The 129,062-nt window shown below is 45.4% G+C and overlaps 2 protein-coding genes across 3 annotated transcripts; one reads left to right on the top strand and one right to left on the bottom strand.

Annotated features, from left to right (window-relative positions):
* Positions 1-51,180: 51,180 nt before the first annotated feature.
* Positions 51,181-66,843, bottom strand: PCK1 (phosphoenolpyruvate carboxykinase 1). Its single transcript, XM_033153615.1, has 9 exons — positions 66,577-66,843; positions 65,386-65,567; positions 64,915-65,118; positions 63,987-64,174; positions 62,717-62,879; positions 60,977-61,201; positions 60,749-60,880; positions 59,404-59,499; positions 51,181-51,639 (listed from the first exon to the last, which is right to left on the bottom strand). Exons 1-9 carry the CDS (start codon positions 66,798-66,800, stop codon positions 51,185-51,187), a joined length of 1,869 nt encoding a protein of 622 aa, XP_033009506.1. The 5' UTR covers positions 66,801-66,843; the 3' UTR covers positions 51,181-51,184.
* A 15,676-nt stretch (positions 66,844-82,519) lies between these two features.
* Positions 82,520-103,592, top strand: CTCFL (CCCTC-binding factor like). Of its 2 annotated transcripts, XM_033153613.1 has the most exons (11): positions 82,520-82,599; positions 85,369-85,918; positions 87,088-87,260; positions 88,992-89,164; positions 89,557-89,690; positions 90,577-90,697; positions 92,014-92,163; positions 97,186-97,346; positions 101,014-101,196; positions 102,199-102,316; positions 103,254-103,592. In XM_033153613.1, the coding sequence occupies exons 2-11, from the start codon at positions 85,391-85,393 to the stop codon at positions 103,385-103,387; spliced, it is 1,875 nt and encodes a 624-aa protein (XP_033009504.1). In that variant the 5' UTR covers positions 82,520-82,599; positions 85,369-85,390; the 3' UTR covers positions 103,388-103,592. The 2 variants fall into 2 exon arrangements, with proteins under 2 accessions (XP_033009504.1, XP_033009503.1); XM_033153612.1 differs by lacking the exons at positions 82,520-82,599; positions 85,369-85,918; positions 87,088-87,260 and adding an exon at positions 87,295-87,346 and having other exon boundaries at positions 88,997-89,164.
* The last annotated feature ends 25,470 nt before the right edge of the window (positions 103,593-129,062 follow it).

The following is a 129,062-nucleotide window of genomic DNA, read 5'->3' as shown; positions in this document are numbered from 1 at the left end:
TATTATTATTATTATTTATTATTATAGGTTTCCCTTCATAATTATTTTTTTACAGATCATAATTATCCCTATAGTGTTTATTTACCTAACCCTGAGGGTTTTTCAGAACACGTTATAGACATGTACCGTATTGGCCTGAATATAAGCCGCACGTTAAAGTGTGGCTTATATTTGCAACCTTACGGTATCACTGCTGAAACAGCTGCCCACGAGGGCTGTTGGGCGTGCGGGACAACGGCACGCGTCCCAACCGCGTCTCCCAAGCCTCCCCCAAGCCTCTGTTAGGAAGGGGGAAGGGAGGGGAAGCCTCTGGCAAAGCGGCACAGCTCCCCCCCCCCCCAGGAAGCAGCACGGGGCAACAGTGCACAGCCTGCCCCCTGCTCCCAAGCCTCCCCTGTTCAATTACCCAGTTCAAAATACAAACTGGCCCAACTCATAATGCTTGGATGAATTATGAACTGAGCAACCTTTCCCCCAGAAATTCTTCTCCGGCTCAGACTGTAAAAAGAGTTCCTGCTTCTGCATTGCCTCTTTGTTCCAGCTGACCATTCATCCTGCTTTTTTAGGTGCATTGTACGTACTTCAGTTCTTAAGTGTTAGCCCCTTATTCCCAATAAAGCTCTTGTTGATGGCAGTGAACTATGTGATCAAATCGCCCAGCCAGGTAGTATTTTATTTGGAGAGCTCCTTCTTTATTTTGGTCAATTTTTGCATTTTCTTCCTTCAAAATTTCCTATTTCTTCCTTCTCACATTCCAGTTGCTCCCTTCCTGTGCTGTTCTGCAGTGCTAGAAAAATAACTTCAGAACACTATCATGACACAGAGAGTGCAGTTCCTCAAAGTGAGGTAGTTCAGGAGCTGTGAATATTTGTGAAATCCTCAATTCAAATCTCGTATCATCTCTATAAAGTCGCTAGTCTTCACTCTCAGTCAGCCCCCGCATCTCAAATATGGGAATAATCATTCTGTCTTACAGAACCGCAAGGATAATTGAGGTGATATCTTTACTGCTGCAACTCACTCTGTGCAGAGCTACCCTTGATGAGGGTCCAGACTAGTGCAGAATTCAACTTCTAGAGTTTTGACTGTCAGTTGTGAAGCCATATTACAACAGCCCTGTAGGATCCAAACTCGCTACTTATATATTACTGGTCCCAATTTAAGGTATTAACAACTTGGAACCTATGTATCTGATGTAACGCCTCTACCCATACCAGCAGAGAGGACATACCTTACTGAGAGTGGTTTTGGCCATGCGGGGACAGACCTTTTTGGTGGTTGCACATGCACCAAACACAAAGCTATGGAACATTCCTCCTCAGGAGGTGTGAATGGCCGGCTCTCTCTTTGATGAGTGTCTGTGCATTTTCTTAGTCTGCTCTGGATCAGAGGGTTGCATTCTTGCTGCAGTGCTGTGCCTATTTATTGAACTGGAGGTGGAGGGCTGTGGCTCAGTGCTAGGACATCTGTTTTGCAAACACAAGGTCCCTGGTTCAGTCCCCAGCATCTCCAGAGAGAACCCTGCCTGGTATCCTGGAGACCCCCTGCCAGTGAATGTAGACAATACTTGGCAAGATGGACCAAAGGTTTCTGTATAAGGCAGATTCCTATGTTTTCATCTTATGTTTTACCTGTGCTGCTGCTGTTGTTTTAAAATGCATTTTGATTGCTGGATTTTTTTGTTGATTGTTGTGCGAACCACTTTGTGACCACATATGGGAAAACTGATCCATCCATATTGGAAATCAGTAGATGTGACATGCTTTATTTGAACGATGGAATGAGGATTTGCTGCATGGCACGAACACAACTGTTCCCAGGCACCGTCTTTTGAGAGTTTGCAGCTCTTGTGTAACAGCTGCTTGATATGCAGGAATTTACAGGTGGAGCTTTTTAAAATATGAAAATAAACAATATGCAGACAACGTAACATTTATTTATTTATTTTTAAGGGGGGAGGGAGATCTGAGACGGGAGGAGGTCCAGGAAATTAATAACCCATTTAGTTCAACACCTCTTTCCGGATACATCGATGGAAAGCATTGTTATAGGATTATCAGCCATATGGAAGAACAAGCCTTGCTGAAGAAGAATCACATTCGGGGTTGGCAAAAGAAAGCACTGCTTTGCACAGCACATCACTTATTGCATTCCTTGCCCGAAGAGGTGGTGATGTCTACTAACTTAGATGGCTTTTAAAGGGGGAATAGACAAATTCAGGAAGGATGAAATCATCAGTGCCTTCTAGTCCTGACAAACAGTCCTTGTTCCAGTATGGAGTGCTCCTGCTTAGGAGACTTCATTCCATTACTCTCTCCTGTTTTCTATTTCCCATCAGCCAACAGCTAGTCAGCATTATGTGGCCAATGAGTACACTTAGTTGCCGCTGGGCCATTATGGGGGTCCTTCTCCATTTAAGTACTTTTCCTAAAGATTATTTTTCTGTAGACCCTGAGGGCACGTGGCCACCCTAACTCCACCGAGCCACTGCTACAGAGGCTGGCTGAAAAGTTGGACTCCACTGGTAGCAGACGAGGAGCCAATTGAAGAGAAGAATTGCATCTGCTGCTGCTTGTGTTGGCTGCTTTCTTTCCTTAAAAAAAAATATGCGAGAGATGCATATGAAATATAAACACCAAGGTTTAGTAGTATGACTGACAACTGCCTAGTGTGGATAATTACCATTTAGTGGAGGAGGAGGAGAATTCTGAAAGGCTTGACAGTTGCAGGAAATAATGAAGTTGGTGCTTCCCAACGAAAGCTCAGGCCAAGATAAAGTTGTGCAAGTCTTTATGGTGCCACAGGACTCTTTATAGTTTAATGAGTTTCTCCTCTCTTCCCCACCAGTTGGCACTTGCTGGAAGGTGCATACTTTGACTTGAAAGCAGCTACACTTCAGTCTCTTGACTCTTACTTAGAATTTCCTTTTGGTCTTTTCAAAGTGTGTGTTTTCCTTTCTCTCCTCCTCACAAACCCAAACTTATTCCGCCGCTGCTGTTGTTGGGCAGAGTTTCCAATTCTGTAGCTTTCTCCTCAGGCCTGGGCTTAATCCTCGTTCCCACAGCTTCTTGACAGATCTCTTTATGATTCACTTTCTCTCTGCACAGCTGTCTTCGCCTGCATTTAATCACCTCTGATTCCTGGAGGCTTCCTGGCTTCAGGCAAGGGGGAAAGAAGTTTCTGCTATCCGGATTTAAGAAGCTCTTTGCTGACTCCTCTGGTCGCATGGCCTACTTCATGAGGTTTTCAGATCAAAGTTGATCTAACTCCCCCCCCCCCCAGGAATCACTTTATTCCCCCGTCCCCTTTAATTTAACTGAAACCAGACAAAATGTTTAAAGAGATGCATAGCTTTCAATCCCCCAGTGCATAGGAAGGTAGGAATCTACCTTATACCGCGTCCAACTATTGGCTAGCCCAATACATTTTGCCACCTGTGTCAAAGGACAAAGTGTTCTCCATCCCCATCCCACATACAGAAGCCACCTGGAGCTTGTGAACTGCCCTGAGACCTCCGGGTATAGGGTGGTAAACAAATTCCATAATCAATCAATCAATCAATCAATCAAGCCAACTTCAAGGCTGGCGATGGGATAGCATCTCCCACACCGCACCCGAGGCAACAAGTGTAGGGCACCCAGGTGAGGCCATAGAGCAAAATGGCTGAGGGGGCTGTTACTATTCCCAATTATCTGCACCTGAGATGGCCGCTCCACTCTGCCTAATGATAGGACCGTGCTGCTAATCACTGATCTGTTGCCCCACCTCTTTCTTCACCTGCTTTGCAGGTTTGCTGATGAGCCACAACATAAACAAGGGTTGTGAAAGGATGAGAGAGGAAAGGGCTGTGAGTAGCTGTGGCAGGCTTGTCTTCCTCTGCATTCTTTGGGATGTGACTAGTTGCCAAGAGAGGATATATTTATAGATATTATCTTTCCTTCCTCGCGTTTGTAGGATCAGCAGGGTGCCCCTCCTCTGTAGCTTAAGAGGGAACCTTAGGTAGGCTAGTGTTAGCCTTTTAGTTTTAGTAATCTAGAATGCTTTAAGACAGACTGGATTTTCCTGGTATTACTCTATTTTATCCTCATTAAAGTAACAGTCACACACAAACAGTCTTGAGAAGGCTAAAAATAACATTTACTCACTCAGTATACTTCTTGCGTACTGCAAATACAGCAGTTTTGTCCAAGCAGGCTTAAAATAGTAATTTGGTTACTTAGTCTAGGGGTGTTCTCACATTGTATGCATGGTGGAGAAAAGAGAAGTGTGTCCAGGCAGGGAGGCACATATATAGCTATGCCATCTTCCTGTCAGGGCACAAAGGGAAGTGATCTCACAGAGTTCTCTCCATAGCTGTCAACTTTTCCCTTTTTTAAAGGGAAATTCCCTTATTCTGAATAGGATTCCTCACAAGAAAAGGGTAAAGTTGACAGCTATGGTTCTCTCTAGCACGTTTACAGGAAAGCTCTGTGAGCCTCAGCTCCTTCATGCACCTATCTGGCAAAACATGAATTGTTGGTTTGACTGCATTAAATATCCCACACATTCGACCCAGAATGGTGTGGTGGTTGCAGTGTCGGACTAGAACTGGGAACACGCAGGTTCATTTCAAATATATGTTCAAATATATAAAAGGATGTCATATAGAGGAGGGTGAAAGGTTGTTTTCTGCTGCTCCCGAGAAGCAGACACGGGGCAATGGATTCAAACTACAAGAAAGAAGATTCCACCTAAACATTAGGAAGAACTTCCTGACAGTGAGAGCTGTTCGACAGTGGAATTTGATGCCAAGGAGTGTGGTGGAGTCTCCTTCTTTGGAGGTCTTTAAGCGGAGGCTTGACAGCCATCTGTCAGGAATGCTTTGATGGTGTTTCCTGCTTGGCAGGGGGTTGGACTGGATGGCCTTTGTGGTCTCTTCCAACTCTATGATTCTATGATTTTCTCACTCAGCCAAGCTTACTGGGTGATCTTGAGCCCAGGGATGGGTTTAAAAGGGGATTAGGCAACTTCATGGATATTAAGGCATTCAGGGAGCTATTAGTTAAATGGAACCGCATGTTCAAAAGCAGTGTAGCTCTGAATGCCACTTGTAGGGGGTCAGGATAGAAAGGCTTTATGTCGTGCTCGTATGGTTGGATGAATCAATTTCCATTTCTCTCCATTACTCATTTTTGCAAACTAAAATTCAGTTTGCCACATTTCTACATCAAGTTTGTGATTTTGCAAAACAAAAAAAACACAACTCCTTGTGAAAATTCTTAAACATCTTACTGCGAATTTCTCTTAATATAGACATTATTGCATGCAATTTTCCCTAATATAATGCATTTCGGTATATTATTTTAATGAATATATGCACACTTTATTATGTGCAATTTTGTACACAATTTCTTCGCTGGAGAACTGCATTGCAAAATTCAGAGAAGTGCACATTTCAAAGGATGGCTGTGTTTTGGTTTGTGTGTCCCCCACCCCCACCCCCACCTCAGAAAGGGTCAATTATGTAGGTTCACCTTTAACACCAAATAAACCAAATTTCTCCCCCAGCCCTTCCTATTCCAACATTTCCAAGATACACCTGGCTGGCTATTATAGTGACAAAGATGCTTGATTAGGTGAACCTGCATATTCTAGCAGTGTTCTTCTGAAGTGACTTAATATATAGACATATCTCAAGCAAAACACTTACTAGTAGGCTTTGTACCATGGTCAGCCTCTAATTTTGGCATCCAATGTAATTCAGGTTGTGCAATTACCATTGATTTGGAGGTCTTGTGCAACAAACCTGCTGCCCCCAAACCTAAGACTTTTTGCAATAAGGAACGTGATTGGAAAATGCTCTGGAAAGTGTGGGATATAACACTTGCTTGATACAACCTCGTTTGACCTCCCCACAAAGAAATCAGAATGAGTGATCATTAGCCAATATCATCTAACCTGCAAACAAATCAGGATGAATGCTCAATAAACAGGTCACCTGGAAGCACCCATCATGTCTATTCAGCTGTGGCTTTTCCACCAAAGGACCCAGGAGCCTTATCCGTTGCTCTTTTCCTCTAAAGGCAGTGCTTCTCCAGTCTGGTCATGATTAACAAGAGTTTCTCCTGGGGCACAAGGATTTTCCTCAGACACTCTGCACTTCTGCTGAGGTGAGCAAAGAATTAAACATAGCCTCTGCCTCAGCGCTCCTCGCACAGCATCCCTGTGGATTTTCCTCAGAAGAAAATCCTTCGGATCCAGGTCACGTTGTCAGTCAAGCTGGATTGCAGAAGAGTTTTGGTCCCTTCGGGGGACAAAAAGATGTTTACACCGTCAGAAAAAGGATGATGCTCCTTGTACCAAGTGACAGAATCGATGTGTTTCTGCCAACAGAGAGTGTAAGTTCTCTGTCAGCCACTGAGGGAGAGCAAAATTAGAGTGACATTCAGGAGATGTGAGAAAAGGGACCCTCTCCAATGTAGAGAGAATCACTTTAGACCAATTGTGTAACAGAGGCAGCCTGGGCTCCTGCTCAGGGCAGTGGTAGATTTATAGGTATGCACAGAATTAGGGCCCATTGCATCTGAGGGCCTCCTCGAATTATTACTATCCATTTTTAACCGAGAAATTATCTTTGAAATGTGGCTACAAACAATGAAGTGTTGAATTCTAGTATTTTAGTTCCTGGCACTGTTTCTAGACTTCATTTCACTCAATAACCTGATCCAAATCAGGGGAGACTGCTCCTTTAGATTGGGGGTCACCAACCAACTGCCCATGAAGGGATTCACTGGTACCCTTGAACCAGTGAAGCCAGATTCTAAGCTTTAAAAAAATAAAAAAAATTAAGCAAGTATGTAGCCCAGGGTTTCCCAATCTTGGGTATCTAGCTGTTGTTAGACTACAACTCCCATCATCCCTAGAGGAGGAAGAAGAAGAAGAAGAAGAAGAAGAAGAAGAAGAAGAAGAAGAAGAAGAAGAGTTTGAATTTGATATCCCGCTTTTCACTACCCGAAGGAGTCTCAAAGCGGCTAACATTCTCCTTTCCCTTCCTCCCCCACAACAAACACTCTGTGAGGTGAGTGGGGCTGAGAGACTCAGAGAAGTGTGACTAGCCCAAGGTCACCCAGCAGCTGCATGTGGAGGAGTGGAGACACGAACCCGGTTCACCAGATTACGAGTCTACCGCTCTTAACCACTACACCACACTGGCTAGCTAGCAGGACCAGTGGTCAGGGATGATGGGAATTGTATTCCAAAAACAGCTAGAGACCCAAGTTTGGGAAAGCCTGCTCTAGCCCTTCTAGAAATAAAGTTTTCAAAGCCTGCTTCAATGTTGGCAAAGGGGGCCAGTTCTGCATTTCTGGCATAATCATACCACAGTCTGGGCACCATGGTGGGAAATGCCTCTTTCACCCTCAGAAGATAGCTAGATCTTTTAGGAGATAGATGAAGTTTGACCCTGGAGTCCGAGTAAAGTTCTCAAGGTGCTTGTATAGGAAGAGACAGTTCCTAAGAGCATGAGATCTGCTGGATCAGACCAGAGGCCTATCTTGTCCAGCATCCTGTTTTCCCACAGTGGTCAACCAGATGCCCATGTAGCCCAGGAGCTACAGCAAAATAGGCGCCAACTCAGGACCTGGTATTCAGAGAGGCACGCTCCCACTGATCCTGGAGAACACATGTGAGAACACATCTCTTAGGAATGTTCCCCTGCCCCCCACCCCCAAGCAGGTGTGGCCAAATTAGTGGTAGGAGGGAAGGGGGTGCGGGAGAAGGGGATGTGAAATAAACCTATGGATTCAGTAGAACCCGTTTCCCCAAAGATTTATATTTTCCCAAATGTACTGTAATGCATTTTTGTATGTTATTTTGACTAATAGAGACATTTTTCCGCACACCTAAGTATATACTTTCTTTTTCTTTACACATTACATGGCTGGAGAACGGCATTGCAAAATTCAGAGAAGTGTGAATTTCAAAGTGTGGCTGGGTTTGGGTTCGCATAATGTTTTGGTAGGTTTGCCTTTAAATGTGAACGGGATCAAATTTCTCCCTCGTCTCTCCAGCCAGGTGTGTTGCATAACAGTTTTGGATGTCTTATGCAAGTTGCCCCCACCATCACCACCACCACCTTTGCCCACTCTCCACCTGCAAAAGGGATTTAATTCCACTCTTGGAAAGAAGAAAACCATAAACTAGTCACCTGGGAGGCATTTCCTTTTGCAGCCTGATTTGAATTTCTAGCATCATTTCTCTTATGCTCTGGATTGGATGGGATGTGGTGTGTATTCATTCCAAACTCGATTAGAAATGAAATTATGTGTTAATTGTAAACATTTGTCCAAAATTAATGTTTCTGAACTAATGTTGCTCTTCTCAACCAATGCTCTCAGAAACTAATGGCTGTTCCTAGCTGATTTTTGCAATAACAAGAGATGTACATGTTCAAAAGTCACACGCAAACGATTACAAATCCCCCTTTGGCATCAGGTAAGGGCATCAGCATTGAAATGGGCAGCTGGCCTGGCGCTTCCTCATTTGGGATGATTCTAGAGTGGCCAGACGGATTTCTGATTTGCAACAAGGGAGCCTTTTACTTAAGCAGACTGTGGGCATTAATTAGGGAAGTAGTTCAGTGCAAGAGCATTTCCTTTACCTGATGAATGTCCTAGGTAGGGACATCTTCAACCCCATGTGATTTTATTTGGGATGGACATCAGACTATACAGAGGGCATGTCAGGTCTGAAATGAATTAATACCAGACTCTTCAGTAATGGTTCTGCATGCAGGGCCTTGGTACAAGTCAACTGTATTTAACAATGAAAATATTAATATGCCACTATATGACAGGAGAGAGCCAGCAGTAAATCACACTGAGCAAGTTGGAGTTAACACTTTATTAGCAAAAACAGACTCTGCACAGGAGTGTCGGGTCTCATGAGCACAGCAACTCAGCTCCGCCAGGTCTTGCTCCCATGAAACAGTTGCTGAGACTGCCTAAGTCCCCTCCTCTCCAGGGTTTCCCCCCAACAATCTGAGACTGCGCCTACATAAAGCTAACTTCTTCGCCCTCTTCATGCCTCTCCTGGTTCTAGGAGACCAGCAGGGAGGGGAGCGTGTCACAGCAGGAGGCGAAGACACCTGTGACTCTTCACCAGCCTGACTCATCTGTCTCTTGGCCTCCCTCCTGTCCTGCTTCAGCTTCTGCCTCTGATTCTGGACTTCTCTCTGCCACAGACTCTCCCCGCTCACTAAGACCTGTTACCTCTTCAGATTCTGACACCTCCTCTTCCCAGTCTTCTCCCTGTGACCATTCATTGTTGTCCCACCACCACTACTGGGCTCTGAGCCTTCTTCCCTTGGGGGTTCCCCAGCTGGTTCCTCCCACTATTCCTCTGCCTCCAACCAACAAGAGCTGTTTTGAATAATAAATAAAGGAACAGATATCAAAGCAGTTTACAATATTTGGCACATGTGGAGAACTAGAAACTTCAGACCCTGTTGCAACTTTCATGCCACAAACGTGGCATGCTTTATGTATTGTATCCTAGAAGCTTGAGGTTCTACTCATAGCACTGAAGGGCTGCATCAGTCTGTGAATTCTGAACACTTTAAAGTACTTAACTTTGGCTGGGCCATTCTCTGTCATAGTGACAGCCAAGAACTGCTCCATGAAGCTACCATATGTAGATATGGATTATATAAAGATATATAGATATTTATCATTGACTCAATGTCTTCTAAACCATGGTGAGATTCGTATTTCTATTAAAAATATAGCACTTTTTCTAAATTTGCTTATGCACATTTATGCAACGCTCCATTTTCTTTCGTCTCCTTTTTTCGGTGATGTCTTTCCTCTTTCTAGGTGACAAGTGAGCAGCCACTCTACAGCAAGGTGAGATTCCAAACCAGTTTTGCATGGGGAAGTGTGCGCAATAAGCAGCAGTCCAGATTTGTCTGAGAGACCAGCTGATTTGGATTTGGAGGGTTTCAGGTGAAGGAATGCTGTTGCCTTGGGATTTGCAGCATCTAACCAAGTGTTTTTGTCTCTGTACCTGTCATGGAGACTCAACCTGTACATTTACAAATATTATGGGACATGGGGAACCTGTGGCCCTCTAGATACTGCTAGACTCCAAATCTCACCAGACCCAGCCATTGTGGCCAGTGACAAGGGATGATGGGAGCTGTAGTTCAGAAAGAACTGAGGGGGCCATGGGTTTCCTATCCCCAAATTAAATGACAACCAAGCAATGATTACAGAGACTCCAAAAACGTCCAGTCTACCCTGATAGTTCTTTCTACTCTGGTGAAGACATAATGTGTAATGTTAAATTGTTCATAAGAGTCTTCTTGGGTGACTTTTTAAAATGTCTGCATGGGAAATTGGTTTTTCTCTACTCTCCCCCCATCCAACATATGTGATATTGACTGTCAAGTGCTTGCAGTAATTAATGCTATTGCTAAAGAGATGATTGAAATTCCTCTTGGATAGTATCGCTGGGCTGCACATCATGCTTACAGAGCTAAATGACAGCAAAAATTCTTCTGCCTGATACATTTCGATTTCTTGATTACATTACCCTGCACCAAAGGGACTTTCTGCTCCTAATAGTGTTTCACAACTTCAGCATTTTGAAGGAAGCCAAGAAACTTTGTGTCCAGATATCTGGCATGGCAGATTCTTAGTTTGGTATTCAGTTTTGTGTTGGGTTCTACATAAAGAGATGAGTAAAGGCCAAACTACATGTTACAAACAGTTCCAGGCAACTTTTTTTTCCCTCCCAAAGGGGAAGAAATGCATCTTCTTGAAGTTGTAATTAGTTACAGATAGGGCAACCATGTTGATGGGTATTAATACGAGGATATATTGTTTATCACATATTAATTTTGAATATTAATTATATTTGATATTCTACAGAGCCACATCAGGATAGCTGGACCTTAGGCCTTGGACTTTAGAAGGCCATCACAATCCAAAAATGAAACCAGAGATAGTCCATCCCATAAAACATGAGTGACCAACATGGCACACATGAGTGACCAACATGCACCCAGAGAGGCCTTTCCTCACACCTGGAAGGTCCCCTTCACTCCCTGCATTGGAATTAGGCTTGAATGAAACCTCCTATTATAGGCAATAGAAGGATTTTTTTCAAAGTCTAATTATTGTCGTGTGTGTGTGTGTGTGTGTGTGTGTGTGTGTGTTGGTTTTCCTAGAGATTTCAGATGTGGGCTAGGAAGGGAAGGTTAACTCTGTCTTCCCCAGCTACACTTTCCATAAAGTCCAACCCTCTGCCCATGATTAGGTCAGGTGCTGCTGCAAAAACACTTCTTTTCAGGCATATCCCCCTGGGGGGTGGGTGGGAATGAGCGGGCAACTGCATCGTTCCAGCACATGCGCCTGTGCTTATGAGATGTGCACACGGCAGTTTCTCCATCCAGTCTGCAAATGTGCCCAAGGGCCCCAAAAAACTGTGCACCCTGCCATAAAAGAACACCTAGAGACCTGTAAGAACCACACACGGAAAAGAGGCGAAGTGCAAGAACAAGGCATCCGTGAATGGATCACCCGTGCAGAACACATAAAGGTAGAATATCCCAGCAAATCTGCAGAGCAGGGAGTGGATAAATGTTTACGCAAACACATAAACTCCATCTGCAACCTTTAATACCGCGAGCATTCAGAAATGGATTTATTTTCCAGGTCGCAGCTACACTACACTCTAATGGCTTCAGAGACTGCTGGCTCTTTGACCTCAATTATTTTGAGAACTTTTCTGCTTAGTCCGGTGGGGAGGAAAGACAATCAGAAGCTGGTGCAGGCTACTTGGGGGTGGGGGAAGGATTGGGGGTGGGGGGAGGCAGCGGGGGAGGAAATAGTTGAAGGTTGGCTTTAGCCTATGTGTTCCTCAACCACCATATTTGAGCTGAACAGCTTCTATCAGGGACAGATTAAACCCTTCCCCATATCTTGATCTCTAGGGATACTGTTCCACAAAATAGTGCTTTAAGCATGGGTTAATGCATCTGTTGATTTTAATTAGCATGACGTTCATTGGTGCATGGCTTCTGGTGCCGTATTCCAGTGTAGGCAGATGTGAGCATGCGTAGGGGAGCATTGGGGCCATGCCCCCAGGCTCTGCCCCAAACCAACATACATTCACACATCATACTTGCACAGAGCCTACAAAAGCGCACCACCCTTCAACCCATGTTTAGGAAAAGGAAAGAACCATACATTGTGTGACATTATGATGGGCAAGGGGTGAGCAATGGAAAAAGAAAACTATTTAAGCAGAAGTTGTAATAGGTGGGTGGTGGGTGGGGTGGAGCTGTCAGTTATAGGTCCTTTTTTGGGGGGGTTACCAAATCCCAAGAATACTCTTGTGTCAAGGTATGTCCCATTGTAAAAGCCCTGAAATAAAATCAGTCTAGTACTCTGGAATCTCCAAGTCGATTGTACTTCTAAATTCCAAGATAGCCCCAACATGGGAGAGAGCGTCCACCAACAGTCCTCCACATAATCACTGAGGAGCACCCAGGCTTGCCAAAAATCTGGAGCCATTTCAACGGTCCTTCTTCATGGTCTTGGGTTGATGGTTCTGCTGTGTTCCAGCACAGTTACTGAGCACAATCTGAGTCTTCCCCTCACCCTAGGAGAAACCCTGCATCAGTTCTGCCAGAGTGCTGTATAGAACCCTATTCATAAGTTATAAAGTCTCTGGCAACCGTCTGAATTCAGTAGCCAAGGTTCAACCGATGACACCATTGCCAAGGGAGTTGGGGATGTCCAGTGGCAGTTCACGAGGGCAATTCACTTCCTTAACACAAATCTTACACTGCATTTCCACTCAGCCAGAAGCCTGAACACAGATAACAAAAGTGAGACACATCTCTCATGCCACCATTGGCACCGACTCCTAGGGGCTGAGGCAATTTCGCCCCCATGTATTTTTTTGAGGGGGCCAGGCCTCACACAACGTTGTGTCAGGCCCCCTCAATCAGCTGGAGAAGCTGGCGCCTCTGCACACAGCAGGGAGTTTTGCCTTATGCCACCCACAGACTATGAAGCACATTCAAAACGCATTTAGTCCATTAAAGAATTCTGGGGACTGTTTAGGGTTACTGGGAATTGTTGACTCCATGAGGGGTAAACTACAGTACCCAGAATTCTTTGAGGGCAGGAAATGTGCTTTAAGGGTCTTGTGTGCACACAGCTTTATAAGGCTTGTGCCTTGTGCCATATTCATTTCATCTGAGCTTCTACACAACATGCTGAGGAAGTGTCCTTACGAAGCTCCTGCAGATTCTGTTTTTCAGTGGGCTGTCTCACAGAGGTCTTTTCAAGGCCAACTGCAAAGAGGCAACACAATCGTGGTGTTGACAGGCCATGTTGTCAACACACTGACAGGGGCACACAGTGGGAGCGCGGTATTATTAGCTCTCCATTGTAAGCTCACTAGGTTGCAGTCTGGGTCAGCTTGCCCCAGGCTTTCCATGATGTGGGCACCTTAAGATGCATGACTTGTACTGTAGTCATGTCTGCAATGTGCTGCTCTCACCCCAGGGGAACTGTTAGGTAGCATTTAAGTTCACCAAATGGGAATGTTTCCTCTCTACAGAAGTCATAGAGGAGATCAAATAACTCCCCAGCCCCAGCACTCAAACAACAGGGAGGACGGTGTGGGGTTGGACCCTCCCACATCTTTTGTGGTGATCCCCATAGCTGTTGTTTTCAGGAGGCCATGAAGGGGCCAAAGTGTGGCTAAAACTATGAGGTGTCAGCTTTCTAGATTTGGGCTGGGTATGCACTTGACCTTTAAAGCACATTTCCCCCTCAAAGAATCCTGAAAACTGTACTTTGTTAAGGGTTCTGGGAAATGTAGCTTCGTGAGGGATAAACTACAAGTCCAGGACTCTATCGGGCAAGTCATGGGCTTTAAATGTGCTGTGTGTACACAAGCTGAAGCTGCATACACACTATGCACACTCAAAGCACACCCTCCCAACCCCTGAAAGAATTCTGGGGACTGTAGTTTGTTAAGGGTTGCTGGGAATTATAACTGTGAGGGGTGAACTACAGTGCCCATAATTCTTTGAGCAGAAACAATGTACATCAAATGTTCTTCCAAAGGTCTGGTGTGTGTTGTTGTTCAGTCGTTCAGTCGTGTCCGACTCTTCGTGACCCCATGGACCAGAGCACGCCAGGCACGCCTATCCTTCACTGCCTCTCGCAGTTTGGCCAAACTCATGTTAGTAGCTTCAAGAACACTGTCCAACCATCTCATCCTCTGTCGTCCCCTTCTCCTTGTGCCCTCCATCTTTCCCAACATCAGGGTCTTTTCTAGGGAGTCTTCTCTTCTCATGAGGTGGCCAAAGTACTGGAGCCTCAACTTCAGGATCTGTCCTTCTAGTGAGCACTCAGGGCTGATTTCTTTGAGAATGGATAGGTTTGATCTTCTTGCAGTCCATGGGACTCTCAAGTGTCTCCTCCAGCACCATAATTCAAAAGCAACAATTCTACGGCGATCAGCCTTCTTTATGGTCCAGCTCTCACTTCCGTACATTACTACTGGGAAAACCATAGCTTTAACTATACGGACCTTTGTCGGCAAGGTGATGTCTTTGCTTTTTAAGATGCTGTCTAGGTTTGTCATTGCTTTTCTCCCAAGAAGCAGGCGTCTTCTAATTTCGTGACTGCTGTCACCATCTGCAGTGATCATGGAACCCAAGAAAGTGAAATCTCTCACTGCCTCCATTTCTTCCCCTTCTATTTGCCAGGAGGTGATGGGACCAGTGGCCATGATCTTAGTTTTTTTGATGTTGAGCTTCTTCCAAAGGTCTGGTGTGTATTCAGCCCTAATTACAGGCCACCTTTCTTTCCCCCTGAAATGTTAGCACTGCCAAGTCCAGCTCCTGAAAATTAAGACAGAGTATGGCATGTCTGGCCTGCCCCAGTTGTTCCTTCCATATACTGTATCTTGTCTCCCTGGCATTAAGCTAAGTAAGATAATTGTTGTTGATGTTTTGTTTTTCGGTTAATTGCTCAGGTGCCTAACGGAAGAGAATGAGAGGCGCCTTATATAAATATGAAAAGTACAATAAACTCTGCAGCTGGGCTTTTAAAGAAGCTGGCGGATTGTATCTGCAACCACATAAAGCAAAATAACCCAAACAGAGCTCATTGAGCAGGTGGTGGTAATGATAATAAGATGAAAATGATGCTGAGCAAAAATCTCAACCCTCTAGTTGTGACCTGTACCCCACCTATTGATGTAAAAAAGAATACAGGGATGCTTTTCTGAATGTTATGCAATACACATAGACCTGATCTCCCACTTGCAATCTACTGCCACGGGAGAGATGCACACAGGAAAGGGATACAATAGTGTCAGGGTACACAGTGCCGGTTCTACCATTAGGTAGAGCGAGACAGCTGCCTCAGGCAACAGGGGCTCAAGGTGGGGAAAGGCAGTGCAGTGTTGGAGAACTGGGCTATCAGCTACATGCACCCCATAGCCTGGCCTGTACCACTAAACTGCTCTGCTGCACTCAGGGTTGTAAAATGATGGAGAGCCTTCACAAGCATAGGAATGAGTTTAGACACTTGTTGTTGTTCAGTCATTCAGTCGTGTCCGACTCTTCGTGACCCCATGGACCAGAGCACGCCAGGCACGCCTATCCTTCACTGCCTCTCGCAGTTTGGCCAAACTCATGTTAGTAGCTTCGAGAACATTGTCCAACCATCTCATAGTCATCCGAACTGAATTCGCCCATTCCTGTCCATTTTAGTTCACAGATGCCTAGGATGTCAATGTTTATTCTTGCCATCTCATTTTTTACCACATCCAGCTTTCCAAGGTTCATGGTTCTTACATTCCAGGTTCCTATGCAATACTTTTCTTTACAGCATTGGACTTTCCTTTCACTTCTAGAAGAGGATATATTGTTTAGTTATTATCCTTCCTTGCTCACATGAGTGAGATCAACAAAATATCATCCTTAGCAGCTTAAACTTGGAAGCTAAAACAAGGTTGATTTAACCTTCTAGAAACAATAATCCAGGATGCTTTAAGGCAGACTAGATTTTCCCTAGTATTACCCACCATCTCCCCTTAAGGATTAAAACAACAATCACACAGACATTGTTTTGTGAAGAAATAAAAGAGGTGTTTACTTACATAATCTAGGTCTCAAAGCAGGAGTGACATTGGTAAAAATAAAGGCCAGTTTGTAACTACTATCCAAGCTACAAAAGTACAAAATGTAAGTTCAAAAAATGGTGCCGGAGCTGCAGAGCTCAGTTTGGAAGCATGAAGAAAAAAGAGAGAGAGGCAGGAAGGAAGTATGTCATGCTCCAACTTCCTGCCAAGACAAGACAAAAGGAAGTGATCTCACAGAGTTCTCTCTCCGGCAAACTTTACAGGAAAGCTATGCGGGCCTCAGCCCCTTCATGTGCCCATGTGGCAAAGCATGAATTGTTGGTTTGGCAGATGGTGTTAACAAAGTGTGGAGCTCTTCAGCAGATGATGACAGCAAAGTTTGCCCAGATCGGAATTCTGCTTGCAAATAACACGCGAAAGACTATGAACTTACTTGACGAAAAGGTTGTAGAAATGTGCAAAATTATCAAAGGAGAGGAGGGCTGCGAGGATGAAGAAGAAACAGCAAAGCAAGAAGGACTTCTTAAGTGTGAGAGGCTTGAAGTCCAGAAAGAAGAAAGATTAGAGAGCTCTTGGAGTGAGAGACCAAGAGTTCAAGAAAAAACAACAAGATAAAATACAACAAGTAATAGACTACAAAGAGAAAAAAAAACTTTATGGTGATGACAGACCAGCAGCCCAAAAAGGAGAAAACTCACAAATACGAACGCCAAATTCAGAATTGGGCACACTAAAAACAACAAAAGAAGACACAGGAGCTGGAAAGAGAGGATTTTTTGGGGGGGGTGGAGATCAGCGGGGGATGGGAAGAAGAAAGGATATGGCTAGAATGGTCAGGAAAGGTGTGGGGTGAAGAAAGATTATTTGATGGAAAATAAGATAATTTGGTGTTGAAAAAGGATTGTTTTATAGGACTTACCGACCAGATTGAGCGATTTGTGTACCAGAGAAGGAGATAGTGAATTCGGAATAAATACTAGATTGATGATTAAACAGTGCTTTTATAGACAATAAGATATATGAATAGCCTTAGAAGGGAAAAGGAGGTAGTAGGGAAGGTGTTGATAGATTAGTACTAAGTATTTAGAATTATTGAAGTAAAAATTAAAATACTATCTTCTGTTGAAAATGGGTTGGAAAATAATTAAGACTGATAGAAGATAGGGGGTGAGTAATTTTTATTTTCAAGATGGGAAAAAATATGAAATAGAAATTGCCAAAGTAGTTTTATAATGAAAATCAGAAAGGGGGGGGGCTTTGGGGAAGTCCACCTAAGAAGAATATGAAAATAAGGATTTGAATATGTATAATTGCATGTTTTGTTGAGTTAAGATGTCTCTTTTTTGTATTGTTTGTATATTTTTCTATCTTTTTTCTTGTTTAGTCTTTTTCTTTCTTTTTTGTTTGAAAATCCGAATAAATTCTGATTAAATAATAATAATAATTGTTGGTTTGACTGCAACAACGTCCCACAACAAATACAAAAGTCTACCCACTTCGCAAGGTGACCATTCCCAAGTTGGAGGGTGGTGAGGGGTTGGGATGGAGTCGGAGTGCTCATCCCCACTGCTCCCACCTCCTGTGGTATCTTAACATTGAACAGTAATGCCCAATTGTGTGTGACATCTTGAAAGGGGTGTGTCTGCACACCCAGCAGTATGTGCTTAGGCTCTCCACTTAGTTGAGAACCCCTTTTGTATAGGATTCCCTTTCAGGCATTTCACTGAACTTGCAGATATTCTTAAGTGGGGCCTCCACTGATGGGGTTTGTGTCTGGAGGGGTTCAGAACAACCCTGCCTTCACCCTAACCGGGCACAAAGAAAGCTGAAAGGATATCTGTGCGTGTGAATGTGTGTAATATAAAGAAAACAGCTTTCAGAATTGTAATGTTTTCCCTGAAATGTACACTTTGGGGGGGGCACGGCGTGTATATTTGAATATTCATTTCTGTTGAGATCTATTATCTCTGTAATTAGCTTGTCACGAATCTACTGACAAAGCAGTTCTTCTGTTTGACAGAGGCTAGAAGCAAAGGTTTACTTAGTGCCTGCCGAGGAAAAAAAAAATAACAAAGCTGTCAAGCTTTAAGCAACCAAAAGCATTAATGGCCTCATCCCCTGCCCATTACTGAACAACCAAAGGCCTTATGCAGCCTGAGTGCTCTCTCAGGAACACACAACTTCAGTTCTCATATGGAAAGTCACCAATACTGTATGTGACTTTCCTTCGCTGTCTGAGGTGGTGTAGCCCTCTCCTGGGAAGGTTGTTATTGTTGTTCAGTCGTTCAGTAGTGTCTGACTCTTCGTGACCCCATGGACCAGAGCACGCCAGGCACCCCTATCCTCCACTGCCTCCCGCAGTTTGGCCAAACTCATGCCAGTCGCTTTAAGATCACTGTCCAACCATCTCATCCTCTGTCGTCCCCTTCTCCTTGAGCCCTCCATCTTTCCCAACATCAGGGTCTTTTCTAGGGAGTCTTCTCTTCTCATGAGGTGGCCAAAGTACTGGAGCCTCAACTTCAGGATCTGCCTGGGAAGGCACTACCTCGTTTATCAGAGGGAGAGCTGCATCTCTCAAAACAACAAACTGCCTACTCCCAGAAATACCCTGCCTCAGTTTTCAAGTGGAGCTGCATCTTCACTGGTGCTACAGTCCTTTGCCTCAGTTCCCAGATGGCAATTTGCTTCTATGGGGAAGGCTCATAGCTCAGTGGTAAGCATCTACTTTGCATGCAGAAGGTCTTAAATTCAATCTGTGGCATATCCTGGTTGGACAGGGAGTGACCGTAGCCTGAAACCCCCAAAAGCTGCTGCCAATCAGTGGAGACAATAATGAGCAAGATGGGCCAATGGTCTGACTCAACATAAGACAGATTCTTGTGTTCTTTGAAAGCACCTCCATGTAAAATTTGCACCCCGCACCAGAACTTACCCCCTTGGAAAGAAGGCTTTTTCACAGGGGAAGAAGGTATTGAAGAAACGTCACAGCAATACATGCATGGAGTCATTCATCGACTACTTGCAATCTCACTGGTTCTGCACCAGTAACAGAGGAGAGCGAACAGCTCTGTCTTTTCATGGGGAAACATAGCCTTTCCTTCTCGTGAATACAAGCAGTGTGCTTTATTATTTGGAGTTGCAGCAGAAAACCGCCTCTGCAGTAACCCGAGCAACATATTGCTAATATTTCTCCTCACCCATCCCCAAAGTTTTAAACACCAACTTTTAAATGGGCCATTTGCAACTTGTTAAAGTTGGCCTTAAGAGGTTGCACTGAATAATAAAAAAGGATCAAGCTTTTGATGTTAACTTCCATCTTCCAGCAGGGGTGGGAGAGGGGGGAGCCTCAGTGCCAGAGCGAAGTCGTTTGGCCTATTTCACCCAGGCAGAAGGGTGGGGGAGAGACAAGAAACACACACTACTTTTCATTTAGTAGGAAATGTCTGTTCTTAAAAAAACATGACAGATAGTTAATTAGGAAACATCTGGCCAAACCGAAGGCAACAGAAGTTGCTCCAATCAATGATGGTTCATTGAAAAGCTTTTCATCTGAACTCCAAGAGAAACAGCAGACTCAGCGTTTCTTGCTCTACCGCCCCCTCAAAAAGGGAACACTTGCCGATAAAGTGCAAAAATAACAAGGAGATATAGATATACAGATATGCACACGCAGGGATGTATTTGATGCTAGCCCTAATCGGAAAAGATCCACTGAAACTAATGAACCTAAGTTAGTCATGTTCATTCATTGAAGTGGACAGGATTCAACTAAGTTCTTGCAAGCACAAAACGAGGTCAGTTTGCAGTGGGTTGGCCTGATCCCCTAGGTCCCTTCCAATTCTACAATGTATGATTCTACCAGGGTTTTCCTCTCACTCCACCCATGGACCCCCTAAATCTGCTCTGTTGGGCTGAGGGAACCCGCAGAACAAGTTTAAGGGGTACACGGAGAGAGGAGATAAGGGAAAGTTATAGAATGGTGTGCAAGAAATTCAGTGTGACATGTTGGTATATCAGCAAAAAAACCAATGGGTAGAGCAGTGTGAAAGGAATGAAAGTGGACAGAAGCAGTATAATCAGGAAAACTAACACAATATTCCCCATGTCTGAATGCATGGCATGACATAAACAAAAGCTTAGCTTGCGGGAGAAATGGCGGTTTTGACAGGGACAGAGAAAAAGAGAGGGAGAGCTCTGAGCTTTAGGAAGCATTGTGAGAAGGCAAACTCTTTCTGGAGAACTGAAGTGCCCAGTGATTATTATTTTTCTTCCAAAGGAAACCAAAGCTGGGGAAATGCTGCACCTGTGGAACTTCTGCACTGCTTGGAGAAGTGTGACACACCCTCCAACATTTCTCCAATGAAAACAAGGACTTCCTATTCAACAACAACAACAACAACAACAACAACAGTTTTTATTTATTTATTTATGCCCTGCCCGTCTGACTGGGATGCCCCAGCCACTCTGAGCAGCTTCCAAAATACAGTGGCACCTCGGGTTAAGAACTTAATTCGTTCTGGAGGTCCGTTCTAAACCTGAAACTGTTCTTAACCTGAAGCACCACTTTAGCTAATGGGACCTCCCGCTGCCGCTGCGCCGCCAGAGCACAATTTCTGTTCTTATCCTGAACAGCGGCGGAGGAAGCCTTTTGGCTGCCCGGGGCAGCAGTGCGGAGGCACCCCCCTGGGAGCGAGGTTGTTGTGATGGCACGACACTGGACATGCACGGAAAAGCCATGCACGCCCAGTCCATCCGGGCCAGTGCTGCTGCTCCTGCGGCGACCGGGCAAGCCGCTGAGTGAGCGGCGGGTTGTGGGGCTGCCTTGGCCGTCTGTAAAGCAGTATGGATGGGTGCCAGGCGGCGGGGCTCGGTTTGGGGAGGGGCTGCCGAGTGTCACCCCCTCCCCTGGAACCCAGGGCACCCCACCCTCCACGCCCCACCCTTCCTATGCCACTGATCCTGAAGCAAAGTTCTGAACCTGAAGCATTATATCTGGGTTAGCAGAGTATGTAACCTGAAGCGTATGTAACCTGAGGTACCAGTGTATATAAAAAATACAACAAAACATTAAACATTTAAAAAAATTACCCATACAGGGCTGCCTTCGGATGTCTTCTAAAGGTTTTATAGTTACTTTTCTCCATGGCTCGGGGGTCACATAACTCCATACCCTCCAACATTTCTCCCATGAAAATAGGGATGTCTTGAGGGAAAAATGGGACATTCCATGATCAAATAAAAAACCTGGACATCTTCTGTAAGTCTGTACTGCCCCTGTAAAATAGGGACACCTGGAGGGTCTGGTGTTGGTGAGCCTAACGATATGAATCGACTATGGATGGGGAACAAATGATAACAAAATTTTCCTCTGTGCCTGCCTGCCCCAACTTGGTGTTTTCCAAATGTTTTGGAAACCACTACCATCCCTAACTATGCTGGTTGGACTGATGGGAAATGTAAATAATAATAATAATAATAATAATAATAATAATAATAATAATAATAATCTGGGTGGGGAAAGCTGCTCTATGTGGCCAGCAACTTTTAATAATAATAATAATAATAATAATAATAATAATAATAATAATAATAATAATAATAATAATTTATTTATACCCCACCCATCTAGCTGGGTTTCCCCAACCACTCTGGGCGGTCTCCAACAGAATATTAAAATACAATAGTCTATTAAACATTAAAAGCTTCCCTAAACAGAGCTGCTTTCAGATATCTCCTAAAAGTCTGGTAGTTGTTTTTCTCTTTGACATCTGGCGGGAGGGCGTTCCACAGGGCGGGTGCCACTACCGAGAAGGCCCTCTGCCTGGTTCCCTGTAACTTGGCTTCTTGCAGCGAGGGAACCACCAGAAGGCCCTCAGCACTGGACCTCAGTGTCCGGGTAGAACGATGGGGATGGAGACGCTCCTTCAGGTGTACTGGACCGAGGCTGTCTTATTTTTCTCTAGATAATTATGGCAGCATAAGCAATGACCACTGTGCAAAATCTTAGGTGTGATCACCATTTGGGTAAAGGAATGCAAACAACACAGCTGTTTGTGGCTATGTCGATTTATCCTGAACTAAGCTACATTTTAAGAGCAAACGAGTGGGAGTCATCCACTATTCAGTAAGAAAATGTATGCTGTGCTAAAGTACTCTCTCTCTCTCTCTCTCTCTCTCTCTCTCTCTCCCTCTCCTTCCCATTTCCCCCAATTGGAAAATCCAGGACAGCAAACAAGGACGATATATCTCCTGCCCCCAAATTAATTGCGACTGTTTTGATTAAAGTGCATTATCATATAAATATTTTATTAGGAGTGGGATTAAATCTTCCTTTGCTTATGAACTGTGACAACTTTAAAGTCTAACCTTTTACGGCTTGGAAACACATAATTATTTTGCTCATTATCCATGTTTAATAGTTCGATCTCTTAATACGCCTTGCCATTTGGAACCTGCCTTTGGTGCCAAGCCTCAGATCGATGCTGTTAGTTATTTGCGCTCCAGCACATAATTAAGCTAAAATTAAAAGCAATTTAACCTTGCAGATCATCCAGAGTGTGGTATTAATCTGGCCAGGAATAGACTCGTATATATCAAAGGGACCACAATGCCACTTGCAAACCATTTGAAATAGTTCGGCCTCATTGAAATCAATGGAACTAAGTCATCTCATAGGTTGTTTCCATGGTTTAAGAAGAAGGTGGGGGACCTGTGGCCTTGCAGGTGTTGCATGACTGCAGCTCCCATCACCCCTCATGCTGTCCTCTTTTCCATCTAGCCACCCTAAACCACATCTATTGGTTTTTATTCACTGCTTCAGAGATGGTATTATTTATCTCAATTTGCTTGTTTGGCCACATTCACACTGTCCATTTAAGTCATGGCTCTCCACAAGGAAGCGAGGGAGTTGTTGGGAGATTCCTGGGAATGGCTGATGCAGAACCAAGACATTTTGGCACCTGAGGCGAACCACAAAATGCCCCTCCCTGGCAGAGAAGAAGGGATAAGTGAAGATCTACACTGGGAACGAGTGGTGGTGATGTGTGAAGATCTGCATTGGGATCAAGGTGGGGAACCAGATCAACCTTACTTGATGCTTGAAGTGGGACTGAAAGGCCATCACCGAAGGAGGCCTGCTCTGAATCACACCTAGGGGTGAGAGAAGACCAGCAGTGCCTCCTATTCACCAAGAGGTGACACTAGAGGGGCTGCCAAAGAGGTGGCAGATCCGTCCTCCAAGGAGTGAGCTACGGCTGTTGCTGCTACCGCGGCAGTGGTAGCAGCAGCGAACAATGTGTTCCTTGGAGGCCGGATCTGCTGCACCTGTGGATCCTGCCGCCTGAGTCGGTCACCTCACCTTGCCTCATAGGTGGGCCGGCCCTGGGCAGAACTTCTCTAGCACATGCTGAAGCAGGGGAAGGCACCATAGCCCATGTGCTTTGCATGCCAAAAACAACCTCCATTCAATCCTTGGGATCGCCAGTCAAAAGGATCAGGTAAGAGAGGATGGGAAAGGTCTAGGAACATAGAAGGCTGTCTTATACTGAGGGAGGCCATTGGTGTATCTAGATCAGTGCTGTCTACACTTGCTGAAGTTCTCCAGAATTTCTAGCAGGGTTCTCTCCCATCTAGAGAAGACAGGGATTGGACCAGGGGCCTCTCACATGCAAAGCAGATGTTCTGCCATTGAGCTACAGCCAGTCTCTGCTGGAGAACCAGGGCTTGGGTGAGCAGACAACACTGGCCTATATTGCCTGACCTAGTTTATGGTTGCCTCCTGCACACTTGAAAATTTCACACTAAACTAAGCCAGTTCACTGCTATTTTGGGTTGCTTCTTTTTTGGTTGTCCTCCATGTTTTCTAGGAGGCTTCTCGAAAGGCTTCCAGATCTAAAGTCAAGCTATTATAATCTTCCCCTCTGCTTTCTGTTCACCCCACTGGTTCAATGCAGATGCATCATAGCGAAGAAAGAATTATTTTTTAATAAATAAATAAATAAATAAATAAACCTGTTGTTAAATTGTTGCTTTTTGCTTCGCTTTTGTTGCGGTCTTATGGAAGCCCACTGTGGATCAAAGGATTTAAATGATCTCCCTATTATCTGTAGACTTTGTGCTCTTGGCAAGACATAAAGAGGAGTGCATAAAACAGATGCAAATATGCAGAGATATTAATTTTGGCATAGTATCCAAAGCTACGCAGTGATCCAGCTAATAGTTTCAGAGGAAGGGAAGCTGAGGTCCTTTGGCTTCACTAAAACCATTTTATGATTGCCTGGTAAGTCGAAAAGCTGATGCTCCTTGGGGATTTCACACATTTTCCGGAAATGAAGTCACTGCGAACTTGCAGTCAAGGGCAAAAACCACTTTCTGAAAGACAGTCTGTTCACATTCAGGTACCATAATTGCAGCTTTCATGGAATTTCCGAGACAACCTGACAGTTTTAGGGAGGAAAATATCAACACATCCAAGCTTTTCTGGTGTAAAGTGAATGGTTGCCCAGTGCTAACACCAGCCAGAATGCTTACTATTGCTCCAAAGAAAACACCTATATCATACCTTCCAAGTGCCCCAGAAAAAAAAATAGGATATCCCTTTTTATTTTTATTTTTGCATGAGATCTCAGTGGCCATTTTGGATGCCGCGCTCTTGCATATTCTCATGCTGTGCTCTTGCCCCTCCTCCAAAAAGGTGTTTTTACAGATCTATGATTCTATGACTTTGTGGAAGGGTGATGTCAGCCATAGGGTAGATATCTGTGTGGAGTGGCAATCCTTTTAGCTATCAAAATCCCAAACCACAATGGATTTAATGGTCAAAAGCGGTGCTTTGAAATCAGCCCCAGAAATGAGGCTCGGAGTAATGTTCCCCAGTTTGCCCCTGAGAAGATACAACAGGATTTTGGGGTTAGAATTTGAATTCTCAGGACCCCTTAGGGTTGACGCCTATGAAAGCAAGTGCTGTACCCCTGAGTTACGGCACAGCAGTCCCAGTGATAAAAGCAGCCATAAGAGCAACTCTCCGCTTGATAGGTCAGCCTTGCAGTTCTGAAGTTCTTCTGTGGCAGCCAAGAAGAAGAAGAAGAAGAGTTTGGATTTGATATCCCGCTTTTCACTACCCAAAGGAGTCTCAAAGCGGCTAACATTCTCCTTTCCCTTCCTCCCCCACAACAAACACTCTGTGAGGTGAGTGGGGCTGAGAGACTTCAGAGAAGTGTGACTAGCCCAAGGTCACCCAGCAGCTGCATGTGGGGGAGTGGAGACGCGAACCCGGTTCACCAGATTACAAGTCTACCACTCTTAACCACTACACCACACTGGATGGAACAAGCTCCAGACACTTGAAGGAACATGGCAATTTATGAGGAAAGGGTCCGACTGCAACAGGGAAGGTTCCTTCGCCGCCCAGAACTTTGCTGCGTTTAAACCACGCTTGCCGTACACGGTCATGGGAGCTATTTATAGCTCGCCAATTAATCCAGCTCAAACTATGCCGCAGGATTAGAAATTGCATAGCGCCTTAATTATAGGTGTATAAATTTGAGGCCAGCAGCTGCTCCGGCAATCTCAGCTGGGAGATGTTTGCCCTAAACAGTCAACACCCCAGGCTGGATGCAGCTCCATGGGCCCAAGTCTGCCTATGCTCGCTCATGCCCATCTGTTGCAATGGCATCTTGCCCATTCACAACCTGCTTGGGCCCGGGCCCTGCTGCGACACAGGTGCCAGGCAACGGGGTGGGTCCAGCTTTCTGCTGGAAGCTACAGAAGCCTCTTTCCCATTGATGGCATCTGCGGAGGACAGGAGGACAACAAGCAGCATGGAGAGAAAAAACATGCCTGGATAAAGTAGCTTTGCATGGGAGCCTGCGGAGATAATCTGCAGAAAGATGTGAAACCCCATGTCTCAAATTTATCTGTTGGACTCGCAAGAGAGATATTTTGGCGTTGAGTCCTGGAACATTATATAAAAATCAGAATTGCATTCTTGATGATTCAGGTTCTTTAAGCACTTAACCATGGTTACATGCTGGAGAAGAAAAGGTTAAGGGAAGACATGAGAACTACCTTAAAAACAGTGAGGGATAGCTCAGTCAGTAGAGCATGAGAATCTGAATATCAGGGTCATGGGTTTGAGTCCCATGTTGGGCAAAAGATTCCTACATTACAGGGGGCTGGACTAGATGACATTGGTGGTCCCTTCCAATTCTACACTTGGATTCTATGATTCTATGAAATATTTGGTGAGCCATTATGCGGGGGAAGGAGCAAACTTACTCCCTGTTGCTCCAGACAGCAGGGTGGAGATGGCAAGGGAACAATGAATAATGTTTATTATACTATGTATGTACCTTTTTGGTTATTAGCATGTGCTATTTAAGCTTCATTTTTCTTCTTCTTGGTTATATGAGCCCATTTAAGTTTCACGATGGCATGAACTTTGTATTAAGCGCCATACACATTATGTGTTTCTGCATATTTATTGCATTTTTGGATATTGCTACAACCTATGGCTGATGCAATAAAGACCAGTGACTTACAATCTATCAGCTGGAGCCTTCTGCCAAGCTCCCCAAACTTCCAAGATTTCGCTTCCCCAAAAAAATTACAGTCGAAATCATTTCAGCACTTTGGATGTAACTAAAAGAAGGGAACACCAGAAACCTCGGATAAACAGGAAATGGCTGGGGGTGTAAGAAGCAGAGCAAAAAGTTTCACCAGTACACTTGGAAAACTTTGTTCCACAAGTCTCTTTGCTTTTATTTTTTTAATTTTAAACAAAAGGCATAAAACCTGGGTTTGTTTTCACTAGGTTGTGTGCAGAGAGGGACCCACCTGCAGCTGAGAACGGAAGTTATTTTGGTGAGACATGCACTGCCCTTTCACAGGAGATGCGGAGAAAGAGGATGTTGGATCCTTCCTGTGTCCTAGTGACATCCTGCACACCTGTGAGTAGCTTGCCAGCTGGGAAATGCAGGCAGAAAATTCATACCGAGAACGGGTCAGAGGCTGAGAGCCTACTGACTTCCTTGCTCCCACTCAAGCAGTGAGAACAGGCTCCCCAACTGTGTCACATTCATACCATAACGATGAAAGCACTATGCCACCTTAAATAGTCATGGATTCATCTCAAATAATTCTGGGAGCGGTAGTCTGTTAAGGGTGCTGAGGACTTCCCTATTCTCAGAGCTACCATTCCCAGAATTTCCTTAGAAGAGGGATGGAGGAGGAGGAGGAGGAGGAGGAGGAGGAGGAGGAGGAGGAGGAGGAGTTTGGATTTGATATCCCGCTTTTCACTACCCGAAGGAGTCTCAAAGCGGCTAACATTCTCCTTTCCCTTCCTCCCCCACAACAAACACTCTGTGAGGTGAGTGGGGCTGAGAGACTTCAAAGAAGTGTGACTAGCCCAAGGTCACCCAGCAGCTGCATGTGGAGGAGCAGAGACACGAACCCGGTTCCCCAGATTACGAGACTACCGCTCTTAACCACTACACCACACTGGATTGGTTGTTAAAGCATTCTGAGAAGAACGCTTGCACTGTTGGCCTGCTTGCACTGTGCCTACTTGTTAGGGTGGGCGTCAGGAACAAGTCAGCCATGTCTCACACAGTGTCAGGGAAGTTAACTCTTTATTCGAGGAAGCAAAACAGCTCAGGCCTAGTGAGCACAGCCACTCTTCCCAGCAGATCTTGGACTGAAGGTCTCCGCCTTCCCACCGCAATCTAAGTCTCCCTTGGCTCCTTCCCAAGCAAACTGAGACTTGTCTGTCTTTGTTCTGCCCTCTTCATACCTCTGTGTGTTCTGCGAGACGGTGCGGGGGGGGGGGGTGAACTGGTTGCAGCAAGAGGGGGAGACTGCCTGACTTCTTCAGCCTGCCTCATCACTGCCTCTTGACCCCACCTCTCCAGCCTCCGCTCCTGCGCTTCTGCCCTTGGTTCTGGACTGATCTCTCCCCCAGCCTCTTCCTGCTCACTAAACCCTGTTGCCTCTTCAGCTTCTGACACTTCCTCCTCCCACTCTTCTCCCTCTTCTTCTCCCTCTTCTCTGCTTGTCGTCTTAACACCAATCCCCTGCCTCTCAGAGTTCATTCCAGGGGTGGGAGGTGGGGAATCCCAGACCCTCCAAGTGTTCTTATTTTCCAGGGGCAGCCCCGGATTTATAGAAGCCACCCCGGCTTTTCCTATTTTCATTGGAGAAGTGTTGGATGGTATGGAATAGGACACCTCTATTTTCATTGGAGAAATATTGGGGGGGGTATGCACCAGGACCACTCTGTGCAACCTTGGAGACAAGCAGGGAGGGGAGCTTGTTGCAGTAGGAGAGCCAGGCCCCCTATATTCTTCTGCAGCCTCTTGCCCCCCCCACCCTCCTCTTCTTCAGCCACTGAGTTGGAACTGTTCCCTGTCACAGGCTCTCCGTGCTCACTAAATCCTGTCGTCCCTTCAGCATCCAACAACTCCCCCACTCTTCTCCCTCTGACCTCTCCTTGGTGTCTCAACCCCCAATCCCTTGGCTCTGAGCCTTCCTCCTTTGGGGTTTCCCTTGGGGGTTCCCCAGCTGCTGCTGCTGCCTCCCACCACTCCTCTGCCTCCAGCCAGTTCATGACACTACCTTGCTGCTGCCTCACCCCTACCCCTCTCCATCAACTCAGCTGGAGGAAGGTTAGGTGAGCGGTGCAGCCGAACCATGCTGCCCCCTACTACGTTTGCTCTGAGCCACAGTGTGGCTTAGCATTACGTGCAAAGCAGGTCGGTGTCCAAACAAGTTATTAAAACAGTCAGAAAATTCGTGGATGGCACCGGCTGCTTCTGAAATTCCTTCCTTAAACAGCTGGAATCTCCTTTACTTTTTTACTTACTTAAATGCACATGCACAGATATGTCAAGCGCATGCAGATGCAGAAAGGTGTGTGTGTGTGTGTTTGCTGGCACAATTCCCTGCACCGGCTTCCAGGGTTCTGCTGAATGGGCATCTTTGCCAGGAAAAGCATGTTGAAGGGTGCCCTTTGAGAGATGGCTGCACGGGGCTGCTTGAGAAGGAATCCTCCGTTTCAAAGGACTTCAGGATCACAACGTTCTGCTTAATGAAATATTATTCCCTCGGCCACCGACGATGGCATTAACTTGCCGATCAGGTATCGCCGATTCCCACGCTTTTGGTGGACAGGCAAGAGAAAGCGGCAGTTTAACGAGAAGGCGGCATCAACCAGCCGGCAGCCTCCTCTCCGTGGCTCTCGTGAAGGTGAAACAGAGGACTTAATTAATTTGCGTGCAATGTGAACTCAGCAGCAGAAGGGAGCCTCTGCAGTCCCTGAACCACAGACTGCAGCGAGCATTTCTGGGCCACTGCCCTGGCATCTCTCCCGTATGCCATTCTTTGGGTGGGTGCCAGGGCCAGGATCGTCAGGCAAGCAGTTCACGTTCCAGTCAGTCCTTGTTACGATAGCCAGGGAATAAGGAACCTTGCCATGCTGTTCCCTTGAGCCTTGCCCACCCCCGTAGGTAAGCCAGGACTGGCAATGGTATGGATCTTCCTTCTCCTGGGACTGACCCACAAGACTCTGCTCCTCTCTTGCCAATGCAGCAGAGGCAATAAGGGGGTGCGAGAGGAGAGCTATTGAAATACTTGCTCAGAACGTTTAAATCAACGGCCATTATAGTACATCTGCATGGCAAACATAAATCCGTTTTGTACCAGTTTAGTTCCCATTGTTTTCCCCTCAAAAAGTCCTGCAAATTGTAATTTCGTGTGCACTACAGGAATTGCTGTAGTTCCTTGGCTCCCTTCACCCCCAGAATAACAAGGTTCCCTGGAATGAAGGAGTGGCTATTAAACCAATTTATGGCTAAATAAATTGGTTTATTCATTAAAGCACGTTCCCCCCCTGCAAAGAATTCTGGGAACTGTAGTTTACCCTCCACAGAGGTACAATTCCCAGCATACTTAACAAACTATGGTTCCTGGGATCCACTGGAGGGAAATGTGCTTTAAATCTGTGGTGTGTATGCGGTGTGTATTCATTTCTCCAGTGAAAATAGGGACATCATATTCAAGAAAAAGAATAAGAATACCCCACCCATGTGACTGGGTTGCCCCAGCCACTCTGAGCAGCTTCCAATATACCGGTATATAAAAACATAATAAAACATTAAACATTTTTTAAAAAAACTTACCTATACAGGGCTGCCTTCAGATGTCTTCTAAAGGTTGTGGAGTTACTTATCTCCTTGGCTTGGGGGTCACATAACTCCAGGGCCAGATTTAGGTTTCATGAGGCCCTAAGCTACTGAAGGTAATGGGCCCTTTATATGTCCAGCTGTCCTTTGTCAACAACAATCGTCGCTGTTTTTGTGTTGAACATATGCTATATTTATGGACCTAATAGATATCTAAAGCCATTTGCACCTAACAAAAAATGTACTTTATCAAAGTAATTGTTGAACTTATCTTAAATTTTGGAAATGTACATCCAGGGTTTTTTCCCTTTAATTTTTTAGGGGGTCCTCAAGAGAGTGGGGGTCCTAAGCTATAGCTTGTTTAGCTTATACGTAAATCCGGCACTGCATAACTCCATACCCTCCAGCATTTCTCTGAGGAAAAGCAGGACATTCTGGGTTCAAATAAAAAAACTGGGATAGCTTCTGTATATCCGGGACTGTCCCTGCAAAATAGGGACACCTGGAGGGTGTGGTGTATGCAGTCTATAATCTAAGCAACTGCAAGTAGCATACCGTAGATGGTGATGGAGTCTCCTTCTTTGGGGGTCTTTAAGCGGAGGCTTGACAGCCATCTGTCAGGAATGCTTTGATGGTGTTTCCTGCTTGGCAGGGGGTTGGACTGGATGGCCCTTGTGGTCTCTTCCAACTCTATGATTCTGTGGTTCTAGATAGTAATGGCTGAACATGCAGCATTGGAAAAAATAGTTTCTATAGGATTCCTTTAAAATTGGAATATTCAGTTACAAGGGGAGGAGGAGAAATGGACCTCACCTCAGCCTTGGAATGGCTAGTTGGGCAGTATCAGGCAAAACAGAGGATGTGGGAGTTAGGAAGAGCTCTGTGCATTTTAGATTCTAAACTGACTCATGCACCAAAGATGCTCAGAATTCCATGCTGAATACAGAAGCTGGCATCCTGAGAATTTCAGTTTTTTGTTAAAAACAACAGTTTGTAGTTCTTACGGCTGCAAAGGGATTTGGTGTGAAAAGATCTGGTTGTTATTATTATTATTATTATTAAAGTAGTAACAACCAAAACAGACGGAATATGGAGGATTTCTGGGGGAGGAGGGAGCTCCTTTCCACACCCCCAGATTAGCAGAAGTGAGACCAATTATGCCAAATAAGCAAATGCATGCAAATGAGCATCATTTGCCCCGCCAAAATTCTGATTGGTTTCCTTGTTGTTGCGGGAGCGAATTAGGGTGGCCACTTACATGTTGCCAAAGGAGAGGAAATGCATCCCATACACAAAAGGACAAAAGAGGACACAGATGTGCACAACATCTGCACAAGCCGATGTATATGTATAGGTGCAGTTTTCGAATTAACTACCACAGTTTAAATAGAATGGCAGCGTCACAGAGTAAGCAGGTGAAACCGCTGACATAATGAAAACTGCTAGAATCAGACCAACAGCCCATCTAGTCTCACAAGTGACCAGACAGAAACCCAACAGCAAGAGCCAAGCACCAGAGCACTCTCCTCTTCTGGAAAGCTGGCCAGAAGAGCATGAAGCAACAGCCTCGTTTCTCTGTTGCTGCAGAGCAGCAAGTATGCAGATGACCAGATAAATTCGTGGAGGGTACAGCTATCGATGGCTACTAGCTATGATGGCCGTGCATCCGAATATCAGTTGCTGGAAACCATAGGAGGCAAGAGTGCTGTTGTACTCAGGTCTTTCTGGCAGGCTTCTCACAAGCATCTGGTTGGCCACCATGAGAAAAGGATGCTGGACCAGATGGGCCAATGGTTGTTCTCATGACGTTGCTATAGCACAAGCGATGTTAAAATCTGAAATAGCTGGTGCTCAGAGTATTTTGTTTCCCTGGTTTTTTTAAAGAAAATAACAGCAAGCATGGTTACTTCATTTAAGAGAGAGAGAGAAAAATTCTGTTTTACAATTTAAAATGCTCATTTAAACATCCTAAAATATCAACGACTTCCCTTTTTCTCTTTCCATGGTTCATTTTGCATATCATAAATCCCTGCATAGTTTACAAAAACCAAACCATTCAGTATTCCATTATTACATCCATCAAAACTTATTTACACTGTTGAATTTATCTTAATGCTGCCAACGTTTTCAAGTGTACGCAATTCCCCCCCTCCCATGTATTCAATAAATGCTTTCCAATCTTCTCTAAACTTACGTTCTTCTTGTTCTCTTTACAGATCAATTTTGGTTGTTGAGACATTAGGCAGAAAGGGGGGAGGAGGTGGGGGTGGGGTGGGGGGCAATGTTTCTTTTTTCCTTAGTATATGTAGGATTGGTGTCAGCATCGTTTGTGTTGGTTCTCTGATGTTCGCTTTGTATTTCCTTGGCGGTGAGAGGTCGCGGTTGGCGTAGGGTGTGCATGTTCCTTTGTGGTTGGCTGTGGTGATCTTTGGTTTTCTGTGTGAGTGGGGTGGGTGGGTGTTTTGGATCAGGTTAGCCATATTGATTTGTATGCTGCCGGTAGATTTTTGTCATTATCTTGTTGGGCTGTGTGTGTGATGAAGGGGGACCATATGGGGGTGAAGGTATCTTCTCCTGTTTGTCCCCGTGCTAGTTTTAGGTTGCTGGTTAACTTTCTTGTTCTCTTATTCTCTGCAAGCTGCGCATATTCTGTCAGCTTAAGTTGCCATTCTTCTTTGGTTGGGACCTTGCTGTTTTCCATTTCGGGCTAACAAAACACGGGCCGCAGTAGTGGCATACATAAATAACCTGGGAATTTTCGTCTGAATTATCCCCAATGAAAATCTGAAAAAACAGGTCTCCCAGGTCCCAGTCTGTTTAAGTGCTCCTGAGACATCATTTTTCTGTAGTTGTTTGGAATTGGAATTGGCACAGAAGCCCTGAATGACCGCTCCCCACATCAAATGGGGGGCGACTTTTGTGTGGTCGCGCGCAGCCCCCTGGATCCCATTGCGGCTCCTGGTATTTCGGACTGACCTCTTCCTCCCCAGGACTGGATACCTGAGGTTTCCACTGCAGAAGCTTTGTTTTTGTGCCCCCAAAATGGCCACAGATCAGGTCGGTGGGGGGGGGGAGCTTTATCCCAGCCTGTTATCTGAATTTAATTTAAAATAACTTTTACATATGTAATAGTTGTTCACTGTTTGTGTAGATGAAATTGTCTTTTGACTGTTGATGTTTTTGCTGTGTACTTGCTTCGAGGTATTTTATGGGAAGCACTTTATAAAATGAATCAAATCAGCCAATCAATTGATTAAATTAAATTAAAACACGGGAAAGGAAAAAAAATTAAAAAACCAAGCTCCGCAACAATTTGACAGCTATACGATATGGATGCCCTGTAAAAAAGCAAATGGACAAAGGATAGTAATCTGAGAGTGCAGAGCAAACTTGATTGTCTATGACAAGCAGCAATTAAAAAAAAAATGTTCTCCCCACCCACCTTGTTTAAATTTTCAGGCCACAGATTCCTGTGTCAGAAGGCAGGATAGATAGTAAATGTTTTGTGGGCACACAGATTCTCTGAGATGATACACAAGTCTGGTCAACAGGCTAGAATTTGGGGTGATCTATCTATCATCTATCTATCTTACTGTATCTATCTATCTGTCTATCTGTCTGTCTATCTATCTATCTATCTATCTATCTATCTATCTATATATCTATCTGTTTGGTTTGGTTTTGGAGCAACTGGCCTAAAAACAGATAAAAAAATGCACTAGTTATCAAATATTTCTTTGTGAGATCTAGAGTCTTGCTCACATTAAAAAATACATAAATGAAAGATGGGCTTCTCGTAGAGTTGAAACCCTATCGAATTCTCTGCATCAAGGCATCTAGAATTGTTTTAAAGGACTTTGAAGTGTCTTCAGCCCTCCTCATTCTGAAGCAGAGAGAAAGCAAAGGTGCCCACTTGAAACCAGGAAACAGCCCTCTAGTTTGCTGTGCTAATCCCCCTGCCCCCCCCCCCCGCTGCAGTAGCCTGCAGGAACAGCAATTAACGTCTGCTGCAATTTCTTCATTATTGTAATGACAGTTCTCAGCAAATATACGAGAGGCATTGGCAGCAACGCCCAGATGCTGGGACCATACGATGCCACATGGAAAAACCGGAGCGGTGGTATAAAAGCGCACTTTATCGTGGTACAGCTGGATCTGCATAATGCCCTGGCAATTTATCAGCCGGCGGCACCTGCTCCTTGCTGTCAGCCTTGATTTGCAGATTCAAATGTCTTTAATAATAATAATACCATAGGCCTGCCAGAGAAGGGAAGAGGATGGAGGCCGATGGGGAGCGAGGAGTTGCTCCTTTTGCAAAGCGCAGCCCTGAAGTAGAAGCAAAACTCAGAGGGTTTGAAGAGATGGAGCTGAGAGGTGTCCGTGCTTAGAAATAAAGGCTGCCAATGCCACAGCCCTAGGCACACCTGGGACCAAGCCCCATTCAACTCACTGGACATCCCTCCGGAGTAATGAGGAATGAACCCTCAAATAAACAACTAGCCTGGGAGTATCCTCACTAGATGAACTTGGGCCAGTCACCATCACTCAAGCCTAAGCTACCTTCCCAGGGTTGTTGCAAAGCTAAAATCCTGCACTCTGCCCTATGCTTCTCAGCGGAAGGGTAGGTTTAAACTGCAACAATGAAATAAAACTTTGTTGTTGTTGTTCAGTCGTTCAGTCGTGTCCGACTCTTCATGACCCCATGGACCAGAGCACGCCAGGCATGCCATGCCTGTCTTTCACTGACTCCCACAGTTTGGTCAGACTCATGTTGGTAGCCTCAAGAACACCATCCAGCCATCTCATCTTCTGTTGTCCCCTTCTCCTTGTGCCCTCAATCTTTCCCAGCATCAGGGTCTTTTCCAGGGAGTCTTCTCTTCTCATGAGGTGGCCAAATTACTGGAGCCACAGCTTCAGGATCAGTCCTTCCAGTGAGCACTCAGGGCTGATTTCATTCAGAATGGATACGTTTGATCTTTTTGCAGTCCATGGGACTCTCAAGAGTCTCCTCCAGCACCATAATTCAAAAGCATCAATTCTTCAGCGATCAGCCTTCTTTATGGTCCAGCTCTCACTTCCATACATCACTACTGGGAAAACCATGGACCTTTGTCGGCAATGAGATGTCTCTGCTTTTTAAGATGCTGTCTAGGTTTGTCATTGCTTTCCTCCCAAGAAGCAGGCGTCTTCTAATTTCGTGACTGCTGTCACCATCTGCAGTGATCATGGAACCCAAGAAAGTGAAATCTCTCACTGCCTCCATTTCTTCCCCTTCTATTTGCCAGGAGGTGATGGGACCAGTGGCCATGATCTTAGTTTTTTTGATGTTGAGCTTCAGACCATATTTTGCGCTCTCCTCTTTCACCCTCATTAAAAGGTTCTTTAATTCCTCCTCACTTTCTGCCATCAAGGTTGTGTCATCAGCATATCTGAGGTTGTTGATATTTCTTCCGGCAATCTTAATTCTGGCTTGGGATTCATCCAGTCCAGCCTTTCGAATGATGAAAACTATTCACTAACATTTAATATATATTAGTCACACCTTCACCGTTGGGAGAACTTGACCATGCTATCTTTCTCTGCCAATGTAAAACACAGTAGTAGATCATGGAGACTTCAGTAAAAGAAAAAAGTAGACCATGCAAGACTGCAGTCCGGTTGAAATTCTGTACAGTATTGAAAGGTGCAAAAGAGAACTAACTGGTCTTCCTCTCAAGTCAAAATGCACAGGGATGGGTACCATTCAGCAGATAACCACAAGATGGCAATCTAAGTAGCCTCTTGGTTTGCAAGGCAGAAATCTAAGTGGACTCTTCAAATCGCAAAGAACCTGCACCATCATGTATTTGGAGCGAAGGAAGCAATTTCATCCACAGGAATGGGAGGCAAAACATTTAATCATCAAACTTGTAGCTTGGGCACTGGGTTCCAACAACCAGGAGGAGGCAAACATTTATATCTTCAACAACAGGAATGTTATTAGAAATGGGATGCGCCAAAAAGTAAATTAATTAAAAATGCATCGTCTCGGTATAGTCCCTTCAAACATCATTTTTCAAGCTTTCTGAGACAGATTTTCCCTTCTAAAGTTGAACTAACTTTCACCTCCCTTTAGCAACCTTTCTTCCATCAGGCAATTGAGCTGGGGGTGGTTCTTGCATGAACAGAGCGAGACAAGCCAAATGACCTTGGCTTAAATACGCAATGGGAGTCCTGAAGACACAATGACTGGATGAAGGTGAGGGTCAGACTGCACAATGATTCCCTTCAGTTTAGCCTTTCATGATTCTGTTCACATCCTGTTGAAAACTTAATTGGTACTCTGGTGCCACTCAAACCACTTCCCCTTTCTCTCACTTTCCAGATATCCTGGCTTTATGAAATTTAGTTATTTTCTGTGCGCATTAAAATCCACATTAATTAAAGGTAACCAGCAGAGGGCACCCAAAAAGAAAAAAGAAAAGAAATAGGGGTGTCAAAACAAAAATTAAAATTAAAAAATCCTTCCAGTAGCACCTTAGAGACCAACTAAGTTTGTTCTTGGTATGAGCTTTCGTGTGCATGCACACTTCTTCAGATACACCGAAACAGAAGTCACCAGACCCTTATATATAGTGAAAGAGGGAGGGGTATTACTCAGAAGGGTGGTGGGAATGGGTGATTGGCTGATAGGTGAAATAGGCTACAGGTAGGTAGCCTATTTCAGTTACAGATAGGCTACCTACCCGTAACTGAAATAGGGGTGTGTTTGCTTGATCAAATTACAGGTGGGTAGCCGTGTTGGTCTGCCATAGTCGAAACAAAATAGAAAATTCTTTCCAGTAGCACCTTAGAGACCAATTGAGTTTATAGATGTTCCCTTTATCTCTGCCCCACCTGTGTTTTGGTATATTTGGTATGCATCTCTCTCTCTCTTCTCTCTCTCTCTCTCTCTCTCTCTCTCTCTCTCTCCTCCCTCCCTTTAGATGTGGGCATGTTTGATCAAAGCCCCATTAGGTTTTCCCTGATCTCTATCCCACCTGGGTCTTTGTACCTTTTGTATAAGTATGTGCCTACAGAAATACCTATAGACAGTGCTATTTTTCTTTAAAAAATGTTTAGGGGTACTCTCATTTTAAGGGACGCAGGTGGCACTGTGGGTTAAACCACAGAGCCTAGGGCTTGCCAATCAGAAGGTAGGCGGTTCAAATCCCCGCAACAGGGTGAGTTCCCATTGCTCGGTCCCTGTTCCTGCCAACCTAGCAGTTCGAAAGCACGTCAAAGTGGCCGAGGGAGCCGGCGTACAGCTTCTGGGTCATGTAGCCAGCATGACTAAGCCGCTTCTGGCAAACCAGAGCAGCACACGGAAACGCCGTTTACCTTCCCACCGGAGTGGTACCTATTTATCTACTTGCACTTTGACGTGCTTTCGAACTGCTAGGTTGGCAGGAGCAGGGACCAAGCAACGGGAGCTCACCCCGTCGCGAGGATTCGAACCGCAGACCTTCTTATTGGCAAGCCCTAGTTAGCTGCTAAAACCTTAGCTGGCATGATCTTTGCTCAGATCCTTGTAATTCCTTGTCATTTATTTGTAATTCAAATAAAATCACAACAAAAGAAAAGAGAGGAAAGAAAAGAAAAGAAAAGAAAAGAAAAGAAAAGAAAAGAAAGAGGAGAAAAACATTAGAAATGAAATACACAAAACAAACACATATAAATATAAATAGCCTTCTGTCCAAATCGTACGCTAATCTTCGATCCACTTACAAGGAAGTGAGTCTCCCCAGCTCCCACCTGGGAAAGTTTCCAGGACAGAGAATTTTCTGAACCTACATCAAACTAAAAGGTTGGAACAAAATAGAAAATTCTTTCCAGTAGCGCCTTAGAGACCAACTTGGCTCATACCAAGAACAAACTCAGTTGGTCTCTAAGGTGCTACTGGAAAGAATTTTCTATTTTGTTTCGACTATGGCAGACCAACACGGCTACCCACCTGTAAAAGGTTGGAAGTTACTGTCTCAAGAGCCACATCAGGCTCTATAACTCTCCAATGGTTTTATTTCATCCCCGAAAGCACACTCTTTCATAGTCTCCTGAGGCAGACGGATGCTAACAATGGCTGCTTTAAAAGTGCTTTAAGCAATGCCCAGTATTATGAAAAGACTTTGCAGCATTATTAAGACTGTTATGTAAACCGTTCGGAACAGGAATCACTGGCGTTGCTTTTTCTTGCTTTTAGACATTGAAATTGTTCCAACCTTTTACCTAAATTCTGCACTGAGCGCGCCAGTTTGCCTGAATAGCGCGCAAATCTGCCGAAAACGCAAATAAAGTAAAAGCTTTTTCTATTTGCTTGTTTAACAAAGTAGTGTGTGTGCTTCCCGCTCGGGGGAAAATATTTACTCTAGTTGATAGCAGGTCAGTTAATGTCTTGAGATGAAATTTTCCGGGGCCAAAGTGCAGCCATAAGAGGAGTACAGCCGGGCACCACAAACAGGAATGTGATAAGAACCTTACGCCACCAAAGAGCAAATGGGATCTGCATTCCTGAGTGAGTGTCCAAGACAGCATCCGCCAGCGACTTGGACTTTTGAGAGCAAAATACATTCATGGTTGGTGTGCATCCCTGAAAACACAACAGCAAAAGTCACAGGGCTGCAGCCAATGAAGTTTGCCTGTTAGAACAAGGGCTTCTGCCCATGCAAGTTGACTTCCTTGTCTTCTCCTCTCCCCGTGTGACCCCCCCCCCCAAATCTGGGGGGAAATCCAAGGCAGATTGGAAATGCAATAGGAGAGGAGAGGAGTCCCATTGCACAAACTGGAGAACTTCCAAGGGCCAAAAAATTCCCCTTTCTTTTCTATTGTAAATGTATCTGCTGCTTTTTTGTGTTTAAAACTGTTTTATTTCCCCTGTTTTTATTGTACACCATCTCGAAACATATTTTGTAGAAGGCGATTAATAAATTAATGACAATAATAAAAAAGTATAACAATACGTCCTTGTTGTTATTTTTATTTATATCCCACCTTTCTCCCCTTAACAGGGTCTCAAGACAGCCTACAGATAAAATAAGAACAGCTAAAAACTTTTTTTAGGGGGAGGGAAATATATATATATATATATATATATATATATATATATACACACACACACACACACACACACATACATACATACATACACATACACATACACATACACACACACACACACTTACAAATAATTATAATAAAAACAGCTCAGCACCAGCCCTTTCATTAAAAGCAGACAGTTCTCAAAAGCCTGTTGGAACTAGAAGTCGGCAGAAGGACAGCAAGGAGGGAGCCAGTCTAGCTTCTCCAGGGAGGAAGTTCCAAAGTCTGGGAGGAGCCACCACCAAGAAGGCCCTCTCCCGTGCCCCTACCAAGCAGGTCTGTGAGGGTGATGGGACCAAGAGAAGGGCCGCCCCTACCTACTTACCCAGTAGCAAGGCCACCCTAAACTACCTGGCTCAGATATTGGATTGGGGTGGGGTTGGGGAGTGTTGTTGTTTATCTGCCTCTCCTGACTGCCTGGCCTGGCGGGAGAACACAGATGCCCCACATCACTGCTGTTGGTGGTACCCACTTCTCATTTTCTTACCTTTTCTGGCCACTTGCTGCAATACAGGCTCTTCATTCCTTCTTCAGAGTGACTGAGGATCCTTCTTCAGAGTGACTGAGGTTGCTTACAGAACCTTTGTTCTGCTGCTGCTTTGTCACAATGGTGTCAAATTACTTTTTTTTAATTAAAAAGTGTGTTTTAATTTGCTGCCATCACAGCTAAGTGGTGGTGCTTTCTGTCCGAAGACCAAGGAATGAAACATCCATGCTGTAGCCACTAGGCAATACCACATACAGAGGGGAAGGGAGGAGGAAGAGAAGCAGTGGGCAAAGGGAGGGAGAAGCAGAGAAAGAGAGAGGCTGCAGGGAAAGGAGGTGGGGGAGCCGTCTTGTCCTTCATCTCGGGAAGCAAAAGGTCTTGGGATGTTGGTAATGGTCAACATTCAGAAGTGGCTTTTGAATGAGCACTGGCTTTGAAAGTATTGGACTATGCAGAAATGGCAAAGCTGACAGCGAAATTAAGACATCAACACGACGAATTTTTTATAGAAGAACGGAGGCCTTTCGTGGACTCTTTAAAAAAAAGTATTGCAGCTGTAGTCCAAAATATATGATGGGTACCAAGCTGGGGAAAGAGGCCACCTCTCCCCCAGCGTGTTCCATTTCAGTTAACTATAGCAGATTTCAGATTAACTACAGCAGATGTATGGAAGTGAGAGCTGGATCATAAAGAAGACTGGTTGGCGAAGAATTGATGCTTTTGAGTTATGGTGCTGGAGGAAACTCTTGAGAGTCCCATGGACTGCAAAAAGATCAAACTTATCCATCCTTAAAGAAATCAGCCCTGAGTGCTCACTAGAAGGACAGATCCTGAAGTTGAGGCTCCAGCACTTTGGCCACCTCATGAGAAGAGAAGACTCCCTGGAAAAGACCCTGATGTTGGGAAAGATGGAGGGCACAAGGAGAAGGGGACGACAGAGGACGAGATGGTTGGACAGTGTTCTCGAAGCGACTGGCATGAGTTTGGCCAAACTGCGGGAGGCAATGGAGGATAGGGGTGCCTGGCGTGCTCTGGTCCATGGGGTCACGAAGAGTCGGACACGACTGAACGACTGAACAAATAGCAGATTATCTCCTTTATTCATGCTTTCCTATAAGTCATTTGCGTTACAAATGTTTTGTTTTATTAGGATGGATGCAAAACTTACAGTGCATCTATCCAGGAAGCCTGCATTCTGATAAAGCCAGCAGTTATTCTAAGAACCACGTGCTCTGCAAGCCTGCACTGCTTACTTATTAAACTTCTCCCTAATGGGAACGCTCCATCATTGGCTGCAAAGTTTAGATTTGAATTTGATTGCAGAGTTTAATCAAGGTTTGTGATCTATGGCAGGAGGTAGCTGGCCAGCTCTGCAAAATCCTTTCCATATAAAAGAAGCTGGGGACGCATAACCCGGTGGATGAAAAAAGAGGAAAGGGTTGCCAATTACTATTTGAAGTGAGCGCCGAGCTAATCAAAGTGATGAATTAATTTCCTTTAGCAAATTACTTAGGTCTAAACAGCATATCACATCATGCTGGCACAACAACTTGATACATGGATCTGGAGAAATGGATTGCATGTTTTCAGAGGCTGAACTCACTTCAAATAAACTTGTTCCCTTTGCTTATTTATTTATCACCCCAGAAAAATAACGGGGTGTGTGTGTGTGGAGGGAAGGGCATGACCTTATACAGTATACAGGTTCGAACACCTACACACATAAATGAGGCATATTTGCTTATAAATAGCAATGGCTTTATTGTCCTTGAAGGGAAAAATCTCTCCGTAAATTCTTTTGTAAACAAGAGAGAGAGATGATGATGATGATTGGAAAAATGAGAAATACAAAATGAAATAACTAACTAACTAACTAACTAACTAATTAACTAACTACTACTACTACTAATGAATAACACCCCCCAGCACATTTAAAAAGCCATAGAATGTTAATCAGCTGAATGCATTGGGGATTGGGGGGGTTGGAAATAATATTTATTAAATATTTTCTCAAATTACAAAAAAGTGCAATGTCTTTCTCCCCCCCCCCTTTTTTCTAGGTCATAGACAACAGTCCTACAATAAATAAGCAAAATAACTAAACAGGAATTAGAAGTCATCCCAGAACTGGCCCTATTGAACATTTTCCAAGATCACAATGCCCACTCACATTATAAAGAGCTTATAACCCACCTACTCTCAGCAGCCAGAAACATCATAGCTAGACATTGGAGAGACCTGTCAGGAGTAAACATAGACTACTGTTAAAAAAATTGTATGGGAAACAGCATTATTAGAAAAGCTAACTGACAGACTGAAACAGACATGGGGACAAGCACAGGAGGACTCCTTCATCCTGGTATGGCTCCCCTTTATCACATATACAGCCAAATGTCTGGTTGAAAAGAAACATTTTTGCCTGCTCCCAAAAGATTTGTAACGTTTCTGAGCATGATTCAAAGTGTTGGTGCTGACCTTTAAAGCCCTAAACGGCCTTGGTCCAGTAAACCTGAAGGAGGTCGTCACCCCCATCGTCTGCCCAGACACTGTTATCAGCGCCGAGGGCCTTCTGGCGGTTCCTCGTACTGCGAGAAGCAAAGCTACAGGGAACCAGGGCAGGAGGGCCTTCTCTGTGGTGGCACCCGCCCTGTGGAACGCCCTCCCACCAGATGTCAAAGAGAAAAACAACTACCAGACTTTTAGAAGACATCTGAAGGCAGCCCTGTTTAGGGAAGCTTTTAATGTTTAATAGATTATTGTATTTTAATACAGTGGTGCCCCGCTAGACGAATGCCTCGCTAGACGAAAAACTCGCTAGACGAATGGCATTCGCTAGCGGAAGCTGCCCCGCAAGACGAAAAAGTCAATGGGGCTGCCTCGCAAGACGGGGGGGGGGATTTTTTGGCGTGAAAACCTCCACGCTGCATTGCCGCTTCGCTAGACGAAAATTCACTCTGCGAAGATACTCGTAGAACGAATTATTTTCGTCTAGCGGGGCACCACTGTATTCTGTTGGAAGCCGCCCAGAGTGGCTGGGAAACCAGCCAGATGGGCAGGGTATAAAAAATTATTATTATTATTATTATTATTATTATTATTATTTTATTATTATTATTATTATTATTATGGTGCCAGGCTGACCTCCCTGGAGAGCATTCCACAAAAGGGGAGCCACTGCGGAAAAGGCCCCGTTCTTGTGTTGCCACCCTTTGGGTCTCTCGTGGGGGAGGCACACAAAGGCCTCAGAGCAGGATGAAAATGAGAAACATGGCACTTGATTCTATGAGATCTGAGAATGAAATGAGCAGAATGGGTGGTCCTGTTACAATCGAATGTGAGGTCAGTTAACAAGCACCTGCGGTATAGAAGCACAGAGGGCACAAAGTGCAAAATGTGCACAAATGTGGGAAATGTGGGAAACATGTGTTTTCAAGGCACTCTGTGCCTTTGCAGGTTAAAGAAAATGCTATTGCTGGGTAATGATAGTTGTTGCACGTAACCAGAAGCCTATGATTCAGCTCTCATTGAAGCCAAACTTCCATTGTCATCATGATCCTGACCACCCATTGGGTCATGCTTGCCGGCCTCTCTTACAACATGCACACTTCATTTCTAAAACATAAAACCCGTAAAGATTTCAGGAACCAGATTTAGTCTCGTATTTGCATTTATTTTCCCCAGACTGCTGTTTCAGACACACCGAGTCGCTTTATACATATCTTTTACCAGACTAATTTGTTAGTGGAGGTATGAGGATAAAGCAAAACGTTGAGTTTCGCAAAGCTGCTCTGCAGGCAAAAATTATGATTGCAATTATTTATTATTATTAGATGGTGTACTGTGACAGGTTGAATAGCTTAATTAGCACATCAAAGGCTCGGCCTTGTATTTTGCTGCTCTGAACTTCTTTCTTTCTTTCCCTTTCTTCCTTCCTTCCTTTCTTTTGTTATTTCTTCTGTTTTTTGTCGACATAAGAGCAGCTGTGTGAAGCTTAGTTGGATCATAAAATTATCACCAGTGATTTTGTCCAGCAGGTTGCACCTTTTTGCCCCCCCCCTACCATTAATGGCAGTCCAGTTTTACATTGATTTGAATGTGCACTAAGTAATGTCATTTCAGCAAGTCATTCCAGAGGAGAGAATAGGACGGGTCAGAGAGATTATCAATTAAGTTTGAATGCCAGCTCTTCAGTAGCCGTGGATAGCCGTGTTGGTCTGATGAAGTCAAATAAATACAAAGATTAACAACAACACAACAACAACAACAACAACAACAACAACAACAACAACTTTCTTTGAAAAATCTTTTTTTAAAAATTCCATTAAAAATTGTCCAGTAGCCCCTTAGAGACCAACTAAGTTTGTTCTGGGTATAAGCTTTCGTGTGTATGCACACTTCTTCAGATACCTGGTTGATGGACATCTATTTCATGCGGCTCAATGTGGTGCCTTCCATGATTCTAGATTCAGGTGGGTAGCCATGTTGGTCTGACATAGTAGAAATAAATACAAAGATTTTTTAAAATAAAAAAACCTTCTTTTAAAAAAATTAAAAAATTGTAGAAGTCCCTTAGAGACCAACTGTTTGTTCTGGGTATAAGCTTTCGTGTGCATGCTCATGTCTTCAGATACCTGTTTGATGTTAGTAGCTTTGAGAACACTGTCCAACCATCTCATCCTCTGTTGTCCCCTTCTCCTTGTGTCCTCAATCTTTCCCAACATCAGGGTCTTTTCCAGGGAGTCTTCTCTTCTCATGAGGTGGCCAGAGTATTGGAGCCTCAGCTTCAGGATCTGTCCCTTCCAGTGAGCACTCAGGGCTGATTTCCTTCAGAATGAATAGGTTGATCTTCTTGGAGTCCATGGGACTCTCAGAGACTCCTAAAGCACCATAATTCAAAGCATCAATTCTTCGTCGATCAGTCTTCTTTATGGTCCAGCTCTCACTTCCATACATCACTACTGGGAAAACCATAGCTTTAACTACACGGACCTTTGTCGGCAAGGTGGTGTTTGGGAATAGGATGTCCTATTTTCTTCAGAGAAATGTTGGAGGGTATGGAGAGAGTTTTCCTGAATGTTGTCAACTCAGGCTGAGAATTCTCCTGTTTTCCTTAAGGAAAAGATTGTGCTTTTGATCTGTCTATTCCAGGCTTAGGCCCATTTAATTAGTACACAATTCCCCTCCCCTTTAATGTATTTATACAAATTGCGCTGTCCCCTATTCATGTGTTTATACTTTGCCCAGAGTGTCGCAACCTTGATTTCATCCTCTGGGCATTATTTTGTTATAAATATTAAACAGTATCACTTAGGTACCTGTTTATGCATGCAACCATGCTTGCAATTTTTTTGTTGACAGAGCAGAGTCAGTAATTCTGATGTTTTATTTACCTTAATAAGGCAAGCTCCGTTCCCTTTTAATTAGAGCCTGCTGTTTGCATTCTTACTGTGAGCAGGCAGAGATCTGAAACTTTCAGGGGAGATAGGGATTGCAGGGAGAGGAGCGTAGAGAGAAGAGGCCTTCAGATCTATTGCCCAGGATCACGACATTTTGCGAAGAGTTAATTTGCTATTCGCACTGCACAACAGGCAGCAAATGGCAACTTGCTCCTATGAGTTCTTCAAAGGAAAGGGTTGTTTTTTTCCTTCCAAAAAAGGGGGGGGCGCCTTTAATTTTTCATAGCTTGCTTTATGAACCGTGATCCTTATTGTAATAGAGAAATGTTTTCACTTGGCACCTATAAAGGTACGTAACAAAGGTTCACGTGAGCTTCCCTGGGGAGAGCATTCCACAAATGGGGAGCCGGTGCAGAAAAGGCCCATTTTCATGTTACCATCCTCCGGACCTCTCCAAAGGAGGCACACAAAGAAGGGTCTCCAATGCAGGGTCCTGGTTGGTTCATATGGGGAGAGGGGAGGTCCTTGAGGTATTGTGGTCCTGAGCTATTTAAGGCTTCACAGGTGGTACCTTGGTTCTTGAACGCCTTAGTTGCCGAACAAACCGGCTCCCGAACGTCGCAAACCCGGAAGTAAGTGATCTGGTTTACGAACGTTTTTCAGAAAGCCGAACATCAGAAGTGCAGAAGAGGGCAACCAAAATGGTCAAAGGCCTGGGAAACAATGCCTTATGAGGAACATAGCTGTCAAGTTTCGGAATTGAAAATAAGGGATCAGCACCCTCACTGTCCCGGGGACAGTCTACAGTTCTCAGGGACAGTCCACGCCGCGGTAATCCCCCCAGGCTACAAATTAATTTACAGCAGGATAGAGCTCCCAGGAAAGAGAAATCAGGGCAGAGAAAAGAAAGCACTTATTCATGCAGCACACGGTTAACCTCTGGAACTCCCTGCCACAGGGAGCAGCGATGGCCACCAACTTGGATGGCTTTAGAAAAGGATTAGGCAAATTCATGCAGGAGGAGAGGACCACTGATGGCTTCTGGCCAGGTTGGCTCTGCTTTGCCTCCAGTTAGGGGCAGCAATGCTTAATCTGAGCACCTGTTGCCGAGAAACATTCATCTATTTTATCTTCTTCTTTATATATCTGTCTGCCTGTCTGTTTGTTATTAGGTACAGTATTTATATTCCACCTTTTTCTCCAAGGAGCTCCCTGGTCCTAGTCCTCATTTAATCCCCACAACAGTCCTGTGAGGTAGGCAGGCAGGCAGGCAAGGCTGAGAAATGCAAGGACCCAAGGAGTCCCCGGACTCCAACTCTCCTTCCCGGAAATAAGGGAAATTTAAGCGAGATCAACAATAAGGGATAGCAGTGGGAAACGGCTTGGAATAAGGGAGTTTCCCACAAAAAAAGGGAGACTTGACAGCTATGATGAGGAACGGCTTAGGGAGCTGGGTATGTATAGCCTGGAGAAGAGAAGGTTAAGGGGTGATATGATCGTCGTCGTTCAGTCGTTCAGTCGTTCAGTCGTGTCCGACTCTTCGTGACCCCATGGACCAGAGCACGCCAGGCACGCCTATCCTTCACTGCCTCCCGCAGTTTGGCCAAACTCATGTTAGTCGCTTCGAGAATACTGTCCAACCATCTCATCCTTTGTCGTCCCCTTCTCCTTGTGCCCTCCATCTTTCCCAACATCAGGGTCTTTTCCAGGAGTCTTCTCTTCTCATGAGTACTGGAGCCTCAACTTCAGGATCTGTCCTTCTAGTGAGCACTCAGGGCCGATTTCCTTGAGAATGGATAGGTTTGATCTTCCTGCAGTCCATGGGACTCTCAAGAGTCTCCTCCAGCACCATAATTCAAAAGCATCAATTCTTCGGCGATCAGCCTTCTTGATGGTCCAGCTCTCACTTCCGTACATTACTACTGGGAAAACCATAGCTTTAACTATACGGACCTTTGTTGGCAAGGTGATGTCTTTGCTTTTTAAGATGCTGTCTAGGTTGTCATTGCTTTTCTCCCAAGAAGCAGGCGTCTTCTAATTTCGTGACTGCTGTCACCATCTGCAGTGATCATGGAACCCAAGAAAGTGAAATCTCTCACTGCCTCCATTTCTTCCCCTTCTATTTGCCAGGAGGTGATGGGACCAGTGGCCATGATCTTAGTTTTTTTGATGTTGAGCTTCAGACCATATTTTGCGCTCTCCTCTTTTACCCTCATTAAAAGGTTCTTCAATTCCTCCTCACTTTCTGCCATCAAGGTGATAGCCATGTTCAAATATATAAAAGGATGTCATATAGAGGAGGGAGAAAGGTTGTTTTCTGCTGCTCCAGAGAAGTGGACACAGAGCAATGGATTCAAACTACAAGAAAGAAGATTCCACCTAAACATTAGGAAGAACTTCCTGACAGTGAGAGCTGTTCGACAGTGGAATTGCTACCAAGGAGTGTGGTGGAGTCTCCTTCTTTGGAGGTCTTTAAGCGGAGGCTTGACAGCCATCTGTCAGGAATGCTTTGATGGTGTTTCCTGCTTGGCAGGGGGTTGGACTGGGTGGCCCTTGTGGTCTCTTCCAACTCTATGATTCTATGATCTGACGCAGCTTCCGCTGGAGTGCAGGAAGCTCCTGCAGCCAATCAGAAGCTGCACCTTGGTTTTTGAATAGTTTCAGGAGTCAAAAGGACTCCCGGAATGGATTAAGTTCGAGAACCAAGGTACCACTGTATAGGTCAAAACCAACATTTTGAATTGGGCTCAGGAGCTAATTGTCAGCTAATGCTATTGGGCCAGGATATGCTCAAACGGTCTTGCCCTGCTGAGCAACCTGACTGCCAAAATCTGCACCAGCTGAAGTTTCTGAACTGTCTTCAGAGGCGGCCCCTACATACAATGTGTTGCATTGGTCTTGGGTCATATACAAACTGCTCTCTTTTCCTGCGGAACCGTTTACTGAATCCTAACAACCCCGATGCTGCTAAGTTCTCTCCTATTGAAATCGTGGGGATGTTAAAGTGTTTAAATGTAGCTGGATCGTGCCCAGTTCCTGTCCCCTCAAGACCACAAGACATATGATGCAGTGCAACCATGAGTAAAATGGATGTGTCGTTTAAAAGCACCCAAGGTGGATGGATTTTCCGGAGAAACCCACCATGGGATTCGTTAAAAACTAATTGGATATGGAATTCCATGCTGTAGGTTTTACACATCACTGGTGATTGTAAATCAGCATGGTGTTTATTTTACTGCACCACGGCTTTTTAATGTTTTCTTTTTATTTCACTGCATCACAGTTCCACCCCCCCCCCCATATTTAATAGTGTTTTATTGGATTGCTGGTATGTTCTGGCTTTTGCTTCTGGTATTTTCACCGCTTTCACAAACCCTTAGGATGGGCAGATTAGAAATGAAGTACCGTAGATCAATGAAATACATTATTTGGCATTATCTTCAAATGCAACAGTATGCCCAATCACACTGCCCTTCGCTTTTATCATCTTATCTTGATGAGAGAGAGAGAGAAAAAAAATTCAAAAATAACCACATCAGAGAAAACAGCCATATTTTCTTGAGAGTTCTTCCCCTGGGCAAAAGTCTTCTCAGTTGCTACCAAAGAGACAAGCATTTGTAGCAGACCTGGGAGCAACACAGGTCCCAACGGGCACTGCTGGACCAGATCAAAATCCTTCTCCAAAGTCTGTCTCCAACAGTGGCAGCAGGCTAGATGCCCCTGGGATCTTCACAGTCATGGGCTTTTTCTGAACATCTGGTGTTCACAATCATACTGTCATTTCTTTCTCTTTTTGCCCGCTATTCAATTTTTACCCCACCCTTCCCCCCAGGAGCTCAGAGCTCAAGGAAGTTTGCATGGTTCTTCTCCCCCACGGTTCTCCTCTCCTTCCTTGGAGGTTTTTAAGCAGAGGGTGGATGGCCACATGTCACGTATGATCCAGTTGAGATTCCTGCATTGCAGGGGGTTGGACTAGATGACCCTTGGGGGTCCCTTCCGATTCTATGAATCGGCCGCTTCCAGTATGCTCAATGTTCAGGGATGTTGAGAGTTGCGGTCCAGCAACAAGCATCCCCAAATCTCATTATGAAAACTTGTGAGACCCAGAAATCCTCAGGCTCTTAATAAGTACTCTGTCCTTGCATCATCCCATGATAACTAGGACCTCCCAGATATTGTGGGAGTCCCCTTGCTGGCTGCAGCACCCACACCCATGACAGAGAGTTGAATTGGGCGAGTGGCATTTTTCTGTGTCTTCCTGCCTTGGACACCACCCAGTTACTGCCAGCTCTTTGGAGTCGGCAAAAAAAGAGATGTTTTGATGTCTAATAGATCGGTTTCATGAATTTCAAGGAAAATTAATTCAATTCGGTGAATCCATGTGAAGGCTAAGTGTCTCTCGCAGTGCCGGATTTATGTAGAAGCTAAACAAGCTATAGCTTGGGGCCCCACTCTCTTGGGCCCCCCCAAAAAATTAAAGGAAAAAAACCAACTGGATGTACATTTCCAAAATGTAACATAAAAAACAAATTGCTGCAGCCTCTGTATCCTCCTCTTGAACAATTATGGATGCACAGGGCTCGGCGTGCCAAAAAACAAACAGAAACACAAGCCTCGATGCAAGCATCTGTTTCCTCCTGGCCAGTCTCCACAGCTGTGCTAAGTGGCTTTGGAGCTGCCCCAGGTTGTCTGTCATGGGCTGGAATCAGAGTGGCAGGCAGCTGGACAGGCAGGGGGCTCTGGCTTCCTGCTACATTATAAACTTATCACCACCCTGCACATTACTCAGCACCTTGCTGAGATTTGTAGGATGGGTGGTTGCCTGAAGAAGCCACCATCCCTAGACCACAAATGTGTTTGCCTGTGTGTTTCCTCTTTCTGCAGAATCTGGGTTTTCTGAAACTTTTACTGCGCTAGTCAATTGGAAAGGGTTTTTTTAAGGGGGGGGGCGACCCCTTGAATTCTCAGAATGTAGTGCTGGACCCTGGCTAGAGTAGCTGCGTCTTGTTTTCCTCCTCCATAGGGTTGCCGGCCCTAGAGCACCCCAGACCCTGAGGTTTCGGGGCCCAAAGCCGAGACCTAGGGGCAGTGATGTCACAGGGGCAGGTACCCGTGATATTCAGCACAACACATTAAGCATCGACCAAAGTCGCTGAGAGCATGTGATTCAAACGAAAAACACACAAAGTCTAACAAATGAGCAAATATGTTAATGGTTGGAAATTTAGATAATGGTTGGAAATTAAATGAAAGGGGGTGCTCCCAGGCATGGGCGTAGCCAGTGCTTTTCTTGGGGGGGGGACAAAAAGTTGTTGAGCTTTGTTTGGAGGTAAAAATCCCCCCCAAAAAAGAGGACATTACAGGAGGCAGGCAGAACCTCAGTTAACTGAGATTTTTTGGTAATACTTTTCAATACTTTTTGAGGATTTGGGGGGGCAGCTACTCCTCCGCTCCCTTGGCTATGCCCATGTTCCCCCCAGGTCCAGCTGAAGTGACATGGTCACTCCTTTTCACTTTCTTAATTTTAGGTAGGGAAGACACTCCCACCCTCTCTGCCTCATTATTTATGACGTTACATGAGAACTGCAGATATCATGGGACAGCTTTCTTGTCTTGCAAGTGCAGTAGCAGTGGAAACAAGCTTATCAAGCAACAACTCTGATCAACTTGGTGATCGCGGCTGCATGAGTTTGATTTTCTGATAAGCCTGAGAACTTCAATTGGCCGATAGAAGTTATAGCTCTGCTTCCTAATTCTTTCCTTTTGTGTGTGTGTGCTTCCAGACATGGTCACTAGAAAAAAAATGAGCATTTATTTCATTTCCCCCTCTCACACCAAGCTACAAATACAGTTTTGATCATTTACAGCTGCTTTATTCTCTGCTCTAGAGCAATAACTTCTCTTTCCATCTCGTAGGGGAGGTCGGCGTTGACTTGCTCTTCAAAATACTTCTTGATTTCTTCCACCTCCTTTTCCCAGAAGTCTCTGGAAAGGGCAAACAGTTCCTGTGTGTCGACACCTTCCAAGCCTTTCAAGTTCAAGCCCGTGTCATCAGGGACGTAGCCGATGGCTGTCAGCTGCGCACTCTCCTCTCCCCGAATTCGGTTGAACATCCACTGCAGCACCCGGCAGTTCTCGCCGAAGCCGGGCCACAAGAACCGCCCTTGCTTGTCTTTCCGGAACCAGTTGACGTGGAAGATCTTGGGCAGTTTTGCAGCAGGCCGGTGCGCCATGCTGATCCAGTGGGAGAGGTACTGCCCAAAGTTGTAGCCAAAGAAAGGCCGCATGGCAAAGGGGTCGTGCATGATGATCTTGCCTGCAGGGAGGGGGGGGGAGATCGTGTTATGAGGGTCTTTCTTGCCCACATTCACAGCATCATCAATTCTACGGTTGACCGGGGAATGCCCATCATGGCTCAGAGGCACAGCAAGAGCTCTGCATACAAAAGGTCCCAGGTTCCATCCCAAGTATGCCCAGGTTCAATTTCAGTCAGTCAGTCTGAGATCCAGTGTGGAGTAATGGTTAGAGTGTTGGACTAGGACCTGGGAGACCATGGTTTGAATCCCCTCTCTGCCATGAAGCTCGCTGGGTGACCTTAGGCCCATGGGTAGACAAACCTAAGTCCCAGGGGCTGGATCCAGCCCTTCTAAATCCGGCCCAGGGACACTTGGGAATCAGTGTGTTTTTACATGAGTAGAATGTGTCCTTCTATTTAAAATGCTTCCCTGGGTTATTTGTGGCGCATAGGAATTCGTTCCCCCCCCAATATAGTCCGGCCCCCCCAAAGGTCTGAGGGACAGTGGACCGGCCCCCTGCTGAAAAAGTTTGCTGACCCCTGCCTTAGGCCAGTCACCACCTCTTCGCCCAACCTACCTCAAAGGGTTGCTGCAAGGATGAAACAGGGAGAAGGAGGAGAACCATGTACAGTACATGGAGCTCCTTGGGAAGATAAAGGGGGTATATAAATGTAAACAATAAATAAATAAAAATATTTTTTTTAAAAAGTCAGTGCAGACCAAAATAAAAACCAGAAGACAATACTGAGCTTGATGGGTTAATGGTCTGATTTGGACCACGGCTGCTTCCCACACAGAACGAGGCAACTTGTAATGAGGCAACCAAAACTCTGCCCTTGAACAGGTAGGTAGCCGTGTTGGTCTGCCCTAGTCAAAACAAAATAATAAATAAAAAAAATCCTTCCAGTAGCACCTTAGAGACCAACTAAGTTTGTTCTTGGTATGAGCTTTCGTGTGCATGCACACTTCTCAAAGCAGTCAAGGTGTAAGCAACTCTGGAGCTGCGATGGCCTGGGGCTGATGGGAGGTGTAGTCTAAAGAAACCTGGTTGCCGAAGGCTGTTTGAGATGAAGGCTGGTACGCCTCCCTCTAATGAACTGCTACTGCTAAAGAGGTAGGCAAACTAAGGACCAGGGGCTGGATCCGGCCCAATCGCCTTCTAAATCCGGCCCACGGTTGGTCCAGGAATCAGCGTGTATTTACATGAGTAGAATGTGTCCTTTTATTTAAAATGCATCTCTGGGTTATTTGTGGGGCATAGGAATTCGTTCATTCCCCCCCCCCCACCAAAAAAAAATATAGTCCGGTCCCCCACAAGGTCTGAGGCACAGTGGACCAGCCCCCTGCTGAAAAAGTTTGCTGACTCCTGGCATAAGCCGACTACTGCAAACAGAAGCCGACGTAGCCATTTGCATTGGTACAGCGTTAATGACTTTAATCCAAATGTTTGTCATGAGCAAAGCCAGTCATGAGCAAAACCAGCTCACTGGTGGGTCTGCAGCATGGGCAGCCTTGCCCCCATAGCAAACAAGGCAGGGGTCCAATGAGCTGGCACCCGGGTGCACTTTGGGCTGCCCAGGCACAACAGAGGATGTGAACAAAAGCAAGAGCGCACTGAGCAGGCAACTGCAGGGAAAACCAGAAGCTTACCTGAGCCCTGAGACCATGGTCAGACCAGGGCTGCAGTCTCTGAGGCTCTGCATCAACCCCCCCCCCCAATAAAGACAGAACATCACAACACCACACCTACTTATTTCCAGCTGAATTCAACGAGAATTTAAAAATATACAAGACATCTTAATTTATTTCAAGGCCTTCTGCATTTTTAGCTTTGTCTGGATCGTGCAAAAGAAAAAGAACAGAGGACTGGTCTGGATACACCAGTTTCTGGGGTTGGTTCATGCACCAAGATGTGCAACCAAATGAAGTTGTTATTTTAGGTGTCCGATCAACAGATAAGTTTTGCCAGAGGGCCACAACGAAAAGGAGTGTGTGCTTCAACACCCCAGTCCAAATTTGCACGAAAGCCTACTGTGGCGTTTGCCTTTCTAGGGAATACATATAGGAGAAGGAGTAAGTAAGGGGTTAAGTGGCTGGCCCTAGGCGGTCCAATAAACAGAGGGGGGAGGAGCTAGGGGCAGCTGAGGGAGTCAGTTAGAGTTAGAGAAGAGTTGATGAAGAGCAGTTGATAGAGAGAGTTGGTTGGTGGGTGGTTGTTGAGTGTGAGGGTTGGTGGTGAGGTAGAGTGGTGAGCGTAGGCAGGGTTGTAACCATTATCTTAAGTTGTTGAAGTTTCTAAATAAACACTTATTATTTTGTTTAAAATTTCACCCTGACTGTGAAAGTTATTACCAGGGAGGGGATCCTGGTTGGTGGCAGCGAAGCGCGTGGTGGCACAGGGATCAATAGTCCGTCAAACGACCGGGGACCCTGTGTGATCGCCACAAAACTGGTGGCAGCGGCGGGATAAGATCAATACGCCAGCAGGAGACATCAATAAGCCCGTGGAGGGATATTGAGATCATTGTACCTGTTCACCACAAAATTGGCAGAAGCAGCTGGGGTTAAGCAATACACCTGGAAGGGGAAGGGTAAATCTGTGAAGTGATAACCTAGCCCGGGGGGTGTAGTTGTGGTTACCCAAGGACGCTGCAAGGCTAAGATAACAAAAGGAGAAAAGAGAGCTCACAAATCTGTTCTGGCAGGGGGTTTTGACTTGGGGTTGGAGGAAGTAAGCTTAACGGGTAGAGAGAAGACCCATAGCAGAACTTTGAGACCCGAGTCTGGAGAAACCTAGCCAGGGGGAACAGTGCTGAGAGGAGATTTCTCTTATTTTATTAATTTAACTGTCAATCCTCAATCACACAATATGCCACCTAAAAAGACAAAGAACCCTGTGAGGGAACCAGCTCAAGATAGCTCTGAAGGGGAGGAAAATGGGAATCCTCTGAGGGAAGAGCAGAGCTTAGAAGATGAAACTAATATTGTACCTGAGGCGAGAGAGCCACGAGTTTCTATAGAATTAGAAAAGTGGAAACTAGAACAACAATATAAATTTGAATTAGAAAAAGTTAAGGCTGAACAAGAATTAGAAAAAGAGAGAATTCGAGCTGAGAAGGAAAGTGAGAGCGAAAGAATGCAATTTCAGTTGGAAATGAAGAAACTAGAATTAGCAGCAATGGAGAATCAAAATAATAGTAATAACGCCAGTAGTCAAACAACAGGGAAGGTAGATTTAAAGCGATTCCCTGAGTTCAAGGAGAAAGATAGCCCAGAGGCTTTTCTGATATCATTTGAGAGAGCCTGTAAAGATTTCCAAGTGAAGGATGAGGAGAAAATGGTGATCTTAAGGGCTAGAATTAGTGGGGTACTGGCAGAAATATACGCTCAAATGACAGAAGAACAGTCAACAGACTTTGAGATGTTTAAACAATTAATTTATACGAGGTTTGGAATTACCTCAGAACAACTAAGAAAAAAATTCAGGAGTGTGACAAAGTTGAGGGAAGAAACGTATGCTCAGTTGGGGGCAAAAATTACAAATTACCTCAAAAAATGGTTAGAGCAGGAGGGTGCGGATTCAATTCAAAAAATCAGAGAGGTTATTGCGTTGGAGCAATTTTATGCCACCATAACTGGGGAGCTGAAATATCTTGTAAAGGAAAGAAGTCCTAAAACCATCCAGGAGGCAGCAACCCTAGCTGACCAAATTAATGAAATTAGGGACCATGGATTTGATAGTCCAAAATTTGGCGGGAAATTGTGGGGGAACCCCAGAAACCAATTTCAATATGCTAAAGGAAGCTCTTCTCCGGCAATGAAAAAGGGAAACATACCACAGTCAAAAAGCCCAAGTGACGTGGGCCAAACTAACACCCATACCTCTGAGGTAAAAGAAAATAAATCTAATTATACTGGGGGAAGAGATATGAGGTGCTGGTCGTGCAATAAACTGGGCCACAGAAGCTTTGAATGTAAGACTGGTGAACAAGTTAAATCTGGGAGCACAAACACTCAAAAACACTCTTATTGTATCCACTCAGTAGGGCAGGGTGAGGCTAAGCAGGTTGCCACGGAAACCGAAGCTCTAGCTAGGCCTGAGACAGAGGAGATTCCTGAGGCCTCAGTAATACACTGTTACTTGATTAAACAGAATGATGTGCTCTTGAGAAAGTCAGGAGAAAATATTTGGATTGAAAACAAAAAATATCTAGGGTTAAAAGATACCGGATCCCAAATCACAATTGTTCATCCTGAGATAATCAATCCCGAGAGAATAATTCCAGGAAAAACTATAGAATTAAAAGGAATCGCCAAAGAGCCAGTTAGACTCCAAATGGCTGAGGTAAACATTAAATTACATAACTGGAATGGGAAGTGGCAAGTGGCCATTTCAGAGGAAATCCCCACTGCGGTGCTTGTCGGTTGGGATCTCCTGGAGCATGTACAGAGTGCGTTTGTTATTACCCGCTCCAAAGGGGGCCAACTGTCAACTGATACTGAGGGAAGCGAAACAGTTGCCAATGAGGGCAGGACTCAGAGTCCTCAAGTTGAAACTTTGAGTGAGCCAGGCTTCCTAATACCTTTTAAAAATACTCAAAAGACTAGTTTCTCTCAGGAACAAAAGAATGACATGGGACTAAACGGCTGTTTTGAGGCAGCAAAATCTACTGTTCCATTAACCCCTGATTGCCCAGAGAGGTTCTGCCTAGAGGAGGGGCTGTTATATCGTGAAGCCCTTAGCACACCTTATAAAGGGGGAGGAGGAAACCGCAGACAACTAGTGGTTCCTCACATGTATAGAGAAAAAATCATAAAGCAAGCCCATAATAGTATTTTTGGGGCACATATGGGGATAACTCGGACCAAACGAAGAGTGGCACAAAATTTCTATTGGCCAGGAATGGGGAAGCAAATTAGAATGTATTGCCAAGCCTGTGACATTTGCCAGAGGCAGGGATCAGGTCAGGACAAAACCAAGGCAAAACTGTGTCCTTTACCTGTAATCTCCACACCAGCCCAGAGTTTAGGACACGACGTGGCACAACCCGTGCCTAGAGCAACCAAAAAGGGGAATGAAATGCAACTAGCCTGGGAGGAACCATCCCAAATCGTGTCCAAAATAAATAATGCAAACTACCTTATCCAGCAGGGGGATGAGGGGCGCAAGGTAGTTCACATAAACATGATTAAGCCTTACCAGAAAACTGAAAGCTGGGCTCCCTGTGCTATCCGAGAGGACCCAGAAGAAGCAGAAATACCATGCTGGGAGGGGAGAGGGGAGCAAGAATGTAATATACAAGAAGTTAAGCTAGCCCCTACCTTAACCCATTCACAGCAGGAAGAAATAAGAAACATCCCACAAAAATTTAAAACGATTTTCAGTAATACTCCAAGACTAGCAAAAGGGGTAGTCCATCACACTGACACCGGGATTGCAAAGTCTTGTGATTTCATATTTGTTATGCCGTATGATGAACAGAGTCAGATGTGGTCGCAATGCAAAGCCAGAGCTGATGCTCCATATAACCACACCATAATGGAATATGAAAAATACATCCACATGGGCATTAATCCAAAGAAGATTGTGATGGGTGTTCCATGGTACGGCTATGATTATACCTGTCTAGGCTCAATTAAGGCCCATGTTTGTTCAATTGCAAATGTTCCTTTCCGAGGGGCTCCATGCAGTGACGTGGCAGGACGTCAGCGCCCATATAAAGTAAACATTGATCTAGTAAACAGTTTTATTTCCGGGATCCTGTGGGATGAGGAACAGAAAGCCCCATATTTAGAATGCAAGGTCTTTATATTTGATATTGGGGGGCAGGCCTGGAAAGCTTATGACTGGTCACATATTACCATAGTGACGATTGTTGGAAAATACAACCCAGAGCTTATGGGTTATGTCCCTTCAAGAGGAGTCAGAGTTGTTTTAAAAAGTGACCTATCTGTGAGATCAGTTAGAACAACTATTCAAAGTTATGATAAGACATTCATCAGTTGGAAATATAGAAAGGAAAACATACTGAAAGTTATAGTTGCCAGGGTGTCCCATCAACTTTCTATGAAAGTGAAAGTGTTTCCTACACTAGAGATTGTGTGGTGGGAAGTTGGGTACCCTGCTGCTCATGCAATACAAATAAATGCCCAAGATGAACGTGGTTACACAGCATTAACGTGGCCACCACGTCAAAAACATAAAAAAGTCGTCTTCAAATTGTTTGAAGTGGGAACTGATAATTCAATACAGATCAAAGATGGACTGACAGCAAGGGAGATTGCTAACAGCAATAGGCAATCAGAGCTTTTTAATCTACTTTCATTAAGTAAACCCGTGTGTCCAAAAAGCTTCAGCAAGCTGACTAAAAAAGCAGCTTTCCACAAACTTCTGAAAGCAGTTCCCAATGAATTAAAAAGCCAGACAACTAGTTCTAATGCAGTTTTTGATGACTTGGAGACGTTGGTACAAGGCATCGAGCTTCAACACTTAACAGAGATCCTGAAGGAGAGAGAGGGTGATCCAAGAGAGCTTTTGACCCTGAGAAACAAAGACTCTACACAGATTGGAATCCACAATCGGTACAGACGCATCGACTGCAGGGATCGGTGTGGGACTGTGTCATATGGCGGAGGAAGACAACTCGCATCCCATCACGTGTGGCAGAGAAAAGACTGGTGCCCAGAGAAAGACACTTCTTGTGGCGGTTAAGGACAATAAGGAGCGTCAAAGGATCCTGGACATCGTTGCAGATGCCTTATCACGAAGACCCGAAGGCAAAGATTAAAATGGACAGTTACAAATTTTCTTGCAGTTAACTAAAGGTTTAATATTGCATGATCTATTGTATATAATGTGAAAAAAAAAACAATTATTAAGCCAGTATAAGATGAGGAGTTAAGGTTAGTAAACATAGAAAATGTTTGTTTGAATTAAGGTGTCACGCAGTTTGATCAGGAGTATAACTCTGTGCAGTTATCCCTCCTGAATCAAACTTATTTAAGGGGGGAGGTATGTGGCGTTTGCCTTTCTAGGGAATACATATAGGAGAAGGAGTAAGTAAGGGGTTAAGTGGCTGGCCCTAGGCGGTCCAATAAACAGAGGGGGGAGGAGCTAGGGGCAGCTGAGGGAGTCAGTTAGAGTTAGAGAAGAGTTGATGAAGAGCAGTTGATAGAGAGAGTTGGTTGGTGGGTGGTTGTTGAGTGTGAGGGTTGGTGGTGAGGTAGAGTGGTGAGCGTAGGCAGGGTTGTAACCATTATCTTAAGTTGTTGAAGTTTCTAAATAAACACTTATTATTTTGTTTAAAATTTCACCCTGACTGTGAAAGTTATTACCAGGGAGGGGATCCTGGTTGGTGGCAGCGAAGCGTGTGGTGGCACAGGGATCAATAGTCCGTCAAACGACCGGGGACCCTGTGTGATCGCCACACCTACTACTGGCAAGCCCCAAATCCTTTTGCCTGTGTGGGACAATACCCGGGGGAGAGCAAAGTTTGGCTAATGGGCTGCCAGTGGGTAACTTGGTTCTCACAAACACCAAAGAAGCAACACCATTGAGTCCCTGCCTCGCAACCCTAAACTAGCAGATTGCAAATTTCTCCAGACCTTGGAACCATAAGATCTTTTCACCAGCCATAATTACTCACAACGGCTATGCTGCCATCATTATATTCACACTAAGAAAGAAAGGAAATAAGTTCCAGCAACTAAGTGTCAGCAATTTCCAGGTGAAAATAATGAGACGTGCTATTTAAATGCGAAAGCATTATTATAGTCTGACTTACCTTTATGTTCAGCGGCAGCTGTTGCTTCTGATCTCATCGTTGCACCTACGAATACTCCATGCTGCCAGTTAAGGGCCTCGTAGACCAGAGGCACACCTGGGGAGAACAGGAACAGCTGTAATATTCAGAGCAGGGCAGTCCAACTTTCCATACCAAATGGGCCGCAAGAGTACTTTGACACAGAACCCGCGGGCCACACGCACTAAATTAAAATTCCACATCAGTGATTGCAATATATTTGGCATTACAGTGGTACCTCGGTTCTCGAACGTAATCCATTGCGGAAGACTGTTTGACCTCTGAAATGTTCGGAAACCGAGGCGCAAAGGGGCTGGCTGCAAGTTCAATTGGGGAAAATGAAAAACACGCAGCAGAAGCCGTTCAACTTCCAGGGCGTGTTCGAAAACAGAAGCATTTACTTCTGGGTTTTTGGCGTTCGAAAACCAAAACGCTCGGCTTCTGAGACGCTCGAAAACCGATGTACCACTGCATTTAATACACGCAATTAATATATATGATTAAATATATATAATTAAATATACAATTATTAGATTTAATATCTTTAACTATGAAACAAATTTAATACACAGTTATGTGTGCATTGCACAAAAACATATAATTATGCTTCATGTTTAATGTCTCTTCTTTAAAAAAAAATGTCCAGTAACACCTTAGAGACCAACTAAGTAGTTCTGGGTATAAGCTTTTTTAAAAAAATTCGACTGCGTCCTGAATCTAGTCTCTTCTTTACCATTGCTGAGGGTCGCCAATAAAGGCCTCATAGGCTTCTTGCGACCCGTGGACTGGACCACCCTGATTTAAAGGTTGGCAGTGCCACACATAATGATTTTTTATGCTTTCAAACACTGCAGCAGCAGGAGGCGTGGAGCTAGCAATTTGTGAGTTTGGGCGCATCCTTCCTTCTTGTGGTTTATCTAACCCATTCGGACCTTAAACAGTTCAATCAAGAGGCTAGGCTATCTTAAGATACAAGGAGTTAGAGAGGGATGCTAAGGTTACCAATGGCCTCTGCCTTGGTAACCTTGGTTCTCGGATGAAATCTGTTCCGGAAGCCCTGTTCGGCTTCCGAAACATTTGAAAACCAAGGCATGGCTTCCCATTGGTTGCAAGAGCTTCTTGCACTCAGCGGAATCTGCGTCGGACGTTCGGGTTCTGGAAAACATTTGAAAACAAGCATTTACTGCCGGGATTTCAGCGTTCGAGAACCGAGGTCCCACTGTAACAGCTAATAGATACCAAGATAATTTTTGTATGGACACCCTATGTAAATGCAGCAAATAAGCACACAAAATAGAACAGACAGTCCCCCTTTCGAGACTCTTACCTTCAGGTCTCCGCCCTCCAAATATGATCCCCTCGATTGGCACTCCTTCTGGAGCCTCCCAGGCGGGATCGATAATGGGGCACTGACTGGCAGGAGAGCAGAACCGGGAATTGGGGTGGGCACAAGGTTCCCCTGTGCAAATATAACAGATATTTATAGCGGCACCATTAACCGAAAACACAATGGCAATAAAAGAAACAGTGAGCCGTTAACTGGAGTTAATTGTACCGCTCTTGGTTGTCCATTCCTTGTTTTTCCACGACGTGAGCGTCACCCCGGGCGCAAACTGCTTTTCCATGCCTTCCCAATACACGCCTCCATCACTAGTTTCTCCCACGTTGGTGAAGATGGTGTTCTTCCGAATGGTCTTCATGGCGTTGGGGTTTGTTTTCACTGATGTCCCAGGAGCCACTCCGAAGAAGCCGTTCTCTGGATTGATGGCTCTTAGGTTACCTGGGGAATTTTAGAAGCGACACGTGAGGTTCGGAGACCACTTCTCTGCTTCAGCTGCTCCACACCTCTCCAACACACACCCGTTCCTCCTTCAATCCTTTCCAACTCTTTAACAAAACTCTTCTGCTCCTACCCGCTCACAAATACTATTTTCGGGCTTCTCAACTTTGGAGCCACTGCTGATGGTTCCCATCTGGTTATGCCAAAACTGCAAATGCATTTTAAAGCGCCCTAATTAGCACTCACTTGGGATCCTTCCTTCCATCAATTAATGGATACTACATGTGTTTCTGAGATATTCCCTCTTTAAATGTCACTGCTCTGCAGGAGACAATATTTCTCCACCTGCCTATCTTGAAGTTAGGAGAAAGTCTTATCTGTTTCTTTTTGTAACAATGAAGCGCACATACATGGTTTTACTGGAGGGTTAAAAAATATATTCACCCTCTTTCCACACCCTGTAGCAGAAGAAGGAAGGGTGACAGGAAAAAGTTTGGGTGAGTGGGTTGCTGGTTTTCTCAGCAATGGTGAAACTGACAAGGGTTTGCGCACACAGGCAGTTCTTCATGAAAGGCTTTGAAATGTAAGAACAAGCCGTTCCAAAGTGGGTAGAGTTGTACTGAGAAAGTGATGGGAGAGAGGGTAAAAATGCATTTCAGACGGAACACCTGATCGCTTCAAACGCAGGGGCCACAAAAAATGCGAGAAGTTCAAAATGCCACTGTGAGTCATTAGAATCATAGAGTTGTAGCATTGGAAGGGACCCCCGAGGGTCATCTAGCCCAACCCCCTGCAACGCAGGAATATTTTGCCCAACGTGGGGCTCGAACCCACGACCCTGAGATTAAGAGTGTCTTGCTCTACCAACTGAGCTATCCCACATTTCTGAATGGCCGCCAGATTATTTAAAAACCCAATACAAATATAATTAACGCTGCATTTCTTGTTACATGTGGGAGGAAGGGAGGGTGTAAAAATGAAAATAATTTGAGAAGCATGTGTGAAATCTGCCTCAGAAACAAGCTAGAGCAAGTGCCTCTACTACCGGAGGTTGTGAGCAGGAAAATATCTGTTCTTCCACCATCAGACACTAGGCTTTCCTGACAGCAAGTACAGTCTGTTCACACAAACGTTATCAGTGCATTTTTTTATTCAGTGAAGTGGTCTTCACTGCACTGGCATGGTGAACCAGATACATGGTCCTTTCAACATGCGTCCATGTTGCAGCCAATGCATATTTGATCAATTCGCTTTAGAAAGTTTTACGGGGTCATGCGAACACGTGGCCTGGAAACCTGTTGAAAGATCACAAGGATGTTTCACCATAGCGAGGTCAGATTGAGTTTGCCAACAAGAAACTGTGGCACCTGCCCCATACCAGATGGGACCAAGAAACTGTCTACCTCACCCAACTTTTGCTATTGGCTCAACTGCTGTTTTCAACCACTGACATCAAACAGCTCTGGAACATCAACATCCCTGGCTAAATCCCCACTTGGATGCTAAAGAGGTTACCTTGGTCATCAAATTTCATCCAAGCAATATCATCCCCAACACACTCGATTTTCCACCCTGGCAGAGTTGGGTTCATCATGGCCAAGTTGGTTTTTCCACATGCACTTGGGAAGGCTGCAGCAAAGTATTTCTTTTCACCTTCCGGATTTGTGATACCCAAGATCTATTTAGGGGAGAGGAAAAACCCCACTCTCTTAAGGAGTGCCATGCAGCTGACAACAATACCGTATTGGCCCGAATATAAGCCGCACCTGAATATAAGCCGCACCATTAAAATTCAAGGGAGGGGGGGGGGAGGAAAAAAGACAATACTCGAATTTAAGCTGCTCCCTTAAAATTCTGCAGGCACTCACACCCGGTCTGTTTTACTGTATGTCTGTTTCAGCAGCAATCTTGTAAAAGCCAATTTTCATAAGCAACAATTTGACTTTTCGCAGTTGGAATTGGGGGGGGAGGGAGTGAGGCTTATATTCAGGCCAGTACCGTAATATTAATGACTGCAAAGCATAAATAATAAGCCAGCTAATCTCTGAACCACTGCGGGACTTTTTCAAACCGAAGAGCGAAGCTACCAAGTGAAATTCTGAAACGTCAGGGAGGAAAAATAGAACATGGTAAAATAGTGCACAATTCGCAATCCCTGGAGAATATGGATTTCTGAACCCCATTTAGTCTCTGTTCGTGTATTTAGCATTCTGCTCTGCCCTTCCTTCAAGGCCAGGGCAGTCCCAGTGCTCTCCCCTTCACAACAACCCTGCGGTTTTAGGCTGACAGAGAATCACTGGCCCGCTGACTGAGGATTTTGGACCTGCCACTACACACAGGTTTTCTGTATTTAAATATATTACTGCTACTATTGAACAGGCTCTGACCTAGTCCCTATATGAAGAGAGAGCCCCTGTATAAGAACCCCTATAAAATTAAATAGGGGTCTGCTTTCCTCCTGCCCTTCTCTCCTTGTGGTGTGTCCGAAGACTAGGGAAAACCAGAGAACCTCAAAAATTCCCTAAAAAAAACTTTAAGGTTAGTCAGTATGATTATTCCCATTTAACAGATGGAGAACTGAGGCTGAGCGAGAGTGACTTGCCAAGTGTCACCAGTTGAAGGATCTCACTGCTGAGCCATGATTTTTTAGCTGCGGGCATCCCACCCGTGCCTTCAAGCTCTTTCTTGTTCCATAGAAACAAAGGCATTTACTGCCGTTCACTGTGCCTTCGGTTGCAACGACACCAGTGCAAGCGACACATTTATTGTTAAAACTTCCCCCTACCAGCATGTGCTCAGCAAGCCAGCCCTCTTCCTTGGCGATCCTGCTGGCGATCCGGAGAGCAAAGCACTTCTTTCCCAAGAGGGAATTTCCTCCATAGCCGCTTCCAAAGGAAATGATCTCTCTGTGATCCGGGATGTGAGCAATCAGAGTCAGATCTGGGTTACAGGGCCAGTTATTTACCAGAGGCTCTACAAAACAAATTAAGCAAAAACACATTATTTATTGGGATTGGTGACCTGGATAAAAGTGCAGCCTCCTCCTTCTTTTAATATGCATCCTTTTAAAACTGGACCACGTGCATACACTATTTGTTTTTCTTTTATTTGGTACACAGTAAGCCCACAACTTGTGTGTGTTCAGCTTTATGCATGTGGATATATATATATATATATATATATATATATATATATATATATATATATATATATATATATAAATGGGGTGGAGTTCTGGGGAAAATGATTTTGGCAATCCCACCTGCCTTTGAATCCAATGCATTTTGACCGCAATTTTAGCTTTAGGCACAATCCCCAGAATGTAACCCCGGCATAAGTTGTAGTCTTACTGTACAAAAACTGAATTTCAGTGTTTGTTTCCCAGCACTAGGTGTCACTATAGTGCTGTTTGCACAGCTAGCAGCAGCAATATCAGCAACTAGTGGCTTTGGAAAACAGTTAATTCTTCATACATTTTGTTTGATAGAGAGGTAGGCCAAAACTCTCTCCATTTTCTGTAAGACCAGATGGCACTGAATCTGCAGAAGCAGGATATGGGAGAACATTAAAAAGAAACCCAGCTGTTCCAAAGCATCTTCAGTGAGCAATTTCTGGTCCATCGGGATGATGAGCTGCCTGGCAACCTTGCACAGTAAAGCACCCAGGACCATAAAGTAACGAAGACTATGCACTTTGCACTGAGAATGGCTTACTTTTCAACGGCAAAGGGCACCCAACTGAATGGAGGCATTTCACAAATTCCCCGTTGCCCAGGGCCTCTAGGACAGACGTCCCCATCCGAGTCATGATCCTCATGCTGGCCACCACATAAGGAGAATCTGTCAGCTGAATCCCAAACTTGGATAAAGGGGAACCGATGGGCCCCATGCTGAAAGGGATGACATACATGGTGCGCCCTGCAAAAGAGAATCCGAGAAAGGATTTCAAAACAGCAACCAAGACCAAGCAATGTAAACATATGCTGGGAGTCTGTACCTTACATGTCTCCTTACCACCCCAAACCCTCTCTTCTCTCCTTTTATTTTAGGTGGCATTTTGAAAAACAGGGGAGGCTAACTTTTTTTGCACTCAAAACATTAGAAGGAATCCTCTTTTGCACAGGAGGACGATTATCTAAACTCGAGGGCAGGAATTTGGCACGGCGACAGAGAAAACTCTCGCACCTTTCATGCACCCAGGGAATCGTACGCTGAAGGCTTTCTCAAAGTCCTCCTCAGACATCCAGCACCCCAGCTGGCTCATCCCACTCTTCGGGATTGGGATGGTGTCTCGCTGCTCCTGAGTGACGATGACAGTTTTGCTTTCGATTCTGGCCACATCCCTCGGATTGGTACGAGCCAACCAGCTGTGGAGAGAAGGAGCAGGACACCTACGCTTCAGCCGTTTAGGAAGCAACCTGAACGCCTTCCCTGCCCGGCGTGGCTTTGCAGAGCATAGGAGCCACACACCATATCTGCAGCCCTGCGGCACACGGGAGCCGAGGCAGAAGTGGGGGGAATAGGCAGGTTGCTCTGCCAACCTGGCCCCCTTTCCTGGAAAGCCTTGTTTTGTGGATTCCCAGCAACACTTCCACTAACCCACACGCCTGGCAGGCAGCTGGTGGGAAAGTGAGCTCCATCTTCATCTGGCGAGACCCAATCCAGTCTGGCACAAAAGGGTTTTGGGTTGCTCCGCCTGATATTAATAATTACAAGATTCCAATACAACTCTACCATGCTATGATGTTTGAGTATGAAAGGACTATTATTTACAACACAGTCTCTCTCTCTCTCTCTCTCTCTCTCTCTCTCTCTCTCTCTCTCTCTCACACACACACACACACACACACACCCCTGCTCCTCCCTTTATACTGGGGTGTGGATCCTGTGACCGTCAAGATGTAGCTGGACAACAGTTCCCTTCAACCCTGAACATCGGCCATGCTGGTGAGGGCTGATGGGTGTCGCAGTCCAACAACATCTGGAAGGCCACAGGTCTCCCACCCTGCTCTAGATGGAGGTTGTAGGATGTGCCACCTTTCCCAAGCTTCCCCACTCCCCAAACTCCCCAGCTGTTCCCCCCACCCCTCTCTAAACATTAGGTCCCATTTAAGAAACATCTCCTGACCATCCTGGACCACTAACCTGCCATCTGCTTAGCAAAATAAATCAGAGAGGCTGGAGAAATTACGTTGAAACACTGAGCGCAGCACTCTAATAAACTAGCAAGCAGGGACATCAAAACCGATGGTATCAGCAAACCCCAGGCTTAAGGCAGACCAAACAGCAGCTGCTGAAGGGATCCCATCTTAGGCTTCAGCCACCCTCACTACAGTAGCATGCACACACAAATACGCACAAACACACCCCACTTACCAATTCTCATATTTGCCAAGCTTCTTAATCATGCCTTCCTCCACCATGAGCTCCAAGATCCTTTTGTTCTCATGCTCTGAGCCATTGCAGATGTGGACAGCTTCTGGCTGGCAGAGCTCAGTGTTGCTTTCAACGAAGTCCCTCACATCTGGCGCCAGGCTCTTCGGGTCTCCCTGGACGAACTTTGGGGTGGCTCTCCTCTGTGCCTGCAGCTGGGATGGCATCGCCGGTTCTTTGCAAGCACAAGGCTCAAGGTTGGAGGTCCGTAATAGCAATTGCAAGGCTGGGGGGGGGGGGGGAGAGAGAGAGAGTATGTAGTGTAACAGATCTGGGTTGAATAGCTTGGTTTAAAATACTTGCAGTGATTGGAACATAGGAAGCTGCCTTATGCTGAGTCAGAGCATCGGTCCATCTCAGAATTGTCTTCACCGATGGCTCACCAGGGTTTCAGGCAGTGAGTCACTCCCAGCAGGTTGAGACCTTCTGCATTCAGTGCAGTTGCTCTTCAATTTCTACAGCCCTTCCTCATGATCAAGAAGCACCTATCACCAGACTGAGGAACAAGAGGTCATCTGAAACTGAAAGTGTCTATATCAAGGTTAGAACTGAATGCAAGTTATAGTACTTACCTTTTTGGAGCTGCCTCTGTTTTTAGGCTCGGAGAGGATTTCGCAGGTTCTTTCAAGCAGTGAGGTGTTGCTTAGGGACAAGCTCTGTCCCAAACCTCTGGTCTTCCAGAAAGCAACTTCCTTGCTTAAGTACTCTTCTTTGGTCGGAGTCCACCCCACCGTCTGGAGGCTCGCCTCTGACGTCACCGCATGAAAACGTGTCTTCTGGCTCGTTGCCAAGGATGGGTGTCCTCAGAAACGAACTAGTCGTCCCCAGGAGCTTATCTGTTAACTGGCTCCATCAATGAGTGCTTGCGGGCCGTTCAAGCCAGTTTACGAAATATCCTGGCTAGGTCAACCTTTGGCCTCATTCTGTCCCTGTCCCTGTTGCAAAACAAAGAAATAAGGAAAGAAAGAAAGAAAAAAGAACTGTCGTCATTTCTCAAGGCAAGCGAAAGGCTGAGCACACCCACCCACACACCCCCGGATGGTTGCAGAAGCCGAGGCTCGGAGGGCAGTTATGTGTGCAACAGATAGATAGAAAAGCAGGTTTCGTAGTCACAGCAACTGCTGTGAACTGCAGGCTCGCCCCAGGCGTGTTTACTCGCTTTTGGAAATTTCCCTTGGCATGGGGGAAAAAGAGGAGGTCTGAATAGCAATCAGAGGGAGAGGAAGGGAACAACATTTGCATTCAGTTCACACATCCCAGTTCCCATGATATCCCGTATGAATGGGAAAGTTTTAATTTGGCTCGGGGAGTCAGGTTTGTAAGTTCATTATAAAGATGCTTCCGCTCTACTTGGCCTTGGCTTTGCTTTCACGGAGGCCTCCTCTCTATTTTTGCGCAAGCCCCAAAAGCTGAATTTGATCTCTAGCCAAAGGGGGATTCCAGATATCTGACAAAGGTCACATCCATACCATACATCGAGAGGGGTTGGCTTCCTCTCAAGGAATCCTGGGAACTGTAGTTTGCTCCTCACAGAGCAACAGTTCCTCAACAGACAACAGTTCCCATGGTTCTTTGGGGCAAGCCATGCACTTTAAATGCATGATGTGGGTATGACCACAGATTTGAGCCCATTTCTCTCTTCCGTGGATAGTTGCAAGTACCCGCTTTCCTCCCACGGCTCAGTCACTTCCTACTGTATCTATTGTGAAGAGCTATAGGACTAGAGCATTTTCTTCATGCCCTCCTGAATGTGGGGCCTGGGTGGCAGGAGGACATGCAATTATGTGCCATCCCCCCAGTGGCGGAGCTTCATGCTCCAGCACTGGAGGCGGAGAGCAGGTGGGGGCGTGGCTGGCGCACGTCCTGGGGGCATGGCGCCAAGCACGGGGGGCCCAGCCACAATGGCACCCCACTGGGATCGTGGTGCTGGGGGCGGTACGCTCCCCCGCCCCCCTCTTCCTACGCCAGTGCCTCTCCCTACTCCTGTCCACCCTAGTGCTGTGACTGAAATCTGTTTTAACTGTTTTTAAATTCTGAATTTTTAATTGTTGCAACCTGTCCTGTTGTCTTTGTCCTGATGTTGGGAAAGATGGAGGGCACAAGGAGAAGGGGACAACAGAGGATGAGATGGTTGGACAGTGTTCTCGAAGCTACTAACATGAGTTTGGTCAAACTGCGAGAGGCAGTGAAGGATAGGCGTGCCTGGCGTGCTCTGGTCCATGGGGTCACGAAGAGTCGGACACGACTGAACGACTGAACAACAACAAACCTGTCCTGGGACCCAATGCTGAAGGGTGAGTAATACATTTAATCATTAATAACGACAATAAGGAAAACAACCATAGTTATGTTCAACTCAACATGTGCGCAGAACCTATATATTGTGTTTTCTATAACACAACCAGAGTCCAAGAGTTGTTTGAAGTGTCCAACATAACCAGGAAAAGTAATCTACTTTACTTTCATTGCTTGCATGAATGGTAATGACCATGTCATCATTATGAAGGAGTGTCTCTACCCCCATCGTTCAGCCCGGACACTGAGATCCAACTCCGAGGGCCTTCTGGTGGTTCCCTCACTGTGAGAAGTGAAGCTACAGGGAACCAGGCAAGAGGGCCTTCTCGGTAGTGGCACTCACCCTATGGAATGCCCTCCCAGCAGATGTCAAGGAAATAAACAACTATGTGACTTTTAGAAGACATCTGAAGGCAGCCCTGTATAGGGAAGCTTTTTAATGTTTAATTATGTTTTTATATATGTTGGAAGCTGCCTAAAGTATCTGGGACAACCCAGAGAGTCTGTAGCAAGGAAATAATTATAGCAGGTTTTGATATTGCCAAAATTGATAAATTAGTCATAATGTACTGCTTCTTCTGATTTGTCTGGGAAATGTTATACATTGCAATATTACAAAGTTGGATCATATATTTTATCTAATATTATTGGAAAATAAATTAAAAGTGTAACTATTCAGACCTAACTCTTTCAGCTTATCATTTCATCGGCAAGCATGCCAGTTTCATTCATACTATCAGACTGTTTTTAAACCCTTGTACTGTTTTTAACCAGTGGTCAGTGACTTGCCCCATATCTCAGAAGTGGTTTTTTTTTTGTCTTCCTTTCTAAATCCTTTTATTATATTTTCAAAAGTTAAGGATGAAAACAGTGAAGCAATCCGATGCGTCCTTGATGGCACCGAGGCCAAACATGCTTGATAAAATGCGAGCCACGTAAGGCAAGAAATTGCAGGTTTGCTCTAAGAGGTTGTTTGCATTGAAAAGAGGTCAAAGCAAAGGCAATTTAACACAGGGTGTCAGGCTTCCAACACTTTGGACTTACATACGTAATAAGCACAACAGCAGGATGGTGTGAATTAGAATAAACCAACGTTTGCACAGAATGTTGGAGAGCTCATTTTCTGCCCTTTCGTCTGGGAATCTGCTGGACTCCCAACTCCTATCAGCCCCAGCCACCATGGCAAGTGGTCAGGAATAATGGGAGTTACAATTCCACAGCTCCTGGAAGATCACAGGTTCCCCATCCCTGCTTTAGATCTAGTTTGATGCTGCAATACTGTAGCCACTAAGCTCAGAGTAAGCCCCACTGAATTCCTCACCTCCGAGCATGTGAGGCTAGTTCCCTGGGCAAGGTCAGGCAGAGCCCAACTTGAATGAATGAATATACTTTATTCGGTCACAGACCAGCATAAAACAGAATATTTGCATTTATAAAAACAATATAGAAAATATATGTTTAAACGGGTACTCATTACTGTTAGAGATTTCAGAGTTGCCTACGTGCAGAAATTCAGCTGTCTATCTCCAAGCAATTAGCAGTTGGCAGAAAGCCCAGATCTACATTCTCTCTCAGACCCTTAGCAACGACCTGTGAATGGTCAATGAGTTCCTAAAGACTGAGCTCTGTGTGAGAGCTTCTGTGGTTAGTGTGTGGTGCAGGTGTTGGTGTGGAGAAAGTGGTCAGTGTAGAGAGAGAGACAGAGAGGAAAATATTTTATGTTTTGTTTCTTTTATTTTGTAAAGTCTGTATATAGTAACTTATGGATACTAGTTGCTTCAATAAATACTGTATATAGTTATCCAGTGAGTTGCTGAGTTTTTGCGTTGTGCTGTCCAGTTAATTACACAACAGCCAGAAGCTTCCAGAAAAGTCTGCGTCTAACTCTGCGGCGTCCAGGAATACGTTATACTCCTGACACTAAATCTTAAGAATTACATAGTGGGGGCATATTCAACATATCCAGCCCGACTTAAACCATGTCCTTAAAACCATTGATTAAGCATAGATAAAACTGATAAAATTTAGACTCGATTATCAATTCTATGAGATAGGCTACTAAGGTATAGATCCAACAATATTTTAGGTCTCTATTTAGAGTTGATTTACATCACAGACCATCTTTCGACGTATATCTATCAAGGCTACACAGAATCTGGCAACAGCATAGGTGATTTCTGGGCTTTCATCCTGTAATAGCAACGAGATATTATGTTGTTCTGAAAGCCCAGGAAACTTATCTAAAATGGGTTGGATTAAACCTTGCTCGGGCGTCCGTATAATACTTGCAGTAGAAGAAGACATGTTCTAATGTTTCCTGCTGCCCCGCACCACAAGGGCATTTCCTTTCCTCATGGGGTATCTTCCCATAGCGGCCTTCTTGGATTGCTGAAGGTAATGCCCGACATCAGGCCAAAGTGAATGCCCTTCACTGCTTTGAAATTTCAAGATTAGCCACGTATGGCATTTGGGTGGTCAAGTATCGTCTATTTTCACTAATCAGAAATTTTGGGGAGCTGGCCAAGTCTGCTTGTCTTTGAATGTCTGCTACTCGCTGTTTAATTGTGTTTCTTGCTCCTTCATACCCCATGGCAAGCAGCGTTTGTGGATTAAATCCCAGGGTTGCTATTATTTTTCCCACTGCTCCTTTCCATGTTGTTTGGAAGTCATCTTTGATGGTCAACGGAGCCAGGCCACTCAGGAAGAAAACTAGTCTCAGCCAGTAATTTTAAGTGGCCAACCACACTCTCGCCTCGATTCTTAGGACTCCAGTCTCGAGGCATATGGTGGCGTTGGAGACATATCTGGGTACTTGTAAAGCAGATCTTAGGAATTTAGATTGCACCACTTCTAAAGGGGCATAGTTGGTAAATGGGCCTAATTGAGCACCATATAGCAATTGTGCAATTGACTTGGCCTCAAACAACTTTAAGGCTGCAGGTATATAATTCACACCTTTAGACCTGAGGTACCTAAGGATAGCATTGGCACTTCTCTGGGCGTTCCCTGCAACATATATGCCATGGGTTTTCCTACTTCCTGATGAGTGCAGGAGCCTAACTTGTATTTTTACTGCTGCATTGCTTAAGTGTCCACAGGGAGAAGATTGGAAAGAAAACCAGAATAAGTTGGTCCTGTCTCTTGTGACCCCCTTGGCTGCCCCACCAGGTCCAATGGTCACCAGCTGCCTGAGCAGAAGCATACAAGATTGCACTGCATGCTTGAAGGGGGTTTCCCCCGGCAGGGGGTATATTTCATTGTCCCCCTGACCAGGGGTGCCAACTTAAATAAGATATGGGGAGGGCCCTCAGTTGAGCCCCGCCTCAAATAATTGATCACAAGTTGTGGCACATGCATACCCGTTGAATGGCAATGCCCTTCAACTGGGGGGGGGGCTCAAATATTTCATTGAGGGGAGCCGAAGGGACCTTGGCCCCTAGGAGTTGGCTACTATTTTGTTGTTGTTCAGTCGTTCAGTCGTGTCCGACTCTTCGTGACCCCATGGACCAGAGCACGCCAGGCACGCCTTTCCTCCACTGCCTCCCGCAGTTTGGCCAAACTCATGCTAGTTGCTTCGAGAACACTGTCCAACCACCTCATCCTCTGTCATCCCCTTCTCCTTGTGCCCTCCATCTTTCCCAACATCAGGGTCTTTTCCAGGGAGTCTTCTCTTCTCTTCTCATGAGGTGGCCAAAGTACAGTACTGGAGCCTCAACTTCAGGATCTGCCCTTCCAATGAGCACTCAGGGCTGATTTCTTTAAGGATGGATGTTTGATCTTTTTGCAGTCCATGGGACTCTCAAGAGTCTTTTCCAGCACCATAATCCCCAAAGAAAAGTTCTACATAACTATGAGGGGGGGGGGTCAAAATGGGAGTTAAAAAAATTGTTAAAGGAACATCATGTGTTCAGATTCTGTCTGAAAGAATTACATCTCCTTTCCTACTGTAGGTTTACCCAGGCTTCCGAATTGCAAGGGAGCCTATACAGGTTCAGCCATCCCCTTAACTTCAGACCTCTCCCTGCCCTGTAACATGTGGGGTTTGGGGGGGGGAGTGTAGCAAGCATGGGCCCACCCTCTTCCCCTCATGTGATTGGAATCACATGGTTTGTAGATGCCCAAATACGGTTATTATCACTGAACCACCCATCTTCAACCAAGTCTATTCCCTGAATTACAGCCAAGGTCAGACATCATTTAAGTATAAGTGAAGTTCAAGGTTGCTGTGCTTATCTGCATTTTGCTCTTACTTACACTGAGGGCTCACCCAGACTTCCTTTCGTGCTGTGCAAGCACAGGTTTGGGCTTTCACGCTCTGTGTCAGAGCATGTTTTTTTTGCTTTCATCCCAGCTCTTTCCCTGGGAAAACCTGCATTTCACCACTGAATTGGCGCAAACTGCAATTTGAGGAAAACCCAGCTGCCATTTGCTCAGATCCAGCAGCAAAGCACCAGTTTTCCCGGGGGGAAAGCGCCAAGATGAAAACAAAACCCGCTCGGACACGGAGCTTTAAAGTGTGGCACAAAAGGAAGGTTGGACTTGCTCAGAATGCCAGGGCACATCCACACTTACCTTTTACCTCACTCTTTCCAGGCACAGATCCACACTTAAAAGCTCTGTGTCTGAGCATTTAGTTTTGTTTCGCCCCAGAGCTTTCCCTGCGAAAATTCGCTCTTTAGCACTCAATTGCAGCAGGTGTCCATTCAGGTTTTCTGTGTATTGCTGTTTGCTCCAATTGAGTTTTAAAGAGCAGGTTTTCACAGGGAAAGCCCTGGGACAAAAAAAGGGGTAGGCACTTGGACATAGAGCTTTTAAGCATGGACCGTATCTGGAAAGAGCAGAGAAAATGTAAGAGTTGGTAAGTCCTCGTTTCCTGTTTTGTTGCTCATTTGTTCTGATTGGAGATAAACTTTTTGAGTTTTTCATAGTCTGCTTGGGTTTACAACACCCAAAATAAAACGGAACAGTTCCATCTGAAGTCAGAGAAGGTTTCCTGTTATTTAAAGCTGAACTAACCACCGTATTTGATTTGTAAGTAGACTGGAATCAGCCTTAAAAGTTGATGGTCAACAATGTCTGGATTTGGCGATTTGCTTGTCTCATTCCCCCCATAATTTGTTAATACAATTCCGAGACACTTCGGATGCTGCCTCATACTGAGTGAGGCTCTCAGTCCATCTAGTTCAGCATTGTCTGGGGTTTCAGACTGAGGACATTCTCATGTTTACCTGGAGATGCTGAGGTCTGAACTGGGGATCTTCTGCATGCAGAGTTTGGGCCTTTCCTCTCATCAGACAGGTGGGTCTGCTACAGGGTCACATTTCTATCTCCTCTCTGCTTATGGCGTGCTCTCCAATCAGGATGAGGATTATTAGAGAATATAGGATATAGGGAGATTAAAGCGAATTGGGAGGGTTGTGGTTTAGCACGCACAGGAGTTTGCACAAGGCAGGGGGATCAGTCTCTCAGGTTATGTTCCAGCCTCGTAATTTTAGCCCGATTGCTGCTGTCCAAAGCTTGGAGGTTGATAAAGTTCTGCCCTGTTGGCAAGCGGTAGCAATCAACTTTGATCTTTGGTATTCTGGTGAGATTCGGTGTAAACAGTCTCCCTGCTCAATTATACAGTGGGGGCTTATGTCCCCAGAGATCCCTTCTTATAAATCAGATTGCACAGTAATCCCCAAAATGAACTGTGGAGCCAGCAGGGCGAATGTCGTGCTGCAAGCCTTGTAAGAAACTGACATGACCTCCTGGGTGGCATTGTTTGCTACTTTCCAGCTAATAAACTAGCTGGGAAGTAGTACACACAGATCAAAAGGAAGGCCTGATCTCTTTGGCCAAGAGAGAGAGAGAAAAAACAGAGAGTTTGCTGAGTGCAAAGAAACAGAATCTCAAAGCGCTTGTGCAATAGCACCTCATTTGCTTGTGGTGAAAAGAGCATCTGATGTTTTTACCAAAGTAAGTATCCTCTCCTTGAGCTCTTCCCAAGAAATAACACTAGGAATTACTGACAACAGGCTTGATGAGAGTTGCTTGGCGCTGAATTTCAACAACGCTGAACGTACATGTGAATTTGTTCTACACATTATGCATGCATGCCCCCGACGCATGTGAATACATATATGAAGCTCTCTTATATTGAGACCACTGGTCCACCCAGCTCTATACTGTCTTCTCTGCAACGTCTCAGATGAGACTACAGATAAAAAGTTGGTCTGGTAGGACACAGTTGCTGAACTACGACTCCCATCATCCCTGGCCATTGGACATGCTTGCTGGGGCTGATGGGAATTGTAGTACAGCAACATCTGGAGGGTCAACGGTTCCTCATGCCCAGCTCACTGTGACATGGAATTGTGGTCACTGCAGCTCACCAAAGCGGCAATAAACTGGGTGGGGTGTAAGGGCAAATGTAACCGTAGGGAACACCTATACAGCTTCTCAGATCAGTACTCTGATTATGTGAGGAAAATGTAGGTCATCCCTTTATGTGAGCCACAAGTTTCATCCTTCCCAATCTTTGTAGAAGTGTTTAAAATTCGGGTTCTTTGGTATTGCAAACATTGAGTGACAGTCAACCACGTCTTGTTCATGAACGGATGGAAACAACCCGTAATTTCCACTTTGGGTTCCCTTCCTGTGAGCGTTGTTTCAATGGTATATTGAATTTCTGGCAGATGACTTAAACCTGGCAGATGACATCCTTCTTAGCATCAGCATAAGATGGGGCAATATTAAGCAAGATGGATCATTGGTTTGACTCAATATATGGCAGCTTCCTATGTTCTCCACATTTCTAGAGGGTTAGAGGGGAAGAGAAGCTCAAGAGAGTTTTCAATTCAAAAGTATTTTCACTGCAAATTTATTCCTGGTTCTAAACTTCTGGAGCGTTAATGGGATTATAATGCATTACATTTAACAGCTAAATGCAAATCCTGATTTTTAATTTTTTTTGCTATTTTTTGTGTGTGCTTATCTACTCTGTCTTTCTTTTTTGACACTTGAATGCAATGCTCATCAATGTCTTCTTGGAAGCTGTCAAATTATTTAAATGAGCGTGAATCTGACATCTCCCCCCCCCATCCCCAATCTCTCTCCGCACCAGATAAGAGCATTCCATAAGCGCCTTAAAAGGAAGGTTTTCAGGGTTCCTACTTGTGATGGACACCATTCAAGCTTTTCAAAATAAAGGTTTTGAGCGCTTCAATTTAGGAGCTGATTTGCCGCAGCTCAATCGTGGGGAGAGGAAAGTGCAGGTGTTCTTTGTTGCTGGGGAGGAGGGGGGAGGAAAAGAGCTGTCAAAGAAGATGGAGGGAAAAACTTTTAGACTTCATTACCGCAGGAATGAGTACAACAAAGCATCTCACGGCATTTGAAAGTCACTGATGGTGGGTAATGACTTCTTTCTAACAGACTGTTCTCCATTGTTCTTTGCAGATCTAAATGTTCCAGGCGTCGTCTTCTGAAACAAAACAGTGGATTTTGTGACACTGCTTGTTTTGTTTCCAGAAAAAAAGACTTTTAAAAAAAGAAAAAAAGAAAATATCTAGATATATATATATATATGGAATCGAGCTGTAACTACGCAATTCTTTCCATGATGTTATTTTGTTGTTATTTGCCATTAGGGCACTTGATGGCCTACTAACTTGCCAGCCTCACAAACAGGGTGGCCACTTTCAGAAAAGAAAGACACAGATTTGCGAAAGGAAGGAAGGAAGGAAGGAAGGAAGGAAGGAAGGAAGGAAGGAAGGAAGAAAGAAAGAAAGAAAGAAAGGAAGGAAGGAAGGAAGGAAGGAAGGAAGGAAGGAAGGAAGGACATGCTAATGTATATATGCATAGATGTTAAAATATTGGAATTATTAGTATAACTTAAATAGAAACAATGGCGATAAGATTGCAACCAGGTGGCCTCTGTTCCTTTAACGCAGACGTGGAGCCACATTCCACATTCTTTGCAACCTTTTGAGGGCCGCATGGGCAGAGCTAGAGGCAAAAAGTGGATGGGAAAACGAATTCAAATTTAATCTTTGTACAGTGGACTAGTTTTGACACACACATGAATGCCTTTCTCTGTCCGCCATCCAGACAACCAAGGGGCATTATCAAAGTTCATGTACAGCCAGGCTAAAAGCCAGCCAAAAGGGCCAAATTCGTCCCCCTGTTTCAAGGTTCTATCACACCTGCAGTAGAATGTGACCAAGGAAAGGAATATGGAAGCTGACTTCGCACATGCCAGCTTTAGTTGTCGTTTAGTGCAAATTTTTAAATCTTTTTTTGTTAAATTATTATTGCCTGATGTTTGCAGTTGTTCCCAGTAAGTATGTAAAGCACATCTGGAGCGTCCAAAACAAACAGCAGCAATAAACACTCGAGTTCCTTTTGACGGGTAGGGAGGAGAAGCTAGCCAGACTAAAATAGAAGCAAAGTAAATCTATAAAAGGGATGGCAAATACTTTTGCAGAGAAGCCTCTCTGCCTCTGAGTGTTTACACCTGACTGAGTGAGGCCAGAATTAGGAAATGCGCTTAGCTTGGCAACCCGACGTCTATTTGTTGGAACACTGACCCGGTGCGTGCGCCAGCTGCTTCAAACGCACCCACAACAAGGAGTGCATAAGGAGTGCTGTTGTGATACAGGACGGCACCAGCGGCTTTGGCGAGATAATGTGAACCCCCCCCCCCGCCCCCGGGTCAAGGATGCATAAGATTAAAGCCTTATAAAGCAATCCTACACATGTCTATTCAGAAGTCAGACTGTGGGGGTAGCCTGCGGATGGGACGGCCAGTAATGCTGGAGTCCTGCTCCCACCGCGCCGTGAAAAAGGGTCCGCTGGCCACGATCTGAAGGTTTTAGCTTGTGAATTTGAATGTTGTTGCCTCGGAAGTTTTCTGCGAGCGTCTGTTAGTTCCAAAAGGTTCCGAAGAAGAAAAAGAACTAACTAAATGGTGGCCAAAAACTAGACGGCCAAATAAAAGGTTTTTTAAAACGAAAATGAAATAAAGACAACGGAGACTGCAGTCTGGTGAAGAAGCCTACCGCTACCCTGCGTGGTTGGTTTCAGTTTCTCTTTCTATCTGTGCTTGCCACGCAACGATGTTCTCACTCGGCTTGCCTCACGCTTTCTCCACACAAACAGGGAGCGGCCGCTATTTATTAAAGGGTCAATCAACGTCATAACAAGCATAACAACCAATTACAGTCCAGTTACCATGCTAAGTTTAGGCGGGAAGAAGACTAATGACCGTTCCCTCATTTAAAACTAAAGCGCCTTTTTTACCCGCGGAAGGATCCACGCAGTGAACTGCCCGCCGGATCCTATTTTACCTTTCTTTCCAAGGCAGAAGGATATTACAAAGTAAATACCGGTATAAACAAACATAAATAACCACAAATAACCAGGTGCAAAAGTACCTGTGAAACATATTCCCACATCAGACCCTTACTGAGTTCATTGGGACTGACACTCAGGTAAGTAATGTACAGGAACGCAACCTGATTTTCCTGTTCACTAGCGCAGGAACAAAGGAAGATGCTTTATAGTTAGCCAGGCCTTCGTCCCATTTAGCTCAGTACTTTTCCGCTTTGGCAGTGGCTCTCCAAGAATTAAAAAAAGGGATCTCTTCCCAGCCATACCTGGAGGTGCTGAAGATTGAGATGCTGGGACCTTTTGCTTACAAAGCAGATGCTCAAGCGCCAAACTATGTGTCCCTTCCTCTTTCCTCGTTTTCTTATTAATCGCACTTGTATGCAACACCTTTAACCTGGCTCCCAGTGGCTCTGTCACGTTTGAATCAAGGCGTGGGGAAAGTATTTGCCTGCTCTTCACTGACTTCTAAGGAACAGGCGTGCTAATGGGAGCTGTGCTTTAGTCAACGCAACAGACCTACCAAGGCTTTATTGTACGCCTGCATCCAGCCTGAAGTTTCCTTGCCACCAAATAAATTGTCTCATCAGCTGAGAACTAAGCGCAGGGTGGGGACCAGCCACCCCATACACCATACGGAAGAGTGGGGAGCACTGTTGAACTTGGGTCCTGTTTCTGGGCTTCCAGTAGGCATCTGGTTTGCCACTGCAAGAACAGGATACTGGGTTAGGAAAGATAAAGGGACCCCTGGACAGTTAAGTCCAGTCAAAGGCGACTGTGGGGTTGTGGTGCTCATCTTGCTTTCAGGCCGAGGGAGCCGGTGTTTGTCCACAGACAGCTTTCTGGGTCATGTGGACAGCATGACTAAACTGCTTCTGAAACAACGGAACACCGTGACGGAAACCAGAGCACATGGAAATGCCGTTTACCTTCCCGCCAGAGTGGTACCTATTTACCTACTTGCACTGGTGTGCTTTCAGACTGCTAGGTTGGCAGGAGCTGGGACAGAGCGATGGGAGCTCACCCCATCGCGGGGATTCGAACCACAGCTGTAGCCAGGTGATCTTGCGCCCCCGGCAGAACCATCCAGATTGCGCCCCCAAACCACGGACAAATTAGCTCTTCTTTCCACCTCTCTTCCAACCCCCTCCTCCTCCCTCCATTCAATTCACCCTCTATTAAAAACCTTTTCTTATGAGGCAATAATCAATACTTTTATTTATAGACATATTTTAGCCGATTTTACACGCCATCTTGCCTGCACCCCTGGCCCACCTCGCCACCCCCTAGCTACAGCCCTGATTCGAACCTCTGACTTCTGATTGGCAAGCTCAAGAGGCTCAGTGGTTTAGACCACAGCGCCACCCACATCCCTCAAGGATGCTGGACTAGACGGTCCTTTGGTCTGATCCTGCAGAGTTCTTCTTCTGTTCTTTTCACATGCGCTCTGAGGCTCCTTGCTTCTATCTGCATGCAGGAGGGTATCATAAACAGATATGGCAACTAGGCCTGGTGAGGCCACCAACCACTGAGAACAGGACCACTTATGTGCTGGATTGATCCACCCACCATTTTGAGTTGCATTAGGCAACCTCCTAGAATACAGATCAATGCAACTATAAAAACAAGTGACAAGGCTTGCAGAGGATTGGCCAGTTAAATTTTCTCTCTTATAAAACTCTTTCTTTCTCTCTCTCTGGGGATATCTTCCAACAGGCCATTTCAACACAAACCGGCAGAAGTGATTTCAAATGAAAACACTTAGAAAACAGAGGCGAAGGTCAAGAAAATTGTGACATGTTAGTTATTGCTGCCTCCAAAACACAGACTAATGGGGGCTAATTTCACAAATAACAGGAAAGAGGCTAGGCAGCTCTTTGCTTGGGAATGCAGCGCTGAAAGAGAACAAGTAGGGCTTGCAAGAATGTTGCCATGCAGAAGGCTCATTGCTCAGGGTTCTAGCCAGGAATAACTCCCATCATCCCCGATCACAGTGGCAGGGCCTGATGGCAGCAACATTTGGACTCCGACCCTGCCCTTAAAATGAGAAATGGTTTGCTTCTGCAGCTCCTATCAGGCAGTCCGAAACATGGAGAATGCCAGACTGATGGAGGCTGTTCCAATTGCTCCCCGCCTCTCACCCGGCATGCAAACTGAGAGTTTTCTGAGTCGCCCCTCGCGGTTCTATGCGCTCCGTGCAAAATGAGCATAGCAAAACGCTGTGGAGAGAGTGGTAGGTCCTTGATACACTTGCAGAAGCCTTTTGCAGCGGCTGACGGGGAGGCTGTGGCTTCTAGCTGTTGTACCCCTCCTCCTCCTCAGCACTGCCCATTCTGGGATGGTGGCAGTTTAGCAGCATCTAGGTTCCCCCATCCCTGAACCCACCCAGGCTTCCTTGGAGGCGCAATCCCATGGATACGGGATTTAAAGCGCGCACAGGGTTTTGTTTTTTCCAAGCAAACCCGTTTACACCGCATGTCACTTTACTCCTAGTTAACTGCGGCTGCAACCTTGCGCAAGCCCCACTGAGTTTAAACGGCGCCCCCGTGCGCAAGTGAGGCTGCAGGCGGGCAACCGCGATTCTAGGCACAGGCAGAGCCGTCTCATACATAGGGGCTGGTGGCGCGGCGCGCCAGGGCGCCGGGCCCCCCAGGGGCGCCCCCGCGCTCCCCTCCCCTCCCCAACCCGCCCCCGCCCCCACGGGCGAGCGGGAGGGCTGCAAGCCGGCCGGCCTCGCCTCTCGGAGCCCCAGCTGGAGCGCTGGAGCGGCGCGGGGCTTTGCGCGCCCTTCCAGCACTCCAGCTAGGACCCTGTTGCTCTCTGAGGGCTGAGCGCACGAGCCAGGGAGGGGAGGACAGTACCCGCTCAGCCAGCCCATCTGCCTGACCCCGTGCGCTCCTCGGGGCGCAGATTGCTGCGCCTCCGACAAAGCTGTCTTGAAGGCAGGGAGGGGCGCCGGGGATGTAGCTGGGACAGTGCCCCCGCCCACCGGCTGGTGGCGAGGTGAGAGTGGAGGGTGCGGGAGCCTTTTCCTGGGAAGGAGGCTCTGCTGAACTCTGGAGATCAAAGGGGGGGGGTCTTTTACTTCCGAGGAAACACGCGCAGGAAAAGGGCTTGAGAACCACGTGGGCACGCAGCCTGCACGGCTGACCTGTGCCACTTGCGGGTGGACTGGGCCGGCGTACACCCGAGGAAACGTTCCTGGCGAGATCTGCACATGAGAAAAGTTCTGGGTGGGATTGCAACCGGACGGGGGAGGGGGTCCGTCCACTCTTGTTGTGGCCTCTCTCTCTCTCTCTCTCTCTCTCTCTCTCTCTCACACACACACACACACACACACACACGGCAATCACGTCTCTATTCCGGCAATCTGAATTCTAGAAAAAGCAGAATTTGCAGCGAAGAGAGAAACAATCCACGAGCAAACAAGTCAGAATTTGCAAACAGAAGGGCAATGTTCCTCTTTTCCTGCATCCAAAAGGAATAATAATATTTTTTTAAAAAGTGGGGTGTTGGTTCATTTTATTTTATTTCTTCAAGTCGGATCCCCAAGCTTTAAAAGAGAAATAAATGAGTCTGAAGAAAAAGAAAGAGAAATGAGCCAAGGACTTAAAAGGGGGAGGGGACCTGCCAGGGGGAAAGGGGAGGGGGAGACTATGGGAAATTGCAAAGGGGGCGTCCAAAAGAGTAGTGGTGGGTTTTTGCAGGGATAAATAAAAGAGGAAAAGAATGGTGTGTGTGTGTGTGTGCATGTGTAAGGGGCTGATTTTAGGGAGCCGAAATGGCACCGGGAGATGTGTGTGCGTGTGTAAGCAACGCCAAAGCAATTTAAGATGCAGGGTGCATTTTGGGGCAGGTGGCAACCCAAGCAGATCAGAGCCCTGCTTAATTTGCTTTGCTTCTCCTTCCCTTTGCTCCCCAGTCGTATCCATATGGCGGGCGGGGATCTTTGTGCCATGGGGCGCTGCTGCGTGCGTGTGGGGGGCGCCGGAGGGATCGTTGAACCACGGCGCCAGGTAGGCTTAAGACGGCCCTGGGCACAGGATAGTGCTTTCGCATCAATGGCAAGCCGTGTGCCTGGATCTGCAGCGGTGCAGCTGGACCTGTGCAAACTGCTCTCGGATGTCTGATCATGCCTTGCAGAGTTTACTTGTCGCGCGCCTTGGCATTGCATCCCCGGGCTCGCTGGCTGTTGCAACGTTTGTTTGCGCCAGGCAGCCGGGAGAGACCAGCCAGATCCCCGCGGATTGCGCACACGGCCCGCCCTGCTGGATGAACGCGGGGGTGTCTGGCGCTTCTTGGGGGGTGAAGACGGAGGGGGAGGCCCCCTGCAGGCCCAAGAGGGGGATCCAGGAGGGAATGAGGGGTGAGGTGCGGTAATTGAAAAGTGGGGCTGCGGTGGACAAGAGACAAATGGAGAGCTGAAAGGAACTTGCGATTCCTAATGGAGATGGGGGGGGGATTTTCGAGGGAATCGGAGTGATTCCCATCATCCCAGATGAAGAATGAGACGGGAGCAGGCTAGAAAGATGCAGGGTGGGGGCCCGATCCTATGCATGCTTACTTGGAAGTAAGTCCAGGTGCTTTCATCCTAAGTAAGTGGGAGGAAAGGGTTGTGTGCTTGAACTCGGTGGGATTTACTTCCGAGTAAATCTGTATGGGAATCGAGCACTCAGGTTTCAATCCTGTGGGCACTTACCGTGATGCCGGTGAATCGGGCCGAAAAATATTGTGATCTCAAATGCGTGTTTACTCGAGAGTAAGTCCCACGGAATTCAATTGGGCTTGCTCCTGTTGGCTAAAGCATGCATAGGTTTGCAGCCTGGGTTTTCCCCGGTCTCAAACCTTTTATTTTGGAGGAGCATGTTCTATGGGTTTTGAGCAACCTCACATTTTTAAAGATCCGGTGTAATCCATTGATCCAAGGCTGCTTTGTACAAAGAGCAAGGCAATCGCTTGCACGGATCGATGTGAAGACAGGCGCAGATCGCGATTTGCAGTCTCAATGTGCTAGCTTATGTGCACAGAGCAAAAAAAGCATGCATGCATGTACATATGGCACACATTATTATTTATTAAATTTGTATACGTATACCACTCTTCGTCTGTAGATTGCAGATTTGTATACGTATACCGCTCTTCGTCTGTAGATTGCAAAAAAAAATACCAGATAAAAACAACAAATACACAATCAAAACAAAAACCATATAAGCAACACTGTTGCGGTTTTCTTATCATTGCGGTTTTCTTATCATTTCTGCAGTAGGCCCAGAGAACATGTTGATGGGAGGCCTAAACCGGTTGAGTAAACGAATAAATAAGTGAGTTAACAGCACTCGCTTCCAAGAAAGGCCGAGTGCGGTTGTTGTGCTCATGTCCTCCTTTGCGGGCTTCTCACAAACCATTTTGTTTACCGCTCTAGCTCTGGATTCTGGACTAGGTGGGCCACTGGCCAGATTTTTTAGGCTTGTCTTATGTTCTTTAAAGGTGTCCGGGGGCTGGGAAGCAACATTTCAGGAGGGGGTTGGGATTAGAAAGGTTTAGGGTTTGAGATAATACGGGAACTGCAAGTAAAGTATAGGAATTGCCGTGGGGGAGTGCTGTATTTGAGTTTAGAAAAAAGAGAGCAAAATATGGGATGGAGCATATGCAAGATGTGGTACTATTGAGCACTGAAGAGGTTGCTATCAGTAAGAAATTCTTGGTGGGCACTGGGCAGTGTCGTTGGAAGGATAGTCTGGGCTGGGGCTCCTCCAGCCGAGGAGAGAAATTATTAAAGTGAGATGTTTCTGTTTGGATTACGACACTAGAGCTACCTTCCAAAAATGCATACAAGCCTCCATAGATTTTTGGTAGCGTTTTTAACGTATTGAAGGTTATATAAAATCTAAACTAAAAGGAGGGAAGAAACATCTCTTTCAACACACATACAATTCCTGTCTGTTCATTTGCGGGATTTATTTATTTTTTTGTTTATTGCAGGCAACTGAACAAACTCAGAAAGTGGAGCCTGAATCAGAAATTACCTTGTAGTTGAAGAAAAAGGGGGGGTGTGAGTTGTACAGATGATTTAGGGATAGCTTAGACCTGAATAAAAGGGTGCGTGATCCTTGGCATTTGATTAGAGTTACTAATTACAATTTTAATCTCTAATTTGGTATTAAAAGCATTTTGGGTGAATCCAACAGAGAAGGGAAATGGGTAGAGGACAGAAGGCAGAGGAAATTAGGGTGTGGGGCTATTGAAAATACCTGCTTTTCTGTCTTGCTTTCAGACTGTACTAAATGATGCTCTGGATTATGGGTCCAATGTGAGTACAGGATGGTTGGGCGAACCTTATCCTTTCCACATTTCTGCACCTGTAATTATTTGGGGAAGGGGGCTGTCAAATACCTGCATGTTGTTTACAGTCGATTGGATGATGGTGCCACGCCTGTGTTTTCCCACTGGATGCTTACAAAACAGAACAAAAGCTCCACCAAAAGAAAAACAAAAACCCTTGCATGCATTAGAAGCAACAATTCCACAACAAACACCAGCCTGGAATTTAGGCTGTGTACACATTCCCATTTACTCTGCACCCTGTGTGTTCCCATGGCTGGTTTAGGAAGCTGTGTGGAGCCATTAGCCACAATTTATATCCTGCATCTGTCCCGTAATTTCTTGTGAAACGTTGCACTTTGATGTGTTTCCCTCCAAACTAGCTTCAATCCAAATTGAGAAAAAGAATCACTTAGCCGCTTTTTAAGCCAGTCTGGAAACATGGGGCAGAAAGCATCCGTTTGGAATGAGATCGGCATTCAAGTTTTTAGGTTTTATTTTTGAAAGTAACAGATGCAGAAAACACGGGGAAATGGCCTAAACGTGGGGGAAGGGGATATGGCCTAAATCCAAACTCTTTTTTTTTTTAAGCAAAGTTCTGTTTTTGGGGAGGGTGAAAAATAAAGGGCTGGAGAGCCCCTTCCCCGACTTGCAAGAGGCCTGGGGTCAGCCGCTGCGAAGGACGGACTACTTTGGCCCCCCGTGACCTTCCGTGCCGCTTCTCTAACCTGGAGAAACTTTATTCCCTGGTAGCTTTCGTCTGCTGAGCCCAGCAATGGAGGACGCAGAACTCGGTCAGCAGTTCACTAAAATCAAAAGTTCCGAAAGGGTCCGGAAGATTGGCAGAGAAGAAGGCAGCCTGTCCTGGGAGAAAATGGGTAGTTGCAGTGATGGCAAAGGTGAGGTCGATGCCCTACGTCCCATCCCATTTGATAGACAGCTGGAAGAGGGGCCAGGTACGCAGCTTCCCCCGTCTTCAGGAGAGGGAGGGAAAAGCCTCGTTTTGCTGAAGACGGTATATTTGAAGGAAGGCGAGGATGATTTCGAGGGGGCTCCTTCTGCCCATCAGCAGGGCAGCTTGCACACCTTGGCGCAACGAGAGGCAAGCATCCTGCATTCTTGGGAGGTGGTCCCACAGAGTGAAGCTGCAGAAGAGGAAAGCCTGGTGATAAGTTTGCCGGAGGTTTTCTATGCAATCCATGAAATGGAAGGCGTGCACGCCCAAGGAATGAAAGAAGTGCAGGTGTTAAATCACGGAAGTGAAAGGTCAGCAGAGAAGACCCCGGACGCCCTTCAGGTTCATGTGCAGTCGGTAAGGCAGCTGCAGGAGAACTTTGGATATAAATATGCTTCAGATTTTTGGGAAGCAAAGGGCAGAGGTCAGCAACCTTTTTCAGCTGTGGGCCAGTCCACTGTCCCTCAGACCATGTGGTGGGCTGGACAATATTTTTTTTTGGGGGGGGGGAATGAACGAATTCCTATACCCCACAAATAACCCAGAGGTGCATTTTAAATAAAAGGACACGTTTTATTCATGTAAAAACACGCTGATTCCTGGACCGTCCGCGGACCAGGTTGAGAAGGCAATTGGGCTGCATCCGGCCCACGGGCCTTAGGTTGCCTACCCCTGGCAAAGGGGATTGCACTGGCTTTCTTTTCAGGGTGGGTTGATTTAAATCAAGGAAATTGAAACCCATGGTAGGTGTGAGAAGTGAGGTTACAGGGAACCAGACAGAGGGCCTTCTCAGCAGTGGCACCCACCCTGTGGAATGCCCTCCCATCAGATGTTAAGGAAATATACAACTATCTGACTTTTAGAAGACATCTGAAGGCAGCCCTGTTTAGGGAAGTTTTTAAATGTTTGATGTTTTATCGCTTTTTGTTATTATTATTAATAATAATAATATTCTTTTGGGAGTCACCCAGAGTAGCTGAGGAAACCCAGCCAGATGGGCAGGGTATAAATAATAAATTATTATTATTATTATTATTATTATTATTAGGTGGGAGGGAGGTGATTTAAATAGAGTTCCTCTATAATATTTCCTAACATTATTTACTTTTTTAAATGGTGCAACGCTGAGCCATGTTGATTGGCAACCTTTAGGTACCCTTAGTCTTGCTACTGTGCTCTTGCATCCAGCCTAAAACCCATTGGATCTCAAGTTGGCCCCACTGCTGTCATGTGCTGGTGCAGCAGTTTGCCTGCCCGCCGCCCGCTGCCTTGCCCAGCAGCAGCTGCAAGTGTAACAGAAGCTCCGCTGCCAGTCAGTGCTCAGAGCTAGAAGTCGTGACTTAGGAAGAGTTCCAATGCTATCCGCAGATTTTTGCCTGGGATGGAATCATCCGTCTACACACTATGCTTGATCTTGGCCAAAAGGCCGAGAAGCGAATCATCCGTCTGGAGCTGTGTGCCTACGATTTGTCACATTTTTGAATTAATGCTCTTTCTCCTTTTTGTCTTCGAAGCAGATGGATAGAAGTAAAAATGCAATTTCAGCTGGTGGTAAGGACCAGCAGTTGCTTGTAGCCGAAGAAGACAGGATCGGCCGTTCCCTTGCGATGGAGGAGGCGGAACCTCTGAGCGGCAGAAGGAAAGGAGGTGCCACCCTGTGCCACAGCTCTGAAAACAAGGACCTGAACAAGGCGGCCACATCAAAACAGCGCCCTGTCGTGACAAGCACCGATGCTGCCATGAAAGCCCACGACAGCAGAGTCCAGAGGGAAGAAGGTAAGGAGTCGCCTGCAATACTGCACTTCCTGTGTAAATACAGATTGTTGTAAGGACTTCTGGTTCTTTGGTGGTGCCTGCTGTTTGGAGGACTGTTTTTAGGAAATTGGGGTAGGTAGACCCTTGTTCAGATCCAGTTGGACAGCTACTTGGGCACCTTTTGGGGGGTGTCGTTAGTTTGCTGTTCTTTCTTCATTTATGCATAGTTATTCAGTCCCTCGCAAGTTTCCCTGTTTTCCAAGGACAGTCCCAGATTTACAGAAGACGTCCCGGTTCCTGATTTGATCCCAGAATGTCCCACTTTCCCTTGTTGCTGTTCAGTCGTTCAGTCGTGTCCAACTCTTCATGACCCCATGGACCAGAGCATGCCAGGCAACCCTATATTTCACTGCCTCCCGCAGTTTGGCCAAACTCATGCTAGTCGTTTCGAGAACACTGTCCAACCATCTCATCCTCTGCCGTCCCCTTCTCCTTGTGCCCTCCATCTTTCCCAACATCAGGGGTTTTTTTTTTCTAGGGAGTCTTCTCTTCTCATGAGGTGGCCAAAGTACTGGAGCCTCAACTTCAGGATCTGCCCTTCCAGTGAGCACTCAGGGCTGATTTCTTTAAGGATGGATAAGTTTGATCTTTTTGCAGTCCATGGGACTCTCAAGAGTCTCCTGCAGCACCATAATTCAAAAGCATCAATTCTTCGGCGATCAGTCTTCTTTATGGTCCAGCTCTCACTTCCGTACATTACTACTGGGAAAACCATAGCTTTAACTTTCCCTTAGGACGTCCCTAATTTTCACAGGAGAAATGTTGGAGGGCATGAAGTTATGCAAACCCCGAGCCAAGGAGATACAACCTTTAGCTGACTTCTGAAGGCAGCCCTGTATAGGGAAGCTTTTTTTTAATGTTTGATGTTTCATTATGTTTTTATATACAGTATGTTGGAAGCCGCCCAGAGTGGCTGGTGTTAGTCAAGACAACAGGCCAGTGGGACTCCAATTGGGGGGGGGGGTCGGGGTCATATTAGCTGCAGAACCAGAGAGAGCACCTGTTTGAATGCCAGTCCCTGGTGAGTAACAGTGCCCTGACTGTGGGCTTCTCAGAGACATCAGGTTGTCCAAAGAGGAGGCTGGAACTGAATAGACCTTTAGGCTGATCCAGCAGGGCTGTTCTCACAGTAAGGGGAATGCAGGATTCGCACTGAGGGGGAGGGTGGCCGTATTAAAAGTGCCTGCGTCTTGTTGCCGACCCACTTTCTCCGTTTCATAATATGTGCCCTCAGCCCACCGAGCGGTTTGTTGTTTCCATAGCGCTTGTTTATTAAGGCAAAAAGAAGTTAACGGTGGAGGAAGGGGAAAGTTCAATACTTTTATCCTGTTTGGGCTTAACTTTTGTGCATGCAAGCGGAGGAGACGTCCTTGGTAAACTAGGTAAGCTAGTGAAAGATTGTTTGTGTGGGCATGACTCACTGGCGAAGAGGACAAATTTGCTCAGCTCATCCAGGCCACCAGGAAATATTTGCAGGCTGACTCACGGAAAGGCCGCCCCAGAAAGAGGCAACTGCCCTTGCGGGGTGAGTCGCGATGGAGGAAGATGGTTTTAACTTCTGCACCAGAAGTCTGTGGCTTATTTGACCTGAAACCGGCTGCGTTCTCCTAGGGGATGTGCTGCACCGTTGCAGTTTGTGCACGTTCGCCTGTTTCAGCGCGTCAGGCCTTCATCGCCACGTGAAAAAGCACTCTGAGGAAAAGCCCCACCTCTGCCACCTGTGCCTTAAGGCTTTCCGGACCGTCTCCCTCTTGCGCAACCACGTGAACACGCACACAGGTACGGATTGGCACGCGTGGCTTCCGACAAATTGGGAGCCAAACTGGGAGCCAACATAGATCTTTCAGGATTGGTGTGATATGGTCCTGGGCAGCCACTCCCGGTCACCAGTCTAGCTGCCGCATTCAGGATTAGTTGCAGTTTCCGAGCCGCCTTCAAAGGTTAGCCCCACGTAGAGTGCACTGCGGTAGTCCAGTGGAGTCCAGCATCTTGCTCTCGTGAGATGCTCATTGTGGGGAACCAGCCAGCGGAACACGAGAGCAAGAGAGTTCTCCCCTCTTGGAGTTCCCAGCGACCCATTGCTGCTGCCATCAGCTGCGGAGGCAGAGCGTAGCCACCCCGGCTAGCAGCCGCCGACAGCCCCCCTCCTCACGTCTGGTTTCTCCCGACAGGGACTAAGCCGTACAAGTGCAGCGAATGCGACATGGCCTTCGTGACCAGCGGCGAGCTTTCGCGGCACAGGCGGTACAAGCACACCCTCGAGAAGCCCTTCAAGTGCTCGTTCTGCAACTATTGTAGCGTGGAGGTAAGTGCGGCGGCGCTTGCAGTAGAATCGCTTCGAGTGCCGTACTTGGGTAAAGAGGACAGGCTTCTGTTTTGCTTTTCAGAGGGAAGGATGCTTTCCGAGAGAGGCACCTGCCACTTGCAATGTGCACGCTCACTTTTATTCCTTCGCCTGCGACATTCGCTATTCGTTTGCAGCATTTACTTGGCTACGCTTCCGCTGAAGCTTTGCGGGTGGCTTATGTGCAGCGGGCCGGTGGGAACAGCCAACAAGACAATGCAAAATAAGACGGCAATAGGAACAGAGGGTACTGATTCATAGGGAGCCAGGTCGTTGGTTCATGTATGCCTATACAGTCGTACCTCGGTTCCCAAACACCTTGGGAGTCAAACGTTCCGGCTCCCAAACGATCGAAAACCGGAAGTGAGTGTTCCGGTTTTCGAACGTTCTTTTGGAAGCTGAACATCCGGCGAGGCTTCCGAGGCGACTGTACCGAAAAACGTCATGGATTTTACTTCCCCTTGGCCCCAGCCAGCATAGGCAGCGATCAGGGACGATGGGAGGTCCAGTAAGATTTGAAAGGCCACAGACTCCCCAGAACTACCCAGAGAAATAACTTAATCCGCTTCATTTGGCAATAACATGCAGTCGTAAAAACAGATACAAAACCAGCCGGGTTTATGAAGTGGTGAGTTTCACCAGTTTACTCTCAGCTCAGGGGAAAACTAAACCTAATTTTAAAAAAAAAAAAAAGTTTGAAGTTTCCAACCATTTGTCATGATGGCAACCACTGACATTTATAACACTTGTAGTAGCGAACTTAATTATTATTTTTTAGTGATGAGTTGTTTTGGCAGGGTGCCTGGAACTATCATGCTTTTTAATTTATTTCCATCGGTAACCACAGGCCAGCAAGTTGAAGCGTCACGTTCGCTCACATACAGGAGAGCGTCCGTACAACTGCACTCTCTGCGCCTATGCCAGCAGGGACACTTACAAGTTGAAGAGGCATATGGTCACTCACTCCGGTAAGAATTAGGAATGCGACAGTTGTCATGGAAATATCTCACTGAAGGAGGGGAGCGATGCCTCCCGCTATGAGCTTAGAGTCTTAGACAGTGCCGGGCCGTAGAAGGAGCAAAGGGCAAGGAACTGGAGGGGAAGTACCGGTATACAGTCTTCGTTCCCGCTGATAGCAAACTCAGGTGCTCAGTGCCAACAGGATAGAAGTCAACCCAGGGCCAATGAAAAACAAGATGGAGGTATTGGCGTAGCCGGCGGAACACCAAGGCTTAACTTCAGACCCAACCAACGTGTCCTGTTTATTTCCTAGATAAGCGTTGGCTCCAAATCACACTCTCCAACTGCAGATGAAGTCTGCAGGTATGAGTTAGCTGGGTGAAATCCATGATCTGCACAGAAACAGTTGTTTTCTCTTCAACATTAAGTTGAGGAAGGGTTCTGTGTGACCTAGAAGCTTGCATCCTGAATTTAAAACTCTCGTTGGGTAAATTAAAATGAATGGGTGGCATTCAGCTAAGTTTTACTTAATTAATTGACGAAACTTATATACCCCTTGAGGGACCCAGGTGGCGCTTTGGGTTAAACCACAGAGCCTAGGACTTGCTGATCAGAAGGTCGGCGGTTCAAATCCCTGCAATGGGGTGAGCTCCCGTTGCTCAGTCCCTGCTGCTGCCAACCTAGCAGTTCGAAAGCATGTCAAAGTGCAAGTAGATAAATAGGTACCGCTCCGGCGGGAAGGTAAACGGCGTTTCTGTGCGCTGCTCTGGTTCGCCAGAAGTGGCTTGTCATGCTGGCCACATGACACGGAAGCTGTATACCGGCTCCCTCGGCCAATAAAGAGAGATGAGCGCTGCAACCCCAGAGTCAGGCACGACTGGACTTAATGGTCAGGGGTCCCTTTACCTTTATATATCCCTTATTATTTTGGATAGCTTGGTTGGTAGAGCACGAGACTCTTAATCACAGGGTCATGGGTTTGAGCCCCATGTTGGGCAAAAGACTCCTGCATTGCAGGGGGTTGGACTAGATGACCCTCGTGGCCGCTTCCAATTCTGTGACGTGTTGCGAGTATTATGTGGCACATGTTCCCGTTCCATGCGATTACCGTGGGATGAGTCAAGCAGACAAACCAGAAACCTTGAAATCTCAATGGAATTAATACATGTTAAAGATGCTGTAGAGGAGAAATACACACTTGGCATTTACAACAGCAGTAAAATCAGGAGTAAAACAAAAAAGAAGTGCGTGTGTAAAACATCGCCGCAGTTTTCAGCTGTGACATTTTGCTTGCTAATTCACATCTTCATCTTTTTCCTCCCAGGTGAAAAACCCTTTGAATGTCAGATTTGCAAGGCTAGGTTCACTCAGGCTGGAACGCTGAAGTTCCACACGTTGCACAAACACGAGGAAAATGTGCCCAAATACCAGTGTCCGCACTGTAACACGTCTGTTGCCAGAAAGGGTGATTTAAGTAAGTCCCATTACCTCTTTTTTTTTTTTAAGCGTTCCTTGAAATCAACTGAGAATTAGGCTTGGCATCGTTTTGACTTAACTGCTGCCCCAAATATATTGTTAATCTGGCTCATTGGTTCCAAATGAATACCTAGCTTGAACTCTTTGCAACAGGCAAACCATGATTTCTCAAGTAAGAGCAGCTAGAAGGCTTTTTGAAGAGGCCAGCAAGCATTATTCTTATGCATGTACAAATCAGTTGAGTCCAAGATGCTTATGAAATTCTCCCATCAAAATTTCTCTTTTTTTTTGTTTTGTTTCCAGCTCTGGGGTTGAAAATACTCACTGAAGAGCAGGCTATAAACAAATACATTGCTTTGCAGAAATGTGTGTGCTAGCTAGGCACAATTGCATACGCAAATTGTATATTAGGGTGGGGGGTGGAAATTGCACCGAAAAGCTGGTGAACGTCCAGGAGAACTTTCTTTCCCAAATGCAAACAGATGTAGTCTAGTCTACTCATCGGTAGATCAACTGCTTTGCATGCAGAAGTCCCAGGTTCAGTCTCGGGCAGCTGCAGGTATGACTAGTAGAGAAGTCTGTCTGAAATCCCAGAGAGCCATTGATGGCAAGTGTAGACTAAACTAGCCTGACCCAGCCTTGTTACGGAAGTGGCGTGCCTCCCCCAATCTCTGCCAAACGGGAGCAGGATTCCAGGGCGACCCCAGGGCTGTGTTTCCGTTGGGAAATCGAGGCACAGCGGAGACTAGTGTCTTTTAAGAAATAGGGTTTATTGCGCACATATTTGCACCTGGGTCTACTTTGGAGAGAGTTCAGGGCATGTCATCTCAAGAGGGGCTTGTTTGCAACGTTGGTGTCTCCGTGTCCCAGCCTGCCAATGTGGTTCCACCTGGGGGCACCTGGCTCCACCTTCCTCCTTCCCAAGGATGCTTGCTGCAAGCCACTCCTCCCCATCTGTCTCCTCTCCCCTCTGTTTTTCAAAGAGGGCACATTTCCCCCATGTGACCTCACTCTCCCAGCTGCCATTTCTTCTGTTGACTAACAGGCAGCAGCACCTGCCCGGTAAATTGTTCTTTGATGGCCCGGGGAACTTGAGTTCTCCTCCTGTTCTTAATGGCATTCCTATCACTGAAGACTCCCTAGAAAAGACCCTGATGTTGGGAAAGATGGAGGGCACAAGGAAAAGGGGACGACAGAGGATGAGATGGTTGGACAGTGTTCTCGAAACTACTAACATGAGTTTGGCCAAACTGCGAGAGGCAGTGGAGGATAGGGGTGCCTGGCGTCCTCTGGTCCATGGGGTCACGAAGAGTCGGACATGACTGAACGACTGAACAACAACAATCACTGATCTCCCAAACAGCAGAATTGGTTCAGCCTCTGTTTTAAATCTGAGGTCTGGCGTCTTCCTTTCAGTACTCCAAATATTATCTAAATTCTACCATTTATTAATTTCTGGCGTACACCAGCAGTTGTTGGGTGCCCTTGCGTCCCCAAACTCTGCTACCCCAGATCTTCAGCTGTATAATAAGGCAGCTTCCTATGTTCCACTGGAACAAATGCTTCAGTTTTGCCGCATGAGACAAATTCTTAAAAGGCATCGTGAGCAGCCCCGTGGGGTAGCTTTTCCGATTATTCCAAGGGAGGTTTTTTTATGCAGGAGCAATACAAGGCCGGCGAGGATAGGCAGCTTCGCCCAATTTCTGTTTGTAGCAAAGAGAGCTGGCACCACCTTGTGGCGGTTCTGAATTGCATGAACATTTGTGGCTGTGTGCTAATCCCCAGAGTCAATGAAAGTGTGTCTTTGCCGTGGGTCGTGGGCAATGTTGCTAGTCTGAAATGGGAAAAAAAAAAACCGTAAAGCTAAGTTGAGGTTTCCTTGAAATTCATTAAAAGTGGAGGAGCATCTTAAGACAGTGCTTTTTCTTAATGCTAGGCCAAACTACAATTATGGGTGCCAAAAACCTGTGTGTGTGTGTGTGTGTGTGTGTGTGTGTGTGTGTTTATTTACAGCATTTATCTTCTGCGAATAGTTTCTAGTCTGACTGGGGTTGGTGAGTGTTTCATGAAACCACTTAAACCTTGGTTTTGAGTGTACGTTCCCTCCCCCCATGGAATTATAGGATGCTAGCGCTGTGCCTTAAACCACAGAGCCTAGGGCTTGCTGATCAGAAGGTCGGCGGTTTGAATCCCCGCGACGGGGTGAGCTCCCGTTGCTCAGTCCCTGCTCCTGCCAACCTAGCAGTTCAAAAGCACGTCAAAGTGCAAGTAGATAAATAGGTACCGCTCCAGCGGGAAGGTAAACGGCGTTTCTGTGCGCTGCCCTGGTTCATCACAAGCGGCTTAGTCATGCTGGCCACATGACCCAGAAGCTGTACGCCGGCTCCCTTGGCCAGTAACGCGAGATGAGCGCCGCAACCCCAGAGTCAGACACGACTGGACCTAATGGTCAGGGGTCCCTTTACCTTTATGAATAGAAATGGCAGAATATAACATACGCCTCTTGGGACATTGTGGGCTTTGGATCACAAGATTATTAGTCCTAGATCTCAACTCTTGGCTTGCACCCGGTTTCGGAATAACATAACAGACATGTGCGCAGTAAGGAGGGAAGACTCACCCCCTGGATAACTGGGGGTTGATTTGCGTTCCCCAGTTGTCGGTGCAAGAAATGGAAGGTGACGCTCTAAGGTATTGGGCAGAATTAAGATAATATAGAAGAGGTGAAACAAAGATCCCACCCGCAGGGCACATTTAAAGCAGCATCGTACCACTTAAAAGAATTCTGGGAGATGTAGTTTGTTAAGGATGCTTGGAGAGCAGAGATTGCTATTAGTATACTTGATTATTCTACTGAAAAACAGAATTAAGGCATGCCTTTTCAATTTGCAGAAAAGTCTGAATAGCTCAGCTGCGGGTCATAGAAACACTGGCTTCCCAACTTCTTTATTTTCCTGGAACATTTTATTTTATTTATTTTATTTTGTGGTGGAGGTAATTTTATTAATTCCTATTTTTGCATCGCTTAGCACAAGTCCAGGGAGAGTTGAAAGAGGACGTGGAATGGCAATGAAAATCAATTCAGGGAATGCTTCCTTTGAAGTTGTTGGGAGTCTCTTCTGTGGGCTTTTATTGTCGTATGGGTATGGCCCAGAGCGTCCATTAACATCTGAACTCTTACATCTGCATAGCAAACACTAATTGATTATATGAGTCTTGGAAGCCCTGGCTGCTTTTAAATTTCATTAAGCCACTGTAGCAGAATTGTTATTTTTGAATCCAAGAGAATCATAGCACACGTCACAGCAAAGGGATCTTATTGCAAATGGTCGAGTCTGCTTTGGGGCTGGGGTGGAAGTCAAAGCACAGTATATCAGGCCCTTTTCCATTTGAAGGTGAAAAAAGCCCCTCACATTGCAGGGATTATTATTTTTTCCGTAATCTGGTAACTAGGAGCTTTCCAAGTACATTTGGAATTCCCGCTATAGAATTAAAATGTTATAAGACTGTGCAATCGGGTACCGTTAAGGATGCACTGCGCAGCCCTTTGCTCAACACACAATGGCTGGAGCTTTTGTGATTGCTTGGTTTGAGCACTTGCAGAAGACATTTCAGAGGTCTCCACTGCCTCTGCTGTCGGTGCCTACCCTCCAAAGGCCCAGGGCAAGGAGAGGCACTGGTGGAATGACAGAAGGATTCTGTACTGGGGACGTGGAGTGCCTGCCACCTTCCGCTGCCCCAGGTAGCTATTCTGGGCTCTTGGGAAGCAGGGGAAGGAAGAAGCGGTTCTCAGCATCATGGAGAGACCAGCCCTGCTTAGTATGAAGCTGAGCAAAGCTTGGTCCTCCTGGTTCCTGCTTGCAAGCATCTGATCGCAGGCTCTCCCTTTTTTAAAAGCTCTGTGGATATTTGCAACACCCCTGGTATCAAATCAAATCAAATCAAACTTTATTCACGTAGCCAACAGGCCATTGCGACTAAGAATACAGATGAAACAGATAAAAATACTGGAGAAAGACCAGTCAGGTACACAAATATATAAATATACTGATAAATCATATGAAACGCCCCAGGCTAAAAGGCCGTTCAAATAGTGACCTCGTTCTCCGAGAGTCAAACGATTTTCTCTGTTATCGTTTCTGTTCCTGCTAGAAATAAGGTAGACAATGAAGACCTAATTTGGCGGCCTGAAATAGTCAGTAAAGATGGTAAGCTACTCTCGTTCCTCAGAGCTATATAGATAAGCCGATCGAGACAAATATAGAGCTCAGGTGCATGGGCTAGTCATATATGCCGAGTTGTCTTTCAAATTGAGGCCCTTAGTCTCATTGCCCTCTCAATGAATCTGGCGACCTTCTCTGTTGTCTGGATGTTCTGGTCCGCTAACAAGTAAAACATTGTGGCCGCTGATGAGCGACCTGGGACGGAAAGTAGGAAGGGAGTAATAATCTCGCTCCTCAGAACACCCCTGGTAGTTATTTGCCATAGCTGCGGCTTTATACGCTGAGATGCGAGCTAAAAGAATATTGCATGGCATACAGACCACTGTTCCTAGAGGGTCGTTGGTGTCAGCATAGCAGGGTGAAATCTATTGGGGAACTTTTAGGGGTAGGGAACGAGTCTGGCGACCTACTAAAGAGGTAAGGCCTCTTTCACACGCTGCATTTTTATGTGCAAACCTTTAAAAAGCTGGAGTGGAACTAGCAGGTATGCCATGCAGGTGCGCTCGCTGTGGAGGTATGATTTGCTACACGTCTCTGTCGAGTTGTACACCCAGCGGTAAATCCTGGATTTGCCACCGTGAGAATTGTGGTCTCATGGCTTCTGCATCTGTCTCTATCTGAGGCTGGGTTTTTGAAGCCCATAGTTCTTCAACTGTGCTGGATCAATGCTCAAGGAGACTCTGTGCATGTAACCTCTCCGGGGAAATAATATGTAGAAATACTTTTCAAAAAAAGAAGAAGAAGAAGCTCCCCGCCATCTTTCGAAAGGATCATTGAGATGGTTCCGTTTTCCTTAGGAATCCACTTGCGAAACCTTCATTCCTATATCGAAGTGCCGCTGAAGTGCCGTTACTGCGAAAACGTCTTCCACGAGCGCTACGCTTTCAGACAGCACAAGAAGACCCATACAAATGAGAAGAGATTCAGATGCGACGAGTGCAGTTACGCATGCAAGCAGGTATTTAAGATAGTCGGGGTCTGAATGCGAGTTCGATGGGATTAGTTTGCTGTGGGTAGGGGGAGATGTATTTCCTTTGCTCACCATGCAGATATTTATCCCCACGGTCTGTCGCTAAATTCCTATACAGTGGTGCCTCGCAAGACGAAATTAATTCGTTCTGCGAGTTGTTTCGTATTGCGAAAAATTCGTCTTGCGAAGCACGACCATAGGAATGCATAGGAATTTAATTCCCATAGGAATGCATTGAAATTTTTGTCTTGCGAAGCACGACCATAGAAAAATTCGTCTTGCGAGTGACCCTTTCGTTAGCGAATGCCTTTCGTCTAGCGAGTTTTTCGTTGTGCGAGGCATTCGTCTTGCGAGGTACCACTGTACTTATGCAAACATTTTTAAAAAAAATACCAAGATTTTCTGGTACAAGAAGCCGGGGATATTTATACTAAGTATTTTTTTTAAAAAAAAAATTTGCTTTATTGTCACCATAGATATTCATCTCTTTACAATCATTTACATAACTTAACACGTTCTACATATTTTAACTTTCTCCCATTTCATACAAATAAATTATTCAGTTACATAATTGTGTGTCTCTTTATACAAAACTATTTGGTGCCTTATTTCTCCATCAACAGTATCATACTAGTATTGTAGCCAATATATAATCCATATGTATAGGGAGAAGTAATAACTAAACAAAAGATAAATAAATTTATAAACCTCAATTATTTACATAAATCTATACTAAGTATTGCAGTTTTTGATGTGCTTCTAAGAACAGAGATGCTCGCCTTCGCCATGATCAGAGGAGAAATTCTGTATCTGAAGCTGCTTCTCTCTGCCACATGCCAGAAATAATATTTGAACCGCGAGAATGAAAATGGACAAAATTATATTGGCATGTGATCAAGTGGTAATTAATTGATTCCTGCTTTTAAAGGAGCTGGGAATACGTTAAAAGCTGGCTTTCTTCAGAAGGAGCTGTAACTTAGTGGTAGGACAAAAGATTTGCCGTATGCAAATTTTTATAATTGCTTTGGGGAAAGGCTGTGAAAGCGCTAGAGCACTCAGTCACTGAGATCCAGCTCTGAGCTCCTTCTGGAGGTTCCCTCACTGCAAGAAGTGAGGTTACAGGGAACCAGGCAGAGGGCCTTCTCGGTGGTGGCACCCGCCCTGTGGAACGTCTTCCCCATCAGCATTGGATGCAACCCTTATACTGAAGGGAAAGCAGTGAGTAGCCTCACAAACACATTCTGGATTGGATCTCTGCGGTTGCTTTGTTTCCAGAATAAAAAATTCCCATTTAAGCAAGTTTCCCCTCCCCCCCCCCCATATATGAAAGACTTAGTGTATTATTTGCCCCACTATGTTCTCTGATCGTATCTCCATCAACCTCATTCTCATCCCTTTTAAAATAAATAAATAAATGAAAAGCAGGGTAAATACTTTCCTCATTTCCAAGCTTACGCATATGTACAAAATAAACGAATTATGCATTCTTCATCCTCTTAGCCTGACTTTGGGAGAGAGTTTGGAATTAAAATGCATAAACTCAGTAGAGCCAGTTCTCCATGGTGCATTTATTTGTTTGTCTTGTTGCATTACTAATTTCAACACAACTCGGGGGGGGGGTTGTTTGTTTTTTTACTTCTGTTTGAACTGGTCCTGGCATTCTCAAATAATGAGATTAGTGTACATGTGTGTGTTTTCAAGGGATTAATTTATTTTTGAAACAAACTTGGAACTAAAGCAAGATTCTTCCAGTCGTGCTCTTTCTACTCTCGAGTAGTAGAAAACGGGCATTAAAATAGGGCCAAGTTACATATGCCATCAGTTTTTCATTCCTCCTACTTCCCCAACTTGTTCCGAAAATAGCTTCCTTGGGTCAGGGCCACAGCTCAGTGACAGAACATCTGCTTTGCATGCAGAAGGTTCCAGGTTCAATCTCTAGCATCTCCAGGCGGGACTGGGAAAAAACTCCTTGCCTGGAATCCTGGAGTGCTGCTACCAGCCAGTGTAGACAATACTGAGCTAGATGGACCAATGGCCTGGATCTGCATAAGGCAGCTTCCTTTGCACTTAACATTGAACCTCAGCCACTTTCTGTGTTTTGGCATAGGCAAAGGCTCTTCAGCTTTCTCCTCCCCACGGAAAACAGCGACGGAGGCTAAATTAGCTTCTGGTCCTCACCTTATGCACTTCAGCTGCTCCCTCTTACATATACATGAAGCAGGACACGGGCAAATGGCAGCGAGTACCAAAGGGTGCAATGGGAGACCTTTGCCCATGCCTGCCTGCAATGCTGTTTGCATAGGAGCTGGAAGGGGTAAAGTCCCCTTTGCCTTTATCCGGGTCCATGCAGGAAGTAAGGGAGAAATCCAGGGTTGCTAGTCCTTCAAAATGTGGTCCTACCGTATTTTCCGGCGTATAAGACGACTGGGTGTATAAGACAACCCCCCAACTTTTCCAGTTAAAATATAGAGTTTGAGATATACTTGACCGCAGATTCTCCACCCAGCGTATAAGACGACCCCCGACTTTTGAGAAGATTTTCCTGGATTAAAAAGTAGTCTTATACGCCAGAATATCTGGGCTTGAGGAAGCCCTCATGAGACTGGAGAGTTTACTCAACTCTGTAACACAAGGGGCATGTAGTTTATACGCCAAAAGCTCATCTGGGCTTTTCAGATTATTTCTCAACAAATGCCCTATCTATCAGTTTTGCAAGTTTCTCCGAAGGGCCCATCACCAACTTGACCTCCCTGCTGGGCTCCCAGACTCCTCTTTTTGGCAGGCAGCTCCCATCCGCCATCTTTACCTCCCCAGAATGCATTGCCCTAGCCTATAGATCTATAACGTCTGTAAAACCCAGCCTAGAGATCTATAGGCTGGGGGCATTGCATGCTGGTTAAATTCAAGATGGCGGCTGGCCACTGCAGATGGGAGCTGAGCTCAGCTTCCATTCAAATGCAAAACCACCGCCTGCCCACCGCCAAAATGGCATCCAAGGGGGGATGATGGGGTGTGCTGCTGTTGCCCCTGAAGCAGAGGGGTGGGGCAGCCTGCACAGTCATGTCCACATGGCGGGGGAATGTGCCATCAGATGCACTGTGGCAAGGACCTCCTGAAGTGTGGCTCCAGCTCTGTTCCCCATTCAGTCCTCCTGCCGAAAACGAGTGACCTTCATGGGGTGGGGTCAACAGACACACATGGGTTGGAGCAGATAGGGTCAGTGGCATTCAGAGAATGCATGCAGGAAGCCCTCATGAGACTGGAGAGTTTGCTCAACTCTGTAACACAAGGGACATGTAGCTCCGTGGCTGTCAGGAGTGAGCCGGCAGTAAATCACACCCTGCAAGTTGGAGTTAACTCTTGATTAGCAAGAACACGGTCTGCACAGACTTGGCGGCCTAATGAGCATAGCATCCCTGGTAGGTCTTGTCCCATGGATCAGTTGCCGAGACTGAAAGTCCCCACCTCCCCACAGCAGTCCTAAGTACCTGCCTCTTCAGGGTTCTTCCCAAGCAGTCAGAGATTGCGCCTGCGTGACACCAACCTCTCCTCCGCCCTTTTCATCACTCTTCTGGTTCTGTATGTTTGCAGGCTTGGCTGTTGAAACGCTTAGCTTTCCTTCCAGTCAGTTCTCCTCCTCCTCCTTCCCCACCAGGAACGCCATATGGTTATTCACAAACGGACACATACAGGCGAGAAGCCCTTCGTCTGCGTCTCTTGCAGCAAACGCTTTCGACAGAAACAGCTCCTGATGGTCCATTTCAAGAAGTACCACGATTCCAGTTTTCAGCCAAGAGTGTACAAATGCCCGAAATGTGGCAAAGGCTATTCTCGCTGGGTGAGTTGACTTTGCTTTGTAAAGGAGATGTCTCTCCCATCAAACAGATCCAGAACTGTGTGTGCTCAGTGGGTTACATACATGCACAATAGCAAAAAAATAAAATTAAAAAAAAATCTGGTCTTGGTTGCAAAATTCAGCCATGTGTTGTGCTTTTTGTTTGGCATCAAGACAGAGGGGGCATCAAGACCCCGATAGAGGCACTGCCAGTCGAAGCAGGCAATGCTATTATAAACCAGGGGTTGCCAGCCTTTGTAGGCCCCGGACACATTTGGATCAGAGAGTGTGTGTGTGTGTATACCAGTGCACAGTTTGCTTTTCCAAGGAATCCAGTAAAAGTCAAATCCAGCAGAATTAAATAGAGAAAAACACAGGAAAACCATAAGAAATCTGTATCATGGCATTATAACCAAAAAGTGCAAAAGAAATGCATCAGTTAAGAAACAAGGAGAGCAGTTTGGTGAATCTTATGTTTATGTTATCAGGAATGAATATGTATTATTATTATTTATATTTCAATAATAATAATAATAATACATATGTATTATTATTTATATTTCAAAAATATAGCACACACTAGTATAAAAGAACAGGGAGGGTGGAACAAATCTATGTCAAATCCCACAAAGTCAGTTGAGGGGGCACTTGTTACCTAGTTACACATGACCTTTCAGAACCAAATTTAATATTTCCATTTGAATATTCCCACCGTGAGCCTAAATCATAGATCTGTAGAGTTGGAAGGGACCCCAAGGATCATCTAGTCCTGCCCTCTATGATGCAGAAATCACGGTCAAATGTTGATCCTAAGTTACGATATATAATTCATTGAATTATATTGATCCTAATTGACATTGATCCTAATACAATTCATTGAATCAGTGGCTATAAGCCCTAACTCTCAACAGGCAGATAGGCAGATGGATATTGTGCATAATATACTAGATAGGTGAATCTTGTTTTTGTTTTGTTTTTTGTTTTTTTATCCCTTATTCCGAGCAGAATAATATGCGCAAGCATGCTGAAAAGTGTGGTGAGTTAAGGACTGTTCAACCTAGCAAAGGGAACAAGAATACAAAGAAAGAAAACAAGGGGTCCAGCCGCAACACTCAAGAAGGAGGTAATCTTTGAGGTGACTTCAGGTGAAAGGGGAGATTGTTCATGTGCTGCAATCGCGCTGAGTTGCTGCTTGCAAGCATGCAGCTTTCTGCTCACACAGCTGCACGCAACATGTGTTTGTTATTTTGGCAAGGGAGACGGGAGATTTGGCATTGGCCTGGGGCTAAAAGCTCTCATCGTATACCAGCATGTATATTACCATAACTATATACAATATATTGCATCTATTATTATTTGACAGGGCTATGTGCGTGCAGCTCCAGTTGCAGTTATGCACGCACAGATCAGGGCCATCTGTCAGGGATCCTATAACTGTGGTTCCTGCATTGCATCAGGGTTGGACTAGATGGCCCCAGGGTTCCCTTCCAACTCTACTGTTTGGGACTGGGCAGAGGAGGAATGGCGGAGACCGCCTCCCCATCCTGACCCTTCCAGGGAGGAAGAAGAGGAAGACAGTATAGATTTACAACAGGGGTTTGAGGGATGTCGCAGCTCAGAGGCAGATGAGGGGGAAAGCTGGGAAATCATGGGAGAGCCGGAACAACACCCAGCTGACACATTCTCATTAGAAAGCATTCCAGACCCTCCATCTCCCAGAACCTGGCGAGCCTTAAAAGTAGGAGAGCAAAGAGCTCAAAGACAGAGGGCACTTTGCAGCACCCGTAGAAGAGACGGATGAGAAAGTGGGAGAGACGGGGGGTGGAGATTCACTTGGGACAACGCCTTTATCCAAGAGGCTGGGTCTATGGCTTCTCTCTGTAAAGATTGAAATAAAAAAGGACGGTAAGAAACTTCCTTGTCTTTATACTTCCCTGGGCAACCAGCTGGGAGCTGCTGACAGCATCCTGACAGCATCCTGACATCTACAGTTCTATGTTTCTGTGTATGCATTTGTTCTCCACAAATGTCCTTCTTTCTCTCCCCCCCCCCCCCGCCAGGGGCTCCTTGTGTTAACTCTCAATTCTACGCCCCTCGTATCCCTGTCGGAACGTGGGAGAAAAAGGAAGTTGTTTTGGACGACGAGAAAACAGGAGTGACTTGTGAGATGATCTTCAACTCGATGGACAAGTGATGCGGTTAAACACCTCTTCTGTTTGCTTGCAAATACAGCCACCTCCGAGGCATTAAGCTCGATTGGCGGATCTGTAGAGCATTATCCCTTGAAGCTTGCTGAAACTGCCTATGTTTTGCCATTGTTCTGTTAATGGCACGCAAGAAGTCAAGAGTAGGTTCGTGGAGGTAAAATGCCCCTGTGAAATCGTTCCAGATAACTCTGGCTCTCTGAATAAATTGTTGGATTTCAAATAGCTTCCATTCAGCGTTACAAGTTTAGTTATAAAGAGCTGGAATTATAATACAATTTGAATGGATATCTTTATGGCATGGGTCCCAGATCTCTAGCGAATGTGGCAGGAGTCAATGGTGAATTTTTTTTAAGAGCGTTTATAGTGGTACCGTAACAGATGTACTCATCCCATTATCCCCTCTGAACTAAACAGTGTTTCAGAAACTTGCTTGACCCACAAAGCAAAATGTATCTACCCCACAAGAAGGAGTGCCTCTGTCATAACACCTCCAGCACTCTTCAGAACAAGCAAACTGTCGGCAGCTGTGCCGCTTGAATTCTATAAGTCTATAAACAGACTGAAAAGAGGAAGACAAGTTTTATTTAAGGTTGCAGTGCGTTCTGAGCAATTAATCTCCAGCCATTTTAGACCCTGTTGCTAATCACCCATTGTACCTTTAAGGTGTATTGAAAAAGAAAACACACAGAACTATTGTAATCTGTAAACAAGTTTGCCTATCGTGTATTTCCGTTTAACTTGTTCGCACAAATAATTATGGAGAGAGGCGTTTTCTTCTCTTGTGGAAAACATGTTCACAGCGATTTTGACAGTGGCAGCTATCTTCAAGTTTGCATTTTGACCGGGTCCAATAATCCTCTGTCTCTTATTGATTTGATTGAATAGCAAGCTGCTTTTTCAATTGCCCTCAGGTTGTAGAAAGAAATAATTACGTTTTCTACGTATTTTACCCTAGGTTTTTGGCTATGCCAACGCTTGTTGTATTATGTCTGTTGACATGGGAATAAGAACTGGAAATGAATCTTCCTTTAAACACCCTGCCCATCCCTCCCCTTGTCACACAGAACTCACAAACAAACAGTTAGAAATGCTTGCATCCTTCAGTATCGCAGAGGTTTGCTTGCATGAGTTTCACTTTAAATGAATTAATTTTGCCATGGCACCATTTCCCAGGAATTCTTTCCCAGTTGGATTCTTCTCAGTAGTTCTCATGCAATGGATTTTGCTATCCAGTTTTATAGAGCCGATTAATTGAATACGGGAGGTGAGAGAGGCTAATTCTCAGCACCCATCCCACCTCCGTAAATACAGAGCAGATCAGACGACCTTAATAGTTAGCTAAGCAGCAGAGATCCTTGGGTGCAAGCGTCGTGCAAGGAAAACAGCGTCCAAGTCTGTTAATGTTTTTACCTTGGAAATCGCTAACCTCTGCAGCATCACTGAGATGTCACCAGAATGAATCTGAATTGTTCATACTGCCTATTTTGTTTTATTGCAATAAGGTGTGATAACAGTATGATTTGCGGTGGTGTGTTCTCTCCTTTTAACGTTTACTCGTTTTTAAAGACAAGATGCAGGTGCAATGAATACTGATGTCTTGATTTGCCTACAGTTTATAAGAGTGTAATGGTACAGGTATTTTAAGGCAAACGCTAGTGTTTGCTTTGGGAGGAAATGGGCTTTTTATGTTCAATAAAGATCTTTCTGAACATCATCTTTCAGCTGGCCTCTTTAATCATGCCTTGCCTTCAAAAACTAGATTCTCTGATGTGAAATCCGAAGCTAATAATAATAATAATTTATATAATAATTATATAAAGTATCCAGAGTCATAGCAAATCTGTGTAAACCTTGGGCTGGACATGCCAAGGCCCAAGATCAGCAGCCGGGAGTTTGCTGGTGGTCCTACGAACACGAGGTGCTCTCTGGAGGTGGGTCTTCTCTGGAGCGGTGCCCCACCTATGGAACTCCTTCCCCTTGGAAGTATGAATGGCCCCAACATTAATGAGATCTCACCATTTTTTGAGGGGGGGGACCTACTGGTTTTCTGAAGCTTTCAGGTGATTAGGGGTTTCTAATACATCCTCACCTGGGTGTCCTATAGTTGACATTAAATGGAATAAAACTATATTACTATGGATGGTTTTAATACTTCATGATGCTTTGTTTTGGGATTCTTACAGATTTTATATTTGAACCCCCTTTTCCCATTTCTATGAGAGCCAGTGTGGTGTAGTGGTTAAGAGCGGTAGACTCGTAATCTGGTGAACCATGTTCGCATCCCCGCTCCTCCACATGCAGCTGCTGGGTGACCTTGGGCTAGTCACACTTCTTTGAAGTCTCTCAGCCCCACTCACCTCACAGAGTGTTTGTTGTGGGGGAGGAAGGGAAAGGAGGATGTTAGCCGCTTTGAGACTCCTTCTGGTAGTGATAAAGCGGGGTATCAAATCCAAACTCTTCTTCTCTTCTTCTTTTCGCTCACACGAGTCGCAAAGCGGCTAACTTAAAAAACATCATCGGACATCACAGCTGCAACATAAAGCCATACAAAATAATAACAAATCATCAGGAAAACCACCACCTTCAAACACTATTAACAAAGCAACTTTAAGAATAGGCTCAAGCACAAGAAAGATCGTAATCCACAAAACAATATTAGCAACGTTAACCAGCTTAACAACCAAAAACATACGAAGGTTGTGCGGTTTGAGCCCCACATTGGGCAAATGATCCCTGCATTGCAGAGGGTTGGACTAGATGAACCTTGGGGTCCCTTCCAACTCTACATGTAGTCTATGAGAAGTGAATAAAGCAGAAATCCAGAAGGTTCAAACAAAGCAGGGTCGTATGGAGCAGGGAAAGTCTGGGTAGTTATTGTGATTTATATACTGCCCTTCATCATAAGATTTCAGGGTGGTTCACAGAATAAAACACAGGATAAAAACAGGTGATATGCTGCTCCTTGGCGCCTATGGCAGTTCCACGCGTTTTGGGATATCTCTGTACGCTAAGCCCAGGTAAAAATAGTACTTAGTTCGTGGGCCAGCGTCTGCAGAAAATTCAGAAATAAGGACGCCACACAAACCAGGCACTTCCTTCAGGATCAACCTGACTAACGCATAACCTTATTTTATCAATTCAGTAATGATGTTAGAGTGCAGTGCAGAGAGCTTTCCTCAAGGTGGTGATCTAATTTCACTTGTGCGTTAAGCGAGGAGGTTTAAAGAGGCTGGTTTGGGAGCAGGGAATGTTGCCATGTTGAGCCTAGGAAACGGGGGAGGCGAAGCTATCCAGCAAATGGCCAGTGTGTATTTTCTTCTGCAACATATAGCTGTGGGTTATATAGCTGTGAGTCTAGCTCATACTCCCCCTTCGTACAGGAGAATGGCTGACTAGCATGCTTCTCCATTGCCTGATGTGAACCGAATGTGCAGGTAGGACCTGTGAGTTTCAGTGGCAGACAAGCAGACAAGGAACCGGTTCCCTTCAAGCAGGTGTGGAGGGATCTTGTTCGACCTGAGGGCCACATTCTCTTCTGGGCAACGTTTTGAGGGTCACAACCAGCAAGGGCAAGTGCAAAACTCAGCACAGCAACTAATATAAAGTTTAGTTTTGTACAATAGAAGCTCCTTTCTAAGTGCATGCCTTTCTCTGTCCTCCATTCAGGCAAGCAAGGGGGAATGTCGAGAGTTCAAGGGCAGATTCCAGTCAGGCAAAAACACTTGGTGGGTGGCCTAGAGAGTGTGCTGAGGGCCAGATGAAGGAGGCTTTGAGGACCACATTCCACTGCTGGGCCTGAAGTTCCCTGCACCCGCCTTGGAGATAGAAAGCTCAAAAACCCACCATTCTAAACATTACATTCACATGGATGGTGATAACCACCTTAAATTCCATGCTTGCAGACCTACAGCCAAGAATCTTTTTTATTATTTCCTTCCTTCCTTCCTCCTCCGCCTCCTCCTCCTTCATTTTTCAAATTTTACATGTCAAATAAAGCATCTTTTATTATACCATACATTCATTGACTTCCTCTCCTTCCAAGGTTCATTTAACTTACCCACCATCCCTGCATATTTTAATATATCCATCTAATTTAATTTTCCTATCTTACATCAGAAAATATATTCTACTGTTGAATTACTTTAATACTGCCAGAGTTTTTAACTGTACAACAATCATTTTCAATATACTTGACAAAAAAAATCCACTGTTTAAATACCTGTTCTTGTTCTCTTATTCTACTGCTAATTCTGCATATTCTATCATCTTAAGTTGCCAGTCTTCCTTACCAGGGACTTCACTCACTTTCCATTTTTGGGCTAACAAGATCCAAACTGCTGTTGTTCCATACATGAATAAGTTCTTCTGACTCCTGGGAACCTCTGTCTGAACAATTCCTAACAGTAATGTCTCTGGATTTTTTTCGAGAAAGTTGTTTTAAACATCTTTTTCACCTCATTGTATATCATAGAATCATAGAGTTGGAAGAGACCACAAGGGCCATCCAGTCCAACCTCCTGCCAAGCAGGAAACACCATCAAAGCATTCCTGACAGATGGCTGTCAAGCCTCTGCTTAAAGACCTCCAAAGAAGGAGACTCCACCACACTCCTTGGTAGCAAATTCCACTGCCGAACAGCTCTCACTGTCAGGAAGTTCTTCCTAATGTTTAGGTGGAATCTTCTTTCTTGTAGTTTGAATCCATTGCTCCATGTCCGCTTCTCTGGAGCAGCAGAAAACAATCATTTCCCAATATACCTTAACTTTATATATATCATTTCCCAATATACCTTAACTTGTTTGCATGTCCACCACATATGGAAAAAAGTTCCTTTAACGTTCTTCTTTGCATTTCCAACATAAGTCCAATTCCACCTTATACATCTTAGCCTATCTACTCAGAGCTAAATACAATCTATGGATCATTTTCATATAATTCTCTTTCAGTGCATAGCATTGCAGTAAATTTCAGATCGTGCTTCCAAAGTTTCTCCCAGTGGTTTAAGTCTATATTATATCCTATATCCATTGCCCAGTTACACCCAGGAATCTTGGCACAGAAGATAAGTTCATGGCAAGCTCTGTGATAGATTACGCTTTTAAACGGCTGCCATGGTCCGGCCAATACAACCCCCTCACAGCTTTCTCTGCTTGAATTGTGTAACATCTTGTGGGAGGCATTGCTGTATTGTACTGGGCAAGCACACCAACCCTAGAAAACTCTTTAACAAGGCAGCAACTCCCAGCAAATGGCACCAGTCCCCTCTGTTTTCTTTTGGGAGCTTTTAAATAGTTGCATTATTGTTTGTGGTCAGCCACTGGAACAAGTGAACTTTGTCTAGCTGTGGGTTGCATATCTATCATTAAACAGTATAGAACACTAACAGTTTCGGGTCCAATATTTTCAACAGGGCATTTTAACAGGTTCCACGGCATTTTGAGCCGGACTTTCATTGTGAAACAGTTTTTCCTCCTTTCAAACGGCCCTTTTGACTTCTAGCGTTCTCCAAGGGTCATGCTCTGCCTTCCTCTTTAGATTTTGTGCCATTTGGGTTGCAAGCACAGCACGGCCTTCCTTGATATTTTGAAGGGCTGGCTCTGATACACTGCTGGACCTGTCTTCCACAACCTGGTGCCCTCCAGATATTTTAGACTTCAACTCCCATCTTCGGCTGTGCTGACTGGGACATGTAGTCCAAAAAATCTTTGAGGCCCTGAATTGGAGAAGCCTGTATGAAGCCATAGTTTTTCAGTGGTTTGATTTAATATGGTGTTCAATGATATCCAAACATAGACCAAAACCCATTCCTTGATCCTTGTATGAATGAGATTTGATAGTGAACAACAAGCCACTTTTGTCTCTGAGGAGAGACAGGTAAGCTAATTTCCCTTCAAAGTACCTGCCTTGGAGGCCCCGAAAGCACTCTGAGCTGGGATTAGAAACAGCGTAAGAGATGTGGTGGTAGATCTGGAAAGAAGGGAATACTGTAAAAGCTTCTTTACTCCTCTTCCCATTCCCTCCAACATGATGTGGCCCAAATCTGAAACACCGTCTTCTGGGTCTGAAATCCCTTGTGGGCCCAGAAAAGGACACAGAGCCCAAACATGCACATTTTGGGGCACTGTGTGAGATCATGAACCCGACGAAACACTTGTGGGGGAAGATCTCGCCCAAAATCATGCAAGAACAAGGCACCCAAAATGGCCGCTGTGCTCTTGCAGGAAAAACCAGTTGACGGGTATTTCTTCTGTTAAAGAAACCAGCCAGGAAGCTCTGTGGCAGAATCGACACTTGAACCTAGCCCAACTGCCGCAGTCCTTGTAAACACTACTCCTCAGTGGAAACTTGACTTTTAAAAATTGGCTTGTTCATCAAACTATCTGGCTAAGATAGACATTTGTGTATGAGAAGAGGCTTGTTGTTCTTTTAGTTTGGGCCACACGAGTTGCATATCCATCTATCCACGGCCTTCGGAGTCTGCAGCGTTCAAAGTTCTTTGGAGAGGAGCTGCAGCTGTGTTTGCCTCGCTTCCTTGTCAGGAAGAGGAGAGCCCGGGCGGCGAAGAGCTGCTCTGCGTTTGGTGCCTTGCCATCCCATCTGGCAGATGGCTGCTCGCTCCAGGAGGTCATGCGTACAGTTCGGCGGCCTGTCCTGCCGCTGACAGCTTCTCCCTCAACAGCAGCAGGCGAACGAGTTGGAACAATACGTTGCTCTTGCGGCCTGTTGATGAGGGATGACAGGTTGCAAGGGACGAGGCAAAGGTTATTGATGAGAAGATCCAATCCGGATAATTGCTATAATTATATCCCGAGGATTCCGAGACCCATCAGATGCATTTATGCTGTAGCCCTCTGACGATAAACACAGGCCTGACAGAGAACTTCCATACTTGGCCTTCAAAACTTGAAGCGTTCCCCTTTTGTACAAACAAAAGGAAGGACTTTCAGTATTTGCTTTTTTGTAATAGCCAAGCTTCGTTCATTTTCTCTCATCTTTCTTTTCGCAAGTGCAAAGAACCCATTATGCTCTCCTGGAAAAGCAAGCACATGAGATTGGATGTAGGCCAACTATTAGTCACATGAAAAAGGGAGGGAGGGAGGATACTTCTGAGTTCTCGAGGTTATAGCACTTGAGCAACAAATTGTAAAAACAATCACCTGCAGCAAGAACTTAATAAGGGATGATGAAAAATGCATGCTCTTCCCTTGGCCCCATTCTTAGAAGTTCCCTACATTGCTCTGGTGGGTTAAAAGTGACATCTGGGTCACGGCCTAGGTAAAAGGTAAAGGTGTTATGTACTGAAGTTCTCACCCTAGGCCACTAGGGGTGTTGTGTATATAGTTTCACTCTGCCTACCGTGGCTGCAGTTCTCACTCAGGTCCGCACATGCAAATGAAGGATTGAGATTGCCGCTCACGGATTGGGTAGCTAGAGAGAGAGTCGTCACTGAATACTATATAAGCAGGCTGGCTCAGCCCTTCAGTTCAGTTCTGTTCCAGCCTGAGAATAAAGAGAGCTGCTTGAAAATCACTGTGTCGTCTGCTATGTCCACCCACTATTTAATAAAAGGACTCCTAGAGGGACGCGGGTGGCACTGTGGGTTAAATCACAGAGCCTAGGGCTTGCCGATCAGAAGGTCGGTGGTTCAAATCCCCGCAATGGGGTGAGCTCCCGTTGCTCGGTCCCTGCTCCTGCCAACCTAGCAGTTTGAAAACACGTCAAAAGTGCAAGTAGATAAATAGGTACTGCTCCGGCAGGAAGGTAAACGGTGTTTCCATGCGCTGCTCTGGTTCACAGAAGCGGCTTAGTCATTCTGGCCACATGACCTGGAAGCTGTATGCCGGCTCCCTCAGCCTATAGAGCGAGATGAGTGCCGCAACCCCAGAGTCATCTGCGACTGAACCTAATGGTCAGGGGTCCCTTTACCTTTACCTTTAAAGGACTCCTGGACGGTTAAGTCCAGTCAAAGGCAATTATGGGATGTCGCGCTCATCTCCACTTTCAGGCCAAGGGAGCCAGTGTTTGTTCGCAGACAGTTTCCCGGGTCATGTGGTCAGCATGACTAAACTGCTTCTGGTGCAACGGAACACCGTGATGGAAGCCAGAGCGCACGGAAACGCCATTTACCTTCCTGCTGCAGCGGCACCTATTTATCTACTTGAGCTGGTATGCTTTCAAACTGCTAGGTTGGCAGAAGCTGGGACAGAGCAATGGGAGCTCACCCCATCGTGCAGATTCGAACCGCCAACCTTCCAATTGGCAAGCCCAAGAGGATCGATAGTTTACAGCCTGACCTATGGTGTAGAGCAGTGTTTTTCAACCTTTTTTGGGCAAAGGCACACTTGTTTCATGAAAAAAATCACGAGGCACACCACCATTAGAAAATGTTTAAAAATTTAACTCTGTGCCTATATTGACTATATATAAAGTAATTCTCTTGAATTTTTCAATTTTTCCCACGGCACACCAGGCAACACCTCGCGGCACAATAGTGTGCCACAGAACAGTGGTTGAAAAACACTGGTGTAGAGCACCAGTAGCACAACCACCATAGGCATATAAGGTTTTTGAAAATTAAGCATTTGGGCCTTTTCCAGATGTCTTTTCCAGCTTGTCAATAGCCTTCTTAAATTGTGGTGCCAAACCATCAAAGCTGTCCAAACCCTTGATATCCTGAATATGAAGACTGTTTGCAGCAGATGTGTTTCAGAAAGCATGTCAGATGCATTTCAAGTTATAAAGTCGTCTTCAGTAGTTTGAAAAGTCATCTCCTTGGGCAAATTCATGTGGTAACTTATGCAGCTGCTGACTTCTCTAAGAAAAACAGTTTAAGGAATACCGCAGTGTCCAAGGCCTAATGGCACTCAGCCTTCATTTTTGTCATAAAGATACACTCTATGCTGCTCTCAATGCTGCAAAAAATTTGGGCCCCATTCATGCTTTCGCTTGATCCGTGTTTTGATCAGCTTGTGCACCTATTAATCTCCCCTCCGTGTCCAAGAAATTTTCACGCTGTTCCACGACTGTGCAATGGGTTTCTTGGTAGAAGCTATGATGACCAGCAAGTCAAACTCAGTATGAACAGACTTCTCTCCCCACCCCCACACAGAGATAGAAACGCCTTCCAGTTCTGTAAAAATGGTTTGCTTTGGTTACTGGAGGAGGCGGAGAAAGCAACGCTTTGCTTGCGTAGCCTGGCTCTGCATTAAACAAGAACGTGTTCCGCTCTAATACGTGCTGGAATCGTTTGCCTGTCTAGGCATGTTCCTCCTCTAGGAAGACAATGAAGAAGGTCTTAAGAGAACTGTGTATCTCATAACACCATGGGCTGCGACTGGAACATTCAGTAAGAAGCTGCCAGAATGTGCTAATAATATATCAAAAAGGCTATTATTGTAGACCTGGAAAATGATGAAGGGGCTGAAGCAACTCCAATTTGAAGAAAGGGTATGACGTTTAGGATTTTTCAGTTCAGGGGTGGGAAAGTGAGTAAGAGGAGACATGATAGAAGTAAATGAAATTATGCCTAGAACAGTGGGGATAAAATGACCTCCCTCTTTAATAATACTGGAAGCTGCCTTCTTGTGGTGTAGTGGTTAAGAGTGGTAGACTCGTAATCTGGGGAACCGGGTTCGCTTCCCCGCTCCTCCACATGCAGCTGCTGGGTGACCTTGGGCTAGTTACACTTCTCTGAAGTCTCTCAGCCCCACTCACCTCACAGAGTGTTTGTTGTGGGGGAGGAAGGGAAAGGAGAATGTTAGCCGCTTGGAGACTCCTTTGGGTAGTGAAAAGCGGGGTATCAAATCCAAACTCTCCTTCTTCTTCTTCTTCTTCTTCTTCTTCCGACAACTCCTGCAGCCAAGCTGGTGCCACACATATTGCTCTTTCCTTTGGACCACATCAGCGAGGCTGAGAGCGGGGCCCTGTTGTCCGGGCAGCCCAGGACCTCCATACACACTGGCTTGCACCCTAGAGAGGTCATTTGGTGCTGGCAAATGCAGCAGAAGCAATGCAGGAGGCAGCAGTTATGGCTTACTGAAGATGGGCACAGGGTGTTCAGTCAGGTGCTGAAGCGCAGCCTGCAAGGTTCGTGGCCAAAACACAGGAAGCAGCATACAGGTGCCTGGGTGTCCTCTTTCCCCCTCCAGGCGCCTCACATACAGGGTGTGAGCTGTGAACCACAAAGCCTGTGGCTTGCACACACACACACACACACACACACACCATACATTTGCCCCAACCCAATAATCCTGGAAACCTGCAGTTTGCTTAGGGTGCCGGGAACTGCAGCTCTGTGAGGGGTGAAGTACAGTTCCCGGGATTCTTTGGGAGAGAAAATGTGCTTTAAATGCATTCCTACTTCCACTGGAATAATAGATCTAGGAGGCAGCCTTAGAGTTCGGAGACAGCATCAGTCCCTCTAAACACACACTCACACCCCAACCTACGATTGGACAGGAGGCAAATAATGTGAATTGTTAAAACACCATATAAGTACAAAGTAGCCTTCTAGTTCCCAAATAAGAAACACATGCAAAACGGGAATGTTTTTGCTAGAATATTTTGCGTTCCCCCCCCCACACACACACCTTCAGGCAACAAAGGGTTAGCATGGCGATCAGCAAAGTGCCCTGCTTTAAGTACTAGCATTAATTATAGAGAGCGCCCTGAGGATGCATTGAAGCTCTCACCATCGCAGAGCGGTATTTAACACCGAGACATTTTAATCACCGGTTGAGTCGGATGATCCCAAATAAATTGCTGCGTTTGGATGGTGAAATTCAGCCTGAGAGTCAGATGGGGTTTGGCAGCCAGTGTTTGAAAAATAAATACTTTTAAATTGCAGGAAATTACTGTAAGCCACTCTTTGGAGTGTGCCTTTGAGGAACATGGTGCGACTTGAGAAGTTCGGCTGCCTGTTTTTGTCTCTTGCAGTTTACGGCTTCCCTCCTCCGGTGCAAAAATCTGCAGGTGCACAGATGTGAAGGATCCTATTAGAGAAAGGGTAGAGAGCAAGACTTTGGCATGTATTGCATTCAGTGAGCGGACAATATACAGTGGCATATTTTTAGCTTTCGGTCGTTTTGCCACCAGTCTTAGGAACATTGGAAACTGCCTTATACAGAGTCAGACCATTGGGTCCATATAGATCAGCCGTGTCTACACTGCCTGGCAATGGCTCATTAAAGTGAGTTAGAATTTTGGAAATAATAATAGAACAACATAAAATCCAGTCACTTACCTTTTACAGTCTTCCCAGCTTCAATAAAGGATATATTGAAGGTTTCTATGAACCTAGGAATGCTCTGATGGTGTTTCCTGCTTGGCAGGGGGTTGGACTGGATGGCCCTTGTGGTCTCTTCCAACTCTATGATTCTATTCTATTCTATGACCATATTAAAATGTATGTGAGGAATGTGAGGAAGATCAGCTACTTTAGACCACAGTATTCAATCCACTTAGATTAGATTAAAGCAACTGATCTCAAAATGCTACCAGTGAAACTTAGATTTAGAGGGGCTGGATCAAGGCCTTGTGGGGCTGGGCTTTGTTTCTGCCCTGAAAGACTCCACAAAAGGAAGCAACACCTATAATATTACTATCATTATTCATTGTTATTACTCTTCTTACCAGTACTTCACACTGAGGTCCATGGCACATTGTTGTTGTTCAGTCGTTCAGTCGTGTCCGGCTCTTCGTGACCCCATGGACCAGAGCACGCCAGGCACCCCTATCCTCCACTGCCTCCCACAGTTTGGCCAAACTCATGCCAGTCGCTTCGGGGACACTGTCCAACCATCTCATCCTCTGTCGTCCCCTTCTCCTTGTGCCCTCCATCTTTCCCAACATCAGGGTCTTTTCCAGGGAGTCTTCTCTTCTCATGAGGTGGCCAAAGTACTGGAGCCTCAATTTCAGGATCTGTCCTTCGAGTGAGCACTCGGGGCTGATTTCTTTAAGGATGGATAAGTTTGATCTTTTTGCAGTCCATGGGACTCTCAAGAGTCTCCTCCAGCACCATAATTCAAAAGCATCAATTCTTCAGCGATCAGCCTTCTTTATGGTCCAGCTCTCACTTCCATACATTACTACTGGGAAAACCATAGCTTTAACTATATGGACCTTTGTCGGCAAGGTGATGTCTCTGCTTTTTAAGATGCTGTCTAGGTTTCTCATTGCTTTCCTCCCAAGAAGCAGGCGTCTTTTAATTTCGTGACTGCTGTCACCACCTGCAGTGATCATGGAGCCCAAGAAAGTAAAATCTCTCACTGCCATTTCTTTCCCTTCTATTTGCCAGGAGGTGATGGGACCAGTGGCCATGATCTTAGTTTTTTTGATGTTGAGCTTCAGACCATGGAAATCTTTGGACAAAATGTCCTTCATGGATCACTGCCTTGTCGTGGTGAAGGGGCTTGAATAACTCAGGGAAGCTATGAGCTATGCCATGCAGGGCCACCCAAGATGGACAGATCATAGCGGAGAGTTTAGACTAAATGTGATCCACCTGGAGAAGGAACTGGCAAGCCACTCCAGTATCCCTGCCAAGAAAACTCCATGGACAAAGACAACAGGCATGGCACGTTAGGACAATTTAAAGATACAACATTGAAATCAGTCAAACAAGTAGCTGTCAGTCCTGCATCGCAGGGGGTTGAACTAGATGGTCGTTGGTGGTCCCTCCCAACCCTACAATTCTGTGATTCTGTGAAAAATAGCCATAGCATCAGATTCCCCGGACACTTTCAGGTACCGCCTGATGAGGGCACCATTGCACCAGTGGAACCAAACCATAGTTCCAGAAAGAGAGAGAGAATGAGAATGGGGGGAGACATTATCTTTAGAAGGGATGGTTTCCCCACTGGCAACATGGAAATTTATCTTAGTAGTTTGACCTCAGTGGAACTTCAGAGCTTACTGCCTGTTCTACATTACCGCAGATCGTCCCAAGTCAGATGTTTGCTACTGATCTCTCATTTAGGCAAGGCTGAAGCCTGAAGGAAGGCAGAACCTGCGCATCCCCACCAGGGCTCAGCTCTTGACAACGGGCAAGATCTTGAAAAGAGAAAGGAAACACTTCAGGGCACATGGAGATAATCCCTGAAATAGTTAACCTTTCACCCTGAATGGCTCCTAAATTGCACAAGTCAGAGAGACAGTGTCCATTTCCTACCCAATCTTCAAGCAAAGGGCCGTTCCACACATTACACAGAGGGGAAACCTGGATGTTTCAGACAGCAGGGGAGCTACAACCAATATTCTTTATTATTATTTATTTAAAAAATATGTATAGGCCACCCCCGCATGTAAAATATCGAGGAAGTGTCCGACAAAATAAGCAATGCAACACCTGACACCGGAATAAAAACAGTACAAGGTATTCTCATACAAATGATGGTCTCATCTTGGAAAAGTTTAAGGAACTGAATAGGCCTATTGGCATTAAAAGACGAAACCTTTAAAAACGTATTTCAAGCACTATGGTGCCGTTTTAAACAGCCATGGCTTCAACCAAAAAATTCTGGGAGCCGCAGTTTGCTAAGGGTGCTGGGAGTTGTTAAGAGACCCCAGTTCACCTCACAGAGCTAACATTCCTAGAGTGGTTTAACAATCACTCTCTCTTCCCAGGGAATGATGGGAACTGTAGTTCGGCCCAAATGTCATAACGTTGCTTGGTAGGGGAGTTGCTCCAGCTCAGGGCCGGCACACCCATGAGGCAAGGTGAGGTAACTGCCTCAGGTGATGAGATCCACAAGGGCAGCATGTATACATACATGCAGGAATTTATTTGTATGCTGCCTCTCCACAGCTCAAGCCAAGGCGGCTTGCAATATGGGGGAAAAATACATAACTACAAAAGTAGTCATAAACAATAAATGAAACATAAAATATGCACAACCCAAATGAACAATGGTTGGAAGTGTATACTTTTTGTGAGTTCTGCAAATTAATAATAATAATAATAATAATAATAATAATAATAATAATAATAATTTTAAAAAATTCTCTGTCTTGTTCCCGATTTAGATTTTCACTCACCCCTTCTTCCCCGGTGGGGAGGTGGGGTGCCATTTTGTGGTTTGCCTCAAGTGCCAAAATGTCTTGGCACTTGTCTTGGCAAGCTCCTTTGATCGTACCAGTGGCATCTAACCCAAGAAGTTAGCAATGGGCTCAAATGCCACGAAACTCACAAAATGCCATGAAGTGCAGTCTGCGACAATGCAACTGAAGTTTATGCAAAGTAAGTAAAACTAGCTGAATTTGGTAACAGCCTGCTTAGCATTGCTGAGTTAGTTGGCACCTATATTGGGACAGGAAACCACAGTCGTTGTTCATCCCCATATAAACAGAATCAAATATCCTGATACGTTCTGATTCTACACTTTCACACCACTTCTCCTTTTGAAACCCCCACCTCCGGCCTGCTAGGTTTTAATTGCACTGCTATGCTATTTGGCAAAGGATGGCGGAGAAATTTGATTCAGCTCACATTTAAACCTAAATAATTTGCACTTTCTGAAACAATTCATGATCCAGACCACAACCATCCTTCCAAATCTCTAAATTTTGCAGTGCAGTTCTTCAGCCAAGGAATATACAGGAGGATGCATATGCCAAGGTCAAGTGTACCTGTAAATGCATGGATTTGGGAAAATAGCATCCAGGGGAAATTGCTGGCAAAAATGCTAGTAAAAACTTCAGCAGAATTTGGTAATAACAGAGCCTTCTTAGCATTGCCAAGTTAGTTATCCAGGGTTCTGCATGTGCATTGTTTTTCACACGTGGGCTTTGCAGCAACTGAAGGAGGAGTGGTATGCATGTGAAACCCACTCTGATGCCTACACAGTGGTATACCTTGGTTCTCAAACGTAATCCGTTCCGGAAGTCGGTTCCAAAACCAAAGCATTCCAAAACCAAGGCGTGCTTTCCCATAGAAAGTAATGCAAAATGGATTAATCCATTCCAGACTTTTAGAAACAACCCCTCAAACAGCAATTGAACATTAGCTTTACTATCTAACGAGACCATTGATCCATAAAATGAAAGCAATAAACAATGCACTGCAGTTACACAATCAATCAGTAGCTGAAGTGGGTTCCACACAGTCACAAAAACACAACAAAAAAGAGCAGCAAAAACAAAAACGCAAAATAAACAGCGAAAACAGACAGACCTCAGTGTAACACTCAAAACAGAAGTGTGGCACTCAAAACGGAGCATGTTCAACTTCTGAAAAAAGTTCGCAAACCAGAACACTTACTTCTGGGTTTGCAGTGTTTGAGTTCCAAGTTGTTTGAGTACCAAGGCGTTTGAGAACCAAGGTACCACTGTATAGGGGATATTACTTTCAAAAATTTGTCTGTTGGGAACAGGAATCTCCCTAATGCACGCTTCTTTGAAATTGAAGGTGATTGACAGGTGAATTGCAATACTCACCTGTCAAAGTTGGCCTGCAGGGGTGGAGAAGGTAATGATCCACCAGACGGGCCAGATCCAGTTGTCACCCCTGCCCTAAACCCTTGCCGTATTTCCCTCCGCCTGATGCCACTAAAATGGGGATCATTTCACCCTCGAACAGGCTAGAGGCATTCCCTTTGCCCAAAACAGCCCCTTTCTTTCCCAACATTTTTAAAGTCCCACTCTTTTTCTCTTTCTCCTTGTGATGATATTTTTAGCTCACAGCTAAGGAGGAGCCACTCATGCACAAGGTTTGTCATGGAGGGCATTTCCTAAAAATACTCTGCCAGGTCAGCAAAGGTCAGGTGGAACAGGCAGGGCTTGTTTCAGGCGCTGGCGTGTGAGAAGAGCAGGTCTTTGTTTAATATTCCCCTTGCTCAGCCTGCGTGTGTGTGTGTGTGTGTGTGTGTGTGTGTGTGTGTTTCAAATACATTGCAGAAACTGGAATCTAGAGATGCTTCAAATGAATTCAGATACATTTGGGGCTCTGCTCCTCTTCTTTGCTGGCTGTGGGTTCAAATGGCTCTGGGTCAGGGATAAAAAGACAGATTCATATTCTTTACTGGAAACCATTTGCACATCGTTTGCCATAGCTGTCAAGTTTCGGTTTTGAAAATAAGGGATCAGCAGTCTCACCTATCCCGGTGAGGTGTCAGTGATGGGCGGAGCCAGAAGCAAAAGTGGGCGGAGCAGCAATGTAAACTCCAAGCGGCCTCGGGCTTGGAGCGGAGCAAAGAGGAGGGCAGCCAGCAAAGAGGAGGGCAGCCATATGCTCCGCGCAATGGAGCCCCATCGTCTTCTTGCCTGATCCCATCAAAACAGGACAGGAAGCAGCAGCTGCTCAAAGGCAGCCAGGCTCCGCCCACCAGCTAACCCTATTGGCTGGCTGAGGGGCTTGGCGGCAGCGAATAGGGGCTGATGCAGGGGGAGGAATACACCCCCCTGTAAGCACGGGAAACGGCTCCCACTTGCTTTGAGGGCTGAGGCTTTTCTCTCCAAGTAGGCGAGGTCTTCCCACCCAGTCCCTGCCCAGCAGGGGAGGAGCTGCTTCCATTAAAAACGGGAAATTTAAGGGAAATAAAAAATAAGGGAGAGCAGCAGGAAACTGCATGAAATAAGGGAGAATCCCGGGGAAAACGGGATACTTGACAGCACTGTCGTTTGCATCCTGATTTCCCTGGACTGCTTAAAGGACTCTTGGAATATGTTTGCAGTAGCATCTTTGTGGCGTCTGCAAAGGTGCCCCAGAGGTTATAAGAAGGCACTGCAGACTTCCTTTTCCACAGGCAGAAAAGGGAGATCTGCCTTAGGTAGCCCCTTCCCAGCTAAGCACAAAAAGAAACATTTCCAAATGGTAGGATTGGTTTGTTACTGGTTCCCGCCAACACACATTAACTTTTAGATTTTTAAGCTCCCTGGGGGAAGGACCTGCCTTCTCGTACTTTGTAAAATACCATGCAAATCGATAGTATTGCGCCGCTGCCGCAAAACTTGGCTTAGAACACATTTAATAAAATTGAATAATAATACAATTGGTATTACAGGTGCAACAGACAGGTGTTTTGAAAATCCAGCTGCGTGGGACACATCGGCAGTACATACTGTATAAATCACTCATAGACTATGTTAAGGATACAAGAGATTCTTGGGAGCTGTAAGGGTCCTGGGAATTGTGGGGTCTGTGAGGTTAGCACCCTTATCAAACTACAACTCCCAGGATTCTTTGAGGGAGGTCGTGACTGTTAAAAGTGGCATAAGAGTGATTTCAAGGTATCGTATAGCTGTGACATCTAATCCCAAGAGTTCTGTGGCTCAGGACAGACTTTCCAAACCTCTCCTGGCCAGACAGCTAACAAAAACACAGGATTCTTTCTAAGGGCACTGCTGGCCACAGTCAGGCTTGCACAAAAGGAACTACGAGAAAATAAAACTAAAAGCAAAGGAGGAAAGGCTTGCAAACAGTAACTTATTAATGAAGGCACAGGTGCTTTTCAGATACTATCAGCGCTTATTGCAAAAAGAAGAAGTTAAAAAAAGAAAAGACAATAACAACACCGGGCTGAGCCATTTGCTAATCCCTCTCTACTAAAGGAACTTTGGTATAAAGTAGCAATTTCCCTATCATTTGAATGGCAGTTGCAACAACCCACCAATGTGAGCATTATGATGTGCAATTGCTAAAGGCAAGCTACCAAGCCTATTCAAATCCCTCTCCTCTCACCCCTACTTAGAATGCGACTCTTGCTGAGCTTTTGCTAGCTGCAGGTTCAGTCATTTGGCTGTAGAAGGAGAGTTTGGATTTGATATCCCGCTTTATCACTACCCGAAGGAGTCTCAAAGCGGCTAACATTCTCCTTTCCCTTCCTCCCCCCACAACAAACACTCTGTGAGGTGAGTGGGGCTGAGAAACTTCAAAGAAGTGTGAATAGCCCAAGGTCACCCAGCAGCAGCATGTGGAGGAGCGGAGACGCGAACCCGGTTCCCCAGATTACGAGTCTACCGTTCTTAACCACTACACCACACTGGCTACACCACACTGTAGGCCTACTGTATCTCCACTATCACAAATCCACAGGTCTGTTGGCTATCTGCAGGCATGCATGCTGAATTAGAGGGGTCTGCAGTGTTCACTGGACCCTCTCATCCCCATCGCAACATTGTAAAACACAGCTGAGGGCAGGGTGAGAACCCGACACGTTACACATAATCCTGTTTCTAAACAGTGGTTCTCAAACTTCTTTCTGTGGGTTATACTTTCAGAATAAAAAATTGCAACACTCTGATTTATTTATTTTTATTATCGATAAGAAATGCATTGGAAGGCAAAAAAGAAACAACTCCGAACTGATTTATCACGTAGAACACAACCACTTTATAAGATGATCACGAGGCATTCAGAAAATATAAAACAATGCAGCTGCATAAGAAGACAAATCATTCCCAAAATATAATTAGAAACGAACCACCTACATATCCAAATTCAATGAGAGGTGTGTGCTTGCTTTTGCCAGGTAAGCTTATTTATATTAGGTCTAATTTGAGACAAACTAACTCTCGTGGACACAAAGAAGCCTTTCTCATTTCTGATCTTTCATATTTATGAGAGTTGGAAATCCCTATTTACAACAATATGACATGGAGAATTGTAGAAGAATAGCCAATGCTCTTGAAGAGAGGCACATCACGCCCTTTGAGATCCACTGTTCTTTAAGGTCTTCGCTTTTGCTACTGCTCACTCCTAGACCAGGATGCTAGACTAAGTGGGTCATTGGCCTGATACAGTGGGACTTTTTGTGTGAACGGCTGGGACTGAAAACAATTCCTGAGATTAGCATGTGCTCAGAGTCAACCCATTCCTAAATTCTGCCCTGCTCTTTCGCTTGAGCCACTGTTGTGTGTTTGGCTCCAGTGGCGTAGCGAGCTGCTTTGCCGCCCGGGGCGGCAAATGTGAAGACACCCCTCCAGGGGCGGAGCGGCGCTCCCTAGCTGCTGTTCGCCCGCTGCAGCCTTAAAACTCGTCACAGTGTGGAGCCGGTTGGAAGGGGTGCCGGCCACCCAAGATGGCGGGCGCGATCGGCCGGCACCCCTTCCGTGCAGTGCGGCAACTTTTAAGGCTGCAGCACGCGAACAGCAGCACAGATGCTGTGCTGATGTTCGTACATTGGAGCCTTTTAAAAGTTGCCGCGCTGCTGGCGTTGATCGCGGGGGTGGGGCCCGCCCCCATAGTGTCACCCCCCAGGTCGGTACCCGGGGCAGACCACCCCCCCTTGCTCTGCCCCTGTTTGGCTCTGGCACAAATTCAACACACATTTAAAGCACACAGATCCCACCAAAGAATTCTGGGGACTGTAGATCATTAAAGGAATTATAGCTCTGTGTGGGGGAACTCCAGACCCCAGGATTTTTTGGGGGAAGCCATGTGATCTAAATGTGCTTTAAATGCACAATATGCATCTGACCTTACTTATCTTTTAAATAGATCTCACCATAGCAGGGAAGACTGTGACTAAGTGCCTCCTCAGTCTGCTATCCAGTTCTAAACTATTGATGGGCAACGTCAAGGCCTCTCCTGCTCTCTCTTATTGGTATTCAACTGGATTTGGAGCGGAGACACCTTCAGATAGAGAGCTCCTTGGAAGAGAGCACCGTCCTTTCTCAAATGAAGAACTGCCCTCCAGAAACCATGCCATATCCCGGCCACCCAAAATTCAAAATTGCAACTGAACGTTCTCACGTGTTAGTGAAGAAATAATTTCTACATTCTTACATTTCGCCACCGGAAGAAAGTGTTGAGATTAAATTAGTAAGAGTGAGAGGAGGAAGTAAGCTTACGGTACAGGAAATAGCTGGCTTCCTCTAGTGTATTCATGCATGATAAAGAGTCTGAACCATAATCACCTGGGACACAATAGGCAACTCAAAATAATAATAATATTTTTATATATTTAAAGATCTGGGCAAAGGAGGAAATATGTTTTCTCTGCAGAGGTTCAGGGAGAATCAAACATAGCATGATTCACCTTGTACTGACGTACTGTTGCTACTTCCGCTGTGTATATACTACTTCCACTGATGGAAGGAGTCAATGTGCCTCTGAATGCCAGTTACTAGGAATCACTAGGGGGGAGAGCGGTGTTGTGCTCAAGGCCTGCTTGCAATACCGTTTTGGGTGCTGTGAAAGGCATAGACATGGACTGCATCTACACAGCTTTAAAAAAAACGCTCTGAAAACGCTCTGAAAAACACCGCATTAAAGCTCACAATGGAAAATTTCATAGAGTTCCAAGTTTAGCTCTACATTGCCATCTGGTGTCACAGTATTATAACACACTTATAACTGCTTAAAACTTTTTTTTAACAATGTAGCTGACTCCATGTACTCTTAAGATTGCTGAGTAAACAAAGAGCCCTTGCCTTTATTTTGTACATCTTCTGTAGCTCCAGTATCACCAGCGCCCACTAGAGACACAACCTGGAACAGTCCTGACCAAATCCCACGTATTACACGCCTTGCGGGCTTCTCGGGCATTTGGTTGAGCACAGGGAGGCATTTGATCTGATCCTTTCAGGGACCTTCTTATGTCCTTACAGATCACGTAGGGTGGACTCTCCTCTCTGCAGGTGGAGACGTTCTGCCCCCAGAGACCTCCTTGTGGTGGAAAGGTTCGTTGCTGTCATTCCTCTGCCATCAGTGTTCTGAATGCAGTAAAGGCAAAAGGCTGTACGTCATGGGTGCCTTGGAGGTGGATCAGAAGAGGTTTTGGATAGACAAGGTCCAAAGCTGTCCAGTTCCCAGACATGCACCATACAAGGAAGACAAACGAACTATGCCAGCATGGGAGTTGGCATAGCTGTTTTCCAGCTGCAATCCTTTTTGTCCTGATAGATGGAAGCTTAGCAGGGCTTCGGAAGTGGTGGCCCCTTCACTAGGAAATCTCTCCTCTCCCAACCTCCATAGGATTGCTCTGCCCACTGTTTTCCACAAAGGCAGGACAAGAACTTCTGTTTAGATAGATGCCCGGATGCTATGGAATGGAATAAACACAACATTATCCTTTGAACCCTTTGCTTCTCCGTGATTCTGTGACACTAATAAATATGATAGAAAATGTCTGGATGTTTACACATAGCTGTGGATTCTGCAACAGGCTCACAGCCCCCAGCAATAATAAAAATAATATCCAAAAAATAATGGTTCATTACGGGTTTATTAGTTCGCAGCCTCAAGCAAATGAGAAATCATTTATCACCAGCTCACTGTGCTAATTAATCTTTGATTTCCTAGATGTATAATTTAACATATGATTCCTGTTTGATCATGATCTTCAAAGCTTTATTTTCTGAAGGCGTTTATGTTTCCATACTGAATCCTTCTTAAAAACCATCCTCTCTAAGGATGATTTTGCTTGCTGCGTTTTACGTCTCACCTGGACAATTTTCTGTAGAAGGTTCTTGCACAAAGACGTTTCCTTTCCAATCTGCAGTTCTCCTGTGAGGAGTGTTGGGAGCAAATGGTATACAAAGGTTCAACAGGAACAATTCGTGCCTTCTTTTAGACATCTTAACTGTGTTGTTTAGAGAGGGCTTTGCAATATGATCAATATGATAACAACAACAACAACATTTATTTATACCCCGCCCATCTGGCTGGGTTTCCCCAGCCACTTCCCCTTTTAACCTATGAATCTTTGTTGAAGTTTTCATGGGTGCCTTTGCTGATGTTATTACAGCTCTGTGTGCTGTGACCCACCTTGATATTTTAATGAAAGTACAGATTATAAATAAATAAAAGAATAAATAAATAAATAAATAAATACTATAGTCAATAATTAAAATAAATAAGGGGGAATATTTTTGTTGTCTACCAACTGCCCATCCTAGAAAGTGGTTGTCCTGATCATTTGACTGAGAAACACTCAGCATGCAGGAAGAGCTGATCGGACATCCCTTGGAACAGTTGCTATTCTGATGCCACTGGGAGATGGTTGGTTTCTTTTAAATCGAGACAGCTGGTCGCTGAAACCACTAATAAAAATAATAATTTGATTAAAGCCTGGAAGCTACATTAAGTGTCCTGTTTCACAAAGATGAATACCCTTGTTTTGTTCTCATCTGCAACAGGCAAGCAAAGGATAATCCTTCTATCTGGAATACACTGATGCTCTTTCTATAATCTCCTAATAGGATCGGCAAAGAATTTGGGTTTAGCCAGAAGAAAATTGGAGATAATAATCTTGTTTGTTTAACCAACCATGGACATGGATCATCTGAGATCATCAGGACTGCCTAGGAGATTTTCTAAACGGGGTGAGTGGGTGGGTTGCTTCAGGCACTGTGATCCAGAAGGCTTTGGGTATCTAAGTAAGGGGGGGGGGGAACGGGTTTGTGAGGATCAATTCCAAATAGCCAATAGTAGAACACATCCCTGGGGAGGGCCTATGGCTCAGTTTTTACACAGATGCTTTGTATGTAGATGGTCCTCGTATCTCTAGTTTAAGACAATAGGTAATGGAGAAGACCTCTGAGGCTGTATGTAAAGGTAAAGGCAAAGGGACGACTCTGGGGTTGCAGCGCCCATCTCGCTTTACTGGCCGAGGGAGCCGGCGTACAGCTTCCAGGTCATGTTGTCAGCATGACAAAGCTGCTTCTGGCGAACCAGAGCAGTGCACGGAAACGCCGTTTACTTTCCCACCAGAGCGGTACCTATTTATCTACTTGCACTTCGACGTGCTTTCGAACTGCTAGGTGGGCAGGAGCTGGGACCGAGCAACGGGAGCTCACCCCGTCGTGGGGATTCGAACCACCGACCTTCTGATCAGCAAGCCCTAGGCTCAGTGGTTTAACCCACAGCGCCACCCAATCTAGAAGGAAAAACAGTAAGACCTCATATGGAGTAGCTTTCTACATTCCTGAATGTAAAATGCACCTGCTACATGCAGAAGAAGTGCTCTACGACTGGGCGATGACCTTTTCCCAAACTTTAACAACTCCAGTTAAAGAAAGAGAACGTTAAAAGAAAGAATGTGGAATTTAAGTTGGTGGAGAAGGTACAGGAAGAGAGTGCAGGGATTTGGAGAGGTATATCACATGATCTGATCCGGTGGGTGAGTTTTGTTTTCCTTCAGCTGTTAGAACATCAGTAGCCACACGCTATTTAATTTACGAGATAAAGTTACGGGGAGAGGCAGCGCATTCACCCTGACTCCATCCTGGCAGGAGTATAATTTAACACTTGTCATCTTTCCATCTCGGAGAGGCTTTTTTATGGTGAACGCCGAGCCGCACAGCTGACATGCACACTCAATGGATTAGCATCTAATAACCATGTCAGTCCCGGAGTTTTACCTTATGATCACCAGTGCTGTCATACTTCATAACGACAGGTTTATGGGGTTTGGCCAGCCAGCAACGCCAGCTGTGTGGTAAGACCCCCCCCCCACCCTACCCCACCCCTTTTGTTTTAATTCTTCACAACTGCGGCATACTAGAGCCGTTTTTCACTATGGTGACCCTGACAAATACGAGCACATCTATGGCAGTGATTCATGCTTCCCTGGCAAACTGGTTTTGTTAATGAATACCGAACAGGATGAATTCCTTGCTTTACCTTAGACTTCATAAATTCAAGAAGCTAGCCATAATAATGCTTATCATTTTGACCAAGGGTGAGGAACATCCATTTCTGGATAACTTTCCAGGGGGGAATGTACCAGGGATCATAGGACTGGAGAGTTGGAAGGGACCCTGAGGGTCATCCAGTCCAACCCACTGCAATGCAGGAATCTCATTGGCTCCCAGTACATTTCCGAGCACAATTCAAAGTTTTTTTTAAAAAATAAATTTTTATTAGATTTTCCAATTCAGCAGCCAATCATATTACATTCCAAATTACATTCCGGATTATTTATACAAATACCAAATTCTACCAAATCATTCATTTTAAATTTACTTTTCGTTTTCGGACTTCCACAAACATGAGGAGTGCTAGTCTAATCAACCATTTTGTCGCTGTCCAATCCAATCAGATGTTTTCGCAGCCTCTGAAGTGTTCCAACAAGTGAGATAAAACAGATCAAATGATGTGAGCACAATTCAAAGTGTTGGTGCTGACCTTTAAAGCCCCAAACGGCCTCGGCCCAGTATACCTGAAGGAGTGTCTCCACCCCCATCATTCAGCCCAGACACTGAGGTCCAGCTCTGAGGGCCTTTTGCGGTTCCCTCACTGCGAGAAGTGAGGTTACAGGGAACCAGGCAGAGGGCCTTCTCAGTAGTAGCACCTGCCCTATGGAACGCCTTCCCGACAGATATAAATAATTATGCGACCTTCTGTAGACATCTGAAGGCAGTCTTGTTTCGGGAAGTTTTTAATGTCTGATGTTTCATTGTGTTTTTTTTATATTCTGTTTGAAGCTACCCTGAGTGGTTAGGGCAACCCATCATTGGAATGGGGTAATTAATAATAATAATAATAATAATAATAATAATAAACCTTCAAGGAAAGAGAGTCTACTACCCCCAAGGGGAGATCATTCCACTGCTGAACAGCTCTTGCAGTCAGAAAGTTCTTCCTGATGTTTAGTCAGAATCTCTGTTCTTGTAACTTGAATCTCTCGGTAAGCGTGCATTAGCCCTATGTGTATGACAGGTGGCTGGTTTGGTTACTACCGGTATATACAGATTGCAGATGTAACCCACTCTGAGAGTCTTTCCAGCTGGGCAGCAAGATGAAAAAGGCATTGATATATCTTTGCGATTGTATTAGTGTAAAATGAATAAAAATGATTTAGTTTTTTAAAAAAGATATATCTTTGTGATTTAGCGGTATATAAATATTTTTAAATAAATAAGTACTAAATACACCAGTCAATGAAATTTGCATTAATGTGCATATGTACTTAAACAATAGCTCTGAAAAAAAGCTATTTTTTTGCTTTTAGATGACACACAGGTGTCATCTTTGAAAAGGCATTCCATGCTACGTGGGGAGAAAAAACAGGGGTGCCTTTTTAAAAATGGGACTTGCCACCTTAAAAAAAAGAATACTTGCACTAGAAATGTTTTTTAGAACCTTGCTGAGGTTGGTGCAGTGAAAACGCACCAGCACAGCCAATCTGGTGCTCCTTCCAATGGCAAGCACTTCCCTCTCTCCAGCCTGATAATCTGCATAGGGGCGTAGCGTGGTGGGGGTGTGTGCCAGAGGGGCCATGGCCCTGGTCACCAATTTTAGAGGGGGTGAGAAGCAGGGCCCCCCCAGATACCCACAGTGTGGCCTGGCACTCCTCTCACGGACATCGGAGGGGATCACTGGGCCAGGCCGTGTTGGGGGCGCCTGCATGGGGGCACCTGCTTTGCACCCTCCAAGTGCCGCAGTGGCTGGCTGGGCTCCTTGCTGTGGCTGGCTCCTTCACCCTCCATGCCCTGCCCCTCCCTGGTGCTTGTGCCCGCCCTCCCCTGGCACTTGCACAGCCCCGGGCACACACCCCTGCCCTGGGCACTGACAACTCATGCTCCATCGCTGATTCTGCAACAACTTAGCTAGCTGGAGATGAGGTGTGCGGTGCAGCGCCACTAGGAAGAAGAAGAAGAAGAAGAAGAAGAAGAAGAAGAAGAAGAAGAAGAAGAAATGCTTTAAAAGCAAATGAAAGAAGTACAAGTCAGTGATGGAGTTAGCTGCAAGCACCCCGCAGTGTGCCATATTGTCAACCCCCC

The sequence above is a fragment of the Lacerta agilis genome, chromosome 6 (assembly GCF_009819535.1).
Source record: "Lacerta agilis isolate rLacAgi1 chromosome 6, rLacAgi1.pri, whole genome shotgun sequence".
NCBI lineage: Eukaryota > Metazoa > Chordata > Lepidosauria > Squamata > Lacertidae > Lacerta > Lacerta agilis.
The sequence above is the reverse complement of the archived record's forward strand: the minus strand, read 5'-3'. Positions and strand labels throughout refer to the sequence as shown.

Bases quoted from the DNA above. Each gene is read 5' to 3' on its own strand.
- PCK1 (XM_033153615.1), bottom strand. From the start codon at position 66,800: ATGCCATCCCAGCTGCAGGCACAGAGGAGAGCCACCCCAAAGTTCGTC. The intron at 60,881-60,976 runs GTACAATTAACT...ATATTTGCACAG, and splicing joins GGAATGGACAACCAAGAGCG to GGGAACCTTGTGCCCACCCC. The intron at 51,640-59,403 runs GTAAGTCAGACT...CCCTCCCTGCAG, and splicing joins AGCTGCCGCTGAACATAAAG to GCAAGATCATCATGCACGAC.
- CTCFL (XM_033153613.1), top strand. From the start codon at position 85,391: ATGGAGGACGCAGAACTCGGTCAGCAGTTCACTAAAATCAAAAGTTCC. The intron at 87,261-88,991 runs GGCGGCCACATC...CGGCTGCGTTCT, and splicing joins GAAAACAAGGACCTGAACAA to CCTAGGGGATGTGCTGCACC. The intron at 102,317-103,253 runs GTAATCTTTGAG...CCCCCCCGCCAG, and splicing joins CCGCAACACTCAAGAAGGAG to GGGCTCCTTGTGTTAACTCT.